This window comes from Schistocerca nitens, chromosome 3 (genome assembly GCF_023898315.1).
Source record: "Schistocerca nitens isolate TAMUIC-IGC-003100 chromosome 3, iqSchNite1.1, whole genome shotgun sequence".
NCBI classification, from domain to species: Eukaryota; Metazoa; Arthropoda; class Insecta; order Orthoptera; family Acrididae; genus Schistocerca; species Schistocerca nitens.
In genome coordinates this window covers 620964269-621074949 of record NC_064616.1, presented here as the reverse complement: position 1 = coordinate 621074949, position 110681 = coordinate 620964269, and the positions used below count along the sequence as shown (strand labels likewise).

Sequence of the window (110681 nt, the reverse complement as noted above, 5' to 3'; positions counted from 1 at the left end):
GAAGGATCTGTCAGGTCTGCTTGTATGATGGGCACTAAGGCTTCAGGAATAGGACATCACTGTAGTATACAAAAGCAGATGCAGACACAAGGATGTCAACTACCTATCAAGGAATCCCTGGGTGAAACAGCACTGTCGATGAAACCTCAGTCATTGCTGCATTAAATAACATTGGTGATGAATGGAGGAAGATCCAGTACTACTGAAAACTGTAGAAGCCTTGAAGGAGGAGGAACCAACCAAAGGAGAATGCCACTTAATAAATGGAACATCGTATAAGGGAAACTATGATCAAATGGGGCTGTAGTGGTTGCTCATCATTCCAGTGTATCTACAGCCAGGTATCCTGAAGTACTACCATGACACTCGAACATCTAGCCACCTGAGATTTGTGAAGATTAGACATAATCAGATGCAGGTATCACAGGCCAAATCTCTACTGTTCTGTTAGTTACTATGTGAGCCACTGTAAGGAATGCTGACAATGGAATCACACGCCTCATCTACCTTCGAGGCATCTGGTACCAATCCCACCTATAGCAACGCCATTCTAGCTCATTGGGATTGACCTCTTTTGGAGGTTCCCGAAGTCAACAAATGGAAATCAGTTGCACTGGATAATAGCTTGCACTGATTATCCCACCTGCTATGATGTCAATAAAGCTGTGCTGATTGCCAAAGCTCTGGAAACTGCAGAGTTCCTTGTAGAAGACATCATTCTGAAACGTGTAAAAGTTTCCAGTTGAGATGTATCTGAGGTAATTTCATGTTGCGACATCACCCTCAGGATTAAAATTGCCTACTATGGCCAATGGCCGTACAGAGCATATTGGCATATTTCTTTTGATACACATTAATACTGAACTAAGAGACTGGGATACAATACTACTCATTGTGACATGTACATACAAAGCAGCAAAGCAAGATATTACAGGCTTCACACCATTCTTTCTGTGACATGGTTCCGAGGTAAAATTGATAATAGATACATTGTTTCTGTTTCAGTCAGATGAAACTCAAGATGACTACATGGAAAACCTCATCATCAGGACCAAAGAAGCAAGGCAGCTGGCTCACCCGTGAGAAAGACCAAGAGCACTATAACACCAAGCACCAGACAGGGAGGTATAGTCCAGGAGATTTGGTAAGCACTTTTACAAACAGAACTATCAGAAAAGATATTAAAGCACTACTTTGCACTATATCATATCCTCTGTCACTTGTCAGACGTCATATATGAAGCCAAGGATTACGACTCTTCATCATGAGGACAAAAGTGCAGAGACATCATCTATGTCCTCTGTCTGAAGCCCTACTACAGTCCAAAGGACTGTATCGGCTTTGGGTGGTTGAAGGAAACTGAAGAACCATTTGAAGATCACAAAGCCTCAATGGGAGGGGCTACCTTCAGTGCTCATCATAGCGAAAAGGATGTAACAGCACAACAAGTACATGAGGTTCCACTAACAATGTGATACAGAGGGTCATTGATAAGATCTAGAATCATTTCACTATAGTCATCTCCAATAAGAACTTCTGAAACAGCATGACACACTTTCTCCAGGAGAGAGAGTAATGCCCTCAGCTGTGGTGTACTTAGTGTGGCATACTGGTTAGTGCCACTGGTTGGTACGCTGTGAGCTGCCATTTGAAACCTGACCACAAGCAATTATTTGTTATTTAGTATTTATCATTTCTGGAAAAAAATGATGCACCATAAAGGAACTGTCTGAATGGGACGGAAATCAATAGATATGATGTACATATACAGACAAATTATTACAGTTTCACAAAAATTGGATGATTTATTCAAGATAAAGACCTTCACAAACTCAGGAAATCAATAGCGTGTTGGTCCAGCTCTGTCCCTTATGCAAGCAGTTATTCGTTTTGGCATTGATCAATAAAGTTGTTTTACATCCTCCTAAGGAATACTGTGACAAGTTTCGCACAATTGGTGCATTAGATTGTCAAAAATCCCAAGATGGTTGGAGGCCCCTCCCAATAATGCTCCAAACATTATCAACTGGGGAGAGATTTGGCAACCTTGATGGTCAAGGTTGGATTTGGCAAGCATGAAAACAAGCAGTAGAAACTCTCGTCATGTGTGGGCAGGCATTATCTTGCTGAAATGTAAGCCCAGGGCAGCTTGCCATGAAGGGCAACAAAACAGGGTGTATAATATTATTGACGTGTAGCTGTGCTGTAAGGATGACACAGAAGACAACCAATGGGGCCCTGTTATGAAAAGAAATGGCACCCCAGACCATCACTTCTGGTTGCTGTGCCGTATGGCAGGTGACAGTTGGGTTAGTATCCCACCACTGACCGGGGTGTCTCCAGACACATCTTCGGTCTGGAATCTCATTGACTGCAGTGGAATTGTCTTCAGGGATAAGTCGCACTTCAAATTAAGCTGCGATGACCAGCAAAGACGTATCTGGAGACACCCTGGACAGTGGTGGGATACAACCTGTCTGTCACCCGCCATATTACCTGATAACTGAGAGTGATGGTCTGGGGTGCTCGGAATCAGAAACTCGTCCACTTGCTGGAGTTGTCAGAAAACAAATGATAACCAAGTAAAAACAGAACACAAAATTGACTTTGACTCTCCTGTACCATTGCCCAGTAGCAGAACATTCAAAGATGCTCAAAGTGGTCACCCTGGACACCGATACACTGGTGCACTTGTTGAATGAAAAAATTATTTACTGCTTCCAGTGTTGCCTGCTGAAGAGAATTACAAGCAAGCACAATACGTTCCTGCATGTCCTCTGGAGTTGTTGGAATATCGCGATAGACAACGTCTTTCATGCATCCCCAAGGAAAAAAGTCCAGAGAAATTTAAATCAGGAGACCTAGCAGGCCAAGTAACTGTTCCTCCTCAACCAATAGTCTGGCAGGATACCTTCCGTTCAGAACACGACGTACACGAAAGGCATTATGCACTGGACATTCATTGTGTTGATACCACATAAGCATTCTGGTTCTTAGCGGCACTTCATCCACAAGAGGAGGAAGAATTCTTCTGAGGAAGGTGGCATATGCTACGCCGTTTAGACTACCATTGATGAAATAAGGGCCAATAATTTTAGTACCAAGAATCCCACACCAGATGTTAACTCTCCATTGACGCTGATGTTCCACCTGTCTAAGCCACCGTGGGTTGTCGCTGGACCAATAATGCATGTTCCTTGTATTTACCTGTCCTTTTTTTGAGAAGGAACATTCATCGGTAAATAGAACATTGTAGATGTAGTTCGGGTTGGCGAGGATTTGCTGCTGTGCCCATTGACAGAACTGTATACGATTCTGGAAATCTTTCCCATGCAATTCTTGATGTAGGTGTACATGGTAAGGATGCAACCAGTGAGGCATAAGAATATGTAAGAATACGCCTAAGAATACGACTGGTGACATGTAAGAATACACTGGTTTTAGGAACACCAATCTTGTGTTCAAGCTGTCGTGTGCTCACATGTGGATTCATAGCAATGGAAGCGAGAACAGTAACTTCAGCAGCTTTATCTGTGTGAGTGCTATGACGATTGGGTTGTCGTGGGTTGAAACTTCCCATTTCCAGAAGCGTCACAATAAGATGAGAAAACATCTGTCAGGAAGGTGGGCTCTTGTGAGGATATTGCTCTCTGTACAGTTCTGCTGACTGCGTAGCATTTAGCCTACCCTCAACAACAACAACAACAACAACAACAACAACAAAAGAAACATTATGTCGATGCAGTTTGTATAAAGGACAGCCTTTACTGTATGCCTACTCTACACAACAGTATTTAAAAGGACGAAACTACTGTACTAAATGTAACCGTACATAAGAAAACAGTATTGCAATTACTGTTCTGCTAACTTACATTCCTCATAGATGAGTAGAATTTCTACCTTCTCTTCGTTGGTGTACTTTGTACTCCCACAGCTCTTCAACTGATGATGGTTGATGGCATGACGGGTGTGCATTCTACTTATGTTTACATTTGTCCTTTGTCAACGTCAGCACATGGATGTGTTCCATTACCCCGAGTACCTGCACTAAGTGCTGGGAGTGTCAACATCATTGTTGTGTTATGTAATTAATAACATTGTGTTTCAGTGAATGTTACACTGTGATACATTTTTGAATAGGTTTTTAGGAGAGGAAATGAATTAACGAATAAAAAATACAGGGTACCATTAAAAAAAATCATACCACTGTTCATATCTTTGTAAAAAACAAAGCTACAACAAAGGCAGTCATGCTGATTTATGTCCCCCTGATGGACAAATAACATTTGCTTGAAAAATTTTGTAATTTGCATCTGGACAAATAGTTATTTAGGGTGGTCAACATGAATGGGATGCCCTGTATATTCTAAAGGCAAGGTATGCAACATTCTCTGTTGTGATATTCACAGACAGTGTGTGGAAAATGGGAATACCCGGATTGTAGTTTTTAGCATTAAAGTGAAATTTCCGCAGACAATTACAGTGATGCCATCTCATGTGGCATCAGAGCCGATTTACCTTCCATCTCCACTTGCTGTTGTCAAAATTCTAGGGGCATCACTTTCAGAATGACAGGAACTGAAATTATATAGACAGACATGAATGTCAATCTCCAGGTTACAGTACTGAGTCTGTATCAAAGAATAAATAAGAAGAATAGATAACACAAATGTTGGATATAAAAATGCTCTATGCGCAAAAATATAATGTGTATAAAATAAACAGAGGAATGCAAAGTTTAGTTTGTTATCCCGCAGCTAATTTTGAACTATTGTGCTTTCTGCAAGTTAACAAAAGGAACTTCACTCATTAACTTTGTCAGTAAGTAGCCACTAATACAAACAGGTTAATACATACTTTCATGTCCCAAAACCAAGAGCTTAAGTCAAACTGGAATTATTTTAGAATGAGATTTTCACTCTGCAGCCGAGTGTGCGCTGATCTGAAACTTCCTGGCAGATTAAAACTGTGTGCCCGACCGAGACTTGAACTCGGAACCTTTGCCTTTCGCGGGCAGGTGCTCTACCATCTGAGCTACCGAAGCACGACTCACGCCCAGTAGGCCCGCGAAAGGCAAAGGTCCCGAGTTCGAGTCTCGGTCGGGCACACAGTTTTAATCTGCCAGGAAGTTTCATATAAGCGCACACTCCGCTGCAGAGTGAAAATCTCATTCTGGAAACCTCCCCCACGCTGTGGCTAAGCCATGTCTCCGCAGTATCCTTTCTTTCAGGAGTCCTAGTTCTGCAAGGTTCGCAGGAGAGCTTCTGTAAAGTTTGGAAGGTAGGAGATGAGATACTGGCAGAAGTAAAGCTGTGAGTACCGGGTGTGAGTCGTGCTTCGGTAGCTCAGATGGCAGAGCAGCTGCCCGCGAAAGGCAAAGGTCCCGAGTTCGAGTCTCGGTCGGGCACACAGTTTTAATCTGCCAGGAAGTTTCATATCAGCACACACTCCGCTGCAGAGTGAAAATCTCATTCTGGAAACCTCCCCCACGCTGTGGCTAAGCCATGTCTCCGCAGTATCCTTTCTTTCAGGAGTGCTAGTTCTGCAAGGTTCGCAGGAGAGCTTCTGTAAAGTTTGGAAGGTAGGAGACGAGGTACTGGCAGAAGTAAAGCTGTAAGTGCCGGGCGTGAGTCCTGCTTCGGTAGCTCAGATGGTAGAGCAGCTGCCTGTGAAAGGCAAAGGTCCCGAGTTCGAGTCTCGGTCGGGCACACAGTTTTAACCTGCCAGGAAGTTTCATATCAGCGCACACTCCGCTGCAGAGTGAAAATCTCATTCTGGAAACCTCCCCCATGCTGTGGCTAAGCCATGTCTCCGCAGTATCCTTTCTTTCAGGAGTGCTAGTTCTGCAAGGTTCGCAGGAGAGCTTCTGTAAAGTTTGGAAGGTAGGAGACGAACGAGATACTGGCAGAAGTAAAGCTGTGACTACCGGGCGTGAGTCGTGCTTCGGTAGCTCAGATGGTAGAGCACCAGCCCGTGAAAGGCAAAGGTCCCGTGTTCGAGTCTCTGTCGGGCACACAGTTTTAATCTGCCTGGAATTATTTTGTCTGTAACCTACAGGAATTCTTTCAAGACTCCACTTTTTATCAGTTGATGTGCACTTATAATCAGATTATGCTATCACAGCTAGGATCTAAATAAATTACCAGTAGCAAATGACTGATTCCCATTAACAGTAGAGCATTATTTAACTTCCAATTCACAAATGATATAACCCATCTGGAAACTATAAACAACCGTCCATTATTAATTAATCAATTATACTTCTTTTCATACAATGTAATTTACATACAAACAAGTGTAATCAATGGATTAGACTATACCTTGTACACACTGAGTGCATAAGTTTGTTACTGTGTCTTCATAAGATGAATGACAGAACTGTTAGCAAGTTTGTAAATGAAATGCAGGATGAGAATATCACATTTTTGTTAATACATGCTTAGTTATTTTATTTTCGTCACTGATGGGATGATGCCATAAATAATAAAGAGCTCATATTTTATGTAGTTATTGTGAATACAGTAATTAAAAATTACTTGTTTATTCAGCTCAGACAAATTAATTCATTTGATTTTAATAATTTTCTAATACACATAGATTGAAGACACTGACAAAAGCATTTCTGAAAGTATAATCTGTTCCGTGTACAGCCCCAAAAAGCAGAACACTTCAGACTGGGCATCACGCTATTCTCAATCATACTTCCATGTGTTTATTGATGTATTTGGAAAAAACTTCAACAGTGTTTCAAAATGCAGTAGTGTGAAGTTTCAGAAAGTCTTTCAGAAATAACAGAACATTCAAATAAGCCCATTTTTTTATGTAGTTATTGTTGTTTGGGCTCCTGTAAGCTCCAGAATGAACATTTTTTTCTTTTACATATTTTTGAATTTCTTCTGGAAGACATCCCTCAAAAGTTCCATTTTCTTTTATCTGTTGCATCTTAAATGAAAAAGAACATAGTTAATAATTTGCCTTTTACACTTAGAATTACTATGTTTATATTGTTTATTCACATAGTTATTTTTCTTCTTGGTATTTATTTACTGATCTGACTTTCTGGTAGTTTGCATTCACAGGCAGGTTTTCAGAAATGACTGTAGAAAACAATGTCATAGTAGTTTGTTAAGCTGTGTGGAAGTAGTTATACAAAAAGCATTGGAAAATTTCCAGCCACAGAGGACTTCAACAAAGATAGCCTCTTCCTTACTGAAAAAGGGCGAATTTCCAGACTGCTGTGGCAGTCTTGAGGGAAAGCATATTTATTTGAAAAGTCCTCCTTAAACTGCTTAGTATGTACTACCATTACACAAACATTTTATTTATTGTCTGTTTGCAATTAAAATTATAAATTTTGACACGTTTTTATGGCAAAGAGAACATTAGTATAACGCTAAATAACACTATACGTTTCAAAGAAATTGTCACTGGCAGACTGAAGTTGCCATCCAGTTCTGACACTGTTGCACCATACTTTTGATGGAAATACAAAATGTTACACCATGAAGCACTAGCCTGTTATCTATCAAACTCTTCATTCCATTCTGAAATGATGTTTCATATCAACAACAGTATGAGGTGTGAACCTTACTGGCAAGAATATGCTCTTGTATTTGTTGCAGCATGGAACAGACAGATAGCGATTGGAACAATAGAATGACAAAAATAGATTCAGTCTGTTAGTGGTAAATAGTCAACTCATTTGCTTGTAGTTTTATGTATAGGTTGGTCTATCCGTTTGTACTTTTGAGCAAAACCAGTCCGTGACAGCAACTAAATTAAAACAGTTGACGCAGTCTGTCACATTCACTTCTGAATAGAAATATTTGATCATTTTGCCATTATTAAATCATCATTGTTTACTGCATTCTGTAATCATCTGTTGCATTGTTACTGCCATTCAGATATTTTCTTTTTACTGGGTGTCAATAAGCACCTTTTAGTTCAGCTTTTCATCCATTTTTACAAGTAGGTGTTTCCTTAATAGTGAATTTAGTGTCTGGGTCGGAATGCCAAAACAGTTAGTAGTGTGGCAATGAAAGAAATCAAATGATTGGATAAAAATTGACCCTCAAGATAAATTAAATGTGACATGCAGTATCAGCAAGAGTAATTTATATTATGAAATTATATTATGTAACAGAATTGAAAGAAAATTAACAAATGATGACAAATATTACTTGCAAAAAACTTAATTCTGAAAAGTGATGGTGTATACTTAGAAAGCAAGTAATTAAGTCACCTAACAATTTGAAAAAAAATTGTATTTCATATGCTTTCTGTTCATGTCACCTCACCATACATTGAAACAAAATTATTAGTAATGGGGTGCAAACCAGGAGGGTGGAGGGGAGGGAGGGAGATAGGGAAGGAGGGGGGAGGGAAGGAGGGGGGAGAGGGAGAGGGGGGGGGGGGAGGGGGAGAGGGAGAGAGAGAGATAGAGATAGAGACACAGAGAGAGAGATATTCAATAAATTTAAATAAAAAAAGTAATTGTTCATTTATTTAAATACACATTTATAATGTAGCATCAGTTATTAACTATTTAAAACCATCCAAAAGTCACTCTTTAATGTCAGAAGTCTGAGTATGAAAAATTCGTATTTAAGTAAATAAATATATAACTTTTAAAATACTCTCCTTGAAATAAGATACGTTATTTGTCTCTAAAAAATGTTGGTAGCCCTAGTCATGGTTCATCTATAACCACAAAGGCTGAAAAAATAAGTAAATGAAAATGCTCAGATCTGGAAAGTGGGTGAAAACATTCATATAGCAGACATGGCTGAAAAGACTAGTTTCATTTAATAAAAAAAGTGAATGAATGAAAAAGCGAGTGACCAGTCAATCACTTGTTAAAACTAGTCACTTGTCCCATCACTACAAACAGCCATCAGATGTTATCTTGAGGAATTTATTGCAATGTCTGAAACACCTGTTTTGTCAGTCTACGAAGGCTGCTTGCTGGATGCTTGTATGAAAGTATACGTCTTCCCATTGCATCCTGGATGACAAATCAGGGGTCCAGGCGGGCCAGTCAAGGATCTATACATTTCTCCATTTGCTTTTGGTGTGAGCTCCAGTGTGGTGTCTTGCATTAAGCTGCTCGAATGTGCCATTTGGTATCCTGGTCATGAAGGGTATGGAAACAGGGTTTACCATTCATGCCATATACAGCATGTAAACACTTGTTTATTAGTTTGGTAGCATTTGGTCAAGGTGGCGATGGTATCACAATTTCCATTTTTGTCAACATATTTTTGGTAGATGAAACATCTCTCTCACTAACTTCCTGATGTGGCCTTACGAATATGGACACAGTTAGTAGGGCACATAGCCAAAACATTATTCAACCAGAAATTATCTGCATCAAGAGTCTCGGCAGAATGCACAATATTACAGGGTGACTCAAAAATGACTTTACAAATTTGGAATGATATAGAACTTTATTGAGGAAACTAACAGGATCGGTAGATGTGTCATTTGGTAGCAAACAACCTCAAGTTTGATTCACGTAGTGCATCAGTACCCCATTTCACCACCAGGAGTGCCAGCATAGTGCACAGTTGAAATGGCTGCTTTCAGTGGTATACAGCATGCTTGCTGTATATTTTGGTTTCATGAAACGAACTCTGCAACAACTGTTCCAAGTAAATGTTACACCGAATATGCTAAACAACCTCCAAGCAGGCCTACAGTTTACTCTCAGTGCAAGAACTTTGTTGCGCAAGTTGTGCCAGATTTGCTGCAACAAGTGTGGGAAGAAATTGATTACCAGTGCGATGTTTGCTGCATCACAAATGGTAGTCACATCAAACCAACAAACAAAATAACACTTGACACTTATGTGAAACTTGCGGTTGTTTCCCACAAAATGACATATCTACTGATTCTGTAAGTTATCTCAATAAATTTCTATATCTTCCCAAAGTTGTAAAGTCCTTTTCAACTCACCCTGTATATTAAAAAATGATGACACTTTTAACAGAAACCAGTCTGACATTTAGCAACACTGTACCATCAGCAAAAACTACTGGGCAAGTAGTGTTATTTTTGCAGGAAGAGAGAAATTCTTTTCTTATTTCTGTACTAATGTATATCTGTCACCCACCTGACTACCTCAAAAGTGAGTATGATTCTGTAAAGGTATGGAATGTTTGTAATAAATATAAAGAGTGTAAATAAATTCCTTTGAATGAGCATATGTACTAAGAGTTCTTCAAATTTTGCTCAGTTGCCTCCCACTCCACGTCCGACTCGAGCTACACATGAGTGTATTTGAAGCACGAACTGCTCTTCAGAAATCATGAATTTTGTTACTCTTGTGTACGTGTCCAATTACCACATGATGAAGAAACATGCCAGCTTGTTTCCCGTCCTGTTGGTTGCATGTAATGCTCACGCGATCCCATGAAGTATGCCATTTCACTTACTGATGGGTGTTTGCATAATAACTGTTGGAGTGCAATGGAGAGAAGGGAGAACAAACATGTTGCATTATATGAAATACTTTAGTCTGCTATCAGTTACTTCACACATCCTCTGAGGATGGCTATTAGCTCTCTATTTCAGATATGTAGCCAGCATAATAGCTGGTTCAAACAGATCACATTTCATTGCTGAACGCACAGTAATGTTGATTATACACCTATTACCACAGTTTTCCAACCTGGACTTTGGTCTGGAACTCTGATGGGTTGTGTATTATCATAAAAGGTAATTCTGGCTTTTCTTCATCAGTACTGATTTGGACTCTCATTACTTGAAGCCACAAATTGCACTTTCAACTGCGTTTTCAGATACTGAATTAGCATCAGCCTTGGTTTCCACATGCAAGTAGGTTTGTGGCACTGACCTGCTTCATTATTGTCAAGGCACAACACTTAAGTGGCTACAAGGAACACAAACCCTTGCACATTATTTGTACAACATAGACATGACATTTATTGAATGGTGGCAGCAACAGTGGAGGCTGCAACAGCAGCAATACAAACAAGGACAGGAAATTCAGAGACAGTTTGACATCCTACAGAAGCACCGGAGCAACATGCTGAAGTTCATAGCAAAACAGGACAATGTTCTGTCGACAGCATCAACACTACTGGTATTTACGCCAATGTTGTCAGCACCCACATTTCCAACATTTGCTTATTAAAAGGAAATTTGGAATAGACGGTGGTACATAGGTGTGAAACCACTCTTTTAAAAGAAAAACAGGTCAGTACACAGAAATTTAAAGTCAGGTAGTACCACATGTGATACTGGAGAGAGGAAAACCTGTGCAGCTATGTCACCAACAGGGCAGCCAATTTGGAAACTGCTATCTTGCATGTAATTCATAATTTTCAAATGGAAAGGATTATGTTACATACCAAACAGATATAGTATTATGTGAGAAAAACAATGGCGTCTTTCATTTGAGCATAGCTTTATTCCAAACAGGGAGTTATAGCCTGGTGTTCTTCAAAGGTCTGAATGTAGTTTAATTGAGGTTCTGCACCTTGACCAGTGATTTGAAACTGTAGCAGCAGCATACTGTGCGTTTGATGCTGACTCATCAGCTGATGTTTACTTAGGTGTGGCCAAAGTGCATCCTTGAGAATGTCATTCCTGTAGGTCAACTGATTATAAGACAAGGTCATTTTTCTCCAGATTATGCAACACCATCACACAAAGGTGCAAGTAGGTCGATTAGGAATGCAGTTATAAATTCTCTCTCTACTCCAGCTTATGCAAAAATGTGGTGTCATGGAAAAATTATAGTTGTAGAAGTGGCAGTTATCATTGTGATAGTTCACAAAGTGTAGCAAAGACAAGTATATCCTGCACGAAGTGTTGCAGCTGACACAGTTGCCCACAGTCAGATGCTAAGTATTTTGTTAAAGCTGCCCACAACCTTCACCACAGTGTGGCACTCAACTGTACAGCAACATGTGACTACCATCACCTGATACCAAAACTCCACTCAAAGTGATGATCCACAAAAACATGGGCATGGATTTTCAGGTGGATACTGGAGTTTCTGTATCCTCCTCAGTGCTGAAACATACTGGAGTATGGCTAATCACCTTCAGAGGCAACTAAATGTAGTGTAGTCAAGTACAGTAATTACCCCGTTGCTTTGAATGGCCAAGTAACGGCCAATGATGCATAAAAACAAGTATGTAAACCATAACATTTTTTGTAGTGCTTTCACCAGTAGTAACTCAAATTTTTTGTCTGACACCTTTGATTTTCAAATACAAGACTCAGTTAATATAATCTGTAATAGTATTCCATTAAGTAATTTGGATACTTTATGTTAGGAATATTCTGATTTCTTTGAGTATAATGAAGATTGTTCAGAAAGCTTTTATGAACACACATCACTAAAACCAAATGCTAATCTCCTTTTGTTCTGGGTTAGGTCCATACCCTCTGTTATGAAGGAAGAAGTTAAGGTGTAACCCATCCATTTAGAGAAATCAGGTGTTGTGACACCAATCACATCCATCCAACAGGTGACACCTACTGTTGTAATTAAGAAAGTCGAGTGGTACAAATTGGATTTGCAAAAATTTTAAATCACCTGTAAATGCTCAGTCTAATGTAGACGTTCACCTGATTTTGTATCTGAAAGAGTAACTTGCAAAGTTATCATCTGGGGGCAGGAGGTGTGTGTTCTGTTCTAATATAGATCTAAAATTTAAATGTGTGTACCTCCAATTACCTAAGACGCATTTTGTAGCAATCAATATGCCTTTTGCTTATATAAGTGCACTATACTACCTATTGACATAGGGAATGCTCTCAAAATGTATTCAAAAATACTTACAGTATGTTATAATGAGGGCACCACACACTGTGAACTATCTAGCCAACATTATAATCACTGGAGCTACTCTGGAGCAAGACCTCAACCATTTAAAACAGCTATTTAATAAACTTACCATTAGTGGCACCAAATGTAAAGCAGGTAAACGTAGTTTTTACCAACCAGTTGTTCAATTCCTTGGCCATATAATGTGCAAAGACAGTCTCAGATCCACGTCAGCTCATGTCAAAGCAATCTACAATCTCCTTACACTGAAAAATTTGGATGAGCACTCCAGTCGCTCTTGGGCAAGATAAACTACTATGGCGCATTTATACCAACCACTGCACAGGTACCATACCCATTCAATCAGTTTTGGAAGAATGCAGAAAGGGTACACCTATATACAAGACTGAGAAAGTTACCTGATTTACAACTATATACTAACAACACTGATATGCTGATAACCACAATAAGAGTCTAGCATGCAATTAAATCATTGCATAACTGATGCCATGTCTACGAACAGTGGTCTCTCTCGTTATCATAAATAAACAAACACTGTCTGGATCACAATTTTTTATTACCGACTACCAGTTTCTATCGGCATTGTAGGTCATCTTCAGGCATAAGTTGGAAGAGTGAGGAACTACAATAAATAGTTATGAAAGTGTGAAATTACAATACTACCACAGTCTAATATATACAGTCGCGACACTCTCGCTGATTTTTGTTATACACAGCGACAACAGCGCCCCAAGCGGTGAAGAAGCTATGCTGCTGAATACAGTATTCAGTAAATGTAAACAGTATTGTTTATATTCATTTTTAACATGGTTTTTACGAAAGGCAGCGTATGTAGCACAATCAATTGCCATAATAATAGGAAGAAGACACCACATTTGTCATTCTTCAGGTTTCCTAAGGACCCTGAGAGGTATGAAACAGCACATTAGAGCGCCCTTTATTTACTATTTTTTTTGTAAACTGTATTGAATTACTGAATTTGTTTTTCTTTTTTAGGAGCAAGAAATGGTTAATAAACAGTAGAAGACAGGACCTGCTGCAAAAAGATGTCCTTTATTTGCACAATAACATGAAGTTTTGTGCGTTACATTTCGAGTCAAACCAGTTCATGAGCGCGGAAAAGAAGACATTGGTATGGAATGCAGTTCCCACGTTATTTGACGTGCCGAATAAGCCACAACTAGTGACGATGAAGAGAAAATTACCATATAAACATGAAAGTATTACTGCAAAAACAATAAAACGGTCTCCTGACACAGAAGAAACAGCTATCACAAGTGTTACTACACGAGAGACACACATAAAATCACTAACAACGGAATCTGCAACACAGACATCTTTTGAAGATGAAATGCTTAGAGTACGTGAAATTATTCGCGTGTTGGAAAATCGTGTGAAATGTAAAAATTTGGAAATCATTAGACTCTGTACAAAATTACTACGTGACAAGGAAAGTGCCCATCGTAAGAATAAACTGCAACCACAATGTCACAGGACACAAATACAAAAGGACAAGCTCATTTTAAAAAGTATTGGTTCCAAGTACTTGAAAAAAGATGCTCTCGATTTATTTATAAGCCAAATCAGTATACCATTGAATGGAAAGCGTGGTGCGAGATGGAAAGATGAAACTAAATTATTTGCACTTAATCTGTTGTATTATAGTACTCAGGCATACAGTTTTTTATCACACTGTTTTAGTCTTCCCCGGCCATAGTGGCCGTGCGGTTCTAGGCACTACAGTCTGGAGCCGAACGACCGCTACGGTCACAGGTTCGAATCCAGCCTCGGGCATGGATGTGTGTGATGTCCTTAGGTTAGTCAGGTTTAATTAGTTCTAAGTTCTAAGCGACTGATAACCTCAGAAGTTAAGTTGCATAGTGTTCAGAGCCATTTGAACCATCAGTATGTACCTTACAAAGGTATGTGGAAGATATAAAATTAAATTGTGGGATAAATAATATCATATTTCATCTCTTAAAGCGGAAAGTGCAGCAGTTACCAAAACCAATATAATTGTTAATTTGTCTATGGATGAGATGTCACTAATGGAAAATTTAATATATGACAGCTGTAGGGATCATGTTATTGGATTTGGAGACATGGGTTTCATATGTACATCTGTGGTTGCCAATACTGCATTAGTTGTAATGATTAGCGGCATCTTCTCAAATTTTAAACAGCCATTAGTATATTATTTCTCCAAAGGACCAGTAGGAGCCACCCATCTGATGCGCATATTTTTTGAAGTTGTCAAAAAACTCACAGAGATTGATTTGGTTGTAAAAGCATGTGTGACTGACCAAGGCACGAATTTTGTGGAGTGGAGGAACAGACTGGGTATCACACCAGTTAATCCATGCTTAGTACACGAAGGGAGTAAGATCTACTTTTTTATGACACCCCACACTTGATAAAAAGCATACATAATAATTTATTCAGGTATAACATTGTCCACACAACAGATGAAGGATGGATTGGCACTGCTTCATGGAAGGACATTTGTCAGTTGTACTTAAGTGATTGTGAAAGGAAGTACAAGTTGGCCCCCAAGCTCACTAAAAGAGCTGTCCAACTGCCAGAATTTTCAAAAATGAAAGTAAGCACTGCAGTTCATGTGTTGAGTCATACAGTAGCAGCAGGCACTGAGACACTTGTTACTTGTGGCACCATATCATCATCTGCTACTACTACTGCAGATTTTTGCCAAAAAGTAAACGATATTTTTGACATATTTAATGCATATAGTGTTAAAGGGCCTATATCCTTAAGGAACTGCGTTACAAGTGCCTCAAGACGTTTGTAAATATTAAACACACTGAAGCCATGGATACAGTCACGGAAATTTGTAGATGTTGATGGGAAAGATTTTTCATCTAGGATTAAGTGTGTCAAAGGACTTCTGGGTAACATAAGCGCTTTGAACATGTTTGTTGATGATGGAACCAAGTTATATTTATTGACACGCAAAATTAATCAAGATCCACTGGAAAACTTTTTCTCAGTGATAAGGCATAAAGGTGGTTTTTGTAGCAACCCATCACCAAGACAGTTTTGTGCTGCATTCAAAAATTGTGCTTTAAGCAAATTAATGAACGCACACAGTGTAGCTACCTCCAATTGTGAGGGGATCAACTGGGGTCAGACAATAGTGAATACGAAAGCAGCGCCCAAATTACTTGTTTCACCACTGTTGGACATCAGTGACATGAGTTCAGTGATCAGACTACCAAATGTGGAAGTCCAAACAGACCTCGGAGAGGCAAACAGCATGAGATACATGTTTGGTTATGTATTAAAGAAACTGCTTACAATTTATGACTGTTGCAAATGTAGGACGGTACTTGTAGATGGCAGCCAAGACTTAGCTGCAAATGACAAAGTTTATTGTCATTTTAAAAGTTATGAAGGCAACTTTGGAAGCCTATTTATTTGTACAGAAGATGTCAAAGAATTTTTAACTCATTGTGTGACTAAGATGACTTCTACTTTTGATGAATATGCTCACATAAGTAATTGTGGTGCTTTCTTTGTGAACATGTTGATGGACATCCCCAATTTTCCACCTGGGTGCTGTGCTGAAACCAAGCTGCTGTTAATAAGACTGTTTGTGAAAGTGAGGCTCTTTTACATTATTAAATTCAGGAATCAAGACTTAGTCTGTAGGAGCAAGAGAAGAAATAAAAAAGTGATGAAGCTGGCTCATTTGGGTTGCTAAAGTGTTAGGACTGACTCATTCATTTAATTTTATTTTCGTTAAATGTATCAATCGGATATAATAAAGTTTTAAAACAGTCATACTTTTTATTGAGATAACCTGATACCACAAAGAATAAGATGGGAATTGTATTTTTGGAAGCAGGCTTCCTGCAAAGCAGAACACAATGAAAAGTGATGTGTCGCTTCATTTTTACACAAGGAAGATCATCTATATACTTCATATGTGGGATATCCAGTGTGTATTCTCTTACTTTCAGTGGAATAAGTGCGATTGTATGCTACTTCTTAATTATTTCTTCAAGAATATGTTGCAGCTTACGTCACTTCATTCAATAGTTCGTGCTCTGTTTACTTATATTTCACGATCATTTATGTCTCTCGCTGTTCTCCTAACACTTGTGACGCAAAAATATATTAACTATTTTCTAAATTACATACAAAACGAATTAAAAACAAACATTATTTTTATGTCGCATCTGCCGTCAGAGGAAGGCGAGCTTTCTGGCCGCTAGGGGTGCTAGTGTCACTTGAACTGTCAAATGGTAACAACTTTCACAGCATTAAGTGTCGCAACTGTATATATTAGACTGTGATACTACCCTAAAAGGCTAAAATAAATTTAAAAAATATTAGAAGCCTACATGTATGTTGCACAGTAAAGTGCAGTTTATCAATTCTAGTGCAAAACTAATGTAAAATACAACAGATGAGGTGGGGAAAAATTTCATATAGTAACATGATGTGTTCTAGGACATTAAAACAGCATCAAAGAGATTCTTCCAAATAATTACTAAAATTTAAGAATTAAAAGAGAAATTAATGAAATACACTCCAGTATGTATGATGTGTTACACACTAAAAGACAAAATACAAATGTATTAAACAACCTCACAGTACAATGTGCATTGTATATTTTCATTCTTGTGAAAACAGGCCAAGGTTAACAAATACATGTAATTTGTATAGCTTGAGTCTTCTATCTGTTAAAATACAACTTTAAGAATTTGCCTATATTTCAATAAGTAGGAACAAAAATACACTGAGGACTCTTCCTGCGAGTCAAAAAAAGAGGGGGGGGGGGGTAAAGAACATTGTTACAAAAATAACTATGCCTTTCAGCAAACAATTACAACAACGTAAAAGAAGATGTTAAATGATAATATTTTGATAAAACTGTGGCCCCCATTGTCCACCACCTTCCACCACAGACAGAGCAGTGCAGGAGTGTGCTTATGTATGCGTCAGGCTGCAGTCTGTGCCAACTGCTTTCCATCACGTATAACCATGAAATCAAAAGTTTTCTACAATATATAACCAAGAATCAAAATGAACCATATGCAGTGTACTGTGAGGTGGTTTGCTGAATTTGTATTTTATCTTTTATTGTGTAACACATCATATGTATTGTAACGTACTTCTGTGCTTTTTAATTCTTAATTTTCATTAATTATTTTATTTTCTTTTATGATGGAAGAATCTCTTTGACACTGTTTTAATGTAACAGCCTATGACTTATGCACACATCATGTGACTATACAAAACGTTTTTCCCTACCACATTCATAGTGTTTTGTGTAATTTTACGCTACTGTGACAAACTGTAATTTTCAGTTCCAGGTATGTATGGGTTGCTAATACTTTTTTTTGTTATTTGCAACAACAAAAAGGCTCAGTATCCAAATGGTTAGCTACAGGTAGGGAGGTCTGGTATAGGGTCCACTCAGCCCTTCTGAGACCAAATGAGGAGCTGCTTGAACAAAGAAATAGCGGCATCATTGGGATTCATCTACAGGCAGTAATGGTTAGCGGAATTGGCAGTGTACTGATCACGTCCCATGACCATAGATTGCTCCCTGTACTGACTTGTAGGCAGCATGTGGTCTGTCAGAACAGCCTTAAGGCCTAATCTGTGAATGATGTTGAGTTTTTTACTTTTGTAATTTGCACAGCCTTTGGTGGCAATATTGTAATATCACGCTTTTGAAATTCTTTACTGTAGTTGCCTTTTTTTACTGTTCCAACTTAGGCCTGAAGAAGATCTGCAGTGCAGACTGAAACTAGTATTAAACAATACAAAACTGTAATCCATATAGGGTTCCTTTATTTAAATGATTGCAATAACAATGAAGTATGGTGTAAGTTTGCTATATCTTCTCATTATTTCACCTAACAGATAATTAACAACAGTCTTTTCTATTTTAACGTTGACCTTGTTTGCTAACAGAAAACTCACAGCTCCATCAACAAGAAGGAAATGATGTGTGTGGATGTCTGTACATTACTTTGCCCCCCCCCCCCCCCTCCCCCATATCATGAAACAGAAAATTAAACTGTCACACTTCAGATTGTTAGCAATTCTACGAACATTTTAACATAGGAAAAAAATACACAACACCCTGTTGCTTTCAAATGTGAATGGGAGCACATACAGTGTATTCTACAACATAAATGTACCACAAAAAATTTTCATAACACTTCACTTTTTATTGTATACGTATTATGATATGAACTTTCCTTTCACACTGCACAAAAGCTGTACAGGTCATAAATAATTGGTGTAAATATGGTAGATATTGCATTTTCATTTGTAAATATAAATGAATTATTCATCTAACAATATTTTTCTGCTAAATGCATTTTTTCACCTCTAATGGGTGTATTTTGTTCACGGTGTCTTCCCCCTTCTTTCAAAAACTTAAAAAGACAAAAGTATATTCACATTGCTTTAGAAAATATAAATACATGTAACAGTCAATTAAAAATAAATCACACAAAATTATGTGTACAGTCAATGCTTGTGCAATTGTATATTTTTACCAGTTCTAAATTTTGGGATGTAGCAATTTCACATACTAAGTGCAAAATATATTACTCACAAAGCCTGTACTCATCAATAGAGTGCAATGCAATAATATTACATGCAGTATATTTTTGTAAATGGAATATTGCAAAAGTAGGTGCAAAACCAATAGAATTGAGGATTAAATCTCTATGTTTAAACTCAAGACACATAACTGAGCAGTCAAATAGAAAAATACACCACTGATGACAGCAGTCTGCAGTATGGATCAATGAAACGTGTCATTTTTCAAAATTTACTCTGCATTTAATGTAAGAAATGCTTAAGAGAATATAAATTTTGCTGACAGTTTTGAAGGTTCTTGACCCATGCCTTAATGCAGATAACACCCACAGTGGTTGATATTAACTTTGTAAGTCTACTTGATTTTATCAACATGAAAACAATGTAATTCTAAATATCAGAGTTACAAGTAACAGACAGCAAGTGAAGAATTCAGTTTCTATTTTTGCCTTACTAGAAAATACACTTGTATTTGCCAAAATTTCAAGCATACAAATAGAAATCATCTTAAACAGAACCACAAAAATTATTTTAAAAATAAAAGTTTTCTACTTTGGTTCTTCAGTGTTTACTGGAAAAAGATGTGTGTTGGCTGAAAGACTGGTGAAAATTATGACTTTTTTATCATTAAATACACAAACATTAAAAAAAATTACATACAGCTTCATTCATTAAATACACAACTATGGTAAAGTACTTTTCAGATATGCACAATCTGGTACATGTGAACATGTAAACCATTACACCCACACACCATGGGGATTTTTACTTGTAGGAACAGCATTTTCTAGTTGTCTGGGAGAACCAATCATCTTGCGAGTGCTTCCTGGTTTATGGGGACCTAGAAAATTTGAAATGAAAATTTAATACAAAAAAAGGTAATAATCACTCAACTTCCTTATTAACCCTCACAATACAAACAGTATTTCATGTTTTAAAATTTTGAAAACATATTTATTGTTTTAATAAAGTCTTCTACCATATTCCATAAATGTATTAAGGTTTTCAATTAAACTTAACCCAAAAATTTAAGTCTTGGTAGTAGAAGCAAGTTTTCACAATGCATGTCACACACACACACACACACACACACACACACACACACACACACACACATTATATATATGGTCATAATGAAACCCCCCTGCCCCCTTTTGCTAGAGACAAAATTTTTGCTGACAATTCCTGGCAATGCTAGGCTCCTTTTGCATTGGTTAAGCCCCAGAGAAGGAGCACCTGGGCATAAGCACTTTGAGGTGTGCATATGCCTTGTGTGTTATATATAATCCAGTCATCTACTCTACATGAAACAGGGTGGCCCAGCCATATTAAAGTCCTTATCCTCTCCAAAAGTATCTTTCTCAGCTGAGAGACATTCATTCTTAAGGTTTTCTTATTGAAAATCACTATCAGTATACTGGTGTAGGTAGTATGTAGCACACTTGGTTAGTATAGCCTGCTACTTCTGTAAAATTTCATCATACCAGGGCCAGAAAATACTAGAGGACACCTAGTGTGCCCGAAAGCATGAGAGAACATTTTGCCTCTAATGGTTGCTCCCCATGACATGATATATTACACTTAGAATTTTGATGTAACTTTGCACATATCTGGAATTGAAGAGTAGGTACGTGTGTATGAAGTGCCATTTAAAAGGCTGTTGCTTCAACTGATATCAGAAAAAAGCCAGAATTCATTTGCCAAGCTTGTTTCTTGACAATGTTCTGCCTTTTGTATTTATCTTGTGTTATAACATCTTTCAACATGTTTCAACTTGTTAATATTTCTGAAATCACTGAAGTGTTGTACTGAGGTACCATCACCCTACATTACCACAAAGGACAAAATGGCAGCATATTTATGAACACTAACAAATCTACTTTGAATATTTATTGCAATTGTATGCAGAGTTATGACAAACAGTGTTCATCGGAAAACTTAATCTGCTACACTAAATACAGTAATACCCCAGACTTACACAATAGGTAGCACAGAGCAACAACAGTATAAGCTGTATTCATGTAAGTCGGGGTCCAATTTTGATTGCTTACACACACACACACACACACACACACACACACACACACACACATATGCACACACAAACAAATGATATTCATTTTGGAGCAGAAACTAAAGAAAGCAATGGAATTTAGAAGAAAAATGTTTAATAAAATGTTAAACAATGAAAAAAATTTTGTAACAACACATTATTATGCATTATAACAATGTAAACCAAAGCTTTTGTGATGTAGAAGGCATTGTAAAATCTAACAATGTCGTCTGGCACATCAAACTTTTTCCTTCTCACACAAAATTTCCTCACAGCATGCTTGTACATTTTTTATTCCTTGTTTTGTAGCAGAAACACGCATTTCACTGGAGCCTGCAATTGGGCGTAGATCCCTCTTTTCAATCTATCCCAGGCATGTTTGGAGAACATGCTGGGGCCGCTCTAGTCAAGCAATGTCATTATCCTGCAGGAAGTCATTCACAAGATGTGCACGATGGGGGCACAAATTGTCGTCCATGAAGACGAATGCCTCGCCAATAAGCTATGCATTGCACTATCGGTTGGAGAATGGCATTCGCATATCATACAGCCCTTCCATGACCACCAGTGGTGTACGTTGGCCCCACATAATGCCTCCCAAAGCAGCAGGAAACCTCCACCTTGCTGCACTCGCTGGACTTTGCATCTAAGGCGTTCAGCCTGACTGGGTTGCCTCTAAACACGTCTCCGACGATTGTCTAGTTGAAGTGTTACGTGACACTCATTGGTGAAGAGAACGTGATGCCAACTGCCAATCCTGAGTGGCCCATTTGGAATGTTGTTGGGCCTATCTGTACCGCACTGCATGGCGTCGTGATTGCAAAGATTGACCTCACTGTGGATATTGAGAGTGAAGTTGCACATCATGCAGCCTATTGCGCATAGTCTGAGTCATAACACGATGTTCTGTAGCTGCATGAAAAGCATTATTCAACACGGTCATGTTGCTGTCAGGGTTCCTCCGAGCCATAATCCGTAGGTAGTGGTCACCCACTGCAGTAGTAGCCCTTGGGCGGCCTGAGCAAGGCACGTCATTGACAATTCCTGTCGATCTGTATCTCCTCCATGTCTGAACAACATCGCTTTGGTTCACTCCGAGATGTCTACACACTTCCATTGTTGGGAGACCTTACTGGCACAAAGTAACAATGTGGACACGATCGAAGCGCAGTATTGACCGTTTACGCATTGTCGAACTACAGACAACATGAGCTGTGTAACTCCTTCTTGGTGGTATGACTGGAGCTGACTGACTGTCGGACCCTCTCTGTATAATAGGCAGTGCTCATATGGTTGTTTACATCTTTGGACTGGTTTAGTGACATCTCTGAACAGTCAAAGGGACTGTCTCTGTGGTACAGTATCCACAGTCAATGTCTCTCTTCAGGAGTTCTGGGAACTGGGTGATGCAAAACTTTTTTTGATGTGTGTATAACAAAAATTTCTGTGAAATAAAAATAAAACTATAACAAAAATGAAGCCAGCCTGTTCCAATCCACATATCAGTGGAATCAAAATCGCTGCTGGATAACATTCAGTATCACATTTTTTCACTCTGTGCATAATAATATGCTCTTGGATCCTCCTTGTGATGTTATCCAAAGGGTGGCCAAGTTGTTTCTGTTCAGGCCTGTCCCAACTTTCGACAGCAGCCCTAGTGAGGTCACTCAGTGTGAGGCTTTCTGTAACAATGCATTGCAAGTTATAACTGGTCCCGGGCATGTTCAATCGGGTTCACAACAGCAGCAGACCATTCCATTAGGTCAATTCCTGCCTCCTGGAAGAAGGTTTATGCAAAGTGAGTGGAGTGGGGTGGGGCGTGGTATGCTAGTGCTTTTTCATATGGAATGAAAACCCCATTCCTGTAATGCTGACTGTAGGGCTGGGCGAAAGGCTGGAGTATCCAGTCTTCACACTTCTCAGCCCTCAAATTATCCGCAAGAGAAATGAGAGGTGTCCGACATCAGTACACTGTAACGGCCTGAACCATGACTGACTCACAGCTCTGCTGAACAAAAGGGACTGCATGCCTCAGATGTGCATTAGAACCTGGCAACCTCCATACTCCTCTATGACAACCATCAGACATTAGATAAATCCTGCACTTGTCAGTGAAGATAACTCAGTGTCACTGATCCAGGTTTTGTTCCAGGTATTGACTAGCCCATCTCATTTGCACACCATGGTGCTGCTAGGGAGTTGGTGTGTGTGTGTGTGTGTGTGTGTGTGTGTGTGTGTGTGTGTGTGCGTGCGTGCGTGCGTGTGTGCGGCGCGGGGATGGTGGTGGTGATGGGGGAGCAGCATAGAATTTTTGCGCTTGTTTGTAGCAGATGAATAGAGGCCAAATTTATCATGTGGAGACTGTCACTACCATCTGGTTCAATGCAACCATTTTAGTTGCTTATAAAAGGCAGCCATTAGTATTGTCGCATTCTTCTCATGGTAACTACAAGCCATAATTTGTGGGTAGATCATTAGCTAAATTGTTGATTGCAGGCAGCCATTACAAGGCAGATCTTTGTCATTTTGTTTGGATGACGGCAATTCAGTGTACTACTTAGCATGTTGACAACCCTTCCAGCTGAAATGTGTCATTATGGACACTGTGTAAGCTTCAATTTTAAATGCTTCAAGGCATATTGAAAAACTGAATTACATACATGAACTGCAGTACCCTATTCATGATTGGAGAGACACAGCTTTACACTAAATTCCACTGATGATGTGGGTTTACCTGTACTTCCATTTTTCTGATTGCCACATAGTTATTTCCACTTTCTTAGTAATTTCCATATTTTTGTCATATCTAAGTAGATTTTTATTTCCTTTAGAATCCCATTGGTCTGAATTTATGCCAAGGGCAACTGCACTTCTGTATCTCACACTACATGTTTTAAAATGATGTTTAGGTAGCTTTCAATTAAGTTTTGCTATATTCTTGAATGTGATTATTTCTGGTCATGCCTGACAGTTTTAAGAGCTTACTAGCCATCATTGTTGATATCCGCAGGCCCAAAGAAATTGGACAATTAATAAATAACAACACATATGTATTGATTCTTTGATGTAGCCATTGCACAATTAGTTACATAATCTAAACCTACTAAACTGAGAGACAGTACCAATTTCAAGTGCAGAATGTTTTTTAATCTCTCTGATGTGTCAACAGGCAACTACACCCTAATCTGATAATGATAATGGTACAGATCATTCACAATACACCGTCTCAACAAAAATCCAGACACCTATTAATGGACATCAATATGGGATGTGTCCACCCTTCGCCATTATGACAGCTTGAACTCGGCTGGTATCTGAATGGCAGCCAATTCTTCCTCAAGAGCCGAAACCTGAGGAGGTAGTGATATTGGAGGCTGCAGTCTGGAGCAAAGTTGATGTTCTAATTAATCCCTAAGGTGTATCACTGGGTTTAGGTCGTGACTGTGGGCAGGCCAGTCCATTTCAGGAATGTTATTGTCCATAAAACTTTACCTCATAGTTACGGATTTATGGCCAACTTCATTGTCAAGATGATACAAACAATCACCACCTTGAACTGTTCCTCAGCTGTACACAATACACAATATTGTAATCTGTTTTCATATCCTTCCACATTTGGTGTTTTCTTAAGTGCAATAAAGGGATCATACACAATATCAAGAAACACCCACATACCGCAAATCACCACCTCTGTACTCCACTGTTTGCACTAAATATTATCACAGGTAATGTTCTCCAGGCACCTGACAAACTCGAACCCTTCTGTTGGACTGCCACAGAGTATAGCATTATTAATCACTTCAAATCACTCGTTTCCAGTCATCCAATCCAGTGCCATCACTCTTTATACCAACACAAGCACTGATTACAAAAATGTGTGGCTTATGAGAAGCTCGACCACTGCACCCCATTCTTTTTAATTCCCTACACACAGTCATTGTGCTACCGTAATGCTTGACAATCCCTGTCAGTACATGAGGTCTCCACGGTCTTGGTTTAGCTATGGTTGTTCCTTCACATTTCCATTTCACAATCACATCAGCTTTAAAAGGGTTGAAGTGTCCCTGAGTGTTACTCACGTGACATCCAATGACTAGTCCACATTCAAAATAACTCAGTTTTTCTGACTGACTCATTCTGCTGTTATCGCTTCTTTACTAACACAATACCCCTTGTCTCCTTTTACACTGTTGGGTCTGCCTATCTTGACATCTAGTAGTGAATTCCGCACTACGTAGAGGTGTACAGATACTTTTGATCGGATAGTATGGCAACTGGTTTCCTTTACGTACCACTTTTTATATTCCATCCTGGGTTTTCCACCATTGTATCAATTTTTCTTGGTTTTATTTGTGCTAATTCACCTAATAATGTAATCTGGAAAATTAGAAGATATAGCACCATACACAGATAACAGTAGTTTACATAATGCAGTCTACATGACACATAAAATGATTACAAAAAATGTTAAATACAATCTCTCAAAGCAGTAAGTACACTACGTGATCAAAAGTATGCGGACACCTGTCTGAAAATGACTTACAAGTTTGTGGCGCCCTCCATTGGTAATGCTGGAATTCAATATGGTATTAGCCCACCCTTAGCCTTGATGACAGCTTCCACTCTCGTAGGCATACGTTCAGTCAGGTGCTGGAAGGTTTCTTGTAGAATGGCAGTCCATTCTTCACAGAGTGCTGCACTGAAGAGAGGTATTGATGTCGGTCGGTGAGGCCTGGCATGTAGTGAGTGTTCCAAAACATCTCAAAGGTGATCTATAGGATTCAGGTCAGGACTCTGTGCAGGCCAGTCTATTACAGGGATGTTATTGTCCTGTAAACACTCCGCCACAGGCCATGCATTATGAACAGGTGCTCTATCATGTTGAAAGATACAATCGCCATACCCATGTTGCTCTTCAACAGTGGGAAGCAAGAAGGTGCTTAAAACATCAATGTATGCCTGTGCTGTGATAGTGCCACACAAAACAACAAGGGGTGCAAGCCCTCTCCATGGAAAACATGACCACACCATAACACAACCGCCTCCTCCGAATTTTACTGTTGGCACTACATACGCTGGCAGATGACGTTCAGCGGTTATTCGCCATACCCACAACCTGCCCTCGGATTGACACATTATGTACGGTGATTCGTCCCTCCACACAACATTTTTCCACTGTTCAATCGTCCAATATTTATGCTCCTTACACCAAGCGAGGCATTGTTTGGCATTTACTGGCGTGATGTGTGGCTTGTGAGCAGCTGCTCAACCATGAAATCCATGTTTTCTCACCTCCCACCTAACTGGCATAGTACTTGCAGTGGATCCTGATGCAGTTTGGAATTCCTGTGTGATGGTCTGGATAAATGTCTGCCTATTACACATTATGACCCTCTTCAACTGTCGGCGGACTCTATCAGCCAACAGACAAGGTCGACCTGTACGCTTTTGTGCTGTATGTGTCCCTTCACGTTTCCACTTCACTATCACATTGGAAACTGTGGACCTAAGGGTGTTTAGGAGTGTGGAAATCTTGTGTACAGACGTATGAAACGAGTGACCTGACAACGTACAAGGTCCGTAAGTTCCGCAGAGTGCCCCATTCTGCTCTCTCATGATGTCTAATGACTACTGAGGCCGCTGATACGGAGTACCTGGCCCTAATTCATAGCACAATGCACCTAATACAAAAAACATATGTTTTTGGGGGTGTCCGGATACTTTTGATCACATAGTGTACAACAGTCACATGTCATTAACTGATGCTAGTTAAACCCTGAAATAACGTAATAGTTAAATTACAACATTTATTTAAGATATAAATACCTTCTAACAAGTGTTTTATTTCATCTGCAGGAGCTATAGCAAGGCTTTGCAAATTAGCTTCTTTCATTTCTGTGACAAGATGCTCCACCTGACGTTTCTTGTCAGCGATTGCAGATTCAAGGGCTGAGACCTTTAACAAAATATTTTATAAAACTTAATATTTGTCCCTCATCAGTGACAGGGAAATGTAGAGACTATGATGTATTATTACACAGTAACTAATCACCTTTTAAAAAATATAAATGAACGAATAGAAAATCGTGTTCATTCTGCATTAAGCAAACATAAAACTCCACAAAACAATTTAAGTTTCTTGTCATGTTGTTATTAGTCAAAAATTTCTTTAATATATGTGAGTTGCAGTTTGCACTTACATTACACGCACACGTAAAAAGAATACAGTCAAACTGTTTATATGATGCAATCAAAATGCTTTATTCTCTCTCTCTCTCTCTCTCTCTCTCTCTCTCTCTCTCTCTCACACACACACACACACACACACACACAGTGCTGTAATGATCACTTCTAGTAATACGGACCTATGCAGGCCTTTGTTTATCTGAATCATCAATTTATAGTCTCACAGCAGAAGCCTACTTACAATGCCAGCAAGGTAAAATTATTTAACAAAACAATGAGACTTAATGTAGGTCTTTCGGCTACAGGTTGTCCATCATGATGACAGTTGGAGTCCATGACTGTGAATTAAACTACATGAAGATGCAAGCTGCCACTTTTATGTAACTTATTTATGTCAAGACATGTTTCAGATCTTCACTCATTTTCAACCGGTGTATAACACATATACTTCACCAATACTACTCTTCGTTGACTGCATCTGCCTCTTTTCTATAGCTTGTAGCTCCATGGTTTGCATTTCTATACATAGCACACACACACTTTTAAATTTACAGATGTGTTGATGCAGCACTGCATTTGTAACGTGGCCAACCGACTTGCAATTTAAAAAAATTAAATAAATAAATATAAAATAACATAGTACTGATGAAGATATAACTGTATTATGCAAACAAGATGGGTGGAAACCAAAACGCATGTTGCCATAAATAAAGCTATATGAAAGTGGCAAGCTACTTCAAGTAATTCTGGTAAATGTTTGGTACAAGTAATATGTGCACTGATGTTAATAATCTTCCACAGAGCATTCCAACCATGCAAGAAGAAGATGCAGTCTGCTCGAAATAATACCCACGACAACTATGAACAACAATATAAATGTGTCTGTAATTTCAAGGAGATTTAACTTCAATAAAGTGAACTTAACATGATGTATCTACTGAAGCCTTCATTTGTGTATAAAAAGGAAAATTCATTTGAAAAATCTATAGAATTATGAGGCAGAATTGCTGGCCAGACCCCTCATCCACATAACAGGTGGGCCCCTTCTCATCCTGGAAACTGAATGGCCTACCCCTTCCTTTTTAACCTTCCCCTACCTATCCATTCTCTTAATGGAGAATGATATAGGAGTTCTGAAAGTCATGATAGTCTATGCACTTTTACGTAAGTCTATCTGCAGTACTGCAGTATCTACCAGTGTCATTCAGGCAGTAACATTACACCATCCACCACAGCCACTCACTCACTGCCCACTTTTCCTTTTCTTTCCACATCTTTACTGATTTGTTTAATCTTGTAATTCTGGCAATAGATGTTTGTACAGTTTTTGTTTATGTCTCTTTCATTTTGAATGGCTTTAATGTAAGGCTGCAGGAAGTGGAAATATCCTTCACTGGTACCAGTTGTAACCTGGAACGATTATCTATTCCCTCATTGCAGCAGTAGGAGTTATTTTCAAAAGGGAGTTCTCTGCCCATGTGGATACAAATGGTTCAAATGGCTCTGAGCACTCTGCGACTTAACTTCTGAGGTCATCAGTCGCCTAGAACTTAGAAGTAATTAAACCTAACTAACCTAAGGACATCACACACATCCATGCCTGAGGCAGGATTCGAACCTGCGACCGTAGCGGTCGCTCGGCTCCAGACTGTAGCGCCTAGAACTGCATGGCCATGTGTATACAAGTCTAATGGCACCACATCTGAGCTAGGATGACCAGTCAATAATGGTTCAGTGCAGGTGCACATTATTGTGCTACAGAAACACTTGTACTGGAATCTTCCTGAGGCAAATTCAGTTGGAACTGTCACTGACCTCTTCCTGTGTGGTGAAATGTACCTGTAAATTAATAATTGCGCCTCTTAGCACTGCATTCGCAGTTAAGATCCAAAGACGATAACAATGTCTTGTCCTGCAGAGAGCGCTTCCTTGAATTTCTTGTTTCTGGATGATTGTGTATTGTGTCCCACCACGTAAGAGATTGAAGTTTTGTCTCTATCTTCAAATAGTGAACCAATGTTTCATTACCTAGAGTGAAACAATGTGGCCATATACCGGGAGCCCCGGGAGGTCAGGCCAATATTTCAGAGTGTGGAAAGGGGCAGGGGAAGGAAGGTGAAGGGCATTTATTAAGAAAGTTTCCAAGCTAATACATGTCATCCTTTTTCCTTCTCTAGTGGCATGATGTTTTTAATCTTCTCCACTTCTCTCCTGTGACCACCTGTGCTTCAAATATTTTCACAATCATGTAACCCACACTGTTAGATTCATGGCTAACTGTCGTTTTTTGGAACTATATGAGTGTTAGTGATCAGTTGGTTGGTTGGTTGGTCCATACAGTAATGGGACTTAACTGCATGGTCATCAGCCACTTTTCCCTTAGTCACACAGGCCTCGGATTAAAACCATACCCCAAAAGAATACTATTGCCTGAAATCTGGGGAAGGAGCAAAATACGGAAAACTAAGTATAACCACATTTAAGGAGAAAACGAAAGTAGCAAGCCAAAATTGAAAACATTAAGTAAAAGGAAAAAAGCAAGAGAAGGTGTTAAAACAATAGAGCAGATGGCCTGGGCTAACTGATCGCAAGAATAAAAAAGGATGAGCCAGCCAGTCTGCAACACACTAAAATCTCCAGCCTAAAAACACAAGGTAAGAGAAACACAGACAGGGAAAGATGAACACCAAGTTGAATAGACAGCACCAGAAGGCCTAGGATAGGTTGGTTGTTTCGGGGAAGGAGACCAGACAGCGAGGTCATCGGTCGCATCAGGTAAGGGAAGGACGGGGAAGGAAGTCGGCTGTGCCCTTTGAAAGGAACCATCCTGGCATTTGCCTGGGGCGATTTAGGGAAATCACGGAAAACCTAAATCAGGATGGCCGGACGCGGGATTGAAACGTCGTCCTCCCGAATGCGAGTCCAGTGTCTAACCACTGCGCCACCTCGCTCGGTACAGGCCTAGGATAGAAAGCCAGACACCCACCCTTAGAATGAGTGATAAAAAACCCCTCCCGGATAAAACTTAAAACTAGATCAGCCATAGAGGCACTGTCACCTAACACCATAGATAGTGCATCAGGAAGGTTAACAGTCTGCCCCAGAGTGGCTAAAATTGAGACAGTCCAATGAGATGTGGACCACTGTCAAGCTTGAACCACAGCAACACTGAAGTGGATCCTTGCAACGTAGGAGATGACCGTGAGTCAGCCAAGTACATCCAATGTGGAGCCAGCAAAGGACAACTGATTCCTTGTGAGGGGCTCGCATGGAAGACTTGTACGGCAAAGTCAGGGAGCGCCATTCTGTATTCCAGAGCCCAAAAACCTTGTGGTGGAATATCGATCACAGATCAGAGTCTGGTATTCCAATCTCCTTACTTGGTTTATGAATAGCCTCTTTGGCTACCCTGTTGGCAAGTTCGTTTCCTGGAATTATGATGTGTCCTGGGGTACATAAGAAGACCACTGAGCGTCAATGTTGTCCGAGGATGTAAATGGACTCTTTGATAGCCACGACCAAAGGATGGTGAGGATAGCACTTGTTGAGAGCTTGTAAGGTACTCAAGGAGTTGCTACAAATGAAGGACGACTCCCTGATGCAGGAATGGATATTCTCAAGAGTGTGAGAGATGGGTACCAGTTCTGCAGTGAAAATACTGCAGCCATCTGGCAAGGAGTGCTTTCCAGTATGTCCTACAGGAGCATAAGCAAACCCAACATGACACTCATCCATCAAGCCATCGTTGTAAGCTACCTAAGAACCCTGGGAAATGTCAAGAATAGAGAGAAACATGTGACAGAGAGACGCAGGGTGAACTGAGTCTTTTGGCACTTGTGAGATGTCTAGATGACACTACGGTTGAGGTATACATCATGGAGATGTACGTGAGTGGACTTGGAGGAGAGGTGGTAAAGGGAAGACTCGAGTTCAGTGAGAAGGGGCCAGACACAGACTGCATTTGTACTGCCCAATCTGGGCTGCCGTTGTAGGAGATGGCTCACCATCTTAGGGAAAAGGAGACAGTAATTTGGATGTTTAGGCAAGCTACGAATGTGCGTAGTATAATTTGCATGCAGTTGTTGCCGCCTGATGTGCAATGGAAAAACCTCAGCTTTGTGAGTAGGCTGTTCACAGGGCTTGTTTGGAAAGCTCCCGTCACAAGTCAAACTTCACAGTGATGTATAAGGGTCCACCATCTGCAATGCTGGGAAGCATCAAAGAATGTTATTGTGCTGCCAGCACTTTTGCTTAAGTTGGCAAAGATGGGGAATCGAAGTTAAGCGGGCACTGAAAACCAGCCCTAAAAAGCAACAATAGTCCACTATATTAAGCAGATGGTCATCAAGGTAAAGTTGTGGATGTGGGTGAACTGTACGTCAGTGACAGATGTGCATGATCCAAGTCTTGGCGGCTGAAAACTGAAAGCCATGCATGAGTGCCCATGACTGCACCTTTTGAAGAGTTCCCTGCAGTCAATGTTCAGCCACACCAATAGCAGATGAGCAAAAGGGCATACAGAAGTCACCAGCATATAAGAAGGATGATACTGAGGACCCCACAACTGCTGCGAGACCATTCATGGCCATTAAAAACGAGTGGGACACTCAGTACAGAGCCCTGCAGGACCCCATTCTCTTGGATATGCGGTGGAACTGTGTGCAGCACTGACTCAAACTCTGAAAGTGCAAAGTAACAAAAAGTTCTGTATAAAAATTGGGAGTAGCCATCCATATCTAGCAGTTTGTTACCAGGTTTTAGCACTGCAACAACGATACTTTCTTCCCACTGCAATGAAAATTCCCCATTGTTCCAGATGTGGTTGAAGACGGCAAGGAGATCATAATCCACTGACAAGTGTTTAACCGTTTGGTGATGGCTGCTGTCAGGCCCAGGGGTTGTGTAAGGATAGTGTGCAAGGGCACTGAGACATTCCCACTCACTATATGGGGCATTCATTGTATGGCTCAGGGTGACATGTAGCGAAAGATAAGTCTTGTTGTTCCACCTGCTGTTTTAGGGTAAAAAAGGAGGGGTGGTAATTCTCAGATGCTGAGGTTCGAGCATAATGCTTGGCAAAACGCTCTGCAATTGCATCTGGGTCGGTACATACAACTCCATGTGTGGAAATCCCAGGTATACCTGCAGCGGTCTGATATCTGAAAAGGAGTATGAGGTTAGTCCAAACCTGGGAAGGAGAGGTTTGTCTTCCAATGGTGGAGACATACCATTCCCAGCACTCCTTCTTCCATCTTTTGATTAGTTGATGGACCAGGGTTGGAGCCATTTGAAGGCAATTAGGTGCCCCACTGATGGGTGCTGCTTATGGCATTGTAAGGCCCACCTACGGTCCATAATGGCCGCAGCGATTTCCGGTGATGACCAAGGCACTGTCTTCCACCATGGGCAACCTGAGGAACAAGGGATTGCCAATTCAGCTGCAGAAACAATGGTTGTAGTAACATTCTGCATCACAACATCGATGTTACCAAGCAATGGAGATCCAACAGTGATAGCAGAGGTGAAAGTGTCCCACTCAGCCTCGGTAAGAGCCCATCTGGGCAAGCATCCAGGTGATGCCGGGGGAGGGTCAGGAAGAGTGGGAAGTGGTCACTGCCACACAAGTTGTCGTGAGCTCTCCAGTGGATAGACGGTAGAAGGCCAGGACTACAAACTGTGAGATCAATGGCCGAGCATGTGGCTGAAATGAGTGGGAGCAAGGATGCAAAGGTTGAGGTGAGTCAATAGTGTCTCCACGTCTTTATCACGGCCAGTAATCTTGGTTCCACTCCACAGAGGGCTTTGGGCATTGAAATCACCCAGATATAGAAAAGGTGTGGGGGAGTTGAGAAGTTAGTGCAGTGTTACTTCACTGTCTGGAGCAAGGTAGATGTTGCAGCTGGTAATTTCCTGCATTGTCCTCACCCTGACAGCCACAGCTTCTAAAGGTGTTTGAAGGGGCACAAGCTCATTACATACAGAGATAAGGACATATATACATACTCCACCCGACATCCTGTTACAATCATTACGATTTTCATAATACCCGCCACTAAGGGCTGGGGTCTGCATTGCTGGGGGGGGGGGGGGGGGCACATTGCTCGAAACCAAGTTTACAAGTTTACTGAAAGGCAATGCAAAAAGCAAGTGTAACACTTAAGAGTTGTCGTAGCTCAGCTAGGTGGGAGAAAAGCTGACGCAATTCCACTAGAGAATGACACTTTCTGTAGTCTGGGAACGCATGAAGGGACCAAGGAGGGAATTTAGGCCTTAGGGTCACCTACTGCCACTGGCTGAGTGCTTGTAGCCATTACTGTTGCTTCTGAGGTGTTGGCGAGGTCCTCGTGGGATGCTAAACTCTCCACCTTTTCCTCAGAAGCAGAACTTTTAAGGAGTGGTGGTGTGGGGGCCACCGAAGTCACTCATTTCTTGACTGTCTTCTTCTTACTCTGTTTGCCCTCTTGCTGCTCTTCAGGGGCTTCTCTGAAATAGTTTCAGGTACTGAGGATGACCATGAAGCCCTTTGACCAGCAGCTTGTGACTTCTTTAGCCACTGGGTGGTGTCCACTTTTGCACAGGTGGTGACCTTGGAAGGTAGAGTCCCAAGGGACCCCTTCCGTGCGAGAGGAGCTGGAGGAAGCTGTTGCTTCTCCAGCTGAGGGGAGGGGACCAATGTGTCGGCATTTGGGGGGCGGGGGGTCATGTTGCTGCCAAAGTAGATGTTTTGCGACCAACAGAAGAATAAGTGCCCCTAACTACCCGGGTGGGGGACAGGGAGGGGGAAGGGTGGGGTGGGGGTGATAGCAGGCTTCAGTCATTCTGGAAAAATCCTTTTGACACATTATTATAGATTAAATTCTGGATCATCACATTTTTCCAGAATTTTTAACATTGTAGCAGCCCCCCAGGGTTTCTGGTTATTCTGTGGAAGCTACTAGCAAAGCACAGCAGACGCCAGAGACAGCCAGCAGGCACAGTACATTGGCATGCCGTTTGCAGCAACAAGGTCATTTATTCATTCATAGATGGGCCAAGTTTGGCACCCCATTTTTGGTGAAACAGAGGATAATTGTCTCAGCAGGCTGAGACAGGCAATTATTTCACCTTCGGGGTATGAAATTGTTGTCCTGTATGTGTCCCAAAGCAGTACACCACTATAAAAACTGAGCTACTAGACAAGAAGTACATCGTAATCTGAGAGTACTTTGTTCAGGCCAATAGAACCTGCAAATGTACCGCAGTTATTTGGTAACTGTAAGGAGAATTATTTACATGCTGTTAGATGTACACAGTGTAACTTGCTATGGCATAGTGCACTATGTACCGAATCTGTGAACAGTGAGGTCGTCGGTTCAATTGGGTGACGGAAGGATGGGGAAGGAAGTCAGCTATGGCCTTTCAAAGGAACCATCCTGGAATTTGCCTGAAATGATTTAGGGAAATCACAGAAACCCTAAATCAGGATAGTCGGACATGGGTATGAATCGTTGTCCTCCCAAATGCATGCCAACTCCCTTGGTGCAGGAGAGGTAGACACAGAGATAATAGGCAAGTGTTACAAACTAAAGGTAGCCCCAAGTCCACCAAGTAGCGTTCCCAGTAAATTTTGATGCAGCAAACATGTAAGCAGAGTTGGAGTGTGTTATAATAGTGGATGTGAAGGGCATAAAATATAGTGTTTTGTTGGGGTGACCGTGCCAGTAGCTAGTATAGACCTTGTGAGTCAAAAACAATTGAACCCACCACACTACAGGCTGTGTGGGTAGGAGACACTGATATAAAATTAACTGGATCGGTTCGATTAAGTTTTTAAATTGGGGCAGTTCAGTACAAACAATGTGGGAAGTGGTGCCTCATGTAAGTAACTGTTGTGCCCTGTTGGTATGGTATTGGGTTCTATGGCAGGAATATGGACATGTACATACAAATATAGACACATACACTGGTGAAAGTTTAATATAATTCGATACTTCATATGGTACAATGATTCCACTGAATGTCCTGATATGAATCCAGATAGTAGCCTGAAATATGTACGGGTATTGCTCCTAACAAGTCCTACTTGAAATTTAATCGCTGACTTGAGTCTGTTACACTTGTACTCACAACTCTTATCTCAGCTAAGCTGACTTCGGACATAGACTAAAGACTGAAGACTATGGAGGATCAAACACTGCAGCCAGAATGCTGGAGCCCGAACATTAGAGACTGGAGGATCATTGCAGTGGCCTCTTATCAGCGAGATGCACGACGCTGATGGCACCGATCCAAGGGAGCGTGTCCCCCCAGGCAGCCAGCTGTTGGAGGAAGGGATTGCTCATGGCTGCCTCTCGTATTAACCTGCATAACCATTATGGTCAACTTCATATAGTGGAATAATACCCCCTGCATGGTATCAATTGCTGATGATTCCACAGTAACAGTTACTGCATAATCCTAGGGTTGGACTTTTTGAATGAGCACTATGCCAAAACTGACTTTTGATAACACTTCATGAAACAACATTTCACCTAGGGGAAACTGTTGCCAGGAATGTTGTCGCAAAGTGGAGTCTGTCTTAAAGGACATGCCATCCAAGTTGCATACAAGACCACTAAGGCTTGATTTGCATGATATTGTGCCTGAGGGACCTGGAAAGTTGCTTTGGGTAAGTGTGGAGCCAGACTTATCAGTTGGTATATTGTGTGTGGTAGAATCACTGAAAAAGAGTAATATATCGGTTATGTCATGGCATTTTGTTAGGAGGAGTATTGTACTCATGCAAGAGGGAGATAGCGGGATAATAGTAAGTGTGAATCTCAATAATTATAGTGCCTAGGAAATAAAGTTGGTGAAGGGAATGATTATAGTGAATCTGGACATCCTACACTATGATTTGGACACAAAGAACGTGAACCACTGTCAGCCATATGCTGCTGCTAGAATTGTATTATGTAAGAAGATAGAGTATCTGCAAGGGACTGAAACAGAAAAAATGAAGTAATTATTACTTTAGTTTGAGGATTTTTTTCCCCCTCCTCAAGGGCCATTGTTGGCAACAACTGTGACATAACATCGGATACCAATGGGAAAATCAAGGACCAGTACTGTAAACCATATCAGCTGTCTCATTATTGGCAGCAGCTTATGGAAGACTTTATACACCAACAGTTAGCCAATGGGATAACAGAGGAAAGTGCTAGTCCATGGGGTGCCGCTGCTGTGGTTATACCAAAGAAATCAACATATGGATCCAAGAAATGTAGGTATCACTGCCGCTACAGACTTAGCAGCAAGACAGTACTGATGCATACCTCATTCCTAATATCATGGAGACCATTGACAATTTAGGACAGTGCTGGTATTTCTCCATTATGGATTTGAGAAGTGGATACCACCAGTGTGCTTTAGACCATAATCGTGGACCAGGGGACAAATTTCATGTCCGACTTTATGAAACTGTTATTTATGTTGCTACAAATTTGGAAATTAATAACTAGCCTACTACACTTACAGACAAATGGTAGAATGGATATGGAAGATAAGTGACTGTGTGAACCTGTAGCATTATGACTGGAACATATATCTTTCATTTACAGTGGCAACTTACAATCTGAAGGTTTACAGAAGTACAAGGCTATCCCCATACAAGCTGTTATATGCGACGAAAATGTCATTGCTACTTGACATGGTTGAGACAAAGGCCTTTAGAGACTAAGAGTCACTGCATAATTTCACAAGATCATTAAGAAACATGTGAAGACAAGAGCAGAGGGCAAATACAAAGGATTTGGACTGACTGAAAACAATAGTGGGACACAGTGGAAGATTACCATGTTATAGGGTAGGGCAACGGGTAATATTGCCTAGGTGATACTCCTCGAAGGGTAAAATAAGAAAGTTTGTCACAAGATGCCAAGAACCATTCTAGGTGGTAGAGACCATGAATCCAGTTAATGTGAGGCTGCAGTTGTCAACAAAAACAACAACAGTACTTGTTGGATGGTTACAATCTTTCTGAGGCGCTCTGGATACCTTAACATTAGTATCGGGAACTACTTCTGGAAAGCAGATAAAGAAGAAGAAACAAAGGACTGTTGTTGTTGTTGTTGTTGTTGTTGTGGTCTTCAGTCCTGGAACTGGTTTGATGCAGCTTTCCATGCTACTCTATCCTGTGCAAGCTCCTTCATCTCCCAGTACCTACTGCAACCTACATCCTTCTGAATCTGCTTAGTGTATTCATCTCTTGGTCTCCCTCTACGATTTTTACCCTCCACGCTGCCCTCCAATGCTAAATTTGTGATCCCTTGATGCCTCAAAACATGTCCTACCAACCGATCCCTTCTTCTAGTCAAGTTGTGCCACAAACTTCTCTTCTCACCAATCCTATTCAATACCTCCTCATTAGTTACGTGATCTACCCACCTTATCTTCAGCATTCTTCTGTAGCACCACATTTCGAAAGCTTCTATTCTCTTCTTGTCCAAACTAGTTATCGTCCATGTTTCACTTCCATACATGGCTACACTCCATACAAATACTATCAGAAACAACTTCCTGACACTTAATTCTATACTCGATGTTAACAAATTTCTCTTCTTCAGAAACGCTTTCCTTGCCATTGCCAGTCTACATTTTATATCCTCTCTACTTCGACCATCATCAGTTATTTTGCTCCCCAAATAGCAAAACTCCTTTACTACTTTAAGTGTCTCATTTCCTAATCTAATTCCCTTGGCATCACCCGATTTAATTTGACTACATTCCATTATCCTCGTTTTGCTTTTGTTGATGTTCATCTTATATCCTCCTTTCAAGACACTGTCCATTCCGTTCAACTGCTCTTCCAAGTCCTTTGCTGTCTCTGACAGAATTACAATGTCATCGGCAAACCTCAAAGTTTTTACTTCTTCTCCATGAATTTTAATACCTACTCCGAATTTTTCTTTTGTTTCCTTTACTGCTTGCTCAATATACAAATTGAATAACATCGGGGAGAGGCTACAACCCTGTCTCACTCCTTTCCCAACCACTGCTTCCCTTTCATGCCCCTCGACTCTTGTAACTGCCATCTGGTTTCTGTACAAATTGTAAATAGCCTTTCGCTCCCTGTATTTTACCCCTGCCACCTTCAGAATTTGAAAGAGAGTATTCCAGTTAACATTGTCAAAAGCTTTCTCCAAGTCTACAAATGCTAGAAACGTAGGTTTGCCTTTTCTTAATCTTTCTTCTAAGATAAGTCGTAAGGTTAGAATTGCCTCACGTGTTCCAACATTTCTACGGAATCCAAACTGATCTTCCCCGAGGTCAGCTTCTACCAGTTTTTCCATTCGTCTGTAAAGAATTCGCGTTAGTACTTTGCAGCTGTGACTTATTAAACTGATAGTTCGGTAATTTTCACATCTGTCAACACCTGCTTTCTTTGGGATTGGAATTATTATATTCTTCTTGAAGTCTGAGGGAATTTCGCCTGTTTCATACATCTTGCTCACCAGATGGTAGAGTTTTGTCATGACTGGCTCTCCCAAGGCCATCAGTAGTTCTAATGGAATGTTGTCTACTCCCGGGGCCTTGTTTCGACTCAGGTCTTTCAGTGCTCTGTCAAACTCTTCACGCAGTATCTTATCTCCCATTTCGTCTTCATCTACATCCTCTTCCATTTCCATAATATTGTCCTCAAGTACATCGCCCTTGTATAAACCCTCTATATACTCCTTCCACCTTTCTGCCTTCCCTTCTTTGCTTAGAACTGGGTTGCCATCTCAGCTCTTGATATTCATAAAAGTGGTTCTCTTCTCTCCAAAGGTCTCTTTAATTTTCCTGTAGGCAGTATCTATCTTACCCCTAGTGAGACAAGCCTCTACATCCTTACATTTGTCCTCTAGCCATCCCTGCTTAGCCATTTTGCACTTCCTGTCGATCTCATTTTTGAGACGTTTGTATTCCTTTTTGCCTGCTTCATTTACTGCATTTTTATATTTTCTCCTTTCATCAATTAAATTCAATATTTCTTCTGTTACCCAAGGATTTCTATTAGCCCTCGTCTTTTTACCCACTTGATCCTCTGCTGCCTTCACTACTTCATCCCTCAGAGCTACCCATTCTTCTTCTACTGTATTTCTTTCCCCATTCCTGTCAATTGTTCCCTTATGCTCTCCCTGAAACTTTCTACAACCTCTGGTTCTTTCAGTTTATCCAGGTCCCATCTCCTTAAATTCCCATCTTTTTGCAGTTTCTTCAGTTTCAATCTGCAGTTCATAACCAATGGATTGTGGTCAGAATCCACATCTGCCCCTGGAAATGTCTTACAATTTAAAACCTGGTTCCTAAATCTCTGTCTTACCATTATATAATCTATCTGATACCTTTTAGTATCTCCAGGATTCTTCCAGGTATACAACCTTCTTTTATGATTCTTGAACCAAGTGTTAGCTATGATTAAGTTATGCTCTGGGCAAAATTCTACAAGGCGGCTTCCTCTTTCATTTCTTCCCCCCAATCCATATTCACCTAATATGTTTCCTTCTCTCCCTTTTCCTACTGACGAATTCCAGTCACCCATGACTATTAAATTTTCGTCTCCCTTCACTACCTGAATAATTTCTTTTATCTCGTCATACATTTCATCTATTTCTTCATCATCTGCAGAGCTAGTTGGCATATAAACTTGTACTACTGTAGCAGGCATGGGCTTTGTGTCTATCTTGGCCACAATAATGTGTTCACTATGCTGTTTGTAGTAGCTAACCCGCACTCCTATTGTTTTATTCATTATTAAACCTACTCCTGTATTACCCCTATTTGATTTTGTATTTATAACCCTGTATTCACCTGACCAAAAGTCTTGTTCCTCCTGCCACCGAACTTCACTAATTCCCACTATATCTAACTTTAACCTGTCCATTTCCCTGTTTAAATTTTCTAACCTACCTGCCTGATTAAGTGATCTGACATTCCACGCGCCTATCCGTAGAACGCCAGTTTTCTTTCTCCTGATAACGACATCCTCTTGAGTAGTCCCCGCCCGGAGATCCGAATGGGGGACTATTTTACCTCCAGAATATTTTACCCAAGAGGACGCCATCATCATTTAATCATACAGTAATGCTGCATGCCCTCGGGAAAGATTACGGCTGTAGTTTCCCCTTGCTTTCAGCCATTCGCAGTACCAGCACAGCAAGGCTGTTTTGGTTAGTGTTACAAGGCCAGGTCAGTCAATCATTCAGACTCTTGCCCCTGCAACTACTGAAAAGGCTGCTGCCCCTCTTCAGGAACCACATGTTTGTCTGGCCTCTCAACAGATACCCCTCCGTTGTGGTTGCACCTACGGTACGGCCATCTGTATCGCTGAGGCACGCAAGCCTCCCCACCAACGGCAAGGTCCATGGTTCATGGGGGGGACAAAGGACTGACTGCAGGGATATTGAACAACCAATGCAAGAGGTACCACATGCATTGAGGTTAAGGAAATGAGAGAAAAATTCAGTGTATTTTCACTTATAATAATGTGATCATGTGATAAGAAGACTTTGAGGTATTGTAAGGAGTTATGGGCAGAAATTTTGTGTTTCATAGCAAGCAATGTGTGTAGTAATATTGTAGTATTTTGGTTAGGATTCGTGTTATGCTTGTGTGTGTACAGCATAAACCAGTAACAGAAGTAGACTTTTTTTTCAAAGGGGGAGGGAGAGTGATTGTTGTCTATGTCCTCAGGTTGCTGTACACTATGGTTAAGTACGAATGGGATTCTAGCCGTGACAGAACTACATCTCTTCGTCAGGGACAAGGTGTGGGCACTTCTGGATCATTAACTGGAGAGCACAGTACTATTTACAAAACACGAAGATGTAGTAATCACCAGCAGTCAGTGGACACCTGGTTAGTTTTTAATGCATGGGAACTAAGAAAAAGTAAGAAGGTTGGAGGAAGTGTTTCCTGGACTAAGATGAGAAGTGAGGAGCAAAGGAGTGCTTGAAGTGTTTGGGGCATATGATAACTACATGGGCCTTATGGACAACAGAGGGATCAAATGCAGCTAGCAACAGACATGGTGCTGTGAACTGCAAGGCTGCTACCCATTTCCAGATTGCTGCTACTCATTTCCAGACCATAGTTTCACATGTAGAAGTTGCCAGTACTGAGTGTGTCTTTTTCCAAGGGTTATTTGTGCAGAGGTTTACTATGTCAATGGAAGCGAAATTTACCATGTCTGGCACAGTTAGATCCTTACTGTTGTTTATTAATTCAACACTGATATTCATACTCCTGCATAAATTATATTCTCTTAGTCATGTAACAACTGTGGCATTCTTTAACTCATTCACTCTTTAACTACATAGCAAATATTTCACTTTCTTAGTCATGTAACAACTGTAGCATTCTGTAACTCTCTTTAATTCTCAGCCACCTATCTGTAAACCTTTTGTGTAACTTGTAATCAACATCACATATATACTGCCAATATAAGAACACATCTGTAGCTAGCAAGATCCACTTAAAATACATTATATGTACTGTAAACATTTATTCTGTAATACAATCAAGGTGTATACGTGGACAAGGAAAATAATTCCCGAATTTTTCCTGGATTTCCCAGTTAAAAATACACTTTCTCCCAGGTGAAAACACGCTTTTTCCGTGTTAAGTGACAGTATATTTCCCCTTATCAATCCTTTGAATGGTTAGGTTTTATACACGGACGTAGAAATTCTCGGCACTTTAGAAAATGAAACTCAGGGAAAAAGACACATTTTGGAAATATCTTTGATGTGCAGCAACATGTACGCTGTGTATTTTTGTATTATGAAAGTATACATTGGAATTCCACCAAACACCGGATGTTACTTTCCTAATCATTGAAATCGAGATTGTGATGTGCTTTTGTAGGCCAGTCATGGCTCATGTCACGTGATCTCGCCAGCTGATGACAATGGATATTCAGAGCGTAGGACACGTGATGTAGTCAGTCAACAGCAACATCACCATTAAGAAGCACGAACACACAAACAGGGAAAGTTAATAGTTTAAATTAATACGCGTAGTGTTGCTACAAGAAAAGCAAAGCTTTCACATATAATATTGGTCTCTAAGGTTAATAAGATGCAAGAGAAGCTAAGCTTTTGCATATAATGTTGATCTTTTTTTGCGCGTGTTACACTTTAAGATATATCACACAAATGTGCCACTAAAATTTTTAATAATGACATAAATGTCTGATTTTCAGGGTTCAAAATTCTTCTAAATGGCTCGTCATCAAAGAATTGATTTTTAAACGAGAGTCGAATGCTCTGTAATTTAATAAATTCATGGTACATTCTCACACATAGTTCAACTTACGTAAAAGGCTATTTACTTTGAAAGTAATGCTTTTCAAACCACCATTCGCAATATTTTCCCGCGACCTGTTAGAAATAGGTTCGTTTCAGCAGTTGTTGCACTTGCGCAGCTGTCATGACGTAGGAAGACTGTATGTACGTACGCATAAAACATTGAAAGATCATACATCATGTCATAAAAGAAACAAGACATCAGAGGGTACTCCAAGAGCATCGGAATTTCGTCAACCATACTAAAATGTGCACATTTAAAGTGCATACTTAAAGTGCACATTCGTATGTCCAGATTCCCAATGAAGTATATCTCAACCTGATATTAAGCTTTTCAGTGTGGTTTTTGGGATGTAAATTTTCTTGGAGCACCAGTACTGTATTATATCATGTTTGGTTCTTTATTATGGAATAATGCCATACATGCTAGAAGATGAAAACGTCCACTTAAAATGCAGCGAACAGTTGAAACTAGCCAGTACTGTGGAATTACATTTTGTTTCAAATACATTGACAGCCTCTGCAGGAAAGGTTAATAAAAGTCAAATTTCTTTAGCAAACAGACAAAACTAACTTCATTGTTACGCAAGATGATTAATGCTTGACTGTCAGAAAGGTGGAAATAAAATAAAATCTGAAACTAATGACATATTTTAGCATCTCGTAATTATGTGAATGTATTTTAATTCACTTGATAGCTCCCGGCCACAGATATCAGTTTTTTTTTTTTTTTTTTTTTTTGGCGTGAGAGTAATCGAAGGGGAAACAGCAAAATCACTAAATGTAAACACAGGTAACGTGGAGACTACCCACTACAACTCAAAACTGCTCTGCGCATCACCCCTGGATCTACGATATTTGCGAACCAGGTTAGCACTAAAAAAAAAAAAAAAAAAAAAAAAAAAATCGAATTTACAAAAATATGTTCATCTTATAGTAAACATCTTTCTGAAAAGTCTGAAACATAAAACATATGTGTTCGAGGAAATGTAAGACATATTATTTGGTCTAAGTGTGCCAAAGTGCAGTGCCACGCCTCTTCATAAAGCGTTCTTCTACCGCACACGTCACTGTATTTCGCTCTGTGGAATTGAAACGTGTATATTTTGTAATGGATGCAATCAAACTATATTCAGGACAGTGGAAATTGAAATGTCCTGTGGTGCCTCTCCTGCTCCCTGTCGGCTGGTTTGGCAGCCTGCCCCCCCCCCCCCACCCCCCCTCCTCACTCACTCTCTCTCTCTCTCTCTCTCTCTCTCTCTTTTTTTTTTAAAGAAACCTCACAATTAATAGCGGATGGGATTAATTGTAATCAGGAGAACAAGAACTCTTTAGAAAATTTGGACTCTTTATTGCCTATTAGCTAATAACTTGCTGTTTTGCGTGACATAAAATTAAATATAGGATACATAAAACCGATAAAGACAAGAGATAAGCAAGTAAGTACACATTTCTTCAATCCTTAGCTCCTAGCATTTTTTTCTCTCTAATCTTGCTACAGCTTTACATGACGTGCTTTCCTTTCTGTGAAAGAATCTATTACCTCATCAAAGTTCGTCAAATGTTTTGCTACATGAAAAATCGAAATATCGCTATCTATTACTGAAAAAGCTGTTGACGCAAATAATACCCAAGACTAGTGTGGTTTCTCGATCTGATTGCATCTATTTTGTCACTGTCTGCTAGATAAAACAAAATAGGCTTTTCTAATACTGCAGCAATTTTGTAACACACACAAAATAAATGAGACTGTTTTGGCACAAATGATTGTTTTTATAACACGACAGAATATAATTCATGAAGTACCAATGCCTATTAGGCCTACTACAAGCAAAATGCTTTATGTTAGGAAATAGTTCCACATTTCATTCATATGCACCAGTTTCTCAAGCATGAGATCAAAAAGTAGTGTTACGAAATTTTTATATAAATTTGGAATCATCTTATTCTTCCATAGTTTGTGTGATGTCCCCATTTCTTCTCCTTCCTCGTTCTTACAAACGATCTTGTCATCACTAATTGTGTAGCTATTCCTGCCATTGTCAAAATTTGTTCACCGATTAACTTCACTAACCCTGCCAGAGTCACAGGTTCAGTTATCCCGCGATTATTTTCGGTTAGGCATTATTACGTGTTTGTACAACACGTTTTCCGTGTTACTTTCAGAATAGAACTTAAGCGGCTGTCAGCCGGAGACTGTACAACTGGCCCTTACTAATGTAGCGATCTGGCCAAAAATTTTCTGTCAAAATTTCATTTTCTTGGATATACCGAGAAGATAATACGTAATCTTTCTCACCTGTTATTACCGTAAGTCATTGATTTCCATTCTGGTAGTCTGAATCTATGGATTTCGCTTGTAATTATAACAACGCTGATCATTCGCAAACCCCGTCAACCACATAATCAGACAGCGATTGGCATTCATCTGTTCTGCTTTACTATGCTCAGTTCATATAGCCCCATCCCCTTTTGTTTGCGGAAAGTTTATTTCTAGATGTGACGAGGATTCTCCTGACAGACACATCACGTACGCTATGCACACATTAAAAAATCAACTTATGATTCATTGAGAAACCAACTTAAACTGTGTTCAAAAATGTTCAAAAACCAACAGGGAAGCATTTCAAAATAGTATGAATAATCGATAGACAGATGTGCGCTGGATGCTAGGCACTTTGTGAAACAAGTTTTTTTCCTCAAGAATATGAATTTGGTGCCCCCGTTTTCCCAGTAGCATCTAGCTGCTTGCTGCGACTGCTTGCACAGCCAACAGCCACGTTCCTGTAGCCGGAAGCGGGAGAATCTATTACTCAAATACGACTCAACTGTGAATGTGGAGGAGCTAGCTCGTAACTTCAAAAATGAGTCTAATGTAAACAGTTGTGACTTCACGCTCATCGGAGGCAATTTATTGTTATCAAGCATTTCATAGTCTTCCTAAAGCCTTTGACACACTTTGCTGTTGGCAGAAACTTGCATAAGCACTGTGTGTCATTGTATATGGTGCATTTCCTTTGCAATTTAAGTTATTTTCATTTTTTTCTCTCGTTTATGTTTTATTGTTGAAGTATTATTCTGCAATAGCGGGATACAGTAATATTCTCTGTTAGAGTATCGGTTCTTACCAGTCAAAATCACAAAAATTTAACTGAAAACTAAAACAATGAAAAATTCCCAGGTTTGTCCCGGTTTTCTCCCAGATGAAAAATTCCTGGGTTTTTCCTGGATCTCCCGGTTGTCCTGGGTCGTACACACCCTGTACAATACATCTCAGGTCAAAGATCATGAAGTGGCAAAATGTGATCTCTATCATACTCATTGTCTTTGTAACTAAATCCAGTGATTACCTCCTGTGAATAAGTGTAAAACCAAGTGCTGTTCAATACTGAGATATCTATGTGTATTGCCTGATAATGTACATTATGGGAATGGATTTCCTACAGATATCACAATGCAGTGCACTGTAAGTACCTAAAACAAACTTTCCACTTGTTAAATGTTTCGTTACTGATTACTAAATTTCCATCATTTTTGCCTGCACCATCATCGCAGTGTCTAGCTATGCTTGGTCCATCTGATCATGAGCCTGCGGTGACTCAAAAACTAGTTAATGGTACAATAAACCATATTAAAAAAAACAAAAAAGTGACTGGTTGCATATTTATACACAAATAAATCACCAATTTTTGGTTCACAAAATGTTTGATAGTCTTGAGATGGGAACATCATTGTACTTATTTTCACACAATACTAGTATAATTAAGTACTGAAACTCATGGAGGAATGCCAGTGAGTGGGTCCAAACTTGATCGAAAAGTTTTAAGAATAATACTTTCAGACTTTTATTTTGGTGCATATTGATGTTTTTAGAGCTCTATTGGGTTGTTTAACTGTTCCAAATTCCATAGTTTGGGAATTACATGAAAGTAAAACAGCAAGTTTAGAGCCAAGACCATTTTTTCATGCTTGGCTCTATGATCAGTGCCTGTATCAAGACATTAATTTGATAAACCTTTCTCAAGCTGCTAAAGGAGGGGGGAATATGGCTAAAAAACTTTCTGAGATTTGCCATAATCAATGTTAATCATAATTTTAAATTTTTGAATTTCTATTTCTTCGAAGTGTGAATTATTACTCTGCTGTTAGGAATAATCTAAGTTGGGATGTCCAGCAGTTATCACAACTTTATAGGATTATTCAGATCGTTACTTCCAATTTATGTTATATCATGGTCAAAATTCTCAAAAATATAACTTTATAACTTAAAAAAGTCATTTATTTAGTTTGAGTTTAACACCCACTGCTGGTGTGGACATTAGATGGAACACTGGATCAGTCAGACAAAAATTGAGTAGGCAAATGGCCATAGACTATTCAAGCCAACCCGGTGATCACTCATCTGTGGTGAGGAAAACATAAATTTGGATGATCTCATGGGAAACAAAATAGTTCCTGTTGAATACCAGCACCACTGCAGCTCTTGTCATTGAATTCCAACTGTGGTATTGTGTAAAACTGCACTCCTCTTATCACGAACTCCCAATCTGTTTGCTCATCTTATACACTTTAAGTGTATCTTGATCTGCTTACCCTGTTTTTTCTTCAGACCATATTCTCTGGCCATTTGCTTCAACTAAATTTGCATTTCCTGTTTCTTTCACTTTTCAAAATATTTTACCAACAACAAATGATGGTTTGTTTCAATTCCCCTAGATTCCTTCTTTACTCTTAAATTTTGGCATGAAATTTATATTTCTACATGTTTCCCAGATAACACAGACTGAACAAAAAACTGCAGCGCTTGGAGGTCAACATGTGATTCCTCATCCAGATTCAAGACAAAAGTTTACCTAGCAAAATTAGATTTGGTGCATTCTGAACACACACGTATGAAAACGAGGAGCTGGCGACACTGTCACACTGTGCAGTGCATCGTAATGAACAGAGAAATGTGTATCACCCTGCACTACTGTACCAGCTGTCATAGCTCACTGAGTAGACTGCTGAGAAACCAAGCCCACATCCATCATGGAGCTATGGTTTGAATCCTTGTCAGAGTCCTCTTTATTTTTTAGACATCCATTCCCTAATTCTCATCATTTAAAAGCAGGACATCATTTTGTAACAGAAAAATTGCCCATCACTTGACAGTGGGATCCACTACACTGCATGCGTCTACTAACCACGTAGTGTACAATCATAACTGGTCCTGTGAAGTACATGTAGGGCAGCTTCCTGATGGAGTACATAAATGATGAATACATTGATATGCTTTTGGTGCTGTGTGCATTGGATTACCAAGCTACTGCTGCTGCATGTGTATATGATGCACAGTACCCTCAATGGTGGCATCCTGATAAGAATGTTTTTCATCAACTGAAGCAATGCCTTCGGGAAACCAGTAATCTTCATCCGCAAGTAATGGACAGATGTCGTCCAAGGACTAGATGTACTCCACAGAGGACATGATTCTTGAAACCATTCACCTATCACCCCAGCAAAGTACCCATGATATAGCAAGGCAGTTCCAGATACCTCACAGACTGGTTGTTTAAGTGTTGCATGATGATGAATTGCATCGGTATCATTACACGTTAACTCAACACCAGTGGCCAGAAGAATGCATTCAATGAGTACAGTTTTGTGAATGACTTTTGCACCAAGTGGAAGATAACAAAATTTTTATGAATAACATAATACAGACTGACATATCTAGCTTCACTTGTGATGGTATTTTCAACCTCCACAACAGCCATTATTGATCGGAACACAACCCACACATCACCCACGAACATGACTTTCAGGCACACTTTGGCATAAACCTGTAGAATGGAATTGTGGGAGGAGTGATTTTGGGCCCTTGCCTATTTCCAAACAAGTTTAATGCGTCACTGTATCACACATTTATCCATTATTATTTTGTATTGGCTTTATTTGTGTCATGGACAAAACAAAGTGGTCGTTTACATCTGCAATAAGTTTATGTTACATCTTAATGTTTAAATAAGGGTAACAGTAATAGAAAGAAACACACAAGATACCGCAATGTGGAGGTGTAAAATGGATACAATTTGATGCTTTAACTGCAAGGTTTGGCGTAAAACCGACTGTAACACTGATGAGTCTGCATTTCTATTCCCCATTGCATAGCCTCATGCTAATGGGACAGCTCCACCACAGCACAGAGTTCATGCTACCTGTTCTTGGCCATGCTGCAAGCAGTTACAGCATTGCCAGAGCCTCGTTTCTTAATTCGCATTTATATTAAACCCATTGGGAGGACTATGTTTTCCAAGACACACGTTTGTTTTGAACTGGGATGAGGAATTGAATGCTGACCATCAAGTATGGCAATTTTTTTTCACATTGTATACCTGTATCAAAAGTCTACAAATCTCAGTATAACAGAATTTATGATTTACAATTAATAGTACCAAACTGTTCATAAAATAATTTATAACTCTAAATTTAACACAGAACGGATAAAAGCAGTCATAATACCAGTTAATACCTCTCTCTTCAAATTCTCAGCACAAAGAGCAGACATCTCAGCATTCTGACGTGCTTGTTCCACCTCCCGTTGCAAACGCTCCATCTCTCCCAACAATGATCGCTCCAGAGACTGTCTATCTTCATATTCCCGCAGCACATATCTTTGCTCCAATTGCAATTCCTCTAGCAACAGCCTGGATAGGCATACAAATATTATTTTTAAATGATATTAAAATAATTTATTAACTATATTTATTGCACTGAAATATAGTGCCACTATTGAAAACAAGCCGAAATTTTTTAAAATGGTACTGGCTCATCCATACAAGAACCTAACAGATTTTAATTTATGAGAGATGGTTACACTTGATATTCCTATCCAGGGAAAAACACACACACACACACACACACACACACACACACACACCTTTTTTTTTGTGGGGGTTGGGGTGGGCTACTAAGTTGAAATGAATGGCTATTCAATCCACACGAGGCCTGTTTATAACCCAAACTGAGATCAATAGAAGAATATATACCATGTAAACCACAGGTGGCAATTCAGGGTGTATCAGGAATGCTTCTAATTAAACTCACATTCTGTGAAGTGCTTAAAACTGCAAAATATAGATGAACGTAATGAACCAAAATAAACAAAATTAAATACATTTATTATGACACAAAGTAGTTTTTTGTTTTGGTTTCTTGACAGACAAATCTAAGGTTGTCACCTGGAATCAAACCTCGGTTCTCTGCATCAGTTGCCAGTGAGTTACTATTAGACCATGGAGGTGGTCAGACAAAACAACATAAGGGCCTGAAGTGTTGGTGTTGGTGGTTACTGTTGCTGTGTTTTAGAGTGTATGACATCACGGTCAGCAGTACCCGTGTCAGAAGTGACAAGTAATCAAGTCCCTTTACAAAATTTTTGGGATTATTTCATATGGAATTCAAGAAAACATTCTCTTGGTCAATAAAGAATTTATCTTTAACAATTTCACTACTCCTACGTAAAATCATCAGATTATAACTGTAGCATGAGACAGCTACATAGCATATGGTTTCTGCTACTTCAATACCACAAGTGCAAGTACAAAGTAACATTTTAAAACCCAATTCATACGTTATTTACCTTATTTTGTTTTTGCACTGAAGCAATTCAGTCTCACAGTTTGCAAGTTTTGAACGTAACAATGTGAGTTCAGATTTCAAAGTCTTCTCTTGCTGACGCACAATCTCACTCTCTTCTTCTACATTCACCAACTGCCGTAACTGGAATTATGAGGACAATCTATCAATATTTAAGCTACAAGTGAGTCTCATGAGGAAGAAATACCTTGCTATATGTGTATGTAATATGGGATACATGTTTTGCATAATTATACATAAGTAAGGAATAAACAAGTAGTAAAACTGTTGGTGCTGAATTAACTAGGGGCATGAAAAGACCAAAAGGAAGGTAATTTTAATATCCTGTTAACTTATTTCATTAGAAACAGGGAAAAGTTTAGTTTATGACTATGAGAGGTACTGTTGGTGACACAGCGTATCTTTTATAATCACTATTAATGCTTCAAGTATGTTGTACATTACGGTTTGTTCCAATTCAACAGAACAATAAACTAATGTTGATGACACATAGTGTAAATGAATGTAATATCTGATATTTGCATGTGTAAATCAAGATTTTAAAACCAGGTTCAATAACAATTTGTGATGCGTAAGCTATCAGTTACTCTGATTGTTTCAGAGGTTGAATAGGAATGTCAATAAAATTAGCAGGCATTTCCTCTTAAGAAATATTGACTTTAAACAGCAAACACAATGAATACATAAATAAGTGATAAAGAAGCTGACCAAAAAGTTATGCAATTTGGTGGCAACAAAATGCTATTTGTGGTGGTTTGAGGAGAATACACAGTATTGTAGGCCTCATTTAAGGATTTGACTTTTAAAACTTGTACACATCATGGGAGTATTAACAGATAGATTTCAAGGTATAACAGAAATGTGTGATTTTGGATACTCATCTATGTAATTGTTGAGAAGATTCACTAGTTTTGTGTGTGGATGAGATGGCCAAGAAAATTGCTCGTGTATGAAGATGACAAAGTGACTCAAAGAGTTGTTGCATTGATGAGGTTGGTTCTGAATTCACATAACAAATCAACTTCTGTCAGAAAGGGCACATTTCACATGGAAAGGTGGCAACAATAAGAAGTACTGTTTGTTCATGTGTTTAAGTATATGAGTTGGGCATCAAAAAGGTGGGAATTAGTGACAAGGAATCTGATTTCATGAGCACATGAACTACTTCTCTGTAAATGAGGTATACAAATGAGCCTGTTCCAGAAATGTCAACAGTTCAGCTTTAAAATGGATCCATACGGGCAAAATATTGGCAATGGCACAGTAACAGTAATCTGTCCACTATCACACTCCAAAATGCACATTAAAACATGCACTAAATACCATGTGTACATAATTATTTCACTGTCTCAGCCAGATAACTTACAACCTTTAGTTTAGTAACTAGGTATAGTGTGTTGACATCATCTTCATTTTCACGAAACTGTGAAGAATCCATTGTAAGAACTCTTCACTCAAATCAAACCTGTTTAAGGATACTCTTACTTTATTAGAAACAAACTGTTCAATCCCATTAGTCATAATTTTTGGGATTTGGTAAATTCCTCCGTGAATCCTTATATACTTTTATCCACTGGTTTTGTTTCACAATTCAGTGTAGTGGCCGTTTTCATTTTTGATTCAGGAGATTAAGACAGTATAACGCAGGACAGGGACCATAAATGATTTTTCAGTTTTTTGTAAAGCTATACTATAGGTATACTATTGTCAACCTAATATACACACAGAAAGTTTTGAAACAATTCTGAAACCCAATTACAATGGTTTGCCTTCGGAAGTGGCACAGGATACATACTGGTAAGGAAAACAGAAATAAAACAAACTGCAGTCTCTTCTTGTGGTCGTAATTCAACTTTATCAGGGAACATAAAACTTTTTCAATATGTAAACAGCACTTTCCATCCACCCTGCATGATGGATCCCCTAGGAGCATGGAAAGATAATCTATGAGATGGTTCTAAGAGAAGAGTCTTCGCAGTTAATTCAAAATTTATCAATTTTAATCCCTTCATATCTCTTATGCCTTCAAGATAAATACAAGAGATCTTTTACCAAAATGCCTTCAATAAAAACACACACACTCATCGAAAAGTTGTGGTATTTTAAGCTGTTGTGACAAACACTAATGATTTAACTAAACCGCCATTCAATGCGAGTCTCATGGACAATTTTTTCATGCCTTTTTCTGCAGTAATTTACACAATATGCCTAAAATTATCAGCACTTTAACTTTTCGTTTCAAATAAATTTGGACACAAAATTTATATTTTACATACATTAATATGTTATTTAGTGAACTGTTGAATTTCATATTTGTTTTAGTCTTGTCCGTTAATGGCTGCCTGTGCTCGCTCAGGAATTCTCTTTCTCAAATAATTGATGAGTGATTCCACACATGAACCTTGGAGACCCTTTCAGCTGACTGCTGATCAAAAACTGGTTGTCTTTTTTCCAGCTGTAAGGATATTCAAAGCAATGACGTGGGCTATGTTGTTCTTGAATAAGAAAAAGTTTTATTTATTTATTTATTTTACTTATGAAGTTCTGCCATCTTCCAGCATATTTATGTAACTGCCCCACATGCTAATACAAAGCTTCTGTTTTAGTATACAGTTTCAACTCCAGTGTCTGAAGTCATGATTTTTCCCAGTAAATCTTTACTTCCCACATAGATACTATGACACTTTGATGTGTAGTTAATTTACTCGCCAGCTCATTGTAGAAGAAAACTGTAGTCTAATGTTGGTTTGAGAGATGACAGTTTACTTCTAATTATTTTATTTTAGCAATGCCCACACAAGTATATATTATTTTCTATAAACAATGTGACAATGAAGACACTGTACTTTCTATTATTACAAACACCCATCAAAAGTGAATGATGATTAGGGTTGTATGCACTGGGTTGTAAGCATGTTCTGTAATCTGTACTGTTCAGACTGCTCTAGCCTCTCTCTACTTGGCTTGTATATCACTGGTCCATCACATCAAGTGATTAATCCATTTGGCTATGGAAATTGAAGTATACAACATGTCTACATAAGCTAATCAATGAATTTCTGTGCATGCCTGATTTTTTTCTGGAAATTTATCTAAAATCCATGTAGCATCCACAATTGGATAAAAAAAGGAATGCTGAACAAGTGAATGAATTTGCCCGTCTCTAGTCTGGAGGAGTGACCCTAATAGACAGCGAGTCAGATATGGCCACATCTGGGGCTCGTTTAAGGTAGCAAACATGGAGGAAAAGCTCCAAAAGAATCTTCTACACCGGTATGGACATGCCATGTACCATGAACTTAACCATATACCAAGAACAGTTCTAGAGATAAAATTACCAAAAAGGGGGCCCAGATAACTACTGAATGTATGGCTTAGGATCCTACAAAATTACTCGAAAACAAGGGGAATGCGTTATGAAATGACGCAAATACAATCAGAATAGTGTAACAAGATTGGGAGGGATGACCCAAAGAGACATGAGAAATATGGCATGGAAGAAGAAAAAGAAGAAGAAGAGATATATTCAAGGAATGTAAGAGTTCATTTACCACAAAATTCATTTGGAATCTGTTCAAGTAGCTGTACTTCAAAGCAGCAATTTGTGCTAACAATGCATCACTGAACAAAATTTAGCTGGGAGGAAGTTGTATTTCAAACAAATTTTATAGTGTTGCCAATATTTCAAACTGCAACAGTTATTGTGAAGCACTTTTTTATTAGAGAACTTAAAGAGTAATCCAGTAAGAAAATGGTTTGATGTACTAAACACTGACCAATAAAATTCAATATCACAATTCCCCAACAGTTGTGATGTTCAGATTTTTTCCTCCTTAAGAAGTTATTTGAGAAACCAATCTAAAAGGCAATCAACTAATACTGAATGTACAACTAAATATTTTCCAGCCTATTTTTTCTGTTCTATGCTAATAAGTTGCTCATCAACATCAATTCTGTTTGCAGATATACATTTGTTTTAACTGAAAACTGTGAAGCAGAAAATGTCTGACTGTAATATTAATACATTCAATAGTTTAGAAATGTGGCTCCAGCTATTGTTTCAAAGATGCATGTGGTATTGACAGTGTTATGTCAATCACAAGTGGCATGCCACCCGCATCTCCACAGAACACACATAATTTAAGTTTGCCAGCAGGCACCACCATGAGCCAATTATGTACAGGGCTCGCTATATTCTTATGGATGGCACTACAGATGCAACCAGAGTACGCTGTCTTTGCTTCTATGCACTACATGGGAATGTAACCACCCACGCATCTTTTTAAGACCCTGCACACCGAGCTATACCACCCAGATATTGAAAGACTCACAGTGAGACTACTATGACCACTGTAAAATGTTAATATTCAATGAACATGCAGAAATATTTCCTACACAATGTGAAACAGAAACAATCAGTAATACAAAAGATACACATAATTTTACTACGCTGTACATATAGTAAATAAATGTGTTGATGCTTTATTCATTTATTAAATGTTTGGAGTATTCAAGATTTGTCCAACCACTTCATACAAACTACGGACACAACAAACATTTATGATGAATACGAAGGGACATGATTAAACATCATCTGTCAACAAAAATCAATTACCTCTTCCAGGAGTGTCGAAAAATAATCAATTGTTTTTTTTCTCTCTATGTCTTAAAGTGTACTTAAGTTTAATAGAAAACGGCAACCACTCGAGAGCCATCACTCATTGGACTTATTCAGTTTCAGAGCCAACAAATACAAACATTACTGTTGAGCACAACAAGCCCAGCAGCCAATTACTACTGAAGAACAGAAATCCAGCTGACAGGTACTGCCTCCTCCTTCCTTCCATTCCTTTGATGCAAAACAGGAGGTAGTATGGACAGAATAGAAAATTCAACTGGAGCAGCACTTTACAGTCTACAAAATCTCACGCAACTCATAATATCCTTTCTTCTTTTTGTAGGTGGGAGTACAAATTGTGTGATGGTGTCGAAAAGTGTTCCCTCTAGTAGAATATCAAACCCTATCTTATAAGGAACTCGTAAGGGAAAACAGATAAATTTGAGTCACAGATCCACGTAGCTGCTGCTCATTTAAAATTTTTGCATAACCGTTGACAGAGTAATCAGTCTTATAAGTAATGGACACTGAACTCATGGGTATCACTAAGAATTTTAAATTTAACGGTGCTTGTGGAGCTTCATTTCAAGATGAAAAGTTCACAATGTAATGAAAAGTTTTACAATGTAATTATTCAGAACCTTGCTGACAAAAGGATACAGGCATCAATTTTAAAGCATCACAAGCAGTGGCATAATCAGTGCATGAGATGCCGAGCCAGATTTCTTGTAAGTTCATGTGCTTCGAAGTATTGGTTAAGTGTTATTTAACGCTTAATTGCAGACACTGCTTTTTCCGCCACACGGAATACCAACTCTGCTCCCCCCCCCCCCCTCCCCCCACAGATAGATCTGAACCCTTACCCTCTCATCCTGGCAATACTCATTGGAACCGTAGATACAAGTTCCAGAATCACAAAGCTACATGTACAGTGCAAAATTTTGCTCTCAACTCAGAACTGACCATCACATTCAGCGTAATAAATGCAACCGATTCAGTTATCTCTTCATAGATTTGGAATCAAACTGTATTATTTCAGACACAGGTGCTTCAGTCAATTAATTAATCAGAATACATACAAGCAATTTGGATACCCTAAGCTACAGAAATCACAACCGCACCTCACAGCTTACAATGGCGAATGTATCTCTAATCTCAGCAAGCAAAATATAAAAATGTTACTGCATTAGCACCTTCACATTAGTTCACTCTCTCTCTCTAGTCAATATATTTTTGGAATGGATACATTTGATTCTTTTGGTTTGAAAATTCAAGACAATGCACATGCTATCAATACTCAAGTTTCCCCTGCCTGCATTCAACAATTGTGAAAAATATGGACATTTGTTTGATTGCACATTGGGACAGATAAAGAATTTTCAAGTGCACATTATGCTACTGAAAGTTTATCATGCGAGTCCAGTACCTCAAGCTATTTGTGATTGAGTTGCTTCTAAACTTCACAAACTGGAACAAATCGGAGTTTTGAAACATGTTTCTGCATGCTAATGAGCACCTCTTTTAGTTATCACAAGAAAATCGAACAGCGAAAATCACACTTTGTGCAATAGTTAACACTCTGACACTTATTGATTCTTTCCCACTTCCACATATTGAGGAGCTTACAGATCAACTAGCAGGTGGAAAATTCTTTTCCGAAACTGATTAAGCCAATGCTTACCTTCAACCTCCACTGGATGAGGAAATGGTAAAAATTATGGTAATCATAAGCATGTCGGCTTGTATTAATACTGTGTCATACAAGCATTTGGAAGTGCATCTGCTCCTGCATTGTTTCAACACTTTCTTGAAGAAATGATGTCAAAAGTTCTGTCTCATTAAAATTATTTGGATGACATCACTGTGTCCGGACAAACATTGGAACAGTATCTCATAAATTTGGAGTATCTTATTAAGTTTTAACTGACACAGGACTCAACTGAAATCTACAGAAATATTCATTATTCAATACTGAAACTGAATATTTGGGACATCTTACTGACACCTATGGCATTCGTCCCGAAACTAAGCATTTAGAGACCATTCAGAGATTACCCTCTCCCAAAAATGAATGGGAATTACAAGCAGTTCTAGGAAAAACTTACTTATTACATTAAATTTATTCTGAACAAAGCACAAAATGTTGTTCCTTTGCATCACCTCTGGCATAAAAATGTTGCTTTTCAATGGACTGTGGAAAGAAAATGAAGGTTGAAAAATGCACTGCTCAGTCGCCCATGTCATATTCATTTCAGTCTGCAGAAACCGGTAATGCTTGCAGTTGATGCATCATCACATGGAATAGGGACAATTTCATCTCAAGATTGGAAACACTGAGTGTCTCATTGCATCTATGTCTAAGATGTTAAACATGGTACAAGTCAATTACAGTCAGCTGGAAAAGAAAGACTTAGCCACCATATATGGTGTCATAAAATATTGTAAATATTCGCATGGCAGAAATTTTTTTCTCATGACTGATCATAAGCCACTGACTGCTCTTTCTCATCCAGATGTGCCTGTTCATACAGCACAGAAGCTGCAACGTTGGTCATTAATTCTTTTGAATTATCAATATGAAATTCTTTATTACCCTATTGAGTAAAGTGTGCAAGGAAAGACACTGTCTCGCCTACCTGTGGGAAGTGATCCAGAATTCGATGCATCAGAAACAGATTGTCAGTGTGTCATACAACCTACTGAATAGGATGAATCATTACAATTGCTCAACGATGATGATGATGATGATGTCAACGGCGACAGGTTGGTGTGAGTATGTAACAGCAGTTTCTTTAGTGCCCATACGAAAATTTTAATTCACAGAGTTACAAAACTCCAACTACAATTAAAAGTACTAAAAATGCAGCAAAACTTGTATTTGCATACAGAAATATGAACATGAAATACTGTGTAAGGTCTGAAACTTAAAAGGAGGAAATAACCAGTGAAAAGAATCTGGTATAGAAAGGATGAGCCACCCAACCTGTAAAGCCACTGAAATTTGATTCTGCCCTCCCATCAAGATATAAAATGCACTCAGTTAACATGTAAAGAACAGTAATTTAATTTGTATGCCACAGGCATCACAAACTGTGGATCCTCTTGCCAAAGTAAAAAGCAATGCGTTAGAAGACAGCGCCCAATCCAGAAGCATGTCAGTGTCATTTCATCCAACCAGAGTGACTGGCATGAGGAACACCACAGCCAGACAGTTGGCATCACTGACAGCCACTACTCCTTCCACAATTGCACGGATCCCCAACTCGCCAGCAAATTGAGCCTGTACAGAAATGGCACATTGTGTAACGTCACACTCCCTGCAAGCCTCCTTGGCAGCTTTGCTTGTTCATTTCCCCAAGTTCCCAAATGCCCTTGTACTCAGTGGAATAAGATCTGCCTCTCTCACCACTGTAGGACATATAGTTGGTCATGGATTTACTGGGAAATTTTCTCTGCTGGGAGTATTGCTGCAGCAGTTGTAGGGCACTACGAGAATTGAAGCAGATGGGAAAATGTTTGCCCCAAAGATGCCTCATGTGCTCCAGTGTCTTCAAGGTCGCAAAAAGTTCAGTAGTAAATACAGTAAGAGAATAGTTACAGGGAAGGCAAATCTTAAAGACAACATTGGGAAATACTACTGAACAACCAAGAGAGTCCCCTTGTTTGGAGCTGTCAGTGTACACAACTTTAAAACTGTGATGCCTATCTAAAATGTCAAAAAACAGAGATTGAAACATAAAATCTGGATTGCAATCTTTCTTAAAATGCATCATGTCTAAAATAATTTTGGGCTTCCGTAGGAGCTAAGGTGGAGATCTGCTCTGACCTTGGTGTAAAACACTAAAACCAGCCACACCCATCTCTAAAAGGCAATCCTTCACATGAATCCCATAGGGACTCATTGCTCAGTGTAGAGTATGAATTAGCCTTTCCATTGGTGGCCAAGCAATGGTATGATACACAGATGCGTATCAAATAGACAGCTTCTTACAGGTCCACTGCACCATGAGAAGCCATCACCTAATGTGAAGCGGCAGCTCACACTATCCTCAGCACAAATGCTCAGAATGGGACTGGTCTGAAAGGCTGCAGTGGGCTGCTGAGTTCCTGCATGCCCATGCACAGTGCACCTGTAATCAAGCTGAGATCACACTGAAGGCCCTATAAAACAATTGCTGCAGTACTATATTCAGATGGGTTGGCCTTGAAATCCAAAATCAATTTCAGATGCATTAGTGCTAAAATATCATGCTCAATGGAACAAAGTTTCTCTTCAAACTGGTGTGATTTTACTTCATACTTCTAATGAACAAACTCTATTCATGATTCCCGCAACATTACAGCAAAATGTTTTCCAATTTTTACAAAGAGGACATGAGGGAATCACTAAATCTAAGCTTTGTATGTCGCACTGTCTTGATACGATGAATGAATAGATTACTGCCCACTGCATAGACAACCAAGCAGAGCCGCATCAAAAATTTTACAATTAACCCCATTAGATGGTCCTTGGTGAAACATTCATATTGGTTTTAGTAGTCTTTTATGGAACACATTACGAGTACATTGTCAATGCATCCAGTAGATACCTATTTGTCATTCCAACAAACTTCAGGACTAGTGCTAGCACAATCAAAGGTACTTGTTTCTGTCTTTTGTTTAGAAGGCTTGCCACAAACTATTGTTTCGGACAATGGTTTGCAGTTTTCCTTATTGTAATTTCAACAAATTTTGCTGGTAAAATAGGATCAACATGTCTGAACAGTTCCAGTCTCTCCTCAATAGGATGGTGAAGCTGAACATTTTATTCACACTTTCAAGGCTCAAACATCCAAACTTCATGATTTACACTTGAGAGAAAATGCTTTTTTAATGTTTCTTAGTACCTTTTGCACTCTGTCTTTTCATGATGCCTCAGCAGAAAAATTGTTAAAATGTCACCATCACCGTACTTTTGTCGCATGTATTCCACCCTAGACACCTTGTTTCAAATTCTAACTTTCCAATGAAGTTCAACATGAAGGACAAAGTTTTGAGCTCACTATACTGTTCACAGCAAAACAGGCACCCATCAGTGGCATGAAAACCAACTTTGTTTTGTGATTATTGTTATCCTGCCATATAATATCATTTTTCAGAAACATTGGAAACAACTCTGAGCAGCCTTTGCCATTGCCTGATCCTGGACATATGAGTAAGCAGCCAACTCTGCCATAGAGGTAGCCTGACTGCCTAGGCAGCTGCTAATGCAGCTACTAATCTGTTGTCTTTCACAGCGACATCAGTTACTGACATCAGTCAGCCTCACAGCCTTCAGCATCCTTAGCAGTGCCACTGCTGCACCCACCTGTGCTGTTGGTTGTATGTCCTACCCCCAATTGTTTGGCACATGTTCCCAATGGTTTTCAAGGTGAAATGTTGGAACACAGGTCGGTTGGCATCATCTGCCACTGCACCACATCCAACTCCGTCAGCTGTACCATGGCACAGAGCTCCCAACATCGTCACATGTGAAGACGGTGTCTTTTTTTTTTTTTTTTTGATTGGGGAAGGGGTGCTTGAGAGGGAGGGAGGGAGGAGGAATGTAGTATTGATGGTGTCTATGTCAATTGCAGATGGCACACCACGTGCCAACCACATCTCCTTAGAAGACATGTCATTTAAACACACTGTCAGCATGTGCCACCACAAGCCCTGCTGTCAGCAGAGCTCGCCATATTCTTATGGAGGGTACTATGAATGCCACCATAGTATGGAGTCTTTGCTTCCACTCAATGCACGCAAATGCACCCATCATTGCTCCCACTTGTTATATGCAAATGCATCTAACTGCACTACTTTTTAAGATGCGGTCCAGATCTTGGAACACTTGCAGTGAGGCAATTATGAAAATAGAATGATGTCACCATACTTCCTGGGCAGTGTGGAACAGAAGCAAGCAGTTATACAAAAGACATGTACAATTTTATTACGCTGTACACAATGTAAATATGTGTGTTGATGTTTTATTCATTTATTGTATGTTTGGTATGTTCATGGTTGGCCCAACCACATTGTACAAATTATAGACATGATAATGCATACGGTACAATTTAAGACACAACAGTCAAAATGCCAGGAAATTAAAATAAATCTTAAAAATGACATAGCAGAAGCCGAATGTGGCAAATTTCTAGAACTAAATGAAGGTACAATTTAGAACTAGAATACTGAGTACCTTTCAAGCAAATTATGTAGCTTTGCATTTGCAAAGCAAATATTGTCCAGTGCACAGAAAATTGCATATCACACTTATTTTGAATCAGTAATTAGGCATGGCATTGTTTTTTGGAGAAGCTCTAGTTATATGTAAAGTATACTGAAGAGACGGAAAAAAGTCATCAGAAATGCGCATACTGCGGATCGAGGAAACCATGTCACCCATTATTTAAAAATGTTAAGTTTAACAGTCCCCACCTCACACATCTATGAGATGACAAACTTCTAAAACAGGTAACTAGAATTATTTCTGGAAAATTATTTAGATCATTTACATAGTACAATAAATTAAGATAATTTTATGTGTTTGCTCACCGATTGGAATTATATACTTAGAGATTGCTAAATAGATAGAACTGAAAAATCTTCAAGAGGCTAAAAGATAAAACATTCCGAACACAAAGTTAGGTCTACCGAAAAATATAAAAGCTGCATGATTCATTCCCACAGAAATGTTCCTATTTGGTGGAAGGGTTCTTGAATGATTAACCGATAATCTAAGCAGGATGACACTGATCGTTATTATGGAACTACAACTGTTCATTCTCAGGGGAAAAAATTGTTAACTTTAGACTGCTGTACCATCTCAGCAGATACAATTTTATATCAGTGAATTATATTATTAATTTTGGCGAGTCTCCTATATCTTTATCACATGACTAACAAGCGTATTTTATGAGAAGAATAAATCACTATTGACTAATATTCAAATTAAAATACGTAACCCACAAATTCCACCATTTGAAGATAACAATATTCAGTTCATTACTCACTTGTTCTTCACTTACGCGAGCTGCTGCTTCATATCTTGCTATTTCCTGTGAAAGGAACTCCATCTGTTGTTGGTGTTCTCGTGTTTTACCTTCCCAAAATGATATTTCAGCATCATACTAAATGTAAGAAAGAAAAAAAAATGAAAATAAGTTACCCAAGAGCCTTACACCAAAAACATTAATAAGGTAAATATGTAAATATTCATGCAGTAAATTCATCTCAAGAGTTGCTTGTCCACATTTCAAGCAGATCAATCAGTCAAGACTGCAAATTACACAATCTAATCAAGCAATACTTGAGTCATATAATGAAACTTTTACTAACTGCTACAAGGAATCAAAATGTATGAGTAATTTATAAAGGTAGTGATGTGTTATGATCTTCAGTCTGAAGACTGATTTGATGCAGTTCTCCACACTAGTCTATCTTGTGCAAGCTCCATCTCTGCAGATTACTGTAACCTACATTGATTTGAACCTGCTTATTGTATTTAAGCATTGGTCTTCCTCTACAGCTTTTACCCTCCACATTTCCCACCATTAATAAATTGACAATTTCTTGATGCCTCAGGATGTGTCCTGCCAACCACTACATTGTTTTAGTCAGTTTGTGCATGCAGTTTCATTTTCTGCTAATTCAATTCAGAATTTCCTCATTAGTTATTCAAGTTACCCATCTACTCTTCAACATTCTTCTGCTGCACCACATTTTAAAAGTTTTTATCCCCACCCTGTCTGCAGTGTTTGTTATAAATGTTTCAATTCTGTACAAGGCTACGGTCAGCAAAGACTTCCTAATACTTAAATTTATATTCAGTGTTAACAAATTTCTCTTTTTCAGAAGTGTTTTCTTGCTAATGCTAGCCTGCATTTTACATCCTCTCTACCTCAGCCATCATCAGTTACTGCACAAATAGTTAAACATATTTACTATTTTTAATGTCTCATTTCTTAATCTATTTCTTATGACATCACTCATTTTAATTCAGCACCACTCCACTACCATTCTCTTACTTTTATTGATGTTCATCGTATAACCTCTTTTGAAGACACTATCCATTTATTTCAACAGTTATTCTGAGTCCTTTGTCATACCTATTACAATTCAGCAGCAAACCTCGGAGTTATTATTTCTTTTCTCTGAACTTCAAATCATTTTCCAAATTTTTCCTTGGTTTCCTTTACTGCTTGCTCAATATACACATCATATAACATTGGTGATAGGTTACAGCCCCGCCTCACTCCCTTCTCAACTAGTGGTTCCCTTTCCATGTCCTTCCACTTTTATAACTACTGTCTGGTTTCCATACAAGTTGTAAATAACTTTTTGCTTCCTATATTTTATCCCTGGTACCTTCAGAATTTCATAAAGTGTATTCCAGTCGAAACTGCCATAAGCTTTTGCTAAATCTACAAATATTATAAATGTAGGTTTAAGTTCTTCAATCTATTTTCTAACATACGTTTAGGGTCAGTATTGCCTAGAGTTTTCCTGCATTTCTTCGGAACCCAAACTGATCTTCCCTGAAGTTTGCAGATTTTCCACTTTTCTGTAAATAATTTGAGTCAGTATTTTGTAAACAGACTTAGTCAACTTACAGTTTGGTAATATTCACACCTGTCAGTACCTGCATGTTTTTTGGAATTGGGATGACTACATTCTTGAAATTGGAGATTATTTCACCCGTCTCACATATTTTACACACCAGGTGGAACAGTTTCTGTGTTAGTAGACCATCTTCAGACCAGAAGGTGACACCCCTGGTGACCCATATACATGATGAGCAGAGCTGTGGTATACACCGGGAGGCACTAGTCATCAGCAGTTGATGACTGGTAGATGATGAGCAGAGCTGTAGTATACACTGGGAGGCGCCAGTCATCAGCTGACAACTGGTGCCTCCCGACATATACTACAGCTCTGCTTATAGTCTACATGGGTCACCAATTGTGTCATCCTCTGGTCTGAAGATGGTCTACTAAGACTGAAATCGGTCACTGGTAATGAAATAAATCATTAATTGTGATAATTTTCATTAAAATAAGATACAGATTGCTGTTGTTCCTAACATACTTTTGAAAGTTTTATCACAGTTGACTCTCCCAAGGATATCAGTCTGCAGCTAATGGTCTCGCGGTCTTGTTCTTGCTTCCTGAGCACGGGGTCCCAGGTTCAATTCCCGGTGGGGTCAGGGATTTTCACCTGCCTCAAAATGACTGGGTGTTTGTGTTGTCCACATCATTTCATCATCATTCATGAAACTGACGAGATTGGACTGAGCAAAGGTTGGGAATTTGTAAGGGCACTGATAACCACACAGTTGAGGGCCCCACAAACCGAGCATCATCATCATCATCATCATCATCATCATCATCATCATCCCAGGGATATCGGTAATACTGTGTGAATGTCATTTAGGCCAAGGTCCTTGTTTCAACATAGGTCTTGATATAATGCAGAAATTCATTCATATACCATTCAGAATTACTAAGCTACACTACTAATTGTTTACTGTGTCCAATTTCAGAACGAAAATAGTTGGATACGCGTACAAAGGAGGGGAAGAACACTGTAGTAAATTTCTGCAGGTAAGATGTTTTTGTTAAACATGTATTTAAAAAATAATAAATGTCCAAATATGAGAATCATTCATTACTTTAAACAATGCAGAATTGGGAGGCAATGTTCACCTCACCTCAGGATTTAGAACGCATGACAGGACGTTGAGTCTATAGCAGGGGTTATCACACTGTGTTCTATGGGAAGTGAATATGTCCTCCACAAAAAACTATTAAAAGGGCATTTCTTCTTGTTAAAATAAAATATTGTAATTTCTGTTTTACAGTAATGAGTTAAATTTAAGTAATCACTGGATAAAACAAGTTTTTTTTCTCATTTTTAAAAGTTTATAATTTTATTAACCTTCATAATAAGCAAGGTGTTCCATCAAAGTGCCAGGATTCTCAAAGTGTTTCATCTGAGGAAAGGTTTGGGAACCATGGCCTACAGCGAAATCAGGCAGGAGACACGACAGGTGGAGAGCACGGCAAGAGAAAACCTACATGCAACTGTATACCACAATACATTTTCAGTAGGTTGTTTGACTGTATTAGCATACAACATGAATTATCAAGGGTTTAATTTATGGAAACCATAGTGCAACATGGATACCTGAAAATTAGACTGATTAGTGACAGTGCCCAATGTAGTAAAATTTCTTTAAGTATGTGTGAATAATGGACAATATGTGTGTAACATGATAGTTTGTAAACACACTATAACATTGCTGTCCACCTTAGAATTTCTCGTCGCCATTCTCGAGATGGCGGAGACTGATTGTTAGTGAGCCACGTGTGATCTTTTGCATTGTCTAGGCAAACCGGGACATAAAAAAAAAAAAAGATGCCAGAGCTCTTGTGAATTGTGTAGCCCAGAAGCATATCGTGGAATGAAATTTCAATTTATTTGACAGGTGTTACTCCACTGCAATTTAGTGATATTCACTGAAGGATGGTTATCAGCTACAGTTGCAATATTTTGTTTTAATGGGCCTGACTGGCTCAAATCTTCAGGCCATTACAGAGTGCAAATAATAGGCTTCATCACTAATAATAAGACTAATGCTTACAATTGATGGATGTCTATTTCACTATGTGCATCTTGTATTTAGGCTTATGAAATAGGCCTAGATGTATATCATGTCCAGTAAAACAAATCATTGCAATTGGACATGTTTCCTTCTTTTGAACTTCTAAAGCAGCAAACAGTGTGATATTAATTAGAGCCAAGATTATAAATTATTTTCAATGGGATAGTCTGCTCATGGCACACATATTTATTTTATGGATAACAGTGACTGAATGGCAGGGTGCTACAGTGACACAAATGCTTCTGTAAAGTAGTGGGTACTGATAACGGCGTCTCAATGCAGTTGCTTAATTACGTGCACAAGTAAAGTAGGTCAATATCACAGTATTTCTGATTTTTTAATTCCTGAAACAAGACCTTTTAATTTTACTCTTGTAAAAGGAAAAAATGGTATTGTAAGCAACTGAACTAAAAGGGATAGATAATCTATGGATAGTACATCTGTGGTATCTAACAGCTAACTATGCCACTGTATAACACCGAACATTGTTTGCTCTTCGAGCTGAATAGCTGGGAATAATAACCAGACTAGAAGGGAAAATGGATTTATATGTATTGGAACAAAATCTACTGAACAATATGAATTTCAAACTATAGTGGACAATTACAGACGATAAACTTTTCCAGTACTATAGAAAGAAAATTATGTAGAACTGTTTCTCTTATTTTAAACTAAGTGATGTACAGGGAGTAAACATATAACCAACTATAGCATCCTCCCTGGGATTCAGCAGTTCACAACACAGACGTATATTGTGAGCTGCTGCTGCCCCTCAAGGCCACTGGCGATACCCCCACAGAGATGCTGTGTAAACAGTACAACCTCAAACATAAAGCACACCATGTCTGTTATCGACCACATCTCTCACAGCTGCCATGGTAATTCGTGGTACCAGCTCCACCACTAGAGGCACCAAAATTAATGCTGCCATTGCAGGCACCGATTATCCTTTCAGTGATCATATGCCTGCCTCTCTCACAGAAGTATTCTTCTGCCATGTGGCTTTAAAGGTCTAAGGATCCAAATGTCCTGATATTACTTCATTCAGAAATCACCAACAGAGCTGAATAGGTGAAGGTGGATCAGGATACTTTAACTCATTTACAACAGAAAATTTCTACACATACCAATAATATAGACCCTCTCTGATAATGTTCTGATAAAACCCATTTTTAGCGACTGGTGACATCTAATAGGCATAGAAATTTTTCCATATCTTCCTACAGGTTATTTTTCACTTCAACAATGTTTTGCAGTGTTCTAACTCAAGTCAGCTGATTTTCTAATTATTTCTTTGCTGTTTAGATTACATTGTCACAACATGTAGAAAACATTTTTCAAGTCAGTTTTATTTTACGCACTGTACTTCTTGGGAACTGCAGATGTTTCACATCTAATGATGATATAGCATTTGTGAGAATGTTACAGATTATTAAAAGGGTAAGATTTGTATTAAAATTAATGTGTTATGCTTTAGATGTTTTTACATCTCCCATACTATTGTGCATCAAATCCCAAGGCTGCACTTCTTATACCTGTTACAGAAGTAATAAAATTATCATCAATCCAATTTTTTTTAGTTACAGTTGTCAACAAATCCAACAAACATGTGTAAATCTAGTGTTTAAAATATAAGATCATTGTAGACAGATTACAAATTTGGTTGAATAAGGATGGGAGATACAACTGGCAATGTGCTTCTAGCCTAAAAGCAATAATTTCACTACAAACATAAAAAGACATATTTAAGCAATACCAATATTTTAAAGGCTGGAATACTATAAATTCCAATGAACTGCATACCTTTGCAATTTCTGCCTGCTGGGCAGCAAGTTTTTCTCTCTGGTAATTGACAAGCCTCATCAGATCTCTGTACTGGGCATTGTAAAGAACAGACTCTTGATGGCAATCGCCATTCCCCTCCACAGACTGCTGAAAATCCTACAAATACATTTACACATCACTACAATATAAATAAAAATGTATCACGATTTTAGACTAAATACAAAGCCTGACATCGTATTTATGTACAATTTAAACCATTATGTAACTTAATTATAACCAAAGAATCAGGCCTTAAGGGAAGGTTTAGTTGCGATGTACCTGAGCTAGGAAATTACATTCACCTGATCACATTGAAACCTTAATTAGAGCAAATACAAGACTGAAATACAATTACAATGATGCCAGGTTCACAAGAAAGAATAGATACCAATCAATATAATTATCTACATTGGAGAAGTAGAGAAAAATAACAACTTAAAATTGTATGACATAACTGAAATGTAATTACAGTGAACTTTAACAATAACAACTGACATGAACATTAGTTTACAGAACAGGCAACCAGAAGCACAAGAAGCAAAATCACTTTTAGTAAGGGTGGTAATGGAGGAAACAATTAGAAACAAGTTATTGCAAACAGAATTGACACAAATCAGAGAATCAAAGGAATCATACAACTGGAAAAATTGATTTCAGAGTGAAAAAGTAGAAAAGATGGTAGAACTCTTGATAAATGGAAATTGAGATGCAAGGCAGACAATTGCTCACGTGTACTAGTTGGCAACAACAAAATAAGACAAGTTATCATTCTAATAAGTGCAGATTATCACCTGAATGGTTTACTGTACATGTCAAAAAACTAGTAAATGATGTCAAAAGTCCAGTAAGTGAATGACAAAGATGAAACAAGACCTAGCAGAACTATGAAACAGAATGAATTTAATTTTTAGGGAATAATCTGGCTGCAGTACAAATAAAACAAATGCTCAAGTACTGAGAGTAATAAAGTATTAAACAAAAACTTGATAATTATACTGTAGCAGCAAAGATTAAATTCTCTTTGGGTACCAAAATTACATAGAGTGGTCAAAACAAAACTTACATTTACATAAAATACGCACTGGGTGTAGCAGGAAAATTTACAGGGTGACAATTATTCAACTATATGAAATAAACTTACTTCTGAACGGTTTGAGTTCAGATGTTCAAACTGTATGATTGGCTGTGGGGTATGATGGGAATTAGTATGCACATGGTACGGTTTGGTTTAGCAATGAAGCCTGCTTTCATTTGGATGGGTTTGTCAATAAGCGAAATTGGCACATTTGGGGGACTGAGTATCAGCATTTCGCAATCGATAAGTCTCTTCACCCTCAGTGGGTGACTGTGTGATGTGCACTGTCCTGTCACAGAATAATAGGTGTGATGTTCCTTGATGGCACGGTGACTACCGAATGGTACGTGAAGGCTCTGGGAGATGATTTCACCCCCATTATATAAAGTGACCCTGATTTCGACAAGATGTGGCTCATGCAAGATGGAGCTTTTTTTTGTTTTGGTTTTTAGGGCGCAAAACTGCTATGGTCATTAGCGCCCGAAGATGGAGCTTGATCCCATCAAAGCAGAAGAGTGATGTCCTGGAGGAGCACTTTGGGGGGGACCACATTCTGGCTTTGGGGTACCCAGAGCCTCCATTGACCGCCATATTATCCGGATCTGAACACATGCGACTCCATGGGGATATATTAAAGACAATGTGTGCAGCAACAACTTCAAAACCATTGCTGACCCGAAAACAGCCATTCAGGAAGTCATCGATGTCATCAATGTTCCTACACTTCAGCTGGTCATGCAGAATTTCGCTATTCGTTTGCATCACATTGTTGTCAATTAAGGCAGGCATATCGAACATGTCATAACCTAAATCAGAATATCTGTAATGACATTTATATGTTGAATAATATGTGTACATGCCTTAGTTTGTAACTAACTTACATTTATATAGTTCAATAATTGTCACACTGTGTGTGTGTCTATATATATATATATATATATTTTATGTGACTTACCGAACGAAAGCGCTGGCAGGTCGATAGACACACAAACAAACACAAACACACACACAAAATTCAAGCTTTCGCAACAAACTGTTGCCTCATCAGGAAAGAGGGGAAGGAGAGGGAAAGACGAAAGGATGTGGGTTTTAAGGGAGAGGGTAAGGAGTCATTCCAATCCCGGGAGCGGAAAGACTTACCTTAGGGGGAAAAAAGGACAGGTATACACTCGCACACACACACACATATCCATCCACACATATACAGACACAAGCAGACATATTTAAAGACCTTTAAATATGTCTGCTTGTGTCTGTATATGTGTGGATGGATGTATGTGTGTGTGTGTGTGTGTGTGTGTGTGTGTGTGTGTGTGCGAGTGTATACCTGTCCTTTTTTCCCCCTAAGGTAAGTCTTTCTGTATATGTGTGGATGGATATGTGTGTGTGTGTGTGTGTGTGTGTGTGTGTGCGCGAGTGTATACCCGTCCTTTTTTCCCCCTAAGGTAAGTCTTTCCGCTCCCGGGATTGGAATGACTCCTTACCCTCTCCCTTAAAACCCACATCCTTTCGTCTTTCCCTCTCCTTCCCTCTTTCCTGATGAGGCAACAGTTTGTTGCGAAAGCTTGAATTTTGTGTGTATGTTTGTGTTTGTTTGTGTGTCTGTCGACCTGCCAGCACTTTCATTTGGTAAGTCACATCATCTATGTTTTTAGATATATTTTTCCTATGTGGAATGTTTCCCTTTATTATAACCATATCATTAATTTGAACCCAACAATTACGTTTGTTATTGTCGCTGTTGCATTTCGAAATCTTTCCTGTCGTCTTATTTTCTCTTTATTTTCTCTTTCTGTTTTTACCAGTAGTCTCACTTTGTATTCACCTTCCCCTTTTTACCGTAATACAATTTTATCCCGCCTATATATACTCAATAATACGTAACCCACTTCCAAACCATAACCAAAAAAATTTTTATTTTCCGCTTTCAACACTACCGCTGCTATAAAATCAACCGTTTCTAGTTCAATATCAGCTGCTTTCACGTATTAAACAACCATTTCGACTAGTTCTAATAACTTTCACTTTATTTCCACTTCCGTTTTTCGCACATCACTGATCATTTTTAGCCGCTCCCCACAGGTTTTAACGTCATTATTACAATTGTTAGCCCCATTTTCGTAATCTTTCACCACAACACCACTCCTTTAATACATTTACACGTTTTTTCGAAATTTTCCCGAATTTCTCCGCCCTTTAACGTGTTTTAGCGGCAAGACAACCACCTAACCTTCATGCACATCGCTGTCTACCAACCCAAGTTCACCACAGGATCAACTTAACCAACACTTTTTCGCCTTTTTTCATACCAGATCTCCAGTTACTTTCTAGTTCACCCTTATCTCTCCCCATATATTTTTATCTTTCATTTTCATTTCAACCTCATGTTACACTTTCCACCTTCTAATACCATGTCACCCTCACAACACCCCCACAACGACCCCATTAAGTTTTATTTACATTCCCTCCGCAAACATGCCTTCACCCTAGCCAGATTACGCTCGCATATTTTATTTTCTGTATATGTGTGGATGGATATGTGTGTGTGTGCGCGCGCGAGTGTATACCCGTCCTTTTTTCCCCCTAAGGTAAGTCTTTCCGCTCCCGGGATTGGAATGACTCCTTACCCTCTCCCTTAAAACCCACATCCTTTCGTCTTTCCCTCTCCTTCCCTCTTTCCTGATGAGGCAACAGTTTGTTGCGAAAGCTTGAATTTTGTGTGTAAGTTTGTGTTTGTTTGTGTGTCTGTCGACCTGCCAGCACTTTCATTTGGTAAGTCACATCATCTATGTTTTTAGATATATTTTTCCTACGTGGAATGTTTCCCTTTATTATAAGAGTTATACTACGAAGTTTACAAAATCATGAAATTTTTATATACAAGAATTTGTAAACAAAATGAAGAGCTGCACAACAAACAATTATTATTTTTAATATTTCTCTATGTCTATATCCATATTCCGCAAACCACTGTAAAGTCTATGACACAGGGTACTTCCCACAGCATCACATATTAGGTTTTCTTCTCATTTCACTTGTGTAAGGAGTGTGGGAAAACTGACTGCTTAAATTTCTCTGTGTATGTAATCTTGTCTTTGTGGTCCCTTCAGGAACAATACATAGAGGGTTGTAGTATGTTTCTAGATTGTAAGTAGGCCTTCAATGCATAGTTGACATCTATCTTCAAGCAGCTACCAGTTCAGTTTTATCAGCATTTCTGTAATGGTCTACCATGGCTCAATATATCCCTTATTAGTCGTATCTAGTATTGGTCCCATACATTGGAGCAATATTCTTAGATGGGAGGCCCAAGTAATTTGTAAGCAGTATCCTTCGTAGACTGACTGTATTCTCTCAATATCCTGACCCCGACAATGAACCAAAGTCTGCAACCTGCCTTACCTATGAGTCTACATGACTGCATCATCTGCAAAAAGTATAAGTTTAGTATTGATATCGTCTGCAAAGTCACTAATATACAAGATAAACAGCAAGTGCCTGAAAACACTTTCCAGGGGCACTAACGATTTCATAATCCTACAAATTGTTATACCCAAGTATTTGTACAAACTGACTTACTCTAATTGTGAATAACTGATAATGTATCAAAAGTCAACATGTTTATCTTTTTGTACAGTGTATAATTTTACATTTCTAGCAATCTTTCAACCTCTTTGAAATCTTAACATCTGCCTGGTTATTTGTACATTTTTTTGTATAGTGGTTCATTATAGGTAACAGCATCATCTGCAAAAACTTTTAAGGTTAATATTGATATTGTCTGCAAGGTCACTAATATACGAGATAAACAGCAATTGTTTGAACACACTTTCCTGGGGCACTCACGACGTTGACACGATGTTACTTCTACATCCGTTGCTGACTCGCCACCTAAGACTGCAAGGCTGCACCCTCCCTACTGAGGACTCCTCAACCCAGTCACAAATGTCTCTTGATACCCCACATGATCATATTTTCATTAGTAAGTGCTGGTATGGTAGTGAGTCAAACGTTTAACACAACCAACAGGTTGCTTCTACCTGACTGTCTTGATCCAAGGCTTTCAGGATGTCAAGTGAGAAAAGCAAAAGTTAGGTTTAGCACAGCTGATGTTTTCAGAACACGTGCTGGATAGAATAGAAGGGGTTATCTTATTTGGAATACCTCACAACATTTGGTTGCAGAATATGTTCTAAGATGTCAATAATAATGGATGCTAGTTTTGTGGATTACTTTCATTACCCTTCCTGTAGATGGCTGTGATGTGTGTTTTCTTCCAACAACTGTGCACAGCTTTTCTATTTGAGGCTCTATGTTATATTATGGTTGAAAGAGGAGTTAACTTAGCTGCAAATTCGGTATACAATTTGATAAGTATTCCACCAGGCCCTGGGGATTTCTTAAATTTCAGCAATTCTGAAAATTTGTTAAGATTAAAATGTACACAACACCGGCAAAAGTAAAGCAACCACCAGCAACATGTACCACAGATGAGCCCCCGTCCCCTCCCCAAAGAAAATGGTGATAGAAAGAATAGCAAACTGTGTGTACCTACAAAAATATGAGATCTCAAAATAAAAACAGATGAAAAAATACATACGAAATTGCTACAGAAAACAAAAAAGGTATTTACAGAGCAATTGAAACTGTTAAAATTACACTTTCCAACTTCTGACTTGTTCTCAAATCTGAAAATATTTTCTTGTATTAAGGGACCAAACTGTGCATCATTGATATTTGCTTATGTAACCTACCTTGAGCAGATTCTTCTTTGGTTTACTACGGCTAGCTGATGGCGGAGGTGAAACTGCTGTCTCTCGGCTCGGTGAAGGCCCATTTCGTGGAGTATGTACCGGAGGAGGTGGGTCACGATATGGCGGAAGGCAGCGTTGAGGTGGAGATGAAGGTCTGGGTGGTTCTCTGTATGGTGGAGGAGGAGCGTCACGTCTTCCCTGTCCAGTACTGCGGTAACCGAAAGGTGAGGCAGTGCCATCAGAATTAGAAGAGTTCACGGTCTGACTAGGAGAACCATTATCTAATGCCTTATTAGGCAAATCTTGGTTATCTCGTACCTCCAGTGGTTGTTTCACTTGAGGTACACCTTTAACTATACCTACATTGTCACCCCGTCTTATTTCTGTCAGCACATGTCCATGATGGCCACCACTGAATGTCAGTGATTTCCTAATGTCTTTACTCCGATCTGGCACATGTGGTGAATTTGTACGCCAGTCGGGTGATTCGTTAAGCCCCAAAGATGGTGATGTAGCTGTCGTAACTAGACCTCGTAGGGGATCCACTGGTTTTTGACGGACTTGTTGCTGTCCACTTATTCTTGGTCCCTCCAACTTTGAACGTTCCAGAATGAACTGCACATCATTTGAATACTCTCCCCATTTTGTCAAGATCTATAGGACAAAATAGAACTGTTTGAGAATTTTTTCATTTTACAGAATAAAAGCTTTCATAAATACTTTTGAAGAGTAACAACATTACCAACGCACCTCAAGTGGATGTTCATGTGGTGCAAGAAGTCTATCAACATTTCTCCACCTTTCAATCAGAGTGAACCGACCAGTCTTCCCTGTGGCATGTGCCAGCGCATAAACAACATCCTAAAACAAAAGCCAATCTAATATATTACATTCTGTAGATGTCATACCAATTCTTAGTATAATAATTTCTTCTTAAATAAAAGTTACTCAAAAAAACCATAGACAACCTCTAAGAAACCGAGCATATCCACATACACATTTCCCCTTCCAACAAGAATGAGAGAAGCATACAAATTTACGGAGTTAATCGCATAAACTGTGCAACAAATGGCACACCCTTAATTACAGCAAACTCCTATGTACACTCAAAGATGAATACATATATTTAAAAGTATATTTACTGTATGAGGGTCATTTGGGCTAAAGGCTGGATGATGCAATTAATTCCAAACCAATTTTGTGATGTGTTTCCGAACTCCGAGACTTGGGTTTGGGCATGTATTGTTGTGTTGAAAGATTTATTTTTGATTTTTGTCAGACCGAACAGGTCAGAAACAATTCTTGGATTTGTTCAGAGACTTCACACAAGACTTTGAATTAATGATTTACCCCCTTTTGGAAACTCATCCATGAAAATGGTTCAAATGGCTCTGAGCACTATGGGACTCAACTTCTCAGGTCATTAGTCCCCTAGAACTTAGAACTACTTAAACCTAACTAACATAAGGACATAACACACATCCATGCCCGAGGCAGGATTCGAACCTGCGACCGTAGCGGTCTTGTGGTTCCAGACTGCAGCGCCTAGAACCGCACGGCCACTTCGGCCGGCCCATCCATGAAAATGACACGAACACTATCCCAAAAGACTGTCATCACAAGTTTGCCAACAATGTAAACTGTCTTGAATTCCTTCATTTTTGGTGACTGCAAGTGGTGCCACTCCAGTAACAGCAAGTTTGTTTACAGCTGTAACAATGCATGCAAGAAAGGCTTTTCCATTGGCCCCAAACTGCTCCAACAGTTCAGATCAAATGGCATCACTCTGAATCTTGTGGTCTGTTGTCAACGTTCATGGAACCCACCTTGGGCACACCTTTGAATATTTGTGAGTCTCAATAACAACACATAAATTTACAGCACTTGCCAGTAACTGCAGAGCCAACTGTCAAGTTGTGACGTGCCTGATTCCATGAATAATGGCATCCGTGTGATTCACCAAGTCAGGAGCAGTGGCTGTGACAGGATGTTCCGAACATAGATTATAGCTTGGAGCTCAGTTCCTGCACTTACTGATGCTTTAACTCTCTTTACCCATTGCTCAAGATTATTGCTATCAATCATTACCATACACTGTACACAACCATTTATGGATGTTTACAATGGTATTTTTCTGTAACAAAGAATTCAATTAAACCACACTGTTCGTAAAGTGTGCCTTGCATATATGTCATTTTGAGGGTTCACTACAGCTCTGCCATCTGTGTGAACTGTTTGAAACTGCACCCATGTGCAGAAGAAACATCGAATTTGAAGCATCTAAAGGTACATTTTCCTATTTACATTAACAGCTGTAAAAAAAATTGGGGCATCATTTACTGAATGACCATCGGACTTCAGTGACAAATACCTCATAAAAATACTTCTCCCAATCCTGCTGTTTGAGATATATTATTCAGATACGTCATGTTACAGTTATCTTAGTACTGTGCACACAAAGATGCAGAGGAGGAGACAGGCTCATTCTGTATGAAATGAGACAAATTGCCATTTTTAAAAAATCAGGGAAGTATGTATTTGGGCATGTGAATGCAGTAATGAAATATAAACTTTAATGATTTGAAACTCATTTTTATTGTAATCAAGATATTTAGTTATGAGTTGTCACCCCAAAGATTTTACATTAATGTACTCGGTGAACACCACAAAATGTTGTTATATTGGCTGAACTGATTTGCTTTCTGTGGAACAGATGATGCAACAATGAGCAACTTGCTATGTAACAATAGACTTCCTTGATATCCTACATTAAATGAATTTTTCCAGGTGATCTTTCTTTTGAGTTTTCTTCTCTTTTTGAAAGTGACAGGGATTACTGTCACACCTGTGACAAAAAAGACAAAGTTGCTTCTTGTTTCAACAAGTACTTCATAATTTTTAATATTCTAGGGAAGTGATGTTAAGAAAATATATTAATTGCCAAACCAAAACTATTATTTTTTGAGAATAACTGTATTTTATCCCAGAATGCTGTCACAGCTGTGACAGTAATATTTTTCATGGGTGTGACAATATGCACACATTTTTAAAAATATTCCAATGTAATGAAATACCAGTATGTAAAATTTGAAACAAGCTGATTCTGCTCATGTGAATTGTTAAACTGGCGAGATACAAAACAAATACAGGTCTACTGACATTGAAAATAAATGTAAATAACATATCTTGCATTCCTGGATAATGACTTCTTCAACAGAAAGAACGAGAAAGCTGCAGCATAAAATGAAGGAAGACCAATTGAAAAATGAAGAATACTTAAAAGGAGAGACAGACAGAGAGAGAGAGAGAGAGAGAGAGAGAGAGAGAGAGAGAATAAGAAGAATGAGGAATAGGGAGGAACTGCTGATGAACAAACGCAGTCTACATAAAAAGACAGAGAAGGATGAAACTAGACAAAGGTTGTGTAGGGTCAGAAAACGTAAAAATATGTCAGAAACAAACCACGCCAGTGACTTACAGTGTTACAAATGTTCTCAAACATTATGCAAGGATGTATATAAGGCAATAAGGTCATTTCCTAATAGTCCAAGCAAACAGACCGCTGCTGATAGGAAACTGATTTAGGAACTGGATCTTGCTGAAATAAAAAAGTTAAGAGACCCGCAAAAGGTTCAAGAAGTTTGTCAGCTGAAACAAAAAAATTAACTAATTGAGTATTTTTGTTGAGATGATGTTAGTCTAACTATTCTTGGTATTCATAAGATAAAATCTGTTAATGATCACAGTAGTAGAAAATGAGAGGAGGTTCAGAAGAAGCATATGATTATGACTTGGTGAGGCCTATGACGAATTTAAGAATACAAGTCCTGATACTCCATTAGGAACGTCAACATTTTATTAACTAAGGCCAAGTCACACACACGCAGTGTCAGAAAGACCTCACAATGTGTGCATTTGCAAATACCACGTAAATTTTAAATTTCTAACCGAAAGCATTTCACATGTGATTCCAGATTTTCCTAATTCTTCTAAAGAGTTGCTTCAGAAAATTACTTGTGATGTACAAAATGAGGATTGTATGGCAGGAAAATGCACAAAGTGTAAACATGACCTCTCATTGTGGCTGACTAATGAAAATCAAGATAAAATTCTCTCATGGAAGCAGTGGACGGACTGTGATGGAGTGCCAAAGTTGATGGAAAATACATCAATGCCGAAACCAGTCACTGAAGAACTAGAGGACCATATATCAACATTTAAAAGGCATTTCTGGATAAGGAGAAAAAAGCCAAATATTTTGAATGTTGTAAGGAAGAGCTAACAAAGAATGATGTTGCCATGCAAGTTGACTGCACCAAGAACTTTCCTTTAATGTAAAAATTTACAAAAAATCATGTTTTCTGATAAATAAATTTACATTGTTGTAAATCTACAACGGCATATCATGTTTGAGAGTTGAAATTAAGTGGAATTTCTTTGCCACATGGCAAAGTGGCTGCTGATGGGATAGGGGGAATAGTGAAGAGAACCATATGGAGAGGAAACATTAGTCAGAAAGTGGCAGTGAATAATACAAAGGAATTTTCTGAGTATGCTAATGGTAAACTGAATGACATTCAAGTTCTGTTCATTTCAAGCAGTGATGTTGACAAGACAAAGAAAAGACAGTCAAGGTTTTGGGAAGATGTCATTCCAATTCTTAAAGTGCATTCCAACCATTATTTTAGAAACTATGACAATCATCATATTTTATCTGCAGAAACATCTGGTAGTGAAACAATAAGGTATGAAATCTTTTGGGAAATCACTAAATCTAAGAAACAGCTGAAATATTCTGACATTTATTCAGATTATGAAGAGTCTAATATTGAAGATAATCAAGCAAAATCAGAAAATGAAGTACAGCAACCATAAGTCCAACTATGGATATGAAAGCCAGAACTTTTCTGATCACAGAGATTCAGAGCGAGAAGGGAAATGGACAGAATTTTTTCACTGTTTGCCAATCAGAGTGTGTGGTTGGTGAAATCAAGATCATGTTTTTAATACCACGCGAGAAAGAAAAGAAACTCTTTTCCACTAATGAAAAATTACATTTCAGTTCTTTCTTAACAAAAGAATGTTGTTAAAATTTTGAATCCTCCTACATTTCAAATAGAAGGAAGTTGATTTTTTTTTTATTATTATTTTCATGACAAAGTTATTTATCTGTGTATTTCTGTGTATGTCCCTTTAGTTTGTTAAACATTCAATCCTTTATTTATCTGAACATGACAGTGCTTCATTCTCCACATTGTATAATATGCTGAAGGACTCAGAGGACCAAGTGAGGTGGCACCATGGTTGGCACACTGGACTGGTGTTCATGAGGACGATAGTTGAAGTGCGTGTCTGGCCACCCTGATTTAGGTTTTCTGTGATTTCCCTAAATCGCTTCAGGCAAATGCCAAGATGGTTCCTTTGAAAGAGCATCTAATCTGATTGGAACGATGACCTCGTTGTTGGCCCCTCCCACCAAATCAACTGACCAATGAAGCAACCAACCAAGAGTGTTTTTCAGTTAAAAGGGAGATGTTTCTTAGTTTCTATTAAGGAATTGAATTTTTTTTATTAATTTAACAACAACACTTTAATTGACCAAACTGATTTATTGTATTGCCAAAAATGTAATTTTAATCCAATTTCAACCTTCATTTCTCTGAAATATTGAGAGAAGTTTGCACTTTTCACACCTGTGACAATATTATGTCACACCCGTGACAACGGAAATTATGCTATTATTTTGAAAATAATACTATGTTCTTTCTGATATTTTCATGGCTAATAATGTAAGTTTTCAGTATTATACACTTATTATTTTGTTTACATATAATCACTCAGTTCACAGATTTTGGCCAGTGAAGGTCAAAGTGTTATGTTGTACTCCTGACTTTTGTCACACCTGTGACACATTGTTTTTTGTTAATAACATAGGTTTTCATCAATTACAAAAAAATTATATTCAGACTTTAAAAAATAATCAATTTCCTTTTAAATGATATATATTGAAAGAGAAATCTTTAGTATGGGATATTTTAAAATTATTTTATAGTTAATTTATGGAGTTCATGTGTCACACCCATGATTATGAAAACACTCCACAATGAAATCACAAACAATATTGACAATAGAATAATATCCAGAGCAAATTTAAATAAATACTACTTACAGAAGTGACAAATTTATATCTTATGATTGAAAGACCATTATTTACAGAATCAACTGATTGCTAAAAAGTAAAAATAAAAACGCTAAGGCTACTACTGCAAACACCACTGATACAGTTCTATTAGAGTCAGTTTTAAACCACTGATACAAAAGTGGGGGGGGGGGGGGGGTTAAATTGTATGATTATTTTCTTTCACTGATTACGTCTTTCATCTTTTGTAATTACTTGTTTATATGAGAGCTGCAGAGCTTCACAGTGACTTATATTAGACTTTAAACACTAGGTTCCCTTACAGCTGGCTAGGTAAGACAGTTCAAAGATTACAGGAATGTAAGGACATATTAACCTCCAGTAGAGCCACGCCTAGTAAAACACTATGGTGCTCAAATCAACCTTTTGGTTGAGGACAGGTTTTCCTTTTCTTTTTTACATCTTTACTGATAGCAATCAGTCAACTGTCAAAATTTGCTAATATACACCCATCACGAGTTAAAATGGAATGACTAGATAACTCTAGTTGTGAGGAAGATGAACATCAGAATCATATTCGGTGGAATAAACCTCAGTAAGTGTAACATACACCTCAAAATAGTTGCTTACAGACTTCACACTCAACTAATTCTTCAATATGGTGATGTCTGTCAGGAACACTTGAATAGCTGGATCAATTAAAAGAGGAAGAAAAGATGAGGAAATGAGCTGCGTAATTCCGTCAAAAGTATATTTAGTTAATACATAATCCAAAGATGCTTAACAAATTCTAACAGTAGATTTTACAAGAAATATATGTATGATAAAACAATTACTCTCAAAACACCAACAGTGTATGTTCCATTAAGAGACAAGATACTTATTACTTCCTCGCACATACATCCTATGTAAAGAACACAAAGGTGACATCAGATTAATTTGGGTCCATATGGTAGTACTGTAACAGCCATTTTCCTGCATAGCATATGTGAATGAGACAGAAAACAGAGAGAAGGTGGAGGAGTGATACTGTTACACTATGTACACTAAGATAAATATGTAAAGTTACTAGCAGACTACATATGCAGATTCAAAAAGTCATATAAATGGGCTACAATGAATAAGAATAGTTAACACAGTGCCATATTTTTTGCCATAAATGGCTGAACAACAAGCTCTTATATTGGGAAATTCTTTAATTAGCATTGAATTATACCTTTGTCAGTGTGACAGAAACAGGGGGGGTGGGGGTGGGAGAGAGAGAGAGAGAGAGAGAGAGAGAGAGAGAATAGTAAGCTAGATACTATAAACTTCCTTCAGTTTTCAGAATAGGGGAAAAATTGTCACAATAATTCACATAAATATAATTTTATATGTTACAGCCCATTGTATCTAGAAAGAGGACAACAACAAATGAATGAATGAATGAATGAATGAATAAATAAATGAACGGTGTCTATTAGGGCAGTACAGGTGCCCTGCTTGTTCTTTTTATAGAACGACATACGAAAATCAATTCTACAGTGTGCAGGAAACTAATAATAAAGCTTCAAAGAACATTACAAAACAAACACTCTGGCATACTGACATCCAGTGTACTTTTGATGCACAACAATGCTAGCTCATGAGAAATTTCATATAGGGATTGTGTAGTATGTCCACTGAATGAACCAGTAATACCCAACTGTAATTCATCAACAGGCGTTAACAAGTTGTGAGCATAGAGCACCATCAGAAGTTGTTTGAACACTCACTGTACAACTTCAATTTGGTTTCCAGTAATTATGATCTCTTTTGCTAATGTGAAATCATTGCTATTGTCAGACTGTTTTACAAAAGATGAACTTCAAGACATAGTTGAATTGTGTTTAAGGTAATTCTGTTGCTAGGTAGCTCCCATGGTAGAGGTGTTGGCCAACTACTGCAGGAAAATCTAGGTCCAGAGTACTAGGTCACAAACTTTTTCAAGCCTAGTGCAGATCTGGGTCAGGTAACAGAGGATGTAGGATATTTATGCAAGGATTTCACAAAGGAGGTTGCCATGGTTATAGTGGGTGGTCCGGGAAACAGCACTGGCGGAGACTCTGAATATTCCATAGAGTGTGACCTGGTGAAGATAGCATCAGCAACAAAGCATACGAGTGTGGGATTTTTGTCTGTGTCGAGACGCCATGATCGGCCTCATTTGAACTCTTCCGTCGGGAGGGTGAGCTTGGAGTTGGAGTGGTTGCTTAGGACGGATATAGGGTCCCATATTGGTTTGATTCCTGTGGATGCTATCAATAGGTGGGACTACACTAGGCATGGCCTTCACCTCAATAGGAAAGGGAAGGGAAAACTGTCTGGGTTGACTGCAGAAAACTTAAGGGGAGGACACTGTCACAAGTGGTAAAATACCAGTGGTCACAGGTGTCAGAGGGATGCCTTTTTTAGGATAGGGAAGGGAGAAAGAAAAAGAGTTTTAAGAGAGATTGGCAGACACACTCAGTTTGAGAAAACACATGAACAGGAGTCAGATTTTAGCATACAGCCTCCATTTAAACAATGTTTAACAGAAAGTAATCAGAAACCGCCAGTTCATCTTCACCAAAGCAGTTACAATCCCATTAGTATGCAGTATCAGTTATCTTTATTACACCAGAACATTCCGGGACTCAGGAAAAAGTTGATGAACTACTCATTTGTATTGATGAAATGAATTCATCTAACCAAATTGACATAATCTGCCTCTCTGAACATCAAGTGACCACTGGTATAGATGTGTTAGACATTTAAGGATTTAAGCTAGCTTCCTATTTCTGCAGAGTAGATATGGATGGAGGAGGAGTTGCCACATTTTTTAAAAACTGCCATAAATTCAAGAACATTGACATTAATAAATTCTGTTTAGAGCAGCATCTATAAGTATGTGCAACAGAAGTAGAGTTCCATAACAGATCCTATATAATAGTAACTATTTACCGAGCACCTGCAGGAAATTATATTCTATTCATAAATCATCTAGAAGCTCTTTTGGGTTATTTAACAGGAAGAAACAAAGAAATTTTGATTGCTGGTGACTTTAATACAGATTTTCTAATGCAATCTTCCAGTAAACATTTACTGCAGTTAGTAATGTTGTCTTTCAATCTAACTCACACAGTAAACTTTCCAACTAGGGTCACTAAATCCTCAAGGACAGCCATTGATAACATTTTTATAGAAAAATCAAAGGAACAAAATCATATCATAAAACCTGTAATAAATGGACTATCAGATCATGACATGCAGCTCCTTGTTTTAGATGTAAATTCTAAGCAGATTATCAAGACTGCTAAATCTGAGTACAGGAGAGTAGTCAATCAACCAAAAATTGAGTGTTTTAGAAAACTGCTCAAAGATATGAACTGGAAAGATGTTTATAGTGCTCATGACATGAATGAAAAATATAACACATTCATGAACAATGTCAGTACCATGTTTGAAAACTGTTTTCCTCTAAAAGTTACTCAAATTAAACAGAAGTCTATAATAAAACCATGGATTACACAAGGAATAAAGATTTCCTGTAAGACAAAAAGGAAAATGTATCTGTCGACGAAGAATATCTCCAATGCTGATGATTTAGCTAAATACAAGGAATACTGTAAAATATTAAAAAGAGTAATTCAGACATCTAAACAAATGTACTATGAGAAGAAGACAGCAATGCCAGGGAACAAAATAAAAACAATATGGGATATAGTGAAAGAGGAGACTGGTAGAACCAGAAAGGAACAGGAGCAAATAGCATTAAGGCTAGATGACACAATGGGATTGTCAGGATCAGTACATAATGCCCTTGAATATCTGAAACTGGCCTTTACAAATAGCTTCAGGTGCATGAATATGTCACTCACTTCACCAAAAGAAATAACTTCCATAATAAAATCTTTAAAAACAAAGCATTCTAGTGGTTACAATGAAATATCAACAAAGTTAATTAAGGCATGTTCTTGTGAGTTTAGTACAATTCAAGTTACTTGCGTAACCAGTCAATTATAACTGGGACATTTCCTGCCTGGCTAAAATATGCAGATGTTAAGCCTCTATTCAAGAAAGGGGATAAAGAGATACCATCAAACTACAGACCGATTTCACTTTTGCCAACATTCTCAAAAATTTCAGAAAAAGTAATGTACTGGCAGCTTCTCAACCATCTGACCACAAATAACATATTATCAAGAACACAGTTTGGATTTCTGAAGGGTTCTGATATCGAGAAGGCTATTTACACCTACAGTGAAAATGTACTTAATTCATTAGATAACAAATTACAAGCAGCAGGTATTTTCTGTGGTTTGTCAAAGGCATTTGATTGTGTGAACCACAACATCCTTTTAAATAAATTAGAATTCTATGGTGTCACGGGCAGTGTTGCAAAATGGTTCAAGTCATACCTCGCTAACAGGAAACAAAGGGTGTCAGTGGAAGGGACTAGTGAATTAAGTCATCAGTCATCATCAGAATGGGAAGAAATTACATCTGGTGTCCCACAAGGATCCATCTTTGGGCCATTCCTTTTTCTTGTGTACATTAATGATCTCTCATCAGTTACACTGCCAGAAGCAGAGTTCATTTTGTCTGCAGATGACACAAGTATTGCAATAAATAGTATGTCGAGTGTAGTTCTAGAAAGATCTGCTAATGATATTTTCATGGATATTAATAAATGGTTTAAAGCCAACTCACTGGCATTAAACTTCGAAAAGACTCACTATATGCAATTCATAACCTGTAAGAGGTTTCCACCCAGGATATGCATAAAGTATAAAGAAGAGCAGATAGAAGAGGTTGACAGTCTTAAATTCCTGGGATTACAACTTGATAATAAATTCAGCTGGGAGGAGCACACCACAGAACTGCAGAAACGTCTTAACAAATCTGTATTTGCAATTCGAGTGTCAGCTGACAAGGGCGACATAAAAATGAAATAGCTTGCATACTTTGCCTACTTTCATTCCATAATGTCATATGGTATAATATTTTGGGGTAACTCTTCAATTCAAACAAAAGTTTTCAGAGTCCAAAAGCATGTAATATGTATTATTTGTGGAGTAAATTCACAGACGTCCTGTAGAAACCTCTTCAAAGAGCTGGGTATACTAACTACTGCCTCTCAGTATATTTACTGCTTAATGAAATTTGTACTAAATAATATATCTCTTTTTCCAACAAACAGCTCAGTTCATACATACAATACCAGGAACAAAAATGATCTGCACAAGGACTTAAAAGCACTTACTTTAGTTCAAAAAGGGGTCCACTACTCAGGAACACTCATCTTCAATAATTTGCCAGCAAACATAAAAAAATTAGTTACAAATAAAGATCAGTTTAAAAGGAGCCTGAAACTACTCCTACTCCACTGACGAATTTTTTAATAGAAACAAATGATGTATTGTATATATTCACACTATTAGTATTGTTATTTCAGCTAAAAAAAAAAAATGACATGTTCCACATCCATGATGATCTCCTCAGCACGGATCTATGGGATGAAAAACTAATATAATCTAACAGCAGAGTTCTAGAACAAAGGTATACAGAAGCTTATCCACTACTATGAAATGTGCTTTAGTTTTTCAGAAATTATGTTGGAAAGTAGGTTCAGACAGTAGCTGTAAGGTGTGTATAAGAAATAAGGGTAAAATGTATTACACTTTTCTTAATAACCACATGCAAGTTAATTGCTGAATTGATCTGTTCATGCAGCTTAACAGCAGTTGGCCTATATTGTGAGACAGGGAGGTAAGCCACGCCCGAGTCAAATCTGTGGAACTGATTACTGACAGCTGGCCACTAAAGTTAAATAAAATTAGTTGGCCAAATAACTAAAACGGTGGACCCCATACAACAGAATAAATTCTAGTAACAAGAAAGAAGTTAACTGCAATTATACTTTCAGGCCAGCTTGCATGTTAGCGTGAGCTTCCTTACATCCAGAGTTAGCAGAAGTGACAGCGTCTACTTTAAATACGAGTGAGAACGTTAACACTAAGTGACATCATCGTATTTGAGGAATGTCTGAGTGATTATTACAGCGTACTCTAATTACAATGAGAAAAGAAAGTTCCTATAGTATTTTCTAAATTAGCAAAACTATTATATTAAATTAAAAATGGTACATTCTAAACTGCTGTCTGTCAGCTGAGAAGCAATTCGTTGTGCTGCCTGTCACTGCTGACCTCTCAGGGAACTGTGACAAGTGGCCCTATAAGATGATCACGGCAACGTGAAGGTGAGGAAAGAGGACACACAACATTGCCCTATCAACTTCTGTACTACTTCTGTAACCACTCAAACTCGCACAATGTGTGTAATTTTCATGCAGTGTATTTTGCGAGTTACTTAATTATCTAATTAAATATTCAATACACAAATGACTAGGGAAGACACATGTCATGCTATTTACAACTTCATACAACCCAGGGTCTTTAACTGCTGTAATACATTTGAGGGATTTCTGGTAATATATTTGGTACATATTGAATGTATATCAACACTCAACACAATATTATCTGCAGAATCAACAATTCCAGATTCACATATTCCTCTCTATTAACACCGGCTCACAATCAGGTGCTATGCCCAATCGGCTGGTGAACCACATCGCATAAAGTTATTTTATTTATGTGACTAAAACTATTAGTTAAATTATCAATAATTTGTTGTGTTGCCAGGTCCAGAACATTTGCCTTCTGTGTGTTATGTCCACTGGCTGCAGTGGTTCAGCATCTGTCCTCATTTTAGTGGCAGGTTTACTGTTTTAAGTTACATTTCACTTTCAAAACATCATGGAAAAGTGCAATGTGACTTTAAACAGTCTATAAAAGTTATACAAAAACGAGGTCACATGCTCGACCACTGGAGCGTGCATTGTACACACATGCAGAAGGTGTACGTAATTGGCAAAACAAAGACCTGGATATGCAACAAACTAGCAATAAGCCAGTGAATAGTATTAGTAGCATAAATAACATTTAAATAATGTGTATGCCTCAATGCCTGACGACTAGCACTAGCAGCTCAAAATATGCCGCTAACTGATATAAGGTTAATAATCTTTAAAAACTTCATGACTGGCAGCAATAGATATATTTGTCTATCTTTTATAAGATTTAGCATGCTGGGTGACAAGGTACAGAATTATCCCTTAATTAGACAGTTGGGATACTGCAGTGGTATGTATTAAGACAAGGAGAAAACTCCTTGGTCTGGGAATGAAATGGCATTGATATAAATAAAATAGTGTTTTAGCTATAATGGAACATGTTGGACAATAATTTGATTCAAGTGACAACTTGATGAGCAGAAGGGTTTTCATTGTATCACTTATGTCAACATAATTTTTTCCATACTTCTTATAGATGATAATGAGTCTGTTCCTTCATTTCCGACAGCTATCGATTGGAGTGGTTAAATTTAAAACTGGTGATATTCCTCTCAAACCATGTGGATGACACCTCAAAAATGATGGAAAAAAACATTGAGGAAGTACACAGTATGGTACTGAGTGATGGGTGATTAAAGGTGAGTGAAACTGCTAATGTCATAGGTATATCAAAAGAAAGAGTATTGTACATTTGACACGAAAATTTAAGTATTGCAAAGCTTTGTGCCACATACACGTTGCATTTGGTGAATTCTGACCAAAAGAAAATGGATTTATTAACAATGTTAGAATTATACTAAACTGGACCCAACTGATTATATATCCCAGTTTTTTACTGTGGGTGAGACATTAGTCTACCACTTCATGACTGAGACGAATGACAACAAAGGCAGTTAGTGAAAATCTACACTCTTGCAGCAAACGAGGAGAAGCCCATATCACCAGCCATAAAGACTATGGCCAGTCTTTCCTGGGATTCAAAAAAGATTTTTCTTAATGATCAACTTGCAAAGAGTGAAACAATAACTAGTATTTACTAAAAATGTCCTCTGGACTAAATGGATGCAAAAGCATGTCAGAAGATGCCTGGATTGTGAAAGTGACGAAAATGATCACATCAATGCACTTGCCAACTAATGCCTTTTGGCAGTGGAAAAAAACAGAAAGATTTTCAGAGTGAATTATTGGCAACCTCCACCTTCAGCCTACTCCCCAGCTAAAAGAAATTTGAGGCTGAGAAACATTTTGAAATTAATGATGAGCTCAGGGCAGCCCTAGATGAGCATTTTGCAAACTTTAGAAAATCTCATTTAACTGATGGAATTTACTAACTGGGAAAACACTGGACAGACTGGGCTGACTTGAAAGGTGACTAAGTTGAAGTCTTTTTCTGCCTGGCCATGAAATCTCTCTCTTTGCATTAATATGTTGTTTTATTAACAGCAACTGTCAATTGAGTGTCCCCCACAGAACCATCGTACCTTATCAAAGTTGTATTTGACTCCTTTCTCAACACTGCCCTAGAGTCAACTGTAACTGAAACTATGACTTACAAGCAGGTCATTTGCATATGCTACCCAATCTTCAGGTAAGTTTCTCCCACCAAAAGGCCAAAAGCATCAGGATTTACTCGTTTTTGGAGGAGGATGGGGGGGACGACGACGACAGTGCATGCTGATCCATTATAGTCAAAGTTTTAAAGATGGGAATAGAATCCATTCTCGTGGAGGAAGCATAAACACCTGTTCACCTGTTCTTTTGTTATCAGCCAGCATTAAGGAATAAAAAACCTTAAGGTCTTGCCTTCATCGGAGTTCTCTATAATGGACACTCCTAAAAAGTAAAAAAGACCAACTGCAGCTAGAAGTAACTAAAACCAAGGGCAAAATAGATGAGGCTGCTAGAAGAGGTAGGGTGGAGGGCCCTTGGCCCAGCACACACGATGGGGGACAGTCCAACCCAACTACTCTGGCCTGAAATCAGCTTAAAATGCTACAGCTGACAATAAAAACAACTTTCTCAGACGAAATGAAAAAACAGTACAACTGCCCATACATTTTCCACCAACATAAACTGCAAAGAATCCACTAAGAGCCAGAAGCAGGGTATGCATTCAACCAGGATGTGAGGGACTGTCTGTAAGGCTTTGCAACAATAATGTGGATGGTGTGGCTTATTATACAAGATAAAACTGGTATGACGGATATGGAGGGGGGAGGGGGGTGGGGGGGGGGGGGGGAGAACATGCAATAGTGGATTTCTTCCCGTAAGAACAGAAAGAGGAGGAACATGTAGCCATAGCCTTCTTGATAGTGTAGAGTTTATTACAGAGGATAGTAGCCCACCAAATGATGTTCCATCTCGGAGTGAGAGGGGTTTTTCTTTGCGTCAAAAGATCTGCACCTGGCACCACCCAAGCGAATATTAGGCGAGTAATCGCATCTCTAGCCAAACTTTCAGTCAGTTTATTCTCCGAGTTACCCATACGACTTAGGACCAAAAGACCAATGAACAGGTAGTATGACTCATGTCAGAGAGCAGATATCACAGGGTGACAAGAATAACATTGATCAATAGATAGAGACTGCCCATTTGGTCACTACAAATTAAAAAATGGTCGAGGGAGAACTGTTTAATAAAATGTAGGGTTCTATTAATAGCCATCACTTAAGTCATAAAAATGCTGTACATCTTAGGAAGTGAGTGTTGTTTCTGACCAGCTAGCAACGTAAAAAGCATATCCCATTCTGTCCACTGTTTGTGTCTCAGTTAATCTAAATGAAGACACACCTTGGTATTCCTGAAGAACTGAGAGGAATAGACCCTGAAAGTCCATGAGGGCATCTGACACTTTAGATCCTTGAAATAGATTGGTCCTAATTCATGGTCTGGGTGCTAAACAAGGAAGAATGCACAGGAATCCATGAGGGAGCAGAGTCTAAGGAGGGCGGGCGGAGGTGCCTGCAGAGGGTCTTGAAACACATGTCAACTGGTAAACCACCCAAGAATGTCATGTTCAAGATCCCTTGTACGAAAGAAAAGGATGTTACACTGCATGATTACAAAATTGTCATGTGATGATTGTGTGAGCAAGTGTTTATACCACAGGGACTGAAAAGATAATACCACCACACCAGCAAGGAGCCTGTCTACAGGTCTCGTCTAGAAAGTGCCTGTGGCCTGTCTTAATCAATAATGATGTACTGGGTCCAATAATTTCAAGGATGAATAAACCTGGCGGCTATAATAAAGCTGGGATGAGACCACGGCCTGGTAAATACAGAGTAGGGTACCCATGATCCAAACCCCAAGAGGCATGGACAAGGAAGCAGATAGTGTTAAGCTTTCGAATTCAGATAATCTTAAACTGACAAATATGGGTCAACCATGTTAGTTTTAATGAAAGAGCAGTCCCAAAGTTCAAGGCTGTGGAACAGTGTCCAAGCAACAGCTGTCCAAACACAGTTTTGGGTCAGGATACATGACTACAGAAATGCACAACTCACATTTCCACAGGAGAACATTGGAAGCCATGGGAAAGGGTTCGAGCACAATCCCTATGAACAGTTGGAGTTCAGGCAAAGCTACAAACTTGGAGCTATACAAAATGCAAAGGTAGTCAACATGCAGCGCAGTGATAACTACTGTTCTGACAGAGGTCGCTAACCCATTGATAGTAATGAGGAAGAGAGTAACAATCAGCACAGAATGCTGAGGGATGCTTTTCTCTTGGATTTGTGGGGAGCTAAGCAATGTAGCAACTCAGATCTGAAACAACTGTGGGGATAAAAACTGATGATAAAAAACCAGTTGTGAGCCTTGAAAGTCCCAGTCACAGAGGGTAAGCAAAACGAGATGACACCAAGTGGTGTCACACCCCATACGAGTGGTTTTTTTTAACTGCACTGTGATGCTAATGTTTAGAGAATGCTGTTCCTCAGAAACAAAATTTACAAAGATCCCTCTGAACCGAGAACCCAACATAATCGCCAGATTCTCACCCTTTAAAGTAATGTGCATAGCACATTAATGATGCTAATTGGTCAATAGCTATAAACTGACATTGGATTTGTTCCCGGTTTAAGGATTAGGATAATTACACTGCCTCTCCATTGTGAAGGAAAACATCTTCTGGTCAAATATGATTGAAGGCTCTGAGTAGATAGAGTCTATCAATCACATTCAGAGGTTTGACTAGCCAATTATGAATCAAATCCAGGCCTGGGGTCCTAACATGAGTCAAGAGCCTCAAGGAGTTCCCAGTCAGAGAAAATTTCATTATATAATTCAGACTTGGGAGGGATTAAGGCTAAGAGGATATCTTCACCTTGTCTTTTATGCAGTTGAAAGGTGGAGAGATAAGAAGAGGACGGCAAAATTGTTGCAACATGTTCAGCAAGAACTGACACACCTGTACAAATAGCACCACACAGGAGAAGACCCGGAGCAGTTGCTGATCTTCAGAAGTCCAGTAGACTATGGGGCTTGGCCCTCTCCTGGGATGAAGAGGCACTCCCAGAATGTCATCAGAGGTAGAACATAATTTCACATCAGTTGTGGCCTCTTTTAAACTAACATCTTTAAATTTTCAAGGGATACAGAAAAATAACACAATCTACATCATGTGCCTTCCGACTAACAGTCAGGTGTGTTTTGAAAACTTGCTTGGTCACATAGAGTGAGGTATGGGACTATGAAATACACCCAGTAAACAATAAATGGATGGATGTATGACTATTAATTTGCTTAAATGGCTTCATCTGCAGCAGCTGTAAAATGATTATTATTTCCTCTCCCTCCCCCCTCCATACACTGCATATTAAAAAAAACTTTTTTTCCCCCTTTAGTGGCAACATATTCACAGTGGTTAGGAGCACTATTTGTTCCTTATTACACTTTCCGATGATAATTGCATTTAGTTTTGTTGCAAGGCTGAGTTAGAGCCAATTTTCACTGCATCCATTCACTACTTTCATTTCTTCTGCACTTTTAAAAACACACTTTTGTATTCTGCAAGTGGATTCCTTGCATATTTCACTTTCTAGTTTCAAAACAATATACTACTCATAACCTGCAAAAGTCTTCTGTGACTCAAAGATATTTCAGAAGTTGTGAGTAATACAATGATACGAAACAAGACAGCTAAATATGCGCGCACGCACATGCACGGACGCACACGCATACACACACAATCTGCATACAGATTATGCTTCTTTACAGGAAGGAAGGGAAAGAAAATGAAGACTGTCTAATTCACTCCTTTCTGTACAAGAGTTGAGATTAAATTGGAAATAGTCGAGGTGATTTTTATTCCCAGTATGTATGAATATTGCTATTAAATGATAATGGGAAGAGACAAGATGTAAAACAAAAACCTATACAGGCAGTTTTCATAAGGACACCCACTTGTTTGTGTAACTACAGCGGAACGTACTCTACTGAGTCCCTCTAAAAGAATCCTGACGGTCCATGTGATGACTGGATGACAGGACTGAGGAGGAGCAAGTTCAAGTACTTTATTGGCAAACATATTTAGTTTTTATTTTAGTGACTGTATTAAATGAAGCACAGGGTTACAGAAAAAAAGGGAAGGAAGATTAGGGTATAATGTTCCATTGATAATGAGGTCATCGGATGTGGAGCAAAATTCAGAGAGGAAGAAAATCGGCTGTGCCGTTTCAAATGAACAATCTCAGTATTTGCTTTAAGTATTCTAGGGAAATGGTAGAAAACCTAAACCTAAATCCGGATGCCCAGACAGGGAGTTGAACACAAGACCACACTGTCTTACCACTGCATAAGCTCACTCTATAAGAGTTGCTGTAGTGAAATACACTGATTTCTAAGAAGTATAAGGGACTTGCCAAAGTTGTTTATGCCTACTGCTTATGTGTTCATCATCATGTCCAATAAAGTTGCACTTATGAGAACTGTCAGTCCACTGATTAGTTATAATTGTAATAAGGTCACCCAAAGTTTATAAGCATCAAGAGCATTCATGTTGAGTCCACATGAATTGCTTCCAATGGCATCTCCGATGTAATTCTTCATCGAAAGGAACAGACAGCACTGACATTTTCCCAATACCACTGTGAAATGTTTTAGCAATGGAGTGTCATGGTGGCAGTTTTCGTGTCACTTGTCTCTAACAGTGAATAAATCAAAATAAAATTCTTGGCACACTTCATACCAGAAACTGTTATTCTGTCACCACACAGCTTTTCAATATAGTGTTGTGTAATCTAGTACTGCATACAGAGTTGTACTATTACACCACAAGTCACACCTTTCAACATGATTTAATTGAAAATGCCATAGGTATTTTTGCATTTTAATTAGTATCAGTATATGCTACTTACAAGGGAACCTCCCCATCGCACCCCCTTCAGATTTAGTTATAAGTTGGCACAGTGGATAGGCCTTGAAAAACTGAACACAGATCAATCGAGAAAACAGGAAGAAGTTGTGTGGAACTGAAGAAAATAAATATACAAACTGAGTAGTCCATGCGAAAGATAGGCAACATCAAGGACAACGTGAGCTCAGGAGCACCGTGGTCCCGTGGTTAGTGTGAGCAGCTGTGGAACGAGAGGTCCTTGGTTCAAGTCTTCCTTCGTGTGAAAAGTTTAATTTTTTAATTTCAGACAATTATTATCTGTCCGTCCGATGCGAGGTAACTGCGCCGTAGTATGGGGATGCTACACCTAAACAAACATCGAAACACATGACGTCACTCGACTACAGCGCACGGAAGAGAGAGTATTCCTGCTAACGAGGCTCCCTGGCTGGCAGTTGACGGTTCGCTACTTTGGACGAGAGTGCATTAAATACGTGAGGTGTATTCCGTGGGCAATATGAATGCAGCAAATATAGCTCGCGACTTAAATAATAATAGTTCGGTTTTGCGGTGCGGTCGCAAAACACAGACACTAAACTTATTACAGTGAATAGAGACGTCAATGAACGAACGAACAGATCATAACTTTGTGAAAATAAAAAAAGTAAAGTTTTCGCTCGAGGGAAGACTTGAAATAAGGACCTCTCATTCCGCAGCTGCTCACGCTAGCCATGGGACCACGGCACTCCTGTGCTCAGAGCATCCTTGATATTGCCTATCTTATGCATGGACTACTCAGTTTGTATATTTTGCTTATTTTTTACATAGTTCCACACAACTTCTTCCTGTTTTCTCGATTGATCTGTGTTCAGTTTTTCAAGGCCTATCCACTGTGCCAACTTATAACTAAATCTGAGGGGGGTGCGATGGGGAGGTTCCCTTGTTAGAGAGCTACCTATAAGGAGGAGGATTGGGATATAATATACTGACAATGATCTCATTAGAGAGAGAGAGCACGATGTCGATTGATCCAGATATCATTTTTGAAGGACAAGTCTTTTTTAGCACCCAACAGCTTGTCTGTAGTACTGAGAGTGTTGTTGCTCAGATTTTTTATGTGTAAAAACTATTAATGAATATTTAACTGTTGCATTATGTGACAAAGATGTTAGTACAGACAGACGTGGATAATTGTTGATGTATTATAACACCTAACTCAAAAGAGAGGTAACAAAAATCAGTATTCAGTCAGTCACAAAAAACCTTGTGACTTAGATAAAATTCACATATTACTGAGTAGAATGGATACATGAGCTGAAAAGGCATTTAAGATTTTGCTATAAATATTATTTTTTGTTCTAAACACTACTAATCATTTTCTTTATTCCATTAGAACTCTGTAAACATTTGAGATATGTCTCAGACATACTACAATGTTTTTTCTTTTGGGTCGCTGTCAAGGGAACAGTATTCGTAAAATCACACTAAACACACAGATTATCATTTCTCTACAATTACATAAAACCACCAGCCTTTTAATGAGACTAAAATCAAGATATAAAACTTCCTGGCAGATTAAAACTGTGTGCCCGACCGAGACTCGAACTCGGGACCTTTGCCTTTCGCGGGCAAGTGCTCTACCAAATGAGCTACCGAAGCACGACTCACGCCCGGTACTCACAGCTTTTCTTCTGCCAGTATCTCGTCTCCTACCTTCCAAACTTTACAGAATCTCTCCTGCGAACCTTGCAGAACCAGCACTCCTGAAAGAAAGGATATAGCGGAGACATGGCTTAGCCACAGCCTAGGGGATGTTTCCAGAATGAGATTTTCACTCTGCAGCGGAGTGTGCGCTGATATCAGCGTCGGTCGGGCACACAGTTTTAATCTGCCTATTAGCGCACAATCTGCTGCAGAGTGAAAATCTCATTCTGGTAACATCCCCCAGGCTGTGGCTAAGCCATGTCTCCGCTATATCCTTTCTTTCAGGAGTGCTAGTTCTGCAAGGTTCGCAGGAGAGCTTCTGTAAAGTTTGGAAGGTAGGAGACGAGATACTGGCAGAAGTAAAGCTGTGAGTACTGGGCGTGAGTCGTGCTTCGGTAGCTCATTTGGTAGAGCACTTGCCCGCGAAAGGCGAAAGTCCCGAGTTCGAGTCTCGGTCGGGCACACAGTTTTAATGTGCCAGGAAGTTTCATATCAGCGCACACTCCGCTGCAGAGTGAAAATCTCATTCTGGATCAAGATATAGTTTGACTGCATGCAGGTGTAGTTTACTTCAGATGTTGACTCAGTTTTCCAGACAGATTGAAAGTAGGATAATGGAGATGTGCATTGGGAATAATAGTGTTTGTGGTCCTGGACTCACCAGAGGGTGTCCATAGTGTGTGCAGTGATAGTCTACAGACATATGAAGAAACAATGAAAATTTATTTTTATGCCGAAAGTTATCTGTTCCGTAAACCACAGACATCGCCGAGGTGGGGTAGCTTGTGTGCCTCAACAATACAGACAGCCATATCATTGGTGCAATCACAATGCAGGGGCATATAAGTGGAGAGGTGAGACAAATATTGTTCCTGAAGAAGGCAGTCTGGATGATTGACTGTTCTGGCCTTGCAACATCAGTCAATATGGCCTTGCTTTGCTGGTACTGCAAATGACTGATACAAAGGGTAAACTACAGCCATTATTTCTCCAGAGGGCATGCAGCTCTACTGTATGGTTAAATGACGATGGCGTCCTTCTGGGTAAAATATTCCCCGTTTGGACCTCCAGGATGATTTCCTAAAAAAAAAAAAAAAAACAGGCATTCTATTCTATGGACTGGAGAGTGCAATGATAAATCCCTTAATTGGGTCAGCATGTTAGAAAATTTAAAAATGGAAATGGATACATTAAAGTCAGATATAGAAAGTATTAGTGAATTTCAATGGCATGACGAAGAGGACTTTTGGTCAAGGCAGTAAAAGGTAATCGACACAAAATCAAATACGGGTAATGCAGGAGTAGGTCTAATAATTAATGAGAAAATAGGATAAGCTACTATAAATAGCACAATGAATGCATTATTGATGCCAAGAGAGACACAAAGGCAACATCCACCACAAAAGGATAAGTTAATGCTAACTAGCATCATAGATGAAGAGATTGAAAGAATGTAAGATGAGATAAAAGAAATTATTCATGTAGTTAAAGGAGAGAAAAATTGTAATGTGATGAGTTACTGGAATTTGGTAATAGGGAGAGGAAGAGAAGGAAAAATACTGTAGCAGGAGAATATGAACTAGAGGAAAGGAACGAAAGAGGAAACTGCCGGTAGAATTTTGCACTGAACATAATTTAATCATCAGGGGCAAATGTGGAATTTGACCATAATTTACTGGTTATGAACTGTAGATTAAAACTGAAGAATTTGCTAAAACATAGGAAATTAAGGAGATGGGACATGGATAAGCTGAAAGAATCACAGTTTAAGGAGAGTTTCAAAGCAAGCATCATGCAGCGATTGGCACAGGGGAAAGGAATACAGTAGAAGACAAATGGGTAGCATTGTGAGATAACGTAGCAAAGGCAGCAGATGATCAAATAGGTGAAAAGGCAAGACCTAGAAGAAATCACAGAAGATATTGAATTTAGTCAATGAAAGGAGAAAATATAAAAATATAGGGAAGGAAGCAGGAAAAAGGGAACACACACACATCTAAAAATTGAGACTGGCAGAAAGTGAAAAATGGTTAAGCAGAAGTGGCTAGAGGACAAATTTAAGTGTACAGAAGCACATATAACTAGGGGAAAGATAGATACTGTCTACAGAAAACTTAAAGACGCCTTTGGAGAAAAGAGAAGCAGCTATACAACTATCAAGAGCTCAGATGGAAAATCGGAACCAAGCAAAGAAAGGAAAGCTGAAAGGTGGAAGGAATATACAGAGGGGTAATACACAGGAAATTAACTTGAAGGCAATTATACAGGAAATGAAAAATGAAGTAGATGAAGAGAAGATGGAAGATTTGCTACTGCAAGAAGAATTTCACAGAGCATTGAAAGGCCAAAGCCAAAACAGGATCCCTGGAGTAGATGACATTCCCTGAGAACTGCTGATATCCTTGAGAGAGCCTGCCATGAGAGTGTAACCATCCCAATTCCAAAGAAGGCAGATATGAATATTACCAAACTGTCGTTGTTGTTGTTGTGGTCTTCAGTCCTGAGACTGGTTTGATGCAGCTCTCCTTGCTACTCTATCCTGTGCAAGCTTCTTCATCTCCCAGTACATCTACATCTACATCCATACTCCGCAAGCCACCTGACGGTGTGTGGCGTAGGGTACCCTGAATATCTCTATCGGTTCTCCCTTCTATTCCAGTCTCGTATTGTTCATGGAAAGAAGGATTGTCAGTATGCTTCTGTGGGGGCTCTAATCTCTCTGATTTTATCCTCATGGTCTCTTCGCGAGATATACGTAGGAGGGAGCAATACACTGCTTGACTCTTCGGTGAAGGTATGTTCTCGAAACTTTAACAAAAGCCCGTACTGAGCTACTGAGCGTCTCTCCTGCAGAGTCTTCCACTGGAGTTTATCTATCATCTCCGTAATGCTTTCGCGATTACTAAATGATCCTGTAACGAAGCGCACTGCTCTCCGTTGGATCCTCTCTATCTCTTCTATCAACCCTATCTGGTACGGATCCCACACTGCTGAGCAGTATTCAAGCAGTGGGCGAACAAGCGTACTGTAACCTACTTCCTTTGTTTTCGGATTGCATTTCCTTAGGATTCTTCCAATGAATCTCAGTCTGGCATCCGCTTTACCGACGATCAACTTTATATGATCATTCCATTTTAAATCACTCCTAACGCGTACTCCCAGATAATTTATGGAATTAACTGCTTCCAGTTGCTGACCTGCTATTTTGTAGCTAAATGATAAGGGATCTATCTTTCTATGTATTCGCAGCACGTTACACTTTTCTACATTGAGATTGAATTGCCATTCTCTGCACCATGCGTCAATTCACTGCAGATCCTCCTGCATTTCAGTACAAATTTCCATTGTTACAACCTCTCGATACACCACAGCATCATCTGCAAAAAGCCTCAGTGAACTTCCGATGTCATCCACAAGGTCATTTATGTATATTGTGAATAGCAACGGTCCTATGACACTCCCCTGCGGCACACCTGAAATCACTCTTACTTCGGAAGACTTCTCTCCATTGAGAATGACATGCTGCATTCTGTTATCTAGGAACTCTTCAATCCAATCACACAATTGGTCTGATAGTCCATATGCTCTTACTTTGTGCATTAAACGACTGTGGGGAACTGTATCGAATGCCATGCGGAAGTCAAGAAACACGGCATCTACCTGTGAACCCGTGTCTATGGCCCTCTGAGTCTCGTGGACGAATAGCGCGAGCTGGGTTTCGCACGACCGTCTTTTTCGAAACCCATGCTGATTCCTACAGAGTAGATTTCTAGTCTCCAGAAAAGTCATTATACTCTAACATAATATGTGTTCCAAAATTCTACAAATGATCGACGTTAGAGATATAGGTCTATAGTTCTGCACATCTGTTTGACGTCCCTTCTTGAAAACGGGGATGACCTGTGCCATTTCCAATCCTTTGGAACGCTACGATCTTCTAGAGACCTACGGTACACCGCTGCAAGAAGGGGGGCAAGTTCCTTCGCGTACTCTGTGTAAAATCGAACTGGTATCCCATCAGGTCCAGCGGTCTTTCCTCTTTTGAGCGATTTTAATTGTTTCTCTATCCCTCTATCGTCTATTTCGATATCTACCATTTAGTCATCTGTGCGACAATCTAGAGAAGGAACTACAGTGCAGTCTTCCTCTGTGAAACAGCTTTGGAAAAAGACATTTAGTATTTCGGCCTTTAGTCTGTCATCCTCTGTTTCAGTACCATTTTGGTCACAGAGTGTCTGGACATTTTGCTTTGATCCACCTACCGCTTTGACATAAGACCAAAATTTCTTAGGATTTTCTGCCAAGTCAGTACACAGAACTTTACTTTCGAATTCATTGAACGCCTCTCGCATAGCCCTCCTCACACTACATTTCGCTTCGCGGAATTTTTGTTTGTCTGCGAGGCTTTGGCTATGTTTATGTTTGCTGTGAAGTTCCCTTTGCTTCCGCAGCAGTTTTCTAACTCGGTTGTTGTACCACGGTGGCTCTTTTCCATCTCTTACGAGCTTGCTTGGCACTTACTCATCTAACACATATTGTACGATGGTTTTGAACTTTGTCCACTGATCCTCAACACTATCTGTACTTGAGACAAAACTTTTGTGTTGAGGCGTCAGGTACTCTGTAATCTGCTTTTTGACACATTTGCTAAACAGAAAAATCTTCCTACCTTTTTTAATATTTCTATTTACGGCTGAAATCATCGATGCAGTAACGGCTTTATGATCGCTGATTCCATGTTCTGCGTTAACTGTTTCAAATAGTTCGGGTCTGTTTGTCACCAGAAGGTCTAATATGTTATCGCCACGAGTCGGTTCTCTGTTTAACTGCTCAAGGTAGTTTTCAGATAAAGCACTTAAAAAAATTTCACTGGATTCTTTCTCCCTGCCACCTGTTATGAACGTTTGAGTCTCCCAGTCTATATCCGGCAAATTAAAATCTCCACCCAGAACTATAACATGGTGGGGAAATCTACTCGAAATATTTTCCAAATTATCCTTCAGGTGTTCAGCCACAACAGCTGCTGAGCCAGGGGGCCTATAGAGACATCCAATTACCATGTCTGAGCCTGCTTTAACCCTGACCTTCACCCAAATTATTTCACATTTCAGATCTCCATCAATTTCCTTCGATACTATTGCACTTTTTATCGCTATAAACACGCCTCCCCCTTCACTGTGCAGCCTGTCTCTGCGGTATACATTCCAATCTGAGTTTAGGATTTCATTACTGTTTACGTCTGGTTTCAGCCAACTTTCTGTCCCTAGTACTATATGGGCGTTGTGACCGTTTATTAATGAGAGCAGTTCTGGGACCTTTCTATAGACGCTCCTGCAGCTTACTATTAGCACATTAATATTGTTATTCCCTGTTGCATTTTGCCTACTCCTACCTTGCCGCGTCTCAGGTGGCGTCTTGTCGGGCCTAGGGAGGGAATTCTCTAACTTAAAAAACCCCCATGTGCACTCCACACATACTCCGCTACCCTAGTAGCCGCTTCCTGCGTGTAGTGCACGCCTGACCTATTCAGGGGGAGCCTACATTTCTCCACCCGATAGCGGAGGTCGAGAAATTTGCACCCCAGATCTCCGCAGAATCATCTGAGCCTTCCACTCGGCTCCAAACCAGAGGACCACGATCGGTTCTGGGAACGATACTACAAATAGTTAGCTCTGATTCCACCACGCGAGCGAGGCTTTCCCCCTTCACCAATTCCGCCAACCGCCTGTATGAACTGAGGATGACCTCTGAACCCAAACGGCAGGAGTCATTGGTGCCGACATGAGCAACAATTTGCAGTCGGGTGCACCCAATGCACTCTATTGCCGCCGGCAGGGCCTCCGCCACATCTCGGATGAGACACCCCGCCAAGCAGACAGAGTCAACACTGGCCTTCCTCTCCGACCTTTCCACTATTTCCCCAAGGGGCTCCATCACCCGCCTAACGTTGGAGCTCCCAGTTACTAATAAACCCCTCCCACCGTGTGCCTGCTCGGACCTTGCTGAAGGAGCGGCCACATGTCCACTCACAGACAGAGCGGGCGACGCCACACGGCCAGCCTCCACATTTACCCTCCACCACGTGCGCCACGAACGCCGCTGAACCCGCCACTCCCCTTGGGGAGAGGGTGGCCCAACCGCGCCCGGTACCCGCGAAGATGTTTCGACAGTAGGGACCGTGGGCGAAGCATGTAACACCTGGGGTGTACAACGCGACGCACCACTCTCTCCACTCCCGCTACACTCCGAGGCAGCAGCCTGAAGACGGCTGACCGCGGCCATCAACATGCTCAGCTGTTCGCGAATAGTGGCCAGCTCCTCCTGCATCCGTACACAGCAGTCACACATCCTATCCATCCTAAGAAATCAATTTACTGTAGAGTACCTACTGCAGCCTACATCATTCTGAATCTGCTTAGTGTATTCATCTCTTGGTCTCCCTCTTAGATTTTTACCCTCCATGCTGCCCTCCAGTGCTAAATTGGTGATCCCTCAATGTCTCAGAACATGTCCTACCAACCGATCCCTTCTTCTAGTCAAGTTGTGCCACAAACTCCTCTTCTCCCCAATTCTATTCAATACCTCCCCATTAGTTATGTGATCTACCCATCTAATCTGCAGCATTCTTCTGTAGCACCACATTTCAAAAGCTTCTATTCTCTTCTTGTCCAAACTATTTATCGTCCACGTTTCACTTCCATACATGGCTACACTCCATACAAATACTATCAGAAACGACTTCCTGACACTTAAATCTATACTCGATGTTAACAAATTTCTCTTCTTCAGAAACGATTTCCTTGCCATTGCCAGTCTACATTTTATATCCTCTCTACTTCGACCATCATCAGTTATTTTGCTCCCCAAATAGCAAAACTCCTTTACTACTTTAAGTGTCTCATTTCCTCATCTAATTCCCTCAGCATCACCCGATTTAATTTGACTACATTCCATTATCCTCGTTTTGCTTTTGTTGATGTTCATCTTATATCCTCCTTTCAAGACACTGTCCATTCCGTTCAACTGCTCTTCAAAGTCCTTTGCTGTCTCTGACAGAATTACAATGTCATCGGCAAACCTCAAAGTTTTTACTTCTTCTCCATGGATTTTAATTCCTACTCCGAACTTTTCTTTTGTTTCATTTACTGCTTGCTTAATATACAGATTGAATCACTTCGGGGAGAGGCTACAACCCTGTCTCACTCCCTTCCCAACCACTGCTTCCCTTTCATGCTCCTCGACTCTTGTAACTGCCATCTGGTTTCTGTACAAATTGTAAATAGCCTTTCACTCCCTGTATTTTACTCCTGCCACCTTCAGAATTTGAAAGAGAGTATTCCAGTCAAAACTGTCAAAAGCTTTCTCTAAGTCTACAAATGCTAGAAATGCAAGTTTGCCTTTCCTTAATCTTTCTTCTAAGATAAGTCGTAGGGTCAGTATTGCCTCACATGTTCCAACATTTCTACGCAATCCAAACTGATCTTCCCCAAGGTCGGCTTCTACCAGTTTTTCCATTCGTTGTAAAGAATTAGAGTTAGTATTTTGCAGCTGTGACTTATTAAACAGACAGTTAGGTAATTTTCACATCTGTCAACTCCTGCTTTCTTTGGGATTGGAATTATTATATTCTTCTTGAAGTCTGAGGGAATTTCGTCTGTGTCATACATCTTGCTCACCAGATGGTAGAGTTTTGTCAGGACTGGCTCTCCCAAGGCTGTCTACTCCCAGGGCCTTGTTTCGACTTAGGTCTTTCAGTGCTCTGTCAAACTCGCAGTATCATATCTCCCATTTCATCTTCATCTACCTCCTCTTCCATTTCCATAATATTGTCCTCAAGAACATCGCCCCTGTATAGACCCTCTATATACTCCTTCCACCTTTCTGCTTTCCCTTCTTTGCTTAGAACTGGGTTTCCATCTGTGCTCTTGATATTCATAAAAGTGGTTCTCTTCTCTCCAAAGGTCTCTTTAATTTTTCTGTAGGCAGTATCTATCTTACCCCTCATGAGATAAACCTCTACATCCTTGCATCTGTCCTCTAATCATCTCTGCTTAGCCATTTTGCACTTCCTGTCGATCTCATTTTTGAGACGTTATATTCCTTTTTGCCTGCTTCACTTACTGCATTTTTGTATTTTCTCCTTTCATCAATTAAATTCAATATTTCTTGTTACCCAAGGATTTCTACTAGCCCTCGTCTTTTAACCTACTTGATCCTCTGCTGCCTTCACTATTTCATTCCTCAAAGCTACCCATTCTTCTCCTACTGTATTTCTTTTCCCCATTCCTGTCAATTGTTCCCTTATGCTCTCCCTGAAACTCTGTACAACCTCTTGTTCTTTCAGTTTATCCAGGTCCCATCTCCTTAAATTCCCACCTTTTTGCAGTTTCTTCAGTTTTAATCTACAGTTCATAACCAATAGATTGTGGTCAGAGTCCACATCTGCCCCTGGAAATGTCTTACAATTTAAAATCTGGTTCCTAAATCTCTATCTTACCATTATATAATCTATCTGAAACCTTTTAGTATCTCCAGGGTTCTTCCATGTATACAACCTTCTTTCATGATTCTTGAACCAAATGTTATACTCTGTGCAAAATTCTACCAGGCGGCTTCCTCTTTCATTTCTTACCCCCAATCCATATTCACCTACTACGTTTCCTTCTCTTCCTTTTCCTACTGTCGAATTCCAGTCACCCATGACTATTAAATTTTCATCTCCCTTCACTACCGGAATAATTTCTTTTATCTCCTCATGCATTTCATCAATTTCTTCATCATCTGCGGAGCTAGTCGGCATATAAACTTGTACTACTGTAGTACGTGTGGCCTTCGTGTCTATCTTGGCCACAATAATTCGTTCACTATGCTGTTTGTAGTAGCTTACCCGCACTCCAATTTTTTTATTCATTATTAAACCTACTCCTGCATTACCCCTATTTGATTATGTATTTATAACCCTGTATTCACCTGAACAAAAGTCTTGTTCCTCCTGCCACCGAACTTCACTAATTCCCACTATATCTAACTTTAACCTATCCATTTCCCTTTTTAAATTTTCTAACCTACCTGCCCGATTAAGGGATCTGACATTCCACGCTCCGATCCGTAGAACGCCAGTTTTCTTTCTCCTGATAATGACGTCCTCCTGAGTAGTCCCCGCCCGGAGATCCGAATGGGGGACTATTTTACCTGCAGAATGTTTTACCCAAGAGGACGCCATTATTATTTAATCATACAGTAAAATTGCATGCCCTCGGGAAAAATTATGACTGTAGTTTGCCCCTGCTTTCAGCCGTTCGCAGTACCACGACAGCAAGGCCGTGTTGGTTAGTGTTACAGGGCCAGATCAGTCAATCATCCAGACTGTTACCCCTGCAGCTACTGAAAAGGCTGCTGCCCCTCTTCAGGAACCACACGTTTGTCTGGTCTCTCAACAGATACCCCTCCATTGTGGTTGCATCTACGGTACGGCTATCTGTAGCGTTGAGGCACACAAGATTACCCACCAACGGCAAAGTCCATGGTTCATCAGTTTAATAAATAATGGTTGGAAAATAATGACACAAACTATTTACAGCAGAATGGAAAAACTGCTAGAAGTTAACCTCGGAGAAGATCAGTTTGGTTTCTGGAGAAATGCTGGGACACACAAGGCAATATTGACTCTACAACTTATCTGAGAAGACAGGTTAAAGAAAGGCAAACCTATCTCCATAGGTTTTGTAAAATTAGAGAAAGCTTTTGGCAATGATGACTGAGGTACCTATTTGGGAATAAAAAAACTCATGATGGATGAAGTAGAGAGGATATAAATGTAGACTGGCAATAGGAATAAAATCGTTTCTGAAGATGAGAAATTTGTTAACACCAAATATAAATTTAAGTGTTAGGAAGTCTTTTCTGAAGGCATTCGTCTGTAATGTAGCCTTGTATCAAGGTGACACGTGGACAATAAGCAGTTCACACAAGAAGAGAATAGAATCTTTTGAAGTGTGGTTCTATAGAAGAATGATTAATATTGGTACAATAAGCAGGTTCAAATGGATGCAGGTTGCAGTAGTTAACATGTTAAGGCTTGCACAAAATAGCATAGTGTGGAGAGCTGCATCAAACCAGTCTTTGGACTGAAGACTAAAACAATGTAAGTTATCTTGTTCAAACTGTATATCAACATAACAACCATTGTATAATAGGTACCAACAGAACGAAGCAGTGAAGCTGTTAACACACGAACCTCCTATTCAGGAGGATGGAGATTACTCTGTCCGACTATACTGATTTAGCTTTTCCTAAATCATTTCAGGCGAATTCTGAGACAGTTCCTTCAGCAAGGCTATGGCCAACCACCTTTCCTTCCTTCATAAAAACATTGTTACCTATTCTATGAATATGTACATTTTAAATCCCTATTTTCATTGTATTATGACGACAAATGGAATACAATTATCAGATGAACCCTGGATGGATGGATGGATGGATGGATGGATGGATGAATGAATAAATAAATAAAAAAATTTCTCCAATACAGACTTTCTAACATAAGAGCTGAAGGGCTCCCTAGCAGTACAACACTTTTAGTATATACAAGAGTTCTTCACAGTACTTTTGGAGCATTTATCTGCATTGTGTTGCTTATCAGAACATTCTTCAGACAGTGCTTTCAAACATGTATATTTCTCTGTATTTAAGTAAACGTTTGTTGTGGAAACAGATGTTTATCTAGACTGAGTGGATATATTTGTAAGAATGACAAAGAATAGGAAAAGGTCAATGCAATGTCTAAAGACTGTTGCGAGATCAGTGAAACATTGAAGCAGTGCTATGTGCTTATTGTGTGAATGTGCATAACCCATTAAAGAGTAGGCCTATGGGGGAAATGCAAGTTAGTAAGACAATCATTTAAAAGTCAAAAACGAGCAATAAGGATAAAGAGAGGCTTTATCAACAAGGTACTTGGCTGGAATATTTTATAGAATTTAAAAGTATGACTCCTGTATGATTACAAACAAACAATCACACACAAACACACAAATGTGTGTGTACCTGAAATTTCTGAGAGAATTTCCAGTTTTCAACAGCCACATCCATAATTATGGAACTAGAAATATGAATGATTTTAAAGGTGAAGTACATAGCAAGGCCCAACTATCAAAAGAGAATGCTCTATTAGACTGAACTAATATTCACATGAAGTATACTTCTTTTGTCACTCCTCTATATTTTTATTGTTTCAGTGCAATTAGGTACCCAGCAAACTTTTGATATAATCCCTGCAAAGAGTGGTATCAATGATGTAACTTGCGTGTGTAAGATGGGTGCAGAGTACAAAATGATGAAAGTAAGAGTAAACATTAACATTATTATTACTATTAGCACGGTAAATCGTGCAAATCTGCAGGCCCAACAGCTACCCCCCCCCTCTGCCCCCCCAAAAAAAACACCTATTCACTAACTTCATCATGAAAGGATTCAGAAAGATGTTAGTAGCTGTCCTGTCAATAAAAAAATGACTGAAAAAAGAAGGAAATTTTGTGACAGAGCAATCAATGGATGATTAATGGATGTCACAAACAAAGGACACATGACCGAAATGATTTCCAGTCACTGTCATTCGCAACAAACCTAAGGGAAGCCTTTCTATGTTATGGTGCTCACTAAGAAGGTATCCTATGTTCAAATCAGTTTCAATGAGTATCCGTTATTGTATGTAACAACAGATCTGACTAGATAAATACCGTGTAATTTCGTTTGAGCTTCTGAATTTAGAATTATATTTGTCTGCAGTTTCTAAATTTCAACTTCTTTGCATGTCAGATTTCAATCATTTATCTGGAAAATATGCAAATTGCTTAGAACTTTATACACTCCTGGAAATTGAAATAAGAACACCGTGAATTCATTGTCCCAGGAAGGGGAAACTTTATTGACACATTCCTGGGGTCAGATACATCACATGATCACACTGACAGAACCACAGGCACATAGACACAGGCAACAGAGCATGCACAATGTCGGCACTAGTACAGTGTATATCCACTTTCGCAGCAATGCAGGCTGCTATTCTCCCATGGAGACGATCGTAGAGATGCTGGATATAGTCCTGTGGAACGGCTTGCCATGCCATTTCCACCTGGCGCCTCAGTTGGACCAGCGTTCGTGCTGGACGTGCAGACCGCGTGAGACGACGCTTCATCCAGTCCCAAACATGCTCAATGGGGGACAGATCCGGAGATCTTGCTGGCCAGGGTAGTTGACTTACACCTTCTAGAGCACGTTGGGTGGCACGGGATACATGCGGACGTGCATTGTCCTGTTGGAACAGCAAGTTCACTTGCCGGTCTAGGAATGGTAGAACGATGGGTTCGATGACGGTTTGGATGTACTGTGCACTATTCAGTGTCCCCTCGACGATCACCAGTGGTGTACGGCCAGTGTAGGAGATCGCTCCCCACACCATGATGCCGGGTGTTGGCCCTGTGTGCCTCGGTCGTATGCAGTCCTGATTGTGGCGCTCACCTGCACGGCGCCAAACACGCATACGACCATCATTGGCACCAAGGCAGAAGCGACTCTCATCGCTGAAGACGACACGTCTCCATTCGTCCCTCCATTCACGCCTGTCGCGACACCACTGGAGGCGGGCTGCACGATGTTGGGGCGTGAGCGGAAGACGGCCTAACGGTGTGCGGGACCGTAGCCCAGCTTCATGGAGACGGTTGCGAATGGTCCTCGCCGATACCCCAGGAGCAACAGTGTCCCTAATTTGCTGGGAAGTGGCGGTGCGGTCCCCTACCCCACTGCGTAGCATCCTACGGTCTTGGCGTGCATCCGTGCGTCGCTGCGGTCCGGTCCCAGGTCGACGGGCACGTGCACCTTCCGCCGACCACTGGCGACAACATCGATGTACTGTGGAGACCTCACGCCCCACGTGTTGAGCAATTCGGCGGTACGTCCACCCGGCCTCCCGCATGCCCACTACACGCCCTCGCTCAAAGTCCGTCAACTGCACATACGGTTCACGTCCACGCTGTCGCGGCATGCTACCAGTGTTAAAGACTGCGATGGAGCTCCGTATGCCACGGCAAACTGGCTGACACTGACGGCGGCGGTGCACAAATGCTGCACAGCTAGCGCCATTCGACGGCCAACACCGCGGTTCCTGGTGTGTCCGCTGTGCCGTGCGTGTGATCATTGCTTGTACAGCCCTCTCGCAGTGTCCGGAGCAAGTATGGTGGGTCTGACACACCGGTGTCAATGTGTTCTTTTTTCCATTTCCAGGAGTGTATGTTACAAAGGGCCACATTAGCCCAATGTGTGGCCCCTGCTGACATCAAGCAGGCCTAATACATTTCTGTGAAAGTACAGTAGCAAAGTCAAAGGAATACATGTCATTCTACAACATCAATGATGCCAAGCATTAGATGATGACATAACTTGCATAACAGAACTTTCAAGTGGATAAAAAAACCTCACAAAGTTACCCTATCACATAAACACAAACTCTAAGAAAATGAGTACCAGTATCTCAAAAAGTTCTTTTTCTAGCTTTCAGCCTAGTGAAGTCCTCTATCACATCTTGGAAATCAAGAGAACTGGTCACCTCCTGCTCAAATGATAACAAGGCAAGAGTGGAAATGTGTTGCTCTTGCATTGTAGCACACAATTTGTTCTTGATAAGAGTTAGTATGAAGATACCCTCTCAGCCTCACAATTCATGACTTAGCAATCATTACATGTGGAATAACATCAGCAAGCTCATTTTCAAAGACTAATTCATGTAATTCAAACAGTCAAATGTTGGCAGCCTGTTCTTTGAGGAAACACTTCAAATACTCACGAAAATGAAGAATTTCAAAATGAAAACTGTATTCAACAAGATCACCTCAACATTTTTCACAAAGTTTTGACATTTCCGTTACGAGTTATCTAGCTTCTTGCTTCACTAGAAAATATTAAACACAAGTCTCATGCACTATGTTCAATCTTGTATTTTTAAAACTGATTTACGCTAATTCATTAAAACGAAGGATGTAACAAAGAAATTTGTTTCAGATTTTATCTTATGATGATGACTGCACCTTGTATCATTTTTTTTGGACAGTTAGCTGAGATTTTGATCGGAGTGGAACCCTCCGCCCTCTCTATGCCCAGCTGGAGGCCTGAGTCTACAGCCCTTCTAAGTCCCCACACCCCCTTTAATATTTGTTCTTAGCACATTTAACATAAAAAGTACGAGACATGCCAAGAGCATCACAGATAACTTCAAGCATATATACAAAAATGTACATCACTCAGTTTCTGTTGACATGGATAGGACAGTAAACTGACCTGTGGCCTTCTCAATGGGTTCATCTCACCATACACCTTAGTGACTTAGGGAACTACATAGCGCAGTGCATTTACAGTGCATGTAGCAATATGGATATCAGTCTACATGTATGTCGTGTGGCATAACTGACAAACATTATGCTTGCACGTTTTCTATCAAAATAAATTACATTTAGTACTTCATATCAACAATTAAATCATTCAGCAGTGCCACACTATGCAAATATGCATTTATAGCTGACAGGCAATAAAATGTGTAGTTAATGCATTTCTTTAGAAAAATGTTATTTTTGGGGTATTGTGAGAGCCAATATGGGAGCATTCAAATCTCACACACTAAGTTCACTTTACACTGAGTAAATTTACTCATTAGACAGTTACACAACATTTGCTTTACATTATCCTATCAGCATTCACTTGGAACTAGGGGATGAACATTAGGAGAACGTAACCCAGAATGGTCAAACAAGGATTAAGAGTAACATACCTCCCATCACTCTACCAGTTATCTACTTGGCATATTACAGAATTACTCTACTTCCACACACAACACGTACTTCTTCCAACAATAATAGAGTATATGGGGTATTAGTATCTAAAGAACTGAAACAACTCAACGTCTATTTTTCCCATTAACAAAATATAAAATATGGTCTGAGGCAAGCACATCGCGGAGTAGTAAACTTTCCAGTACAATAGAAGTTTTTTTTCCCCAGCAGCACTGTGAAGTTACAATACGGCTACCACATGAATTGCTTTACTTCATATACTTAATTACTTCTATCAGCAGTTTCATACACAGCAATTGTAGACGTTATTTCTTTCATATTATCCTGTAAATTACGTCATGCTGTTGTCAATGTTCGTACAAATTAAGCTGGTGCTGCCACATCAAAACAAGACTACTGTTTATGATTTATAAATTGAAGATGTACTCACCTGACAAGTCGTGCTGTCAGTGACGCCACAAACTATGCGCTGAATGCCTTCCACCCAAACTTTTAGTTCCATCCTCCCTTATTCCCAAACAAAACAAAAAATTAATGCCCCCCTCGGGCTACATACATTCGCTTGAGCGCAATATCCTGGGCTCATCTTCATTACTACTACCCTGCCACAGTAAAATTGATAGCCACTAATATAACGCCTTCATGTTATGTGTAACTGTGTCGATAAACAATCACAGAACGCAGAACATAGTTACATCAGGCACTTGGGCATTTAAATAGAACACACGATACAGATTGTAAATAAAAAATAAAACCCGCTTATTCTTGATGCACAGCCATATTACACATATTTGCTTTAAACTGTCGACGCCATAGCTCCACACAACTATTCAACGCTCAGCAAGATGTTGTCCTCACTTCCACTGCCCTCAAACCAAAACAATGTTCATCAATAGTGACACAACGCCTGAACAGAATCTCTTTCAGTCCCTTAAGCTCATTGGATCTCTCAGGCTTTGTGTACTAAATGCCATAGGTGAGTGTTCCAATATATTGACCATGTGTTTACCCTAGTAAGTCAAACAGTGGTGTTTACTTCAGTTCTCAAGAAATGCTGTTTTCATGTCATATGAAGTAGCTGCACTGAACTCTGATACCGTAATATTAGTTATGTCAATCAACACAACGGGCGTCTTGTTTGTAGATAAACAATACAACAACAAAAAAACTACTATGGATTTTGCTCTTGAACCGCAGATAACCGCTTTT

At 39.3% G+C, this 110681-nt stretch overlaps 1 protein-coding gene across 2 annotated transcripts; it reads right to left on the bottom strand.

Moving 5' to 3' along the window:
* Positions 1-19002: 19002 nt before the first annotated feature.
* LOC126248561 (ras association domain-containing protein 8) lies at positions 19003-110373 on the bottom strand. Of its 2 annotated transcripts, none has more exons than XM_049949652.1 (9): positions 109903-110373; positions 74290-74400; positions 73540-74193; positions 67690-67827; positions 62252-62353; positions 50571-50710; positions 49461-49635; positions 27282-27411; positions 19003-20243 (listed from the first exon to the last, which is right to left on the bottom strand). In XM_049949652.1, the coding sequence occupies exons 1-9, from the start codon at positions 109972-109974 to the stop codon at positions 20143-20145; spliced, it is 1623 nt and encodes a 540-aa protein (XP_049805609.1). In that variant the 5' UTR covers positions 109975-110373; the 3' UTR covers positions 19003-20142. The 2 variants fall into 2 exon arrangements, with proteins under 2 accessions (XP_049805609.1, XP_049805608.1); XM_049949651.1 differs by having other exon boundaries at positions 62237-62353; positions 109903-110372.
* Between the last annotated feature and the right edge of the window lie 308 nt (positions 110374-110681).

Excerpts from the sequence above, each read along its gene's own strand:
- LOC126248561 (XM_049949651.1), bottom strand. The coding sequence starts at position 109,974 with ATGGAACTAAAAGTTTGGGTGGAAGGCATTCAGCGCATAGTTTGTGGC. Across the intron at positions 49,636-50,570 it reads CAGTGCAAAAACAAAATAAG|GCTGTTGCTAGAGGAATTGC; the intron begins GTAAATAACGTA and ends ATGCCTATCCAG. Across the intron at positions 20,244-27,281 it reads AATAAAACACTTGTTAGAAG|GTCCCCATAAACCAGGAAGC; the intron begins GTATTTATATCT and ends CAAATTTTCTAG.